This window comes from Phyllobates terribilis, unplaced genomic scaffold (genome assembly GCF_046119375.1).
Source record: "Phyllobates terribilis strain yellow unplaced genomic scaffold, ASM4611937v1 Scaffold_2__4_contigs__length_985480577, whole genome shotgun sequence".
Taxonomy (NCBI): Eukaryota; Metazoa; Chordata; class Amphibia; order Anura; family Dendrobatidae; genus Phyllobates; species Phyllobates terribilis.
The window spans coordinates 481,936,664-482,080,842 of NW_027362762.1; the positions used below are offsets into that span (position 1 = coordinate 481,936,664).

The 144,179-nt window shown below is 42.5% G+C and overlaps 1 protein-coding gene across 1 annotated transcript; it reads left to right on the forward strand.

Annotated features, from left to right (window-relative positions):
* The first annotated feature begins 34,521 nt into the window (after positions 1 to 34,521).
* Positions 34,522 to 92,220, forward strand: MACO1 (macoilin 1). Its single transcript, XM_073665859.1, has 11 exons — positions 34,522 to 34,852; positions 65,963 to 66,104; positions 71,800 to 71,926; positions 75,038 to 75,161; positions 76,055 to 76,233; positions 76,649 to 77,135; positions 88,258 to 88,416; positions 88,502 to 88,684; positions 88,777 to 88,897; positions 90,055 to 90,229; positions 91,904 to 92,220. Exons 1-11 carry the CDS (start codon positions 34,773 to 34,775, stop codon positions 92,104 to 92,106), a joined length of 1,980 nt encoding a protein of 659 aa, XP_073521960.1. The 5' UTR covers positions 34,522 to 34,772; the 3' UTR covers positions 92,107 to 92,220.
* Positions 92,221 to 144,179: the final 51,959 nt, after the last annotated feature.

A 144,179-nucleotide genomic window follows, 5' to 3' on the forward strand; every position in this document is an offset into this window, starting at 1 on the left:
GGATCCACATGAATAAAACAATGTTAAAAACTGTGACACAGCGCCCGAAAGGTCAGCCTATATAGCAAGTGGAAATATAAGGGGGACAGCGACAGGGTCACATGTATTAATAAATATATACCACCCATCAAGAATACCTTTTCCAAATAGTACCCCCAAAACAATAATATCCCATCACAATCAAAATACCCAGAAACAAAAGGGTTAAAACCCTTATACAGATGGAAGTAATACAACCAATTGGTCATAAATAAGCTAAAATGGCTATGTACCTGGGTAAGGCCACCAGACAGGCTCTGCTACCGTCACCCCGACGCACGTTTCGGTAGGAAAACCTTGAAAAAGGAACGAAAGTTTAAGGATGCGTCCTTCCTCCTCTCCGGTAGCTGCCATTTTTTTCTTCTTAAAAAAGAAAGGGGTCTCCATCCTTGCCTCGATTTCCAGGAACTAAACAAAATCACGATTAAAAATACGTACCCACTTCCACTCATCCCCGACCTATATAATCAGCTTCTGGGGGACAGGGTATTCTCTAAACTTGATCTTAGAGGGGATTATAATTTGATACGCATCCGGTAGGGTGATGAGTGGAAGACTGCGTTTTTAACGTCTGAGGGTCTGTTTGAAAACCTTGTCATGCCTTTTGGGATATCCAATGCACCTGCTGTGTTTCAAAATTTTATGAATGATATTTTCTCAAATTGCATTGGAAGATATGTTGTAATTTATCTGGATGATATTCTAATTTCTCGCCAGATTTGGACTCTCACCAGGAACATGTCCGGGTTGTGTTACAAAGGTTAAGGGAGAACTCTTTGTTTGCTAAATTGGAAAAATGTGATTTTTCTGATCAGGAAATTTCATTCTTGGGGATCATCTTGCCTGCAGAAGGGTTTAAGATGGACCCTGGGAAGGTACAGGCCATAATTGACTGGGTTCAGCCTCGTGGTCTTAAAGCTTAATAGCATTTTCTGGGATTCACCAACTATTATAGGAAATTTATCAAGGGGTTTTCTCAGATTGCTAAACCTCTTACTGACCTTACACGTAAGGTAAGATATGGTCACCGAGTGCTATCAAGGCTTTCGAAAAATTAAAACAGTGTTTCACGTCTGCCCCCATTCTGATCCAACCGGATCTACTAGAACCACTCATTGTAGAGGTGGATGCTTTGGAGGTCGGAGTAGGAGCGGTTTTGTCGCAGGAGCCCAAAACTTTGACTAACTTGCGTCCATGTGCTTTTTTGTGTAAGAAATTTTTGCGGGCGGAAAGAAATTATGATGTTGGGAATCGTGAGTTACTTGCTGTAAAATTAGCCTTTGAGGAATGGAGGCATTTTTTGGATGGGGTGGTTCATCCAGTTACTGTGGTCACTGATCACAAGAATCTAGCCTATATTGAGTCCGCTAAAAGGTTAACTCCTAGACAAGCCAGATGGTCCTTGCTTTTCTCAAGTTTTAATTTTTTGTTTATATTCAGACCGGTGTCTAAGAATGTGAAAGCTGATGCATTGTCTCATAGTCTCGATCCAGTTTCTCCTCCAGAACCTCCATCCTCCATTATTCCTCAGGGTATTGTGGTTTCTATTGTAACTTTCAAAATTGGAGGAGGAGATCCGTAATGCCCAGTCATTGGCTCCTACCACTACTCCAGGGTCTAAATTATTTGTGCCTGTGTACCTAAGATTGTGTGTGTTACAGGAATTTCATGATTCCGTCTTGAGTGGTCATCCTGGGGTTACTGCTACACGGAAAGTCATTGCCAGACTTTTTTGGTGGCCACCCTAGCTTAATGATATCAAAGATTTTGTATCTGCTTGTGAAGTCTGCGTACGCGCTAAAGTCAGTCATAGCCGGCCAGCCAGGGAATTGGCTCCACTGCCAATTCCAGAAATACCATGGACTCATTTGTCCATGGATTTCATCATGGATTTGCCTCCGTCCGATGGGAAAACTGTTATCTGGGTGGTAGTGGACCGATTCAGAAAACGAGCTCATTTTGTTCCCTTTTTCTGGATTACATAATGCAGAGACACTCTCCAGGTTGTTTATTTCCCATATTGTAAGGTTACATGGTATTCCTCTTAACATTGTGTCGGATAGGGGAGTACAATTTGTCTCTAAATTGTAGAGAGCTTTTTGTAGTAAACTCGGTATTGACTTGTCATTTTCATCACTCTGAGACCAACGGTCAGACTGAGGGGACAAATCAATCTTTGGAACAAATTTTAAGGTGCTTTGTGATGGCTCAGCAGGAGGACTGGTCTTTATTTTTACGTCTTGCTGAGTTTGCCTTTAACAGTCGAGTAAATCAGTCTACTGGAACCTCGCTGTTTTTCTGTAATTATGGGTTTCATCCCCATTTTGGTGAATTTTCTAGGATTAATTCTGAATGTCCTGGGGTGGAGGTCACCGTACAAAGACTTGGGGTTGTTTGGAAGGAGGTTCAAAAGAATATTGGGACTGCTCAGACTCGCCAAAAACTGAAGGCCGATAGAAGACGTTCAGTGTGTCCTGTTTTTAATATTGGGGATAAGGTTTGGCTGTCATCCAGGAACATTAAACTTAAAATGCCGTCGGCAAAGTTGGGTCCAAAGTTTACTGGTCCTTATGAGATCTTTGCGGTGGTCAATCCAGTGGTATTCAGATTAAAGCTTCCTCCATCCCATCGCGTCCCTAACGTCTTCCATAAATCCTTATTAAAGGAGTTTGTTCCCTCGGTATTGTCTTCCTCATCCCCGCCTCCTCCAGTTTCAGTCGACGGTGGCTTAGAGTATGAGGTTCAGAGAGTGGTGGATTCTCGTAGGATCCGTAATTCCATTCAATACCTCATCCACTGGAGGGGATACGGACAGAGGATAGATCATGGGTAGAGATGAGCGGTGTTCGACTTGAACTGTTCGCCAATCTCAAAGTCGAGCTGTTTTGGGCGGTGTTCGAGCCGTTCGGCGAACACGAACGATTTGAAAAAAATTCGGCTGTTCGAGGTTATGTTCGATAACTGTTCGTGCACCAAAATCATGACTAGATTTTTTCTCAGTAATGATGAAAATTAATGTTAATACGCAGTTTGAGTGTACAGAGGGGCGGGGAGGGGCAAGGGATGGATCTCTGCAGGAATAATGAAGATCTCCATTTTTTTTTCTCTTTCCCGCATTTACAGTGGGGAGGTGCAATCTGTCAGCCTATCAGCAGCGCACACACGGAGCGAACTGCTTTTTTTCACACAAGCAAGGGCATGTGTCATTGGCAGTGTATGTCACATGTCCTTGCCCTATAAGACCCAGCCATTTTCCCCGTCGCCACCATTTTCTCACTGCTGCAGCTGCGTGTTAGACGGCACCGCTGTTGCTGTGTGCGCTATACCTTGTTAATTTCAAGCCAATTTTCGCACAAATCTACAGATAGCTTGGGAGTAGGGAATAGTTGTGATTGCAGTCCTTTTAAGGACTAGGTTACAGCATTTCCTACGACTTTTATCAGGCAGGTCTGCGCTCTTAAATAGATAGGTTGGGAGTAAAGACTAATTGTAATTGCAGTCCTTTTCAGGACTAAGTTAGATCAGTTCCTATCAGTTTTTGCCAGGCAGGTCTGTGCCAGTGCTGTGCAAGTTTTTTCCACAGTATTTGGCTAAATCTAGCAAAGCTAATCCTTTTTGGCCTATTGCAGAGTGTGTTAGTCAGTGGAGTAGCCTATCTGTGTTGCAAGCTACACCACCTGTGTATAGAATAACAATTTTTTTACTGCACCTAGTGAAGTAAAACCTTTTGGGTATAGCATCATTCTATTAGTCCATCTATACTGACATCCATCACGTTGCAAATTGAATAATATTTTTCTGCATCTAGCTCTGAAAAAATATTTGGCCTTCTAGCAGTGTGTGGGACTTGTTCTATTAGTCCATCTATACTGACCTCCACCAGGTTGCAAATTGAATATAATATTTTTCTGCATCTAGCTCTCAAAAAATATTTGGCCTTCTAGCAGTGTGTGGTACTTGTTCTATTAGTCCATCTATACTGACCTCCATCAGGATGCAAATTGAATATAATTTTTTTCTGCATCTACCTCGGAAAAAATATTTGGGCTTCTAGCTGTGTGTGGGACTTCTTCTATTAGTCCATCTATACTGACCTCCATCAGGTTGCAAATTGAATATAATATTTTTCTGCATCTAGCTCTGAAAAAATATTTGGCCTTCTAGCAGTGTGTGGGACTTGTTCTATTAGTCCATCTATACTGACCTCCATCAGGTTGCAAATTGAATATAATATTTTTCTGCATCTACCTCTGAAAAAATATTTGGGCTTCTAGCTGTGTGTGGGACTTGTTCTATTAGTCCATCTATACTGACCTCCATCAGGTTGCAAATTGAATATAATATTTTTCTGCATCTAGCTCTGAAAAAATATTTGGCCTTCTAGCAGTGTGTGGGACTTGTTCTATTAGTCCATCTATACTGACCTCCATCAGGTTGCAAATTGAATATAATATTTTTCTGCATCTAGCTCTGAAAAAATATTTGGCCTTCTAGCAGTGTGTGGGACTTATTCTATTAGTCCATCTATACTGACCTCCATCAGGTTGCAAATTGAATATAATTTTTTTCTGCATCTAGCTCTGAAAAAATATTTGGGCTTCTAGCAGTGTGTGGGACTTGTTCTATTAGTCCATCTATACTGACCTCCATCAGGTTGCAAATTGAATATAATTTTTTTCTGCATCTAGCTCTGAAAAAATATTTGGCCTTCTAGCAGTGTGTGGGACTTGTTCTATTAGTCCATCTATACTGACCTCCATCAGGTTGCAAATTCAATATAATTTTTTTCTGCATCTACCTCTGAAAAAATATTTGGGCTTCTAGCTGTGTGTGGAACTTGTTCTATTAGTCCATCTATACTGACCTCCATCAGGTTGCAAATTGAATATAATATTTTTCTGCATCTAGCTCTGAAAAAATATTTGGGCTTCTAGCAGTGTGTGGGACTTGTTCTATTAGTCCATCTATACTGACCTCCATCAGGTTGCAAATTGAATATAATATTTTTCTGCATCTAGCTCTGAAAAAATATTTGGTCTTCTAGCAGTGTGTGGGACTTGTTCTATTAGTCCATCTATACTGACCTCCATCAGGTTGCAAATTGAATATAATTTTTTTCTGCATCTACCTCTGAAAAAATATTTGGGCTTCTAGCTGTGTGTGGGACTTGTTCTATTAGTCCATCTATACTGACCTCCATCAGGTTGCAAATTGAATATAATTTTTTTCTCCATCTAGCGCTGAAAAAATATTTGGCCTTCTAGCAGTGTGTGGGACTTGTTCTATTAGTCCATCTATACTGACCTCCATCAGGTTGCAAATTGAATATAATTTTTTTCTGCATCTACCTCTGAAAAAATATTTGGGCTTCTAGCTGTGTGTGGAACTTGTTCTATTAGTCCATATATACTGACCTCCATCAGGTTGCAAATTGAATATAATATTTTTCTGCATCTAGCTCTGAAAAAATATTTGGGCTTCTAGCAGTGTGTGGGACTTGTTCTATTAGTCCATCTATACTGACCTCCATCAGGTTGCAAATTGAATATAATATTTTTCTGCATCTAGCTCTGAAAAAAATATTTGGTCTTCTAGCAGTGTGTGGGACTTGTTCTATTAGTCCATCTATACTGACCTCCATCAGGTTGCAAATTGAATATAATTTTTTTCTGCATCTACCTCTGAAAAATTATTTGGGCTTCTAGCTGTGTGTGGGACTTGTTCTATTAGTCCATCTATACTGACCTCCATCAGGTTGCAAACTGAATATAATATTTTTCTGCATCTAGCTCTGAAAAAATATTTGGCCTTCTAGCAGTGTGTGGGACTTGTTCTATTAGTCCATCTATACTGACCTCCATCACGTTGCAAATTGAATATAAATTTTTTTTGCATCTAGCTCTGAAAAAATATTTGGCCTTCTAGCAGTGTGTAGGACTTGTTCTATTAGTCCATCTATACTGACCTCCATCAGGTTGCAAACTGAATATAACTTTTTTCTGCATCTAATCCAGACAATAGTTTTGGCCTAATACCTCAGTTTGGCCACTCAGCTCTGCTCGGTTCCCATCCATTGTTTTTTTGTGCAAACAACTCCAGAGTTGTGAATTAGTTAACCACCAAAATGAGTGGAAAAAGGCCTGCTGCTGGTGGAAAGGGGAATAGGCGTATCGGGAAGGGGAAAAAAGGTTGTGTCCGTGGAGTAGGTGTTAAAGCAACAGTAACATCTGCAGAAGAAAGACCATCTTCCAGCAAAACTAAAATGTCTACTTCTTTTAGCGGACAATGTGATAAGATCCCTTTCTTACGGCCACGCCAATAGCTACAAATTCCAGATGAGGCACAAAAACAGCAGGTGCTTCAACAGATATCAAGTGCTCCTTTAAGTGGGCTCTCCTCCACATCAACTTCAACATCACAAATACTCCAGTCCTCAGAGGTGTCACCCCAATCGCACTTGCTTCCTCACAGCTCCCAAATCTCCAGCTGCCCGTCTGAGTATGAGGTAGAACAGATGGTTGAGTCTGCAGAGCTGTTTACTCATACTATAGCCTGGGAATCAGAGGTCGGCTCCAGCGCTTCTGTGAATCCAGACGAGGAAATGATCAACACTGATGCCCAGAATCTTTATGAGTCGGATCCAGGACCAGACGCAGAAGGTTCTGACCATAATGTAGACCCTCATTCCCAAACTGTAACTCCTATTGGTGGAGACAATGAGGAAGACGATGATGAGACTCAAATACCTGATTGGAGCGACAACTTTAGTTTTTTGTCAGGGCAGGAACAGGTTGGCTCTGAGGACGACGGGTGTGATAACACACAGGGTGATGATGACGAGGTTGGAGTTCCCACTTACTGTCAACCCACAGTCAGCCAGTAAATGAGGTCAAGAGAGGAGGTGGAGGAGGATGCTAGTGACGACGAGGTCAGGTTGCGTCTTCCTGGACAGAGACGTAGTACTGGAAGCACGTCAACAACTGCATCCTCAAACACAACTCTGCCTCTGACCACAAGTCGTGGTGGCTCTTCAGGTCGCATGGGTGCTAAGCCTTGCATAGCCTGGGCATTTTTTTAGATCGATAAAGATGACCCAACTCGTGTTATCTGTAACATTTGTCAACAAAAGCTAAGTAGAGGCCAAAAAATACATAGTTTGAGTACTTCATGCATGAACCGGCACATGGACATGAAGCATAAGTTGCAGTGGGAAGCTCACTGTGCTACAATGCGGCCTAGGTGGCCGGGCCAACCACCGTCTGCCCCATCTTGTGCATCTGCGGCCTTTTCATCCTCTGTGACTGGGGGGACAGCAGTCACACCTGTTTTGGGACGCAGACCTGCCGCCTCTTTACCCGCAACAGCCAGCGTGATTGGCAGGTCATCATTTTCTTTGGAGGTGGTAACACCAGCTGGTGTTGAGCGCTGTCCGACATCGATAGCACCACCTTTGGATCAAGGCAACCTAACATGTCCGCCTGCATCTTCCTCACAGACCGGCAGTTTGCCGGGGACACCCTTATCAACCCCGTCTAAGCACAACAGCCAGCCCTCAGTCCCTCAGATGTGGACAAGTAAAAGACCATTTCCTCCTAGCCATGATAAAGCTAAGAGGTTGAATTTCACCATCTGCAAGCTCTTGGCTACAGAAATGCTGCCTTTCCGCCTGGTGGACACAGAGGATTTTCGAGACCTTATGTCCGTCGCAATGCCCCAGTACCAGATGCCCAGTCGGCACTACTTCTCAAAGAAAGGTGTGCCTGCGCTCCACCAGCATGTCGCACACAACATCACCGCTTCTTTGAGAAACTCTGTGTGTGACAGGGTGCATTTCACCACAGACACTTGGACGAGTAGGCATGGACAGGGGCGTTGCATGTCGCTGACTGGGCACTGGGTAACTATGGTGACAGCAGGACAAGGGGCTGCTGTCCAAGTCTTGCCGTCCCCACGAGTTGTGCGTCAATCCTCTTTATGTCAAAGTTCCTCCACTGCTTCTGCCTCCTCAAACTCCTCTCGGTCCTCCACCTGCACCCAAAGCCTGTCTGGTCATGCCACAAGCTTTCTAACTGCGCAGAAGGGATCCTGCACACCTCCTTACTATGCTGACAGTAGGGCTCAACGTCATCAGGCGGTTTTTACTTTGAAATGTCTGGGAAATGTGAGTCACACAGCTGAGGAGTTGTGGTCAGCTCTGGAGAACCAATTTCATGAATGGTTGTCTCCACTGGACCTGAAACCAGGGAAGGCCGTGTGCGACAATGCTGCAAACCTGGGTGCGGCCCTTCGCCGGGGCAATGTCACACACGTGCCTTGTATGGCTCACGTGTTGAACCTGGTTGTCCAGCAATTTTTAGCCCACTATCCCGGACTAGATGGCCTTCTACAGAGGGCACGGTCGCTGTGTGCTCACTTCCGCCGTTCGCATCCCGCAGCTCAGCGACTTACATCTCTACAGAAGTTGTTGGGTCTGCCACTTCATCGGCTAAAATGCGATGTGCCTACCCGGTGGAATTCAACTCTGCACATGTTGCAGCGACTGTGGCAGCACCGACAAGCCCTGGTGCAATACGTTCTGACGTATAGCCTGGGCTAACGGGATCCAGAGGTGGGGCAAATCACGCTGGAGGAGTGGTCTCAGATCAGGGACCTATGCACCCTTCTGCACAGTTTTGAAATGGTGACGAAGATGTTTAGTGGTGACGATGCCATTATCAGCATGACTATTCCGGTGATTTACATGCTGGAGCACATGTTAAACAGAATTCGGAGTCAGGTGGTGGCACAAGAGGAGGTGGAGGAAGTAGAGGAGGAGGAGTTGTATGCGGAAGGGCTAACATCTGCAAGGTCCAGACGGTCGGCAGCACCAAGGCGGCAGGCATGTGAGGGTGGGGGAGATGGTTTTACCAGGGCGCATGGTAGCAGCCAAACTAGTTAGGAAGGTGCAGGAGCCCAGGAAGAAGTGGAGGACGAACTTATGGAAGACTCATCAGATGAGGGAGACCTTGATCACATTTCTGTTGTGCGAGGTTGGGGGGAGAGGACAGAGGAAGGAAGCATGATTGTTACCTCGCCACCAACACAACAGGGACTTGGTGCTCCTGGATGCGCAAGACACATGAGTGCCTTCTTGCTGCACTACCTGCAACATGACCCTCGAATTGTGAGAATTAGAAATAATCCTGACTACTGGGTTGCCACACTGTTAGATCCCCGGTACAAAAGTAAATTTGCAGAAATTATTCCTGCCATAGAAAGGGATGCACGCATGCAGGAGTATCAGCAGAGACTGTTGCAGAATCTTACATGTGCTTTTCCACAAAACACCAGTGGTGCACGTAGTGAATCTCACAGTTCCCACTTGCCAACCGTGGGACCGTCGAGTGTTCAGAACTCAAACCGTAACAGAAACACAGTATCTGCTGGTAACATCAATTTTGCGGAATCATTTCACCACTTTTTTAGCCCATCCTTTGCAAGGCCACAGGAGACAAGAAGTCTGACACATAGTCAACGCCTAGAGACGATGGTAAAGGAGTATCTCCAAGTAAACATTGAAGCCATGACTGTGTCACTGGACTCTTGCTCTTTTTGGGCTTGCAATCTGGATAAATGGCCGGAGCTAGCCACTTACGCCTTGGAGTTCTTGTCATGCCCCGCAGCCAGCGTTCTGTCTGAACGTGTGTTCAGCGCTGCTGGTGGTGTGCTGACAGATAAGCGCACGCGGCTCTCCACTGATAATGTAGACAGACTCACGTTCATAAAGATGAACAAATCATGGATCCGAAACGACTTTTCTACCCCTGTGTCATCCTGGGGAGAGTAAAAGCTTGATGATTGGTTAAAATTACCTCACCAACCGTTTTAAGCTTTCAAATTACTAATCATGTTTATCTGTATCTTGGCTGGAAAATAATTTGGGCTTTGTAGCAGTGTGCAGTACTGATTCTATTAGGCCATCTATACTAAGCTCCACCAGATTTAAAATTAATAATAATTTTTAGCTGCATCTAGCCCGGAAAATAATTTTGGGGCTCCGAGATGCGCAAGACACATAAGTGCCTTCTTGCTGCACTACCTGCAACATGACCCTCAGATTGTCAGAATTCGAAGTAATCCTGACTACTGGGTTGCCACACTCTTAGATCCCCCACACTCTTCGATCAACCTTTTCATTTTAATAAAGACCAAAAAAATGGTCATTTTTGAAATTATAAGCATTAGCAGGTTATTAGAAACTGAAATCAAACAGTTTTCAACTCAAAACTTTATTCTAGGTGATGTTACATTTGCACATAGGACCCCTTGTTCGAAAGGAGCTTCTGAACTCTCTCGTCCATTGAATTTGTCAGGTTTTGGATGGTTTCTGCTTCAATTGTTTTGCATGAGGACAGAATACCCTCCCAGAGCTGTTGCTTAGATGTGAACTGCCTCCAGCCATCATAGACACTCCTTTTGATGATGCTCCAGAGGTTCTGAATGGGGTAGAGGTCAGGGGAGCATGGGGGTCACACCATAAGTTTGTCCCCTTTTATGCCCATATCAGCCAGAGATGCAGATGTGTTATGTGCAGCATGAGACGGTGCATTATCATGCACGAAAATGATCTTGCTGCGGAATACACGGTTCTTCTTCTTGAACCATGGCAGGAAGTGCTGTTTGAGAAACCCCACATACATTATGGAGTTCATCTTTACCCCTTCAGGGATCCTAAAGGGGCTGAAAATCTCTCTCCCCATGATTCCAGCCCAAAACATTACTCCACCTCCTCCTTGCTGGCGCTGTAGCCGTGTTTGCGTGGGGTGTCCATCAACCAGCCATCCTCCACTCCATCCATCTGGACCATCGAGCGTTGCACGGCACTCATCCGTGAACAAAACAGTTTTGAAATCAGTCTTCATGTAATGTTTGGCCCACTGGAGCCGTTTCTGCTTGTGTGCAGTGGATAGAGGAGGTTGACAGGATGGCGTACGCACAGCTGCAAACCTGTGAAGGACCCTGCATCTTGTTGTTCGGGGGACGTTGGGGGCACCAGCAGCTTCAAAAACTTGTCTGCTGCTATGACAAGGCTTTTTTGCCGCTGCTCTTTTAACCTGACGTAATTGCCTGTAGGAAAGAGTCCTCAATTTGCCCTTATCAGCACGCACACGTGTGTACTGTGAATCAGCTACATACTTCTTGATTGCCAAGACACTTCATCCTGATCATCGCACAATGTTGATTGTAGTCATGCCTTGACCTAAACACTCCACAATTTGTTGCTTCTCAGCAGCCGACACATCCTTTTTCTTTCCCATTTTGGCAGAAAATGTAGGCTGCTTAATAATGTGGGACAGCCTTCTTAAGTAGTCTTGCCGTTCATTGGACACACCAGCCAAACTAATTAGCACAGGTGTCTGCAATTGCTTACAGTGATATAAAGAGCCCTGACACACATCACCATCAATGAGTTTAACTGACAAACAAACAAATTCTTCCCTTATCAGTCCTAAACACTTTTTGCATAATAATTTGGAACACAGTGTACATGTGCTTTTCCACAAAACACCAGTGGTTCACTTAGTGAATCTTACAGTTCTAACTTGCCAACCGTGGTCTGTATGGAGTTGTTCAATAAAGGGCCCAAAATTAAGATAACATAGACGGGAGAGGTCTCTATGAATAGGAATTCCTAAGAATTTGATACCCTGTGAGGGCCAGGCAAAGGGAAAGTTGGACTGGATGGAATCCTGTATGGATTTGGGGAGGGAGACATCGAGGGCCTCAGACTTCGCTGTATTGATTTTAAAATTTGACCATGTAACAAAGTGATCTATTTCAGCCATAACAGCAGGGATGGATATATGTGATTGAGTGATATATACTAGGGCATCATCAGCAAATAGAGAGCACTTGTACTCTGTGCCTCCCACCTCAATCCACCTAATATTGGGGTTATGTCGAATTGATGAGAGCAGGTGCTCCGTCACTAGGATGTATAAGGGACAGAGGACATCCCTGCCTTGTCCCATTGGTGATTATGAAAGGTGATGAAAATGTTCTGACGCGCCCCCTGGGCCTTGGGACATCCGGAGCCGGACCCTTTTTGGTGGATGCTGGTGGTTGTAGTCTCCGTAGCGGCGACCCGGTTCCGTGGCTCAGGGCGGTCAAACCAGTGGCGGAACTATTTATGTGGTTTTGATGTTTAAATGTCCGACTACGCCACCCGTGGATTGCGGTCAGAGTGAACCGCCGCTGCAGGGCAGACCACTGAGGCTGGTGTTGTGGGTGCAGCAGAGCGTAGCACGGGAGGAGTATAGCCTCAGGGCAGTGTATGCGGAGGATGGGGGTGATGGTGCAGGGCAGCAGCAGTAACAACACGGAGTCAGTGATGCAGTCCAGGGCCTTTACTCACAGTTCTTATTATCCAGACCACTTCTGCAGGTAACGGCTGCCCACGTCGTACTGTACTCACCAGGTGAGGGGCTCAGACAACTCCCAGATAACTTTGGAGCGCTTCACAGGACCCCCTTTGTGTGTCCTTTGTCTGGCCTTTCTTATCAACCCTTCTGTCCGGCTGCCTCGGGCCTCCTCTTGGTAAACTTGGCGCCAGTTTCCCTGACCCTATGAGCTGCCCTCCTAGCGGGTGTAGCGAGGGGCTGCGCCACATAAAATGTCACAGCCTCCGGTTTCTAGCTGAGGGTCGTTTCCTGCCTCCACTAGTTTCGGGGACCGGTCTCCTCCTTTGGCCTGACCCCTCCACGCAGGTGGATTCGGGCGTGCGGTGGCGACTCGCCCGTTCACACCCCTGGGATCCCTTCGTTCCTCGTTCCTGGAGCCTTCTCCGCTCCTCTTCCTTCCTTCTCCCTCTTCCAGGCCTGGGCCTCTGTTACTAGGCCCGCCACTGGAGCAGAGCTCATGCAGAGCCCCTGCTCCCTATCACTTCTGCTCAGACTTCTCTGCACTGAACTAAGATGGTGCCCACCTTTTATACTCCCTTCTCAATGCACCCAGGAACTGCTTCCTCCCTGCTCCTGCACTACAGGGTTCCCCTTCCTCAGTGTTCCCTCCCCCCACTCCAGCCAGGGACAGGGACTGTCGTGCCCATCTCAGGGGCATATTGGTCGCCCTGCCCCACGGCAATGTGGTGTAATGCATGCAGGTGTCGGGGTCCTGATCCACACTCCATCCTTACCTGAGAGTGAGATATCACACCTCTGGGTGAGGTGTAATACCTCTGCAGCAACCGAGCCCTCGGGGTGCTACAGTTCCATTTATCTTCAGCCTAGGTGACCCATTGCGATACAGGGCCGTGATTTTGGCTATAAAAGGGTCCCCTAGACCCCTACCCCAAGCTTTTTAAGAGAATAATATATGGCGTGCCAGGAGAATCTATGGAATGCTTTCTCAGCATCCAACGAGAGTATCTAATTACAAATTTTTAACTGCATCTAGCCCAGGAAATACTTTGTGCCTAGTAGCAGTGTCTGCTAGTCAGCCGATTATCCCAGCTGTCAAGCAAGCTACACCACCTGTAGTTTGGATACTTAATTTTTTAAAAGGAAATGCTTCGGGACCACGGTGTTATGATCTGCTACAAGCACTAAGGAAAGACAGGAGATCTGTCCCTACAATAGAACTAAACTGGATCCCTACGATGTAACGGGGAACCTGATCCTGCGATCAGACCCGCTAAAGTCCTCGGCTAGTCTGTACGAAGACCTATAGATGCAAGGGAGGGATCCCTACAAGAACTAGGGACTGGGATAACGTTGGACACCTCCTAGCAGAAATTGTAGCAGTCAAAGACAAACACACAACAAAGAACATAGAGGTCCGAAGACCTAGCACAACTAACAGAGAACGGTAACAGAGCACCAAGCTAGCTCAAGAGTAGTAAATACAATGAAGTCCAGCAAGGCCAGGAGGGCGGAGCCGGATTAAATAGGCAAAAATGGTCATGTGACCAGCAAACTAGAAAAAAACTAACAGGAGAGTTCTAACAGTACCCACTCTTCTAAGAGGATCCTCCGGATCCCCTAGGACCGGGCTTATCAGGAAACCTCCTATGAAACGCTCTGACAAATCTGGAAGCAGAAACATCATCCGCCCTCACCCATGAGTTATCCTCAGGTCCGAAACCCTTCCAAGCGACGAGATACTGCAAACTCCCTCTATACCGGCTAGAATTTAGGATGCGGGAAATTTCATATTCCCCGTCCTCCACCACCGGAGGAACAGTGGCAGAGGCGTCACCAACCGACACATCAGCTTTTTTCAACAGAGAAACATGAAACACCGGATTAATCTTCCAGGAGGTAGGAACCTCCAACCTAACAGCAGATTGGTTAACTATCTGAAGCACCTTAAAGGGCCCTACAAATTTGGGACCCAATTTTTTCGAAGGAATGCTCAATCGCAGATTCTTAGAGGACAACCAAACCATGTCACCAATAGCAAACGAAACCTCTTGCCGTTTCCTATCAAAGTACCTCTTAGATTTTTTGTTAGCCTCCTGAAGATTATCACGCTCATCCATCCAAACTCTCTCCAAATCACCGGAAAAACTCTCCTCCTCAGGCACAGCCGATACCAATTTGGAGAATGACCCAAACGACGGATGTCTCCCAGTACAGCAAAAAAAAGGCGAACACCCAGCAGAAGAGGATGTATGGTTGTTAAGAGCAAATTCAGCAAGTGGCAGAAACTCAGACCACCCCTCTTGATTGTCTGCCACAAAGCAACGCAAGAACTGCTCAACATCCTGGTTTTTTCTTTCTGTCTGGCCATTAGACTCAGGATGATATCCGGATGAAAACGACAAATGAACTCCCAACCTGTCACAAAAGGCACGCCAAAAACGAGCCACGAACTGAGGTCCCCTATCAGAGACAATGTCAGTAGGAACGCCATGTAGTCTGACAACTTCCTTGACAAAGGCCTTAGCGAGTGTCTTAGCGCAAGGCAGTTTGATGAAGGGAACCAAGTGACACATCTTGCTAAAACGGTCCACGACCACCCAGATGACCGTGAAACCTTCAGAGGGGGGAAGGTCAGTAATAAAGTCCATAGCCAGATGTGTCCAAGGTTCACTAGGAACCTCCAGAGGGCAAAGCAACCCCGCAGCAGGAGCATGCGAAGACTTAGATCTAGCACACACAGTACATTGACGCACCCACTTAATGACTTCCTTCTGCCATCCAGGCCACCAAAAACTGCGACCCACAAGTCTCTTGGTCTCAGAAATTCCTGGATGACCTGCCAACCGAGACTCATGACACTCAACAAACAAATCTCTCCTAAAGGTCCTAGGCACAAACAACCTCCCATGGGGAGTGTTAGATGGGGCATTCTCCTGAGCTTTAAGAATCTCATCCTCCAAAACGGAGTCCAATGCTGCAATCACAACACCTTCTTGTAAAATGCTCTCCTCCTCAGCACTGACCATGGGAGAAAAGCTGCGAGACAAAGCATCCGCTTTAACATTCTTGGTACCCAGGATGTAAGTAACGGAAAAATTAAACCGTGAGAAAAAAAGTGCCCACCTAGCCTGATGGGCATTCAAGCGCTTGGCAGCATCAAGATAGATCAGATTTTTATGATCAGTGAAAACCTGAATGGGAAATTCAGCACCTTCCAAGAGATTACGCCAGTGTTCAAATGCGAGTTTAATAGCCAGCAATTCCCGATTACCAATATCGTAATTAAGTTCAGTCTCAGAAAATTTTTTTGAAAAAAAGGCACAGGGATGTACTCCATCCTTGCTTTCCTGAGACAACACCGCACCAACCCCCACCGAAGAAGCATCAACCTCAACCAAAAACGGCTTAGTCACATCAGGCTGCATAAGGATCGGGGCAGAGCTGAACCTCTCCTTTAGAAACACAAAAGCTTCAATGGCCTCAGAAGTCCACTGAACCGCATTAGCACCTTTCCTAGTGAGATCGGTCAGCGGTTTGACAATAATAGAAATTTTTTTTATGAATTTTCTGTAATAATTGGCAAAACCCAAAAACCTCTGTATCGATTTCAAACCAATAGGCCTAGGCCATTCCTGCACAGCTTGAACTTTAACCGGGTCCATCTCAAAGCCTTCGCTGGAGATAATGTAACCCAAAAAACTAATTCTCTGTACAGCGAACTCACATTTCTCTAGCTTAGCAAAAAGCAAATTGTCCATTAATAACTGTAAAACCTCACGTACGCTCCGCCAATGAGACTCCAGATCAGGCGAATAAATCAGAATGTCATCCAAATACACAACCACATTTTTGCCGATCAAAGGTCTAAGGATGTCATTAATAAGATTCTGAAAAAATGCTGGAGCATTGGTAAGACCAAAAGGCATAACCAGATTCTCAAAATGACCCACAGGAGTGTTAAAAGCAGTCTTCCATTCATCACCCTCCTTCATGCGCAACAAATTGTATGCCCCCCGGAGATCAATTTTAGAGAACCACTTGGCCCCCACTAACTGGTTAAACAAATCAGGAATCAATGGCAGTGGGTAAGGATTGCGTACAGTAATTTTATTAATCTCACGAAAGTCCAGACAAGGACGTAAACCGCCATCTTTTTTTTTTAACAAAAAAAAATCCAACAGCCACAGGAGACTTGGAAGGCCTAATGTGACCGGCGGCCAAGCTTGTCTGTATGTATTCCTCCAAAGCCTTTCTCTCAGGAATAGTAAGATTAAATAAACGACTTTTAGGAAGAGTCGCTCCAGGGACAAATTCAATGGTACAATCATAGTCTCTATGAGGAGGCAAAACTTGTGACTCCTCCTCAGAAAAAACTCTCCAAAAATCCTGAATAGGTACAGGTAATTCCCCTTTTTCCACCGCAGCAATACGTCCGTTACAACACTTGTCATAACATTTAGGGCTCCAGGACTTAATTTCATTGGTAGACCAATCCAGTACAGGATAATGCAATTTTAACCAGGGCAACCCCAATATTACTGGAGAAGGCAAATTATTCAAGACTACCAAATCCAAATTCTCTTGATGAACACCATTAATAGTGAGGGGAAATTCACAGACCTTGTGAGTAACACTCTTCAAGGGAGAACCATCAACAGAAACCACAGCAATAGGGGATGACAAAGGTTTTGGTTTTAATGTAAGTTTTTCCAAGAATCCCCCATCAATCACATTCAGAGTAGAACCACAATCCACAAATACCCGAAATTCAATTAATTCTTCCTGAGCAGCGGTAGTAGCAGATAGGAATACTCCCTTTGTATTTAAACAAGCAATACGTGCATAACTGACCATTTTTTTTTTTTTTGTTCATACGAAGCACACCTTTCTTAATAAAATGACCAGAATTTCCGCAATAGAAGCACAAACCTTCAGAAAGCCTGCGGTCTTTTTCCAGAGAGCGGGGTGTCATCGCCCCAATCTCCATCGGCTCTCCTTTGTCAGCACAGACCCTCTCAAGACTCGGAGCTGACATAGCAGAGGATTTGCTCTCATTAACCCTTGCACGCAGTCTCCTGTCCACCCGTATAGCTAATTGCATAGCCTCCTGCAAGTTTCCAGGTGTGGGATAAGCAATCAGCAAATCTTTAACCCTTTCACCTAGCCCCACAAGAAACAAACTTTTCAAAGCTGAATCGTTCCACCCCACCTGGGCAGACCACCGACGGAAGTGAGAACAATACTTTTCCACATTACCTGATCCCTGCCTCAAACGTCTCAATTCAGACTCAGCAGATGAGACACGATCAGGATCATCGTACAACAAACCCAAAGCAGAAAAAAAACTATCCACTGATCTAAAGCACGGATCACTAGGTTGGAGAGAAAAAGCCCATCCCTGAGGATCCTTGCGCAAAAGTGACATTATGAACCCTATGCGCTGTGATTCATCACCAGAGGATCCGGGTCTTAAACGAAAATACAATAAACAAGCATTTTTAAAAGAAAAAAAATCTTGTTGTTCACCAAAAAATAGATCAGGCAGACGTACCTTTGGCTCTACCAAATGTGCTCCAGAACAGCTACTCACGTGTTGTTGGAGCTTGGCCACCTCCAGAGAGAGTCCCTGCAAGCGTTGAGCCAAATCTTGAACCGAGACCATGATGGAAACTGGAGGTCTTTCCTTAGAGAAATATTTTGGGCTGGACTTACTGTTATGATCTGCTACAAGCACTAAGGAAAGACAGGAGATCTGTCCCTACAATAGAACTAAACTGGATCCCTACGATGTAACGGGGAACCTGATCCTGCGATCAGACCCGCTAAAGTCCTCGGCTAGTCTGTACGAAGACCTATAGATGCAAGGGAGGGATCCCTACAAGAACTAGGGACTGGGATAACGTTGGACACCTCCTAGCAGAAATTGTAGCAGTCAAAGACAAACACACAACAAAGAACATAGAGGTCCGAAGACCTAGCACAACTAACAGAGAACGGTAACAGAGCACCAAGCTAGCTCAAGAGTAGTAAATACAATGAAGTCCAGCAAGGCCAGGAGGGCGGAGCCGGATTAAATAGGCAAAAATGGTCATGTGACCAGCAAACTAGAAAAAAACCTAACAGGAGAGTTCTAACACACGGGATACTCAGTGAAGAGCATCAGGAGGCACCCCAAGGCATAGGGGCTGGGACTGGCGGTAGGACACCTTGCGGTGGACAGCCGAGCTCGATCCTTATAAAAGCTTTTTAACTGCAGCAGCTTTAGTGGACGCTACTGGAGCTGGAATTACGCGGCTGCTGGCATGAGACTTGCCCTTCAATAGATCCTTGTAAAAGGATTTAAAGTGTATTCATTCAAATTAGAGAGACAATTTAAATTAAAAAGCTTAGCGCTGCCTCCACCACAGGGGGGCTCGCTCGACCCACCAGCGGACAGGCACCAGTATTGGGAGAGGGGGGCTGGCCGTCAGGGTCCACTGCGGCTCTGGCACAAACGGAGGTGGCACGGGCAGAAACGGACTGGCCGTGTCGGCTTCTCACTTTTTGGATTTTAGAAGGGCATGACATGCCTATATCTGTGTCTCCCCCTCCTTTTACTCCTCCACCTCTTTTCTTTTCGCATGACTATATGTACTTGTCACTTTTTCATGCGTTAGTTATGTCTTCTGAGCAGTTTGTCAGCTTTTGGACACCTTTGAAGGTGTTTTCTATGTGTTTCTATGTGTTTTTGTTTGCCTGCCATTGGTTTTAACGGTGTTCGAAGGTGTTCGACGAACAGTTCGGCGAACACAAGGGTGTTCGACGAACCGAACCGAACTCGAACACTACGGGGGTGGCTCAACACTAATCATGGGTCCCTGCTTGAGATGTGAAGGCCGATCGGTTAGTCAGGGCCTTCCATCTAAAGTTTCCTGGAAAGCCTGGGGGTCCAGTGGCCCCCCTTAGAAGAGGTTACTGTCACGGTTCCACCCCTCACTGTGTCTGGGAAGCAGTTACTGACAGTTCAGCCGTCCAATCTTGTACAGGGGAATGCTGGAGCTGTCAGTACTGTGATTGTCAGCTCGACCATAGAATCTGGTACAGGGGCGTGCAGTAGCTGTCATTGTGGTGATTGACAGCTCAGCTGTCCAACCTGACACTGGGAGGCACTGGCTATCTTCAGGTGTTCATTATTCAGGTTGAATGCCTGGCTACTTAACTGAGCAGTTTCCCCCAGATCTCTGCCAGACGTAGTCAGCTACAGTGTGGTTTGTTCTCTGTGCCTTGAGTTCTGTTTATTGATCTTCTGTTGCCTGACCTTGTTCTGACCATCCGTCTGTTTAACCCCGTCTGCTCTGATCTGCTTTCCTCCTTGTATTCTGATCTACGGAACGTTACCTGACTACGCCTTTGCCTCTTCCCTCTGTTTATGACGTACACTCCTGGCTTTGGACTCGGACTCCTTGACTATCCCATCTCACAGCCTGGCTGTGAAAAGTGACTCAGCATCACAAAAGGGATGAGAATGACTCCAATCAGAGTAGATGTCACAGATACTGTACCTTGGTGGAAATGTGTATTTGTGTTCCTCCATGGATCTCATTAGTACTATGGTTACTGTATGGTCTGCAGTCTGCTGATGGCTGGTAATAACAAATTCCAATATCTCCTTACCATTGTTAAGAAAATAATAGGAGCTGTAGGTTCATGTGATACCAATGTACATTTTGGGGGTTGACTTGACACGTCAATTGATCGCTGTACTAAGCTTGGTGCTTACTATGTACTGATGATATATCTGGGGCTGTACTCCTGTACTGATGGTGGCTCTGGTGTTGATTTACTTCATAGGAGACAGTGATTTGTTCTATATACAGTATAAACAAACTGATAATCACAGGTTGAAATCTCCTAAGGGGACTAAATAAAAATGAAGGAATGTATGCCATAAAAGTAATACACTAAAAACTAAAAAACTATGAGAAAATGTTGTTTGTTCACCGCAGGTTTAAATTGCACTGCAGGGAGTGGCGTCATTTCAATTTTCACCTCACGTATCAGAATTGCACGCATGTCAGTGTAACTTCTTCCATGTGTAGTACAAAATTTGGTAAAGAAAAAAAAAAAATCAAAGACTGTGCTTTTTTCTGTTGAACACTACATGCTGAACACTGATATATGCAGTAGAAAAAGACTGACAAGCTGTGTCTTGGGCGGACCAGAGGAGGAAGGAGAGCTGCAGCGAACATTGTGCTGTTACATCAGGTGTTATACTCAAGTAACATCCAGAGCTGCAGTCAATATTCTGCAGACACACTCCTCAACATAGCACTTGCATGATGTATCTTGTATTTTACTTCATTCACATCCAGAGTTTCAATCGCTAATCCTGATTCATTATGTTTTTTACTACATTAAAGCTGCAGTCAATATTCTGCCGATACACTCCTCAACACTGAACTTGCAACACCAAGAAAGTCAAGGAATTCTGGAAATCACAGGATCGATAAAAATTTAATGGTATCTAAATAATAAAAAAATGGAAACATTTTTAAAACATCTCTATTTATTCAATACCGAGAATACACACACTTACATGGCTTGGCATGTTATCAATTAAGTTATTTTTGGTTGTCCGAGGAATGTTCTGCACACAAGAATTGGACAAACAAAAGTTGGAGCGGCCGCGGGTGACATACGGGCATCTGGCCGTTACAGTCCGGCCCGCAGTCCGAGACAGCCGAAGGGCTGAAACAGTGGCCCACGTGCCGTACTATGTCCTCGCCCGCCACGGCTCCTTCATCCACAAATCAGCTCGTGCAACTGAGCCAGCAGACGCGATGATGTCTCTTCATGGCATCTGCGGTGCGGAGGCTCAGTGCACTGGAGACAGCAGAGTGCCGGGGAATGGGAGCGAGGTGAGTATGTTTGGTTTTTTTCATGTGTGTATGAGATGTTTGCATGTATTTAGAAGGTTATGTGGGAGCTCATACTGTATATAGGGGGCTATGTGGAGGCTCATACTGTATATTGAAGGCGATGTGGGGGCTCACACTGTATTTAGGAGGCTATGTGGGAACTCATACTGTATATATCAGACTATGTGGAGGCTCATACTATATATAGAGAGACTTTGTGGGGGTTCATACTGTATATAGGAGGCTATGTGGGGGCTCATGCTGTATATACAGTGGGGGGAAATAAGTATTGGATACACTGCCGATTTTGCAAGTTTTCCCACCTACAAAGAATGGAGAAATCTGTAATTTTTATCCTAGGTACATTTTACTTTGAGAGACAGAATCTTCAAAAAAATCCAGAAAATCACATTGTATGATTTTTTTCATAATTAATCAGCATTTTATTGCATGAAATAAGTATTTGATACAATAGAAAAACAGAACTTAATATTTGGTACAGAAACCTTTGTTTGCAATTACAGAGGTCAGACGTTTCCTGTAGTTCTTGAAGTTTGCACACACTGCAGCAGGGATTTTGGCCCAGTACTCCATACAGATTTTCTCCAGATCTTTCAGGTTTCGGGGTGTCGCTGGGCAACCAAGATTTTCTGTTGGGTTCAGGTTTGGAGACTAGCTAGGCCACTCAAGGATCTTGAAATGCTTCTTACGGAGCCATTCCTTAGTTGCCCTGGCTGTGTGTTTCGGGTAATTGTCATGCTGGAAGACCCAGCCATGATTCATCTTCAATGTTCTTACTGAGGGAAAGAAGTTGTTAGCCAAAATCTTGCGATACATGATCTCATCTATCCTCCCCTCAATATGGTGCAGTTGTCCTGTCCCCTTTGCAGAAAAGCACCCCCAAAGTATGTTTCCCCACCATGCTTCACGGTGGGGACGGTGTTCTTGGGATTGTACTCATCCTTCTTCTTCCTCTACACACGGCGAGTGGAGTTGATACCAAAAAGTTCTATTTTGGTCTCATCTGACCACATGACCTTCTCTCCCGTGCCTCTTCTGGATCATTCAGATGGTCATTGGCAAACTTCAAACGGGTCAGAACATGTGCTGGCGTGAGCTGGGGGACCTTGTTCTCCTATGTAGTTCTGGGCTGATTCCTGATCTTTCTCAGAATCATCCTTACCCCATGAGGCTAGATCTTGCATGGAGCCCCAGACCGAGGATGATTGACAGTCATCTTGTGTTTCTTCCATTTTTGAATAATTGTGCAAACAGTTGTTGCCTTCTCACCAAGCTGCTTCCCTATTTTCCTGTAGTCTTGTGCAGGTCTCCAATTTTGTCCCTGGTATCCTTAGACAGCACTTTAGTCTTGGCCATGGTGGAGAGGTTGGCATGTGATTGATTGTGTAGACAGGTGTGTTTTATACAGGTAACGAGTTCAAACAGGTGCAATTAATACAGGTAATGAGTGCAGAGTAGGAGGTCTTCTTAAACATAAATTAACAGGTCTCTGAGAGCCAGAATTCTTGCTGGTTGGTAGGTGATCAAATACTTATTTCATGCAATAAAATGCAATTATATAAAAATCATACAATGTGATTTTCTGTTTTTTATTTTTAGATTCTTTCTCTCACAGTTGAAGTGTACCTACAATAAAAATTACAGATCTCTCCATTCTTTGTAGGTGGGAAAATTTGCAAAATTGTCAGTGTTGATTCTTATTTTTCCCACTGTAGGAGGCTATGTGAGGGCTCATATTTTATTTAAGGGGAGCTATGTGGGGGTTCATACTATATATAACAAGCTAGGTGGGGGCTCATACTATATATAGGAGACTATGTGGGGCTCATACTGTATATATAGCGGTTATGTGGGGGCTCATACTGTATACAGAGTTATGTTAGGGCTCATATTGTATATAGAGAGGCTATGTAGGGGCTCATACTTTATATAGGGAGCTCTGTGGGGGCTCATTCTGTATATTGGGGCAATGTGGGCTCATACTGTATACAGGGGGCTGTGTGGGGGATCATACTGTATATAGGGGGCTATGCGGGAGCTCATACTGTATATAGTCGACTATGTGGGGGCTCATACTGTATACAGGGGTTATGTGGGGTCTCATACTGTATATAGTTGGCTATATAGGGACTCATGTTGTATATAGAGGCTATGTAGGGCTCATATTGGGCTATAGGGGGCTCATACTGTATATAGGGTACTATGTGGGGGATCATACTGTGTACAGGAGGCCATTTGGGGGCTCATATTGTATATAGGGGGCTATATGAGGGCTCATACTGTATATAGGGGCTATGTGGGGGATCATACTATATATAGGAGACTATGTATGGGGCTAATACTGTATATACAGAGCTATATGAAGGCTCATATTGTATATAGAGGCTATATGGGGGCACATACTTTATATAGGGGGTTACGTGGGGGCTCATACTGCATATAAGGTGCTATGGGGGGCTCATACTGTGTGTATATATAGAGAGGTTACATGGGGGCTCATCCTGTATACAGAGGGTTATGTTAGGGCTCATATTTTATATAGAGAGGCTATATGGGGGCTCATACTTTATATAGGGGATACGTGGGGGCTCACTGTATATAGGGGCTTTGTGGGGGATCATATTGTATATAGGGGCTATATGGGGGCTCATACTGTATATAGTCGATTATGTGGGGGCTCATATTTTATATAGATGGCTGTGTGTGGGCTCATACGGTATATAGGGGGATATGTGTGGTCTCATAGTATACAGTGGGCTATGTGGGGGATCATAATGTATATAGGGGGTTATGTGGGGGCTCATATTTTATATAGGAAGCTACAGTATGTTGGAACTCCTACTGTATGCAGTGGACTATGTGAGGGCTCATATTGTATATAGAGAGGGTATGTGGGGGTCTCATACTATATATAGAGGGACTATGTGTGGGCTCACACTGTATATAGACGGGCTATGTAGGGGCTCATACTGTATTTAGGGGGCTGTGTGTGGGCTCTCACGAAATATAGGGGGCTGTGTGTGTGCTCATACAGCATATAGGGGGGCAGTGGGGGGGGCTCATAGTATATAGGGATTCTGCTCAATATTAAGTGATACAATTAATATTAATATAAAATAATAATTAATATGTTAATATTAATATTGAGCAGAATTAATTTCAGGCTTTTGGTTCGGCCCTCCACAACAGTCACGGTCTATCATGTCACCCATCGGGAAAATTAATTGCCCACCCCTGTGCTACACTGAATGCACTTGAGCACACAAATCATCAAGTTCCGCTGCTGGCAGCTCCCTTTGCAGTTGCCAACCAACAACGTACCAGATATCTTCAATGTGAGGAGAGCCCAGAGACACTGCAGGCCATGGTAGAACATTTAGACCACGAAGGCTGCTCAAAGTAGCATTAGCAATATGTGGCCTAGTGTTGTTGTGTTGAAAAATGGCTCCTGGGACACTTTGGACACAAGGCCATAACACTGATTCCACAACCAAATCAATGTAACGCCGAGCTATTAGTGTAGGGAAGACTAGAGGAAAGCGGCTACCATACATTATGCTCCACACACTGTAATACCTGGAGTAGGACCAATGTGATGTTCCCTCATGAAGGCCCATGCATGCCGTTACCCATGTGGTCTCCAGACTAAACATATCTTCCAAAATCGTGACTAATCACTAAAGAGGACAGACTGTCATTCCAGCCTCCATTGCTGTCTTGCTTTACACCAGGGATGTCAAACTTAAACACACAGAGGGCCAAAATGAAAAACTTGGACAAAGTCGCTGGCCAACCAGTATACCGTATAATGGGCCCCATATTGTCTTCCATACAGAATAATAGGCCCCACATAGTCCTCCATACAGTATTATGGGCACCACATAGTCCTCCATACAGTTTAATGGGCCTCACATAGTCCTCCATACGGAATAATGGCCCCACATAGGGGTGGCGGTTCTGGTGTCGTGGCCAAATATAACCACCCTGCGGGCCAGATTTGGCCCATGGGCCGGAGTTTGACACGTATGCTCTACACAATCATAGCCTTTTTGAGCAGAGGCGTGAGGCCAGCAAGATGCCTTGGTCTGCAGGGTCTCCAGATTTGTGACCCATCAAACACGTCTAAGACATCATTGGTCGGCACTTACAACGGAAGCTGCCAGTAGCGGATCTTGATGATTTGCCTGCACAAGTGAGGCAGAACATTCCTCAGAGAACCATTCTTCATTGATAGCATGCCAAGAATTGTAATTGTATGATTTCTGCTCAGTGCGTTCATGCTCTTTGCTGAATAGGTTGAGATGCCTGTCAATTTAATGATATCTGCAGCCATTGGCTCTCTATTCCACCATTCAGCCTAAAGTCTGAGTCTCAGCAAAGCAGGAGATATGATATAATTTGATCGTGCCTGCTGCGTGCAGCCTCAGTACGCACACAGTACAGGCTGGAACAGTGCATCTGGAGAACAGAGCCAGGTCAGTAGTTATTTATTTTTTATGTCAGTACTTGTGGAGGGAAACAGTGGGGGGCCATAGGTGTGTATTTATGCCTTGATGCTACTGGGGATGCGCTATGGGCCATCATACTGTGTAGAGGCCTCGTAACATATGGGGGAATTATGACGACATTATACTGTGTGGGGAATGTACTGTGGGGGTATCATACTGTTTGTGGGGGGGCTGCAGGGGCATCATACTATGTAGGGGGCTTTGGTGGCCGTCATACTGTGGGTGTGATGACTGTGGGAGCTGTAGGGGCATCATTCTGTGTAAGGGCTGTTGTGACCATCATAGTGTGGGTGTGATAAATGTGCTGGCTTCACACTGTGTGGGGGTTCCATAATGTGTGTGGTGGAATTGGGAGGACATTATACTATGTGTGGGGCACTTCAGTATCATCACACTGTGTTGAGAGGCTGTGGGCGTTATACTATGTTGGTGGCAATGTGGGGGCTTTATACTTTAGAGGGTCACAGTGGGGACATCATACTGTGTTGGGAACATTTTGCGGACATCATACTCTGGGATATCACTGTGGGGAAATCATAGTCTGCTGGGGTACTGTGGGGGCATCATACTTTGTTGGGGACACTGTGAGATCATTTTGCTATATTGGGGGTACTGTGGGGAAATTTCAAAAGACTGACTGTCACTTCCAGAACAGAAAACTGGTGTGTACATGTGCTTACTATGAGTAGCCATCTCCGTATATAACCAACAAATAAAGTAGCACTCTGTAGCGCTATAGTAAATGAGAATTCTTAGCTAGACTAGGCTTAACTAGGCAGGTTCCCAGCAACGAGAGTAACCTTACCCTGGCTACCGGGAACACATGAATTGGCCAATTTATGCGCTAAAAATTCTCATTTATTTCTATTTTCTAGAGCAGTAATGGAATTCAAATTTCATATATTTCATGCTTGCATACTATAGTGCTACAGAGTGCTACTTTATTTGTTGGTTATATATGGAAATGTCTACTCTTAGTAAACACATGTACACACCAGTTTTCTGTTTTGATATTTGTATACAGAGGCTTTATGACTGAGCACTCCACCCCTAAGCCTCAGGCGGTTTTAATTATAGCAGGATCTTACCCTCCCATATACATGTAGACTTCAGACTAAGAGAGGATTCACATTGGATAGGTTCCCAGCAGGGGCATAGGCATATATAGAAATCAGGGGCTCCATAGCAGAAGTTTTAATTGCCACCCCCCCCCCCCCCCCAAAAAAAAATAAAAAAAATAAATAAATAATTGTCGGGATCACAGAAGAGCATATCTCACAACTTTCCAGCCTTTCCATAGTAATTTCCTGCTGAAGTCCTAGATTCCTCTTTCATTGCCCCCATAAAGTATGATGCCAACAAAAGTGCCCCCCAAACACAATATGATACCCTCATGGTGAATTCCTCCACGTGCACAGTATAATGACCCTACTGTACCCCACTTCAACACCCAATACAAAGTATGGTGACCCCAACATAGTATGATTCCCCAACTGTGACCCCCACACAGCCCTCCACAGTATAATGGCCCCCACACAGTAAGATGGCCCCCACACAAACCTTCACACTGTATAATTGCTTGCATACAGTATAATGACCCCACATAACCCTCCAAATATTATAATGGCCCCACATAGCCTTCCATATAGTATAATGCGCCCCCCATGGTCCTCCATGCAATATAATGCGCCCCCCATGGTCCTCCATGCAATATAACGCGCCCCCCCCCCCCCATGGTCCTCCATGCAATATAATGCGCCCCCCCCATGGTCCTCCATGCAATATAATGCGCCCCCCATCGTCCTCCATGCAATATAATGCACCCCCCATGGTCCTCCACGCAATATAATGCACCCACCATGGTCCTCCACACAATATAATACACCCGCCCATGGTCCTCCATACAGTATAATGCAGCCCCCATAGAGCATAGTCCAGCCTCCATAGGGTATAGTGCAGCCCCCATAGGGTATAGTGCAGCCCCCATAGGGTATAGTGCAGCCCCCATAGGGCAAAATGCAGCCACATTAAATAAATACACACTTACCACTCCTTGTTCCCCTGCTGCTTCGGTCTCAGCAGCACGTCTCATCAGCTCCACTGCCTGACCCAGGGTGGCGCGATAAAGTGACGTCATCATGCCCGCTGCGACAGATGCAGAGGGGAAATGATGGGAGAGGGAGTGTCACATGACGCTCCCCTCTCCATCATTGCTTTCAACTGTATCGGCATCTGGCCATTGGCGGTACGCCACTTGTTCTCAGCAACGAGAGTCGCCTTACCGTGGCTACCAGGTACACATAAATTGGACAATTTATGCACTAAGATTTCTCAGTTATTTCTATTTTCTACAGCAGTAATGCTTTTCAAATTTCATATATTTCATGTTCACATACTATAGCGCTACAGAGTGCTACTTTGTTTTTAGGTACTGTGGGGAAATCATACTGTGATTGGGGTACTATGGAGGCATTATACTTTGTTGCGGACACTGTGGGGACATTATACTATACGTGTGGGAGGCACTGTGGGGGGCAAATTGTATGGAGGAATTAAGAAATATTAAAATATGTGTGTGGGGGGTGGGAGGGGGCACAAGGCTGGGAGGTATGCCCTCCTGTGACTGTGCCTATGTGCTATGACCCACTCCTATATTTTTTGGGGGGAGGCAGAATTAGGTGGGGCCCTGATTAGGTATTTTGCTGTGGGGCCTCAATGACTTCTATATTTCCCCTGATCCAGGAGTCTTTTACTCCAGAAACATCCAGCGCTGCAGTCACTATTATACTGTTGCTTCATGTCTTATACTCCAGTCGCTTGCAGAGCTGAAGTCACTCTTTTTCTGTTACATCATGTCTTATACTCCAGTCACATCCAAAGCTGCATTCCCTATTTTGCTATTACATCATGTCTTATACTCCAGTTACATCCAAAGCTGCATTCCCTATTCTGCTATTACATCATGTCTTATACTCCAGTCACATCCAGCGCTGCATTCCCTATTCTGCTATTACATCATGTCTAATACTCCAGACACATCCAGAGCTGCAGTCCCTATTCTGCTATTACATCATGTCTTATACTCCAGTTACATCCAAAGCTGCATTCCCTATTCTGCTATTACATCATGTCTTATACTCCAGTCACATCCAAAGCTGCATTCCCTATTCTGCTATTACATCATGTCTTATACTCCAGTCACATCCAGCGCTGCATTCCCTATTCTGCTATTACATCATGTCTATACTTCAGACACATCCAGAGCTGCAGTCCCTATTCTGCTATTACATCATGTCTTATACTCCAGTTACATCCAAAGCTGCATTCCCTATTCTGCTATTACATCATGTCTTATACTCCAGTCACATCCAAAGCTGCATTCCCTATTCTGCTATTACATCATGTCTAATACTCCAGACACATCCAGAGCTGCAGTCCCTATTCTGCTATTACATCATGTCTTATACTCCAGTTACATCCAAAGCTGCATTCCCTATTCTGCTATTACATCATGTCTTATACTCCAGTCACATCCAAAGCTGCATTCCCTATTCTGCTATTACATCATGTCTTATACTCCAGTCACATCCAGCGCTGCATTCCCTATTCTGCTATTACATCATGTCTATACTTCAGACACATCCAGAGCTGCAGTCCCTATTCTGCTATTACATCATGTCTTATACTCCAGTTACATCCAAAGCTGCATTCCCTATTCTGCTATTACATCATGTCTTATACTCCAGTCACATCCAAAGCTGCATTCCCTATTCTGCTATTACATCATGTCTAATACTCCAGACACATCCAAAGCTGCATTCCCTATTCTGCTATTACATCATGTCTAATACTCCAGTCACATCCAGCGCTGCATTCCCTATTCTGCTATTACATTATGTCTATACTTCAGACACATCCAGAGCTGCAGTCCCTATACTGCTATTATATCATGTCTATACTCCAGACACATCCATAGCTGCAGTCCCTATACTGCTATTACATTATGTCTATACTTCAGACACATCCAGAGCTGCAGTCCCTATACTGCTATTATATCATGTCTATACTCCAGACACATCCAGAGCTGCAGTCCCTATACTGCTATTACATTATGTCTATACTTCAGACACATCCAGAGCTGCAGTCCCTATACTGCTATTATATCATGTCTATACTCCAGACACATCCAGAGCTGCAGTCCCTATACTGCTATTATATCATGTCTATACTCCAGACACATCCATAGCTGCAGTCCCTATTCTGCTATTACATTATGTCTATACTCCAGACACATCCAGAGCTGCAGTCCCTATTCTATTCCATCATGTCTATACTCCAGTCACATCCAGAGCTGCAGTGCCTATTCTGCAATTACATCATGTCTTATTCTCCAGTCACATCCAGAGCTGCATTCCATATACTGCTATTGCATCATGTCTAATACTCCAGTCACATCCAGAGCTCCATTCCCTATTCTGCTATTACATCATGTCTAATACTCCAGTCACAACCAGAGTTGCAGTCCCTATTCTGCTATTATATCATGTCTATACTTCAGACACATCCAGAGCTGCATTCCCTATTCTGCTATTACATTATGTCTATACTCCAGACACATCCAGAGCTGCAGTCCCTATTCTGCTATTACATTATGTCTATACTCCAGACACATCCAGAGCTGCAGTCCCTATACTGCTATTATATCATGTCTATACTTCAGACACATCCAGAGCTGCAGTCCCTATTCTGCTATTACATTATGTCTATACTCCAGACACATCCAGAGCTGCAGTCCCTCTTCTATTCCATCATGTCTATACTCCAGTCCCATCCAGAGCTGCAGTGCCTATTCTGCTATTACATGTCATACTCCAGTCACATCCAAAACTGCATTCCCTATTCTGCTATTACATCATGTCTAATACTCCAGTCACATCCAGAGCTGCATTCCCTATTCTGCTATTACATCATGTCTAATACTCCAGTCACATCCAGAGTTGCAGTCCCTATTCTGCTATTACATCATGTCTAATACTCCAGTCACATCCAGAGTTGCAGTCCCTATTCTGCTATTACATCATGTCTTATACTCCAGTCACATCCAGAGTTGCAGTCCCTATTCTGCTATTACATCATGTCTAATACTCCAGTCACATCCAGAGTTGCATTCCATATACTGCTATTACATCATGTCTAATACACCAGTCACATCCAAAACTGCATTCCCTATTCTGCTATTACATCATGTCTAATACTCCAGTCACATCCAGAGCTGCATTCCCTATTCTGCTATTACATCATGTCTAATACTCCAGTCACATCCAGAGTTGCATTCTCTATTCTGCTATTACATCATGTCTAATACTCCAGTCACATCCAGAGCTGCATTCCCTATTCTGCTATTCCATCATGTCTATACTCCAGTCACATCCAGAGTTGCAGTCACTATTCTGCTATTATATCATGTCTATACTCCAGACACATCCAGAGCTGCATTCCCTATTCTGCTATTACATCATGTCTATACTTCAGACACATCCAGAGCTGCAGTCCCTATTCCGCTATTACATCATGTCTATACTCCAGACACATCCAGAGCTGCAGTCCCTATACTGCTATTACATTATGTCTATACTTCAGACACATCCAGAGCTGCAGTCCCTATACTGCTATTATATCATGTCTATACTCCAGACACATCCAGAGCTGCAGTCCCTATACTGCTATTATATCATGTCTATACTCCAGACACATCCATAGCTGCAGTCCCTATTCTGCTATTACATTATGTCTATACTCCAGACACATCCAGAGCTGCAGTCCCTATTCTATTCCATCATGTCTATACTCCAGTCACATCCAGAGCTGCAGTGCCTATTCTGCAATTACATCATGTCTTATTCTCCAGTCACATCCAGAGCTGCATTCCATATACTGCTATTGCATCATGTCTAATACTCCAGTCACATCCAGAGCTCCATTCCCTATTCTGCTATTACATCATGTCTAATACTCCAGTCACAACCAGAGTTGCAGTCCCTATTCTGCTATTATATCATGTCTATACTTCAGACACATCCAGAGCTGCATTCCCTATTCTGCTATTACATTATGTCTATACTCCAGACACATCCAGAGCTGCAGTCCCTATTCTGCTATTACATTATGTCTATACTCCAGACACATCCAGAGCTGCAGTCCCTATACTGCTATTATATCATGTCTATACTTCAGACACATCCAGAGCTGCAGTCCCTATTCTGCTATTACATTATGTCTATACTCCAGACACATCCAGAGCTGCAGTCCCTCTTCTATTCCATCATGTCTATACTCCAGTCCCATCCAGAGCTGCAGTGCCTATTCTGCTATTACATGTCATACTCCAGTCACATCCAAAACTGCATTCCCTATTCTGCTATTACATCATGTCTAATACTCCAGTCACATCCAGAGCTGCATTCCCTATTCTGCTATTACATCATGTCTAATACTCCAGTCACATCCAGAGTTGCAGTCCCTATTCTGCTATTACATCATGTCTAATACTCCAGTCACATCCAGAGTTGCAGTCCCTATTCTGCTATTACATCATGTCTTATACTCCAGTCACATCCAGAGTTGCAGTCCCTATTCTGCTATTACATCATGTCTAATACTCCAGTCACATCCAGAGTTGCATTCCATATACTGCTATTACATCATGTCTAATACACCAGTCACATCCAAAACTGCATTCCCTATTCTGCTATTACATCATGTCTAATACTCCAGTCACATCCAGAGCTGCATTCCCTATTCTGCTATTACATCATGTCTAATACTCCAGTCACATCCAGAGTTGCATTCTCTATTCTGCTATTACATCATGTCTAATACTCCAGTCACATCCAGAGCTGCATTCCCTATTCTGCTATTCCATCATGTCTATACTCCAGTCACATCCAGAGTTGCAGTCACTATTCTGCTATTATATCATGTCTATACTCCAGACACATCCAGAGCTGCATTCCCTATTCTGCTATTACATCATGTCTATACTTCAGACACATCCAGAGCTGCAGTCCCTATTCCGCTATTACATCATGTCTATACTCCAGACACATCCAGAGCTGCAGTCCCTATACTGCTATTACATTATGTCTATACTTCAGACACATCCAGAGCTGCAGTCCCTATACTGCTATTATATCATGTCTATACTCCAGACACATCCAGAGCTGCAGTCCCTATACTGCTATTACATTATGTCTATACTTCAGACACATCCAGAGCTGCAGTCCCTATACTGCTATTATATCATGTCTATACTCCAGACACATCCAGAGCTGCAGTCCCTATACTGCTATTACATCATGTCTAATACTCCAGTCACATCCAGAGCTGCATTCCCTATTCTGCTATTACATCATGTCTAATACTCCAGTCACATCCAGAGTTGCAGTCCCTATTCTGCTATTACATCATGTCTAATACTCCAGTCACATCCAGAGTTGCAGTCCCTATTCTGCTATTACATCATGTCTAATACTCCAGTCACATCCAGAGTTGCAGTCCCTATTCTGCTATTACATCATGTCTAATACTCCAGTCACATCCAAAACTGCATTCCCTATTCTGCTATTCCATCACGTCCTATAATCCAGTCACATCCAGAGCTGCAGTGACAATGTCTGTATAACTTCAGTGACTGTATGGTCCTACCATTATATACCCTGTCTACCTGATCCAGCCCTTAGTCCTGTTTTAGTGGGGGCTCCTGGGCATTATGCGGAGGGGTGACGTGGTAAGACTGTGGGACTATCTGGGATTTTTGGCTGTCAGTCCCTGTGCCTTGTCCCGGGGCTGTACCAGCACAGCGCCACCCCGGCCGTGTTCTCTGTGTGGTATTGCAGCCTGTCCTCAGCCGTCCTGCATTGTGCGGTGGGTGGGCTCCAGAAGTGGGGGCATCTTCACCCTGGCCGCACAGCCGCTGCCTATGGGGCTCTGGTAACGAATCCCGTACATTTCTTGTGTCCCCATTGATGTCTAAGGGCACACACCTGCCACTGACTAGGCTGCTACTACTACAGCTTGCTGCCATGACAGGAGTGCTTCATGTTCACAAGGATACGTCCATGTCTGTGCCCAGCTCCACACTGCGCAGCCTCAGTCTCCAGTACTGTGACGGAGCGGAGCCAGTACAGCCCCATTCCTGAAGGGGGCGGGCTTCAGGGTCCGGCCCTCCATCCTGCGGACGTGGAGCCCAAAACAAACCCGCCCATTGCTCTACCTGAAGGGTTAATTGTAGCTCCTCCCCTTCTGCTGTCTCATTGGACACGCCGCTGTCACCATCTCCTGTAGCTAGGCTCTGATTGGCTTCACAATTTGACACCTCACGCCCCCTCGCCTTTCATGATCTGGCTTCCCGCGCACTTGCACTTACCAACCACATTGCCCCGCCCACTACATTCAGCCAGCTGTATAATTGGTCTCTCCAGACGCCAGTCATTACAATTCCCCGCCCACACATTCGGCTTTTCTTTCTAAGGCCAGCAAAGCTTCAGAAAAACTCCTTGCGTCATTATTGGCAGCTTGCCCTTGTCCACTAATGGCTTTCCTTCTTGTCGCTCAACTTCTCCCGAGCTGTGATTGGCTGCTGTAGCCGTCACTCATAAAGTGGGCGGGCTCGCGTGCGGTCCGGCCCTGGCTGCGCCGTTGCTGAGGGGAGGAGGAGGAGGGGCCTCCATCTTTATTTCTTTGTTTCAAACCCTTTAAACTCGTTACTATCGGTTTCTTTTCATGTGTTTATTGGCGCTTTTCCGGGCGGGTGGCTCCTGGTAAGCACCGGAGCAGGTGTGAACGGTGTCTGAGCGGACGGGGCAGGCCTCGGGCGGCGGCGGCGGGAGGAGGCGGACACCGGGAGAATGAAGCGGCGGAATGCGGACTGCAGTAAACTCCGGCGCCCGTTAAAACGGAACCGCATTACTGATGGAATCTACGGCAGGTGAGTGAGGACGTCCGCCGGGGACAGCGCTCTCAGGCCGCTGTAGGCCGTAAGTGAAGCCTCGGCCTGGCCACCCCTGCTTGCTGTCAGTGAGTGGGGACACATGGCCGGCTTCTTCTTCTGCTGCTGCTGCCCGGCGTCATGTGTCAGTGCAGCTGTCCGGCAGCGGGGCGCACTGGGGACCTGTCATTGTCAGCTGTCATTATAGGACCCCTGATCTAGCTGTGCCGGGGGGGCAGCCAGGACTGACTGTGGGGTCACACGCCTACATGTGCGGGTGTATTACCTGTCACTAGAGCTACCTTGTCACCCCGCCCCCATGGCCTTATTACTGGGGCGATCATTAGTCATGGGGGCCCCATTAGTGGGATCAGCCTACCCCGTCCTGTCTGTATCCCCCTATTGTCTCAGGTTTTACTATAGAATGGTAACGGCTTATAACCATGTATATGGAGAACCCATGTATTCTAAAAAACAGAGAACCCCTTTAATGCATGGGATCTCTCCGGTAGCAGTTTAAATAATCTTCTTAAGGCCACAGTCCCACTATCAGTATTCGGTCAGTATTCTTTCTCAGGAGTGGGAGCCAAAACCAGATGGGGAACAGAGAAAAGGTATAATAGAAACAAGTCACCAATTCTGCATTTATCACTCACTCCTGGTTTTGGCTGCCACTCCTGAGGAAACATTTAGACCAAATACTGATAGTGGGGTCGGGGCCTTTCTCGCCGTCCCCAGGTCCAGTGCGGCATCTCCACCGCTGCTCCCAGTGTCTGTTATTGTCTGCAGCGCTGACACCACTACATCCAATAACTGAATAATTGAGCTCACCGGCTCTTCCTGAGCTGCTGAGCTCACTGATTGGCTGCAGTGCTGTTGGTGTGATGGCAGCACTACAGACAATAACAGCAGTACTGTACATTCAGTGGCTGTGTACTGTATTTTATCTCCCAATCAAGTGAACACTAAATGTGCTGATCAGGGATTCTGATCTCGGACCCACAATCTTTATTGATGACCTGTCCTATGGATACAGCATCAGTTGTTTAGTCCCGGTCCCCCCGTCCCCCCCTCTTAACAGTCAAAGAGCTATCTGATAATCTGGTTCCTGCTTGGCAAGATAAATAAGATCTGACATCTCATAAGACTATCACCAGTAGTCTGAGATGTGATAACCAGTTGAGACTCTTCTGATCAAAATCAGTGACTTTATGAAGTCTTCTGTTATTTAAAGCTGTACTCCCCCTTTTATGTTTGTCATCTTTGGTCTATTATGAAACATTGGAAGGGTCATTCACTACAGAAGGCAACCTTTTACTTGCGAAATGAGCCAGGCCCAGAAGAGGTTCCCTCTGGCTTGTCTGCGGCTGGTTTGACTTGATTGACTGGCCTCTGCCAATATGCACATAGGGAGAGACCTGTCATGTTCGGTAGGAAGGTGATGGGCGCTGGCCAGCAGACACTTCTCATAGTAGCCGGACTCCTGTACTCATTCTGCAGTGTTTTGGAGTAAAACGTGGCTTTCTGTAATGAACCAGTCTTGTGTTGCCCACGGTTCAGGTATTACTGTGACTGACCGGTTCTCTTTGCTTTTGCCTATGGTGTTAAAGGGGTATTCCGATCTCCAAAATTCTATCCCAATATGTAGTACATGTAATATTAGCAAATACCTTCAATTAGAAATGCAGTATAGTTCTTCTGACTAGCGATGTCACTTACCCCATGTGCACGGCATTCCAGTACCTTGGGTATCCGTGGTTACGATCCCTAACGGCTGTCCCTATATCAGTGTTTGTAACCATGGATACCTAAGCTACTGCTATGCTCTGCACATGGGGTAAGTGACATGACTAATATGAATTATACTTCAGTGGCTTGTGAAAGTATTCACCCCCTTGGCTTTTTACCTATTTTATTACATTACAACCTGTGTTTTAAATATTTTTGTAATCCGATTTGTATTTGATGCATCAGCATTATATAGTCTAAGTTGGTGAAGTGAGAAAAATGTAGGCATAAATTACATTTATGGGATCAAATAACTAAAAAATTGGCATGTGCATATATATTCACCCCTAAATTTTCTAGTGCAAGCAATTACATTCATAAGTCACTAACCAAAAAAACACCATCAAGACCAAGGAGTCCTCCAAACAAGTCAGGGACAAAGTTGTTAAGTACAAGTCTGGCACCAAACCAACACAGCTCATCAGCCCAAGAACACCATCCCCACAGTGGAACATGGTGGTGGCAGCATCATGCTGTGGGGATGTTTTTTTTGGCAGCAGGGACAGGGAAAATGATCTGAGATGAGAAGAAGATTGTGCGAAATACAAGGATATTCTTGAGCAAAACCTGTTTGTCTGAGACAGAGGTTCAGCTTCCAACAAGACAATGACCTAAAGCAACACTTGAGTGGTTAAGGGGAAACGTAAATGTTTTGGAGTGGCCTACTCAAAGCCCATACCTTAGTCCAATTGAGAATCTGTGGTCACACTTGAAGATTGCTGTTCACTAGAGGAAACCATCTAGGAGCTGGAGCAGTTTTGCCTTTGAGTAATGGGCAAAAATCTCAGTGGCGAGATGTGGAAAGCTCATAGAGGCTTATCCAAAGCGACTTGCAGCTGTAATTGCTGCAAAAAGAGGCTCTACAAATACTGACTTAGGGGGGTGAATAGTTATGCACAGTAAAGTTTTCAGTTATTTTGTCCTATTTGTTTGCTTCACAATAAAAAGAAAACCAAATATTCACAGTTGTAGGCATGTTCTTTACATGAACTGATGAAAACCCTCAAAATTCCAGGTTGTGAGGTAGCAAAACAAGAAAAATGGCAAGAGGGTGAATACTTTCGCAAGCCACTATACATTTCTAATTGGAGGTATTTGCTAATATTATCATTACACCTACTATATATTGGGAAGGGATCTTGGAGATGAGAATACCTCTTTAATATCGTTACAGTAATAATTCCTCCACTTATCGTGTAACTTTTTTAAAGGGGTTTCCTGGTTTAAGTGAAAAACATCATGTGGTGATGTCTGCCAGTCTAATAACATCATCTAAGGCCTTGTTCCCATAATTCATTTTTGGTGAGTTTTTTTTTACTGTGTATTTTTGAAAAAAATGTAAGTAATCTATTTTATTTAATGGGTGCAGAAAATCTGCAGCATCAAAAGCTCATCGTGGAATGTAGTCTAAGGGCACATACCCATATGTGTGGGAAAAAAAAACAACTTTCCGATATCTGGACTGAAAAATCGGACGAGTGTTTTGCAATTTTCATGAGAGGACAATGCGTTTTTTTTTTTGGTTTGTTTTTTTTTTCCTCCGCAACCATTTACAGAGTTCGATGCTACAGAATGGTAATGTATCTGTAAAAATGGTATGCCGTCCATTTTTTTTTTTTTTTTTTCGCACCCATTGACTTGCATTGGTGAGTCTCGTCCGATATATGCAACATACTGCTATATATATATATATATATATATTACACATTTTTTTTATCAGTCCAATTTCTGCTGAGAAAAAAATAGCAGATGAGCTGTCACTCATAGATTAACATTGGTCAGAGTGCAATCCAATTTTTTGGGTTTTATTGGATTGTACGCCTGTTTTTCTTGCAAATCAGTATGAGCCCTTATGGGTAAAGTTTCTTCTTGAAAGACTCAGACCAGAGTGCAATACTTAGAAGATTCACAGAAAATATGTTGCTCTTTAAAATTATACCTTTTATTTTCAACCCATCCAATAAAAGTTATATTTTAAAGAGAGCAAAATATTTTCTAAAGTTTTTTTTCTTGTGGAGAGCGCCAAGTTGCCTTTGGGAAACTTAAAGGCCATGCAGTGCTCCACTGGGAATGTAAATATGCAAACACCCTCCTAACAGAGGAAGAGGTCAGGAAGTAGGAATCCTAAGGCGAAATGCTGCATATTTTTTCCGCTTCTCCCTGGCAGGAAAAACGCATGCAGATTTTAAATGCGTTTTGTCAAGCGTTTTTGCATGTATTTCTGCATGTGGGTTATCAAGCGCTTTTACAAGCGATTTTAGCATCACTTGGAAAGTGCTTGACAACTTGGTCACACTATATAAATCCATGCAACCGGCATGGATTTATATAGTGTGACCAAGTAATAGTTAAAAAAAAGAATAAGAATGGTAAAAAATAAAGATTATACTCACCTTCTGATGGCCCCCGGTCTTTTCTCCGCTGCGTACGGTTTTAAGTGTTTTCGCTGCGGAAATCGCATAGTGGGCACGCAGCCTAAAAATCACTATCGACCATTTAAAGGGCCTTGCCACATGGCTTGTGTAAAATCTATACAGTACAGACCAAAAGTTTGGACACACCTTCTCATTTAAAGATTTTTCTGTATTTTCAGGACTATGAAAATTGTACATTCACACTGAAGGCATCAAAACTATGAATTAACACATGTGGAATTATATACTTAACAAAAAAGTGTGAAACAACTGAAAATATGTCTTATATTCTAGGTTCTTCAAAGTAGCCACCTTTTGCTTTGAGGACTGCTTTGCACACTGTTAAGTATATAATTCCACCTGTGTTAATGCATAGTTTTGATGCCTTCAGTGTGATTGTACAATTTTCATAGTCATGAAAATACAGAAAAATCTTTAAATGAGAAGGTGTGTCCAAACTTTTGGTGTGTGTGTGTGTGTGTATATATATATATATATATATATATTTGTTTGTTTGTTGTGGCCAAAAGTATTGGCACCCCTGCAATTCTGTCAGATAATACTCAGTTTCTTCCTGAAAATGATTGCAATCACAAATTCTTTGGTATTATTATCTTCATTTAATTTGCTTGCAAGGAAAAAACACAAAAGAGAATGAAGCAAAAATCAAATCATTGATCATTTCACACAAAACTCAAAAAATGGGCCAGACAAAAGTATTGGCACCCTCAGCCTAATACTTGGTTGAACAACCGCTTCCTGTAACCATCAATGAGTTTCTTACAATGCTCTGCTGGAATTGTAGACCATTCTTCTTTGGCAAACTGCTCCAGGTCCCTGATATTTGAAGGGTGCCTTCTCCAAACTGCCATTTTGAGATCTCTCCACAGGTATTCTATGGGATTCAGGTCTGGACTCATTGCTGGCCACCTTAGAAGTCTCCAGTGCTTTCTCTCAAACCATTTTATAGTGCTTTTGGAAGTGTGTTTTGGGTTATTGTCCTGCTGGAAGACCCATGACCTCTGAGGGAGACCCAGCTTTCTCACACTGGGCCCTACATTATGCTGCAAAATTTGTTTGTAGTCTTCAGACTTCATAATGCCATGCACACGGTCAAGCAGTCCAGTGCCAGAGGCAGCAAAGCAACCCCAAAACATCAGGGAACCTCTGCCATGTTTGACTGTAGGGACCGTGTTCTTGTCTTTGAATGCCTCTTTTTTTTCCTGTATACTCTATGTTGATGCTTTTTCCCAAAAAGCTCTACTTTTGTCTCATCTGACCAGAGAACATTCTTCCAAAATGTTTTAGGCTTTCTCAGGTAAGTTTTGGCAAACTCCAGCCTGACTTTTTTATGTCTCGGGGTAAGAAGTGGGGTCTTCCTGGGTATCCTACCATACAGTCCCTTTTCATTCAGACGCCGACTGATAGTACGGGTTGACACTGTTGTACCCTCGGACTGCAGGGCAGCTTGAACTTGTTTGGATGTTAGTTGAGGTTCTTTATCCACCATCCGCACAATCTTGCGTTGAAATTTCTCGTCAATTTTTCTTTTCCGTCCACATCTAGGGAGGTTAGTCACAGTGCCATGGGCTTTAAACTTCTTGATGACACTGCGCACGGAAGACACCGGAACATTCAGGTATTTGGAGATGGACTTGTAGTCTTGAGATTGCTCATGCTTCCTCACAATTTGGTTTCTCAAGTCCTCAGACAGTTCTTTGGTCTTCTTTCTTTTCTCCATGCTCAATGTGGTACACACAAGGACACAGGACAGAGGTTGAGTCAACTTTAATCCATGTTAACTGGCTGCAAGTGTGATTTAGTTATTGCCAACACCTGTTAGGTGCCACAGGTAAGTTACAGGTGCTGTTAACTACACGAATTAGAGAAGCATCACATGATTTTTCAAACAGTGCCAATACTTTTGTCCACCCCCTTTTTTAGGTTTGGTGTGGAATTTATCCTATTTGGCTTTAGGACAATTCTTTTTGTGTTTTTTCATTGAAGACAAATTAAATGAAGATAATAATACCAAAGAATTTGTGATTGCAATCATTTTCAGGAAGAAACTGAGTTATCATAGAATCATAGAATGGTAGAGTTGGAAGGGACCTCCTGGGTCATCTGGTCCAACCCCCTGCTCAAAGCAGGATTCACTAGATCATCTCAGACAGATGTCTGTCCAGCCTCTGTTTGAAGACGTCCATTGAAGGGGAACTCACCACCTCTCGTGGCAGCCTGTTCCACTCATTAATCACCCTAACTGTCAAAAAGTTTTTTCTAATATCTAATCTGTGTCTCCTCCCATTTAGTTTCATCCCATTGCTTCTAGTCTTTCCTTGTGCAAATGAGAATAAAGATGATCCTTCTAAAATGTGACAGCCCTTGACATATTTGTAGACAGCTATTAAGTCTCCTCTCAGTCTTCTTTTTTGCAAGCTAAACATTCCCAAATCCTGCAACCGTTCCTCATAGGACATGGTTTGCAGACCAGTCACCATTCTGGTCGCTCTTCTCTGAACTTGCTCCAGTTTGTCTATGTCTTTTTTAAAATGTGGTGCCCAAAACTGTACACAGTATTCCAGATGAGGTCTGACCAAAGAGGAGTAAAGACCGATAATGACTTCACGTGATCTAGACTGTATGCTTCTGTTAATACATCCCAGAATTGTATTTGCCTTTTTTGCTGCTGCATCACACTGTTGACTCATGTTCAGTCTATGATCTATTAGTATACCTAAGTCTTTTTCACATGTACTGTTGCTTAGCTCTATTCCTCCCATTCTGTATATGCTTTTTTATTTTTATTGCCCAGATGTAGTACTTTGCATTTTTCCCTGTTAAAAACCATTCTGTTGGTTGCTGCCCACTGCTCCAGTTTATTTAGGTCTTTTTGAATCCTCTCTCTCTCTTCTCTAGTATTAGCTATCCCTCCTAGCTTTGTGTCATCAGCAAATTTAATCAGTTTACCCTCAATTCCTTCATCTAAATCATTGATAAAGATGTTGAACAATACAGGTCCCAGGACGGAGCCCTGTGGTACCCCACTTGAGACATTCATCCAGCTGGATGTGAAGCCATTTACAACCACCCTTTGAGTCCGATCACTAAGCCAGTTATGAATCCACCTAACAGTTGCCTGGTCCATTGCATACTTGGTCATTTTTTCAATAAGGATGGTGTGAGATACTTTGTCAAATGCTTTGCTGAAGTCAAGATATACTATATCTACAGCATTTCCCTGATCCACCCAGTCAGTGATTCTGTCATAGAAGGAAATTAAGTTAGTCTGACATGACTTGTTAGTTACAAACCCATGCTGACTCTGGTTAATCACTTCATTCTTATCCATGTACTTACATATATGTTGTTTAATAATTTGTTCAAAGATCTTTCCTGGTATAGAAGTCAGACTCACCGGCCTATAGTTCCCTGGGTCCACCTTCTTCTCCTTTTTGAAGATAGGAACAACATTTGCTCTTCTCCAGTCTTCTGGGACTTCTCCTGTTCTCCAAGAATTTTCAAAGATTATGGAGAGTGGTTCTAAAATTTCTTCTACGATCTCCTTCAGTACTCTGGGGTGTAATTCATCTGGACCTGGAGACTTGAACTCATTTATGTTAGCTAAATATTCCCTCACAATCTTTCTGTTTACAGATAACTTGGATTCCTCTATTCCTTTAAAAGGACAGTGAAGATCAGTTGATGTTACATTTTCTTTCTGAGAGAAAACAGATGCAAAATAGGAATTAAAAAGTTCGGCCTTCTCAACATCCTCTCTTACCATTTCTCCATTTTCATCCTGTAAAAATCCTATAGCATCTTTGACTTTTCTTTTACTTTTGACATACCCCCAAAATCCTTTTTTATTGCTTTTGACATCTCTTGCAAGCCTTAATTCATTGTCAGCTTTAGCTAACCTGATACATGCCCTGCAGGATCTGCAGACTGCATTATAATCTTCTTTAGATATGCCTCCCTCTTTCCATTTAATAAACATTTCTTTCTTTCTTTTTAGCATGTGTTTAAGTTCTGTGTTCATCCATCCTGGTTTCCTTAAATGCTTCCCATTCTTCCTACTTTTCGGGATTGTTAACGATTGTGCTTTGAGAATCTCATTTTTAAAAATTTCCCATCCTTCCTGGACATTTTTGTCCTTAAGGACATCCAGCCATTGGATCCCTCCTATTCTCTTTCTGAGTCTCTTAAAATCTGCCTTTCTAAAATCTAACCTTGAAGTTTGAGTCTTCACATGTCTTCCTCCTCTAGTTATCCAAAATTCTATAATAGCATGATCGCTGCCTCCTAGGGTCCCAGCCACCTTTACCTCCTCAACCATTTCCTCCCTGTTTATAAGGATTAGATCCAAAGTAGCAGATCCCCTTGTTTTCTCCCCTACCTTTTGGAAGATAAAGTTGTCAGCAAGAGAGGATAAGAATTTGCTTGACCTGTTAGTTTTACTTGAGAGAGATTCCCAACAAATGTCTGGATAGTTGAAATCTCCCATGACCACTACGTCATATTTTTTGGAGAACTTGGTCATTTGATACATAAAGAGTTCATCCATATCTTCAGCTTGCCCAGGTGGCCTGTAGTAAATGCCTACAATGGTGTCCTTTCCGTTGTTCTCTCCTTGTATTCTTACCCAAACAGTTTCCACAGAACTCCCAGTCTCTGAAGCTTCAATCTCTGTGCAGATATACGCTTTTCTAACATACAATGCAACACCTCCTCCTCGTTTATCAAGTCTGTTTCTTGCAAATAAGTTGTATCCTTTTCGCCTTTTATTCCAATCATGTGTATCGTCCCACCAAGTTTCAGTGATTCCAATGACATCATATTCCTTTTCCTGCATTAGTAGTTCCAATTCTCCTTGTTTGTTGCCCATGCTTTGTGCATTTGTATAAAAACATTTTAGTTTGTGATTGGTTTCTCTTCCTCCCATATTTTTATTATTTAAATTGTTTTGTCTTTGTTCTTCCTTTCCACTTCCAGTAGCAGAGATCTCAATAGTATTTGTCAGCTGTATGGCTTTTTCTGGCCTTTTGCTTCCCTTCCCACATTATTCTAGTTTAAAGCTCTTCTGATGAGTGTAGCAAGGCGACTTCCAAATACATGTTTTCCAGTCTTCGTAAGGTGCACCCCATCTCTAGCAAGTAGTCCATCGTATAGGTAATTCATTCCGTGATCCAGAAATCCAAATCCTTGTTGACGGCACCATCGACGTAGCCAGTTGTTCACCTGTAGAATCTTATTCCACCTCATTGTTCCATGGCCATCCACTGGGAGGATGGATGAGAAGACCACCTGCGCTCCCAATTCTTTCACTTTCTTGCCTAAGTCTTCAAAGTCACTGCAGATGGTTTCCAGGTCCTTTCTTACGGTGTCATTTGTCCCCACATGTATTAGCAGGAATGGGTAGTGATCTGTAGGTCTGAAGAGTCTTGATATCCTGTCACACATCTTTAATTTTTGCTCCTGGAAGACAGCACATTTCTCTTGAGGTTATGTCTGGTCTGCAGATAGCGGCCTCTGTTCCTCTTAACAGGGAATCCCCCATGACCACCACTCTCCGTTTTTTCTTAACAAAATTCTTCTTTCTCCATCCAGGAGGATTCTGAGGGCTTACAAGGTTATTCATTGCTGGCAAAGTCTTATTTTGCTGTATTTCTTCATGGTTCTCCTGCGTGAGAACCTGGTACTGGTTCCTGAGCAGTATGGGTGCTGACTGCCTCTCGATCCTCTTGCTTCTGTGGGTCACATGCTTCCATTCCTCTGTTTCGTCAGGTGCAGTTCGAATTTCTTCTCTTTCTGAATCATGAAGAGATAATTCTGCTCTGTCTAAGAACTCTTCACCTTCCTTAATGATTTTCAAGGTAGTTAACCTCTCTTCTAGATTTCGCAACTTTTCCTCCAACAGGGACACAAGCTTGCATTTCTGGCATGTGAAGTTTGGCTTTTCCACTGGCAAGTCTGTGAACATGTAGCAGGATATGCAGCTCACCAAATGGCTCCTGGACTCTTCCATGTTCTTATTGTTAATGTTCTGAAAACAGTGAAAAAAGCTTAAGAAAAAAGCTTTTTTCACTGGCGCGCGGTTTACCGATGTCCTCTTTTCAGCTCCAACAGCCAAACTCCAGTGTTCTTTGAGCTCGCGGAGACTCTTCACTTACCCCAAAATGCAGTGGGAATATGCAAATTATCTCCTCAGGACTCCTCCACTGGTATTATCTGACAGAATTGCAGGGGTGCCAATACTTTTGGCCACCACTGTGTGTGTATATATATATATATATATATATATATATATATATATATATATATATATATATATATATATATATATATATATATATATATATATATATATATATATATATATATATATATATATATATATATATATATATATATATATATATATATATACTTATATACTCTATCTCTCTCATCCCCCCCCCCACTCAGAAGTTCCTGTGAAGAACTGTGCTCTGATCTCAAGAGATTATCTCTGGCCATTTTGGCTCCCTGTATGTAAATATTGGCACCATAGTAAAGGTCCTGTCATGTCACTATTCCCGTGCACCGCAGCATTAGTACTCTTGTGTACACAGGCATAATGGCTAATGTGATGGCACCTTTCCAGGGACCTATTTTTGGGACTCCCCTATTTGTTACTGAAGCACTGGGTGACATTTAGCATCTGTTTAGAGCACCAGACAATAGTTTGTGGTTGCTCGGCTGTTGTGACGTTGTTTGAGCTTTCCCAGGCTATGGTAAGTGTAGAAGTGCACTTTGGATTGTATCTGGATCCTGTTTTGAGTCTATATTCACACGTGGCAGAGATCCATGCACCTTGCAGATATCCAAGTGTATGTTGACCAATCAGACAATTGCTTAAGTACCAATTCCTCTGCATCGTAATTGAATTTCTGGAAAATGTCCTACGATAACGTGAAGGACTGATGTGGGATAGCTATTCTGTTACAGGCCGCACACCATTGTATGACCCTCTAATCTGGATCACAGTCATACTACAGGCCTCCATAAACCGCAGACTGCTGAACGGGTCAAGGGAAAATCTCCCAAACTACAGTCCCAGATAACTTTAAGAAATGGGTACTGAATTATTAAAACATGGCAGTGATGGAATAAAGGGTCTGAGCCGTCATTACTGGCCTAATAGTAAATTCTAGAATTCTCCAGTGACCATCATAGTTTTAATGGTAATATCATAAAAATCAGCGACCTTACAATATCATTGGCAGCCATGGCTTGTTTCAAGAATGGCTTTCTTGGATTGGTGGGTATCTGACACCCTGCACCTGCACAAATCAGTGGTTTCAACTACAAGTAAAATTTCCAGACTTGGCAATGCAATAATTTTTTTTTTTGTTTTTATAACTGATCCACTTTTGTTTCACCTATAGAACTAAATGGCTGAAATTCACGGTGCAGAACAGTGGTAAAAAGGGTGTAGTGTTGACACCCAGCACACTGCAACAGTAATTGTCCAGTAATGAGACAAATTGTTCAATTCCAATCGTTACTTTTATTACTGTTCTAGCAAGATATTAGCTACTTGGGTGAATAGAGGATCTGATATTCTCACTGAAGCCTGGATTGCTGCCTCTTCATTTCTTGAATTTACATATATATTACTGTAGTTGTGTTATAACTTGTGGACATAAGCTGGTAGAGGCAAGACGGAAGCCATTAGTATGTTTCTTATTCCTAAATGGCTGTCAACCAGAGCAGATGGTGAGCTCTCACCATGAAAGCTCAGCCTGACCATTATTGAAATGCACACTGAAAATAAGCTCTACACAAGTATAGAAGGGGTGTGTGTCCTCATGATGTTAGAGCAGTGGTCCCCAACCTTTTTTGCACCAGGGACCGTCTTCAAGTAAGACCATTTTTCCATGGCCCGGCAGGGTGGGGTTTTGGTAATATGGAGGGATTTGGAGTTTAGTGCATACTTATCATACAGTGTAGACCAGGAGCCCCATATAATGTCATGTGCCGGGAGCCGCGTCACTGAGACCCCGTCACGCCCTGCAGCAGGACGGGGCTGCTGTGTCTTGACAGCTGCTCTTCAGCTGCATTCACTTCATCCTGCTTCAGGACCTGTGGTGACATCAGTCGTGTGACCTTGATGTCATCACAGGTCCTCTACCGGTCAACCCTGCGAGAGTCTAGAACAGCGGGCAGCATCCACCCAACACAGTGTTCTCTGAGCAAAAAACCTGCGGACCAGTGGTTAGGGGACCCCTGTGTTAGAGGATCCGTACTCCCCAATTTTCAGCTGTATATATCTAATGTATCCACAGTGCTTCCTTCTTCCTGTTGGTATAGATTTCTACTGTCTAGGTTAATGCTTTTGTATGCCGTGAGCCACCAAAATAAAGTATATTATGTGGTATAAGTTTTTTTCACAACTGAAGACATTGAGCATGACATGCTACTTTATACCTGTATAGTGGTAGACGTCTGAGCCTTGTGCCGGAGGTTTGGTCAGTAAATCTTTGAACACTCCATCGTCTTCTACACCGAGCTCAATACTCTGTGCTGTGCATTGGAGCACAGCTCATACCGGCTCATTATCTGTGTGACTTGCACTACTTTCCTTAAGAGGGTACACGCTGAATAAGAAATATGCCACAGCGTCTGAACTACGTCAAGTTGTTCCTGGAATAGTTTGCAGCTGGTTGTGCCATGGAAAACTTCTGTAAATCAGTGGCACAAAGTTATTGTCTTGCTGAAATAAAAATGTAAATGATGTTGGTGTAAGAGGCAGATAGTAAATATGAATTATGAAAGCCAATGTTTTCAGCGTTATTATACCTTAACACATTATATTGATAAATATGTTGGAGTTCAGGTGTACAATGAACTGTGGCGGTAGAAGCTGGTGGAATCGGGCCCATTCTCACTTTGTCGCTGCGACGAGACTGTGGCTCCAGTTGGTCCTCTGCTTCCATCTTCATTTTGTTAGACTTTTATTTCAACTTTTCAGGCAAACTGCTCCCAATATAATATTCTGGTAGAGGTATTATTTTCCGTCTTGTCAATAAATCTACCCAAAGTCTTGCTCGATATAAACTCAGATTTGTACAGCGTCCCACTAATTCTGTCTCTGTTTTCTATTTTGGGTTTACTCTGTGAACGCTTACCACATTAAGGAAGCACTCTTCCTCCCATCAAAATTTTTATCCTCTTAATGTATTGCAATCATACTATTTTATATAGCACTATGTACTTAGAATTGCTCATTTTGCCTTTCTACCCACTTAGACCTAATGGAAAATACAGGAATTATGACGTCACATGATTAAAAGCTGAATCCTTCTAAGCTCTATGTAGAAACAGGAGGTCAATTTTCCCTGTATGAGTCATGATCACTGCAAAAGTCAATGGCAGAGGGGATTGGCGGAGCAGCTGGGTCAGCAGTTGGACAGGAATGATTTCTGCAGGAACAAGACACTTCTTTTCCCTGTAGAAACAAATTATCTGGGTAGTAAGGTAAAATGAGCAATTGTAAGTACCCAGTACTATATAATATGATGATTGCAATATATTAAAAGGATACAAACTTTGATGGGAGGAGTGCTTCTTTAACCTGTTCTTCACAACTATTTTTTTTCTCCTCAGTTACATGAATTTTTAACAGTTCTAAAGTTGTGGATTTTTTTTTTTCTCTTCTCTTGTTAGGTTACTCCATCAATTTTGGTGATGCGTGTGGCCTACTTTTGTCATTTTATATTGATATTTTTGATTTTAGCATATTCAGGAGTGGATCCTAATTGCAGAAGAGGTTAAAATCTTTTCTATTCTGTGATCTTTGTGGCTTCCACTCCTTGTTTAGGCATACAAATAGTGATCCAAAATAGTAGCCAAAGTATGCAAGAGTGTTCTTAAGGGTATGTGCCCACGATGCGTATTTTGTGCGGAAATTTCCGCAGCGTAAACGCATGAATTACGCATGTAAGCCTTCCTCCATGGTCCCCTATGGCATTCCGCAATTGCAATGCCCATGCTGCGAAATTTTCCGCAGTGTTTTTGATGTGCGGAAAATTCCGCAGCATGTCAATTCTTTGTGCGTTTATGCATGCAGAATTGGCATCTACAATGCAGTAGAATACGCAAGGCAATTCCGCATGTGCAAAACGTGCGAAAAACGCATGTCAAATTCCGCATGCGTTTTTCCGGGAAAAGGACATACAGCGCAAATTTCCGCTTCATTTGCGCATCGTGGGCACATACCCTAAAGGTTTCTCCCCACCTCCATAGATGAATATTGTTGGCTAGTGTTTGCAATCTACTGCTTATTAATTTTTTGCAGAGATATTACCAGTTTTCCTTTGTTTACAGCTCGTTGCTTAAGTAACTGACCACTGATGTGCTGACGCTGTCTGGGATTAGGAAGTAGCACGCTGCGCATGTTCTGCTGTATAAATTGAGGTTCTGGCAATTTGCAGAGCAGGGTCACATTGCTATACCCACTGCACTTTCTGCCTGATCAAAGTGACGATGACTGTTGTCATTTACTATACGATAATAAAAATTTTCTCCTTCCCCCATGACGGCACCACGAAGAGAGAGAGGATCCGCCCTTCAAGGACAGGAAACCTACAGATAAAAGGGCGGTACCTCTCTCCTGCATCAGTTGGCTTCCTGTCTTTGATGGGATCCTACAGTTCCTAAAGGAGGCATACCTGCGGGGTGCCAGAAGATGAACGTCGTGGGAAGCCAGGCCCGGACAGTTCGATCCAGGCAGCGGGGGTTCTCTGCCTCGGCTGGTGAGGTGCCCTGAAGCGCCACCGCTGGGGCTAGAGGCCTTTAGGGTGTGCGGGGGGGGGTCCAGACGATGAGAACGGGGCCTGTCGGGGCCCGCCGAGGTTTGCTTCGCTGGTCGCCCCTGGTTGCGGCAGGTGTGATCACGGTGCTGCCCGGCGGCGATCTAAAAAACTTCTGTGTACCACCGCGCTCACGTGAGTGCCTCCTGATAACGCCACGCCGCAAATCATGACTAGGGGGAGGAGGGGTGCACCGGAACACTGCAGGCACTATGGGAGGGACTCCCAAAGCCTTAAAAGACAGCTGGGGGTGCCAGTAAATGCTTCTCTGAAGCTCTGGCACGCTGTCTTGGAAGGATGAGTGACCAGGAGCTACTTGACTGGCAAGAGCTGCATCCTCAGTCGCCACCACCGCCGCCAACTCAGCGCAAAAAGAAATCTGAAGAGACGGGACACCAGGATCGTCGAGAACGGTATAGCAGTGGAAGCGGGCACTCCAGCAGATCAGCGCAGCAAAGACTCCACTTCTTCATCTTCCAGGAGGACCCTGTCTACAAAGATGGCTCCGCCTCCTGAACCGGTACCCTCTTTTCAGTCTGGTTGGTAAGTGATCTTTGTGAAAGTCCACTTTGTAACTAAGGCCCCCCCCCTCTTTTTTTTTTCTTAGGGAAGAAAGAGTACAGGAAAAACTAAGAATAGGACCTTTACACGGAAGTCTTACCCGCTACTTGGGATAAAAGACTCTGCAGTTCCTGTATTGAGCAGACCATATTCGAGGAATCTCCTAAATTTGCCTCAGAAAACTTGATACCTGATGATAAAATCGCAGGTTGAAGATACCATGAATGTTAGAACCCTCCATTTTGTTTTTTCCATCTTGTGTTTTGCGGTCACGTGACCATCTGCCTTTATATTCCAGCTCCGCCTTTTTGGCTGTGCTGGACTTCAGCGTTTGACTGTTTTGCTAGCTAGGTGCTTCGGTGCCCATATCTCTCAGTTCGCTTGGTCCTTTGGGACCTCTAGTACCTTTTGTCAGTTTTTCTTTTGTTTTCTGCAACAACTTTCTCTGTTCAGGAGGTGTCCCATTTTTGTTCCAGTCCTTAGTTCTTTTAGGGACCCCTTCCCTTTATTCTATAGGTCTTCGTTCAGACTAGCCTAGGACTAAGGCGGGTCTGTTCGCTAGGAACAGGCAGCCCGCTACATCGTAGGGATTCAGCTTAGTCTTACTGTAGGGACAGCTTTCCCTTATCTTTCCTTGGTTCATGTTGCAGATCATAACAGTGAAGTCCCTTTGGGGGGGGACTTAAAAAAAACAGGACAGGAGAAGGAAAACCAAAGGGTTTCTATTCAACAAACCCCCCAATGATACCCTTCTCCCCCCACCCTGGGCAAATCCTCATTGAGAGGGCTTTCTGCTATCAGATTTTCTCCCAACCTGGGAAACAATATCCAACAGCTCATGGATTCTGAGCCTAAAGAAATCAGGCCTGAAATTCCAGTTCCTCTCATTTCCACAGCCGAACTTTGTATTAACCCCCAAAAGGTTCTCAAACGAGGAGCAGCTGGCTTAGAGCAAGAAATCCGAGGACTGGTAGGGAAAGTGGTCCTTCAGGAGGTCCCGAAGGGGGAGGAAGGCGAAGGCTTCAACTCTCCGCCATTCCTGAGGAAAAAAACAGATGGAACTTACAGGACGATTATAAATTTAAAAAAGCTGAGCCATGCCAGATGCAGGAATATCTAGGCATCGTCGTGTTGGATTAAAAAAAGACAAGATCATAGACCAAATATCGCGGGCATGGACCCACCAGTCTATGACCCTACGGAAAGCCATGTCCCTTCTAGGCTCCCTGACTGCATGTTTCCCGGCCGTCCAATGGGCCAAATACACACCAGGGCCCTGCAGTGGGAAATCTTAAAGGCAGAAAAAGCTCTAAAAGGGCATTTAGAAGGGCAGCTAACGCTATCTGCAGAAACCACACTTTCCCTAGAGTGGTGGGGGAAGATAGACAATCTAATCCGGGGTATTCCATGGACAATCCCGACACCTCAACTCTTGACCACAGACGCAAGCCCCAGGGGCTTGGGGGCTCACCTCAACAATCTTGTAGCTCAGGGGGTTTGGAGAGAACATTTGAAGCCAGTTTCCTCAAACATGAAGGAGCTTCTAGCCGTAGAGTTTGCACTCCGGGAATTCATACACACACACTCCAAGGCCACCACGTGAGGGTGTTCTCGGACAACCGAGTAGTAGTAGCGTACCTGAACCACCAGGGGTGTACCCGGTCCCATTCTCTGATGCAAGCGACAGAGGTCATCTTTCATTTAGCCGATGAAAACTTACAATCCCTATCAGCCCTACACATAAAAGGGATAGAAAATCGCACGGCAGACTTCCTGAGTCGGACACCGCTAAGGCAGGGCGAGTGGGAGTTAAATCAGTCAGTTTTTCGTCAGATTGTACAAATGTGGGTACGTCCTTCCATAGACCTGTTCGCCAACAGTCTGAACAAGAAAACAGACTCATTCTGCTCTCTAGACCCCAAAGGGTAACCCATAGCTTTAGATGCCTTTATGATCCCATGGAGTCACCCTCTAGCTTACGCTTTTCCTCCGACCGCCCGGATTCCAGCTGTTCTGAGGAAAATCAGGGAAGAGAAAGCAAGAGTAATCTTGATAGCCCCCTTCTGGCCGAAGAGGGCGTGGCTTTCTTGGCTGAGGATGATGTCAATCTCCTACCCATGGGTTCTTCCGGACCTTCTTTCACAGGGTCCGGTACTTCATCCTCAGGCATCAAACTTACATTTGACAGCCTAGAATTTGAGGGCTCTTCTGAAGGATAAAGGTTTTTCCCCAAATCTCATCACCACATTACTTCAAAGTAGGAAACCCGAGACCACTGAACTTAACGGGAAAACTTGGAGGAAGTTCCTTTCGGTCTCCGTTTCCGGGCTAGGAGGGGTGGTTCCATTAACAGCTATCCTAGAATTCTTACAGAGGGGTTTGGAACAGGACCTGGCCACAAGTACCTTAAAAGTCCAAGCTGCGGAGCTGGGAGCCCTATACAACTTCGATCTGGCCAGGGATAGATGGGTATGTAGGTTCATTAAAGGATCATCCAGATCCCAACCCATCCCCTCTCGAAATACCGCCTCTTGGGATTTAAATTTGGTCTTTTCAGCTTTTAACAAAGGCCCCTTTTGAACCTCTGTCAGGAGCGTCCCTAAAAATCCTATCCCTCAAGACAGTGCTCTTAGTAGCTGTCATATCCGCACCTAGGGCCTGAATATCACTAACCCTATCTGCAGGCCCTCCCTTCACACAAATCTTGGAGGCTAGGGTTACTCTGAGAACTGACCCTGCCTACCTGCCAAAAGTGGCGTCAAGATTCCACAGGTCTCAGGAAATCACCCTCCCTTCTTTCTGCCCCAATCCTAGGAACAGGAAATAAAGAGACTTGCATACGCTAGACATCAGGAGGTGCCTAATCCGTTACCTAGAGGCAACACAAGAATGTAGGAACGATAGTTCTCTTTTGTTTGCTTTCAGGGCCCTCGTAAGGGGAAGAAAGCTTCTAAGCGCATGCTGGCCAGATGGATAAGGGAATCCATCACACTATCGTACTCCTCACGAGGGGAAGCTGCCCCAGAGAAACTGGAGGCCCACTCAACAAGAGCGGTGGCAGCCTCCTGGGCGGAGAAGGCTGGTGCCACAATAGAGCAGATATGTAGAGCGGCAACCTGGTCTTCCCCCTCTACATTCTTCAATCACTACCTGCTAGACTTAACCTCTTCTTCAGACCTTACTTTTGGGAGAAGGGTTCTGGAAGCTGTGGCTCCCTCCCCCTAATGAGTCACTTCTCTGTAATTCTCTCCGTGGTGCCGTCATGGGGGAAGGAGAAAGACGTAGTTACTTACCAGTAACTGGATTTCTCAGAGCCTATGACGGCACCCGTACATTCCCTCCCTTCACGTGTGGGTGCACACACTTATTAGTTGCCTGTTTGTAGCCACGTGGTGTTTCTGATAAGTTCTTAAAATGTTAAATTTTGTGTTCCTAATCTGGCGGTCCTCTCATGGTCTGTAAACATCTGATGCGGGAGAGAGGTACCTCCTTTTAATCTGTAGGTTTCCTGTCCTTGAAGGGCGGATCCCCTCTCTCCGTGGTGCCATCATGGGCTCTTAGAAATCCCGTTACCGGTAAGTAACTACTTTCTTTCCTCTGCATTTATCTCTAAAAGCACTAAAAATGGCATAATGCAGATAAAGCCACAGTCATATGTATGCTTATCAACATAACTATTTTTATTAATATTTTGTAACATCTTTCAGTTTGGAGAGATATAATGTTACACAATTTATGCAAAATGTGCAATTCAAAAAAATATTTTGAAGCAAAAAGTTATTTGGAGCAAAACCACGGCGAGGGTGTGCACACCGACGTCTTTTAAACTCGCCGAGTTTCTCAAGCAGAAGACTCTTCAGGAAACTAGTATTTATTTTTATGATGGCAAAATGCTTCTTTAGACGTCTGTTAGTCTTCCCGGTGCCTTCTGAGCTTTCCTATTGACTTGTATTGCAAAGTACAGAGCAAAGCATCTTGCTAGCTGAAAAAGCCAGAAGAATGGGTAGGTCACTTCTCTTAACTGCTTGGTGTTTCTAGAAGCCTAAAGTGGTTAAAAGACATTCAAATGTCTGACTGACTGTATGAACTGCAAGTAGTCTTTACATAGAAATGCTTATTTTCATTCTTTTGTGAGTCTGATATTTTCAGGCGGATTCCATTGGAAAAAACTATCAAATCGGATACAGCAGAATAAATAATCTTATTAATCTTTTGTTAAATCTGTGGCTAAATCTCCATAGAATATATTTGTCATGGCTTTTAGTGAGCAAATTTTGAATATTATGTTCACAGAGAACAGTTTCATGTGAATTGTCTGTAAGGCTGTGTGCCCACTATGCGTTTTTTAAGAATTTCCGCAGCGGCAATTCCGCCGCTTAAACGCTTGATAAAAGGTCTGCACTGTTCCTCAATGATAATCCACATGTGCTGTGCACATGCTGCGGAAATTTCCACTTCGGATTATCATTGCGGAAAAATCCGCAGCACTACCAGTTGCTTTGCCTAATTGCGGCGTTTTCGCCGCCAATAACTTGCATTGAATCGCTCAATATCCTCATGACTACATGTGCACATGCGGATATTAAGCAATTCAATGTGCAGATGGTACCCGGGTCTGGAGAAGAGGAGACTCCAGACCCAGCTCGCGCTGGACTAAAAGGACCTGCCATGACATCATTTAGTCATGTGACGGGTCACGCGACCGCTGACGCCACACGACTACTAAATGATGTCATGGAAGGTCCTTTTACACAACCTCGGGAGACCGGATGCATCTGATAAGGAGACCGGGGGCCATCGGAAGGTGAGTATATATTTTTTTTAACTAACTTGGTCACACTATATAAAAGCCATGCCGTTTGCATGGATTTATATAGTGTGACCAAGTTGTCAAGCACTTTCCAAGTGATGCTAAAATCGCTGGGAAAGCGCTTGACAACCTGCATGCAGAAATACATGTGAAGAACGCATCACATCCGCATGTCCCTGGCAGGAAAAACGCATGTACAATCCGCATGCGTTATTTTTCTGCCAGGGAGATGCAGAAAAACTCAGGAAAAATCCGGAGCATTTCTGCATCTTGGGCACTTGGCCTAAGATGAAGTGTTGTAAATTGTTCAGCATTGAAAGACTGGAAACCTTTTGCTCAAAAGTATTGCGTATTTTGCAATAATGAGGTTTTTTTTTTCTTCTTTCTAACCCCAGATTTCATTTTATGGCAAACAACCAAAATTGCATCAAATTTAAGTTGCATACGCCACTTAATAAATGACTTTAGCACGCATTAGAATAAAACTAGGGTATAAGAAAAAACCTTGATAAAATGTCATGTACCCACATTATATATAGTAAGCCTAGGAGCGGACGGACCAGGACCAGCGCAGGGATAAACGCTTTGTTCTTTTCTTGGTTTCTTATATTCTGCCTTATGTTGCCGGAGATTAGCTGAGCCACAGTGTGTTTCCTTCCATAGCATCTGGACTGCTGTGTTCAAAAGCCTTTCTCCTGACCCCATGTGTACCGCTCTTGGCAGCCGCTTTACCTCTGGCTGTTTCCATTTGGCAAGGAGATGCGGCTTGTTCATGGAGATGTGTGGAAGTGTTTCATGTTCTGTCAGCAAGTTTGTATCCATTCTGGTTTAACTAAACTCCAATTCAGATGTTCATAGCTGTGTGTGTGCCCAGTACTGGATTCAATTCATTTTGTAACTCCCCTCCCTTGTTGCGCTATGCCAAGCACTAAGGGGTTCAGAATATAATATTTCTCCCCATAAAGGTTGTTCGTTGATGCAGTGGGAGCCTTCTTTAATAGCTGTGATTTTTGTTAAACTTGGTCAGTAGTCATGGGCTACGAATTTTCAATGGTTGTTTCATACTGTTCACATTGGCGGTTTTGGTGCATTTTTTTTTCTGGCTGTGACATTCAATACTGAAGATAGTGATTATACAAACCCTGGCAAAAATTATGGAATCAGCGTGCTCGGAGGATGTTCATTCAGTTGTTTAATGTTGTTGAAAAAAAGCAGATCACAGACATGGCACAAAACTAAAGTCATTTCAAATGGCAACTTTAGGGATTTAAGAAACACTAAAAGAAATCAAGATTAAAAATGTGGTGCTCAGTAAGGGTAATTTTTTTTCAGACCAAGCAGAAGGAACAAATTATGAAATCACTCAATTCTGAGGAAAAAATTATGGAATCACCCTGTAAATTTTCATTTCCAAAACGAACACCTGCATCAAATTAGATCTGCTCATTAGTCTGCATCTAAAAAGGAGTGATCACACCTTGGAGAGCTGTTGCACCAAGTGGACTGACATGAATCATGGCTCCAACATGAGATATGTCAAATGAAACAAAGGAGAGGATTATCAAACTCTTAAAAGAAGGTAAATCATCACGCAATGTTGCAAAAGATGTTGGTTGTTCACAGTGAGCTGTCTCTAAAATCTGGACCAAATACAAACAACATGGGAAGGTAGTTAAAGGCAAACTTACTGGTAGACCAAGGAAGACATCAAAGCGTCAAGACCGGAAACTTAAAGCAATATGCCTCCAAAACAGGAAATGCGCAACAAAACAAATGAGGAATGAATGGGAGGAAACTGGAGTCAATGTCTGTGACAGAACTGTAAGAAACCGCCTAAAGGAAATAGGTTTAGCTTTTCGGTATGTAAATCCCAAGCCATCATTCACACCTAAACAGAAAAAAACAAGGTTACAATGGGCTAAGGAAAAGCAATCGTGGACTGTGGATGACTGGATGAAAATCATAATCAGTGATGAATCGCGAATCTGCATTGGGCAAGGTGATGATGCTGGAACTTTTGTTTGGTGCCGTTCCAATGAGATTTATAAAGATGACTGCATGAAGAGAACATGCAAATTTCCACAGTCATTGATGATATGGGGCTGCATGTCAGGTAAAGGCACTGGGGAGATGGCTGTCATTACATCTTCAATAAATGCCCAAGTTTACATTGATATTTTAGACAGTTTTCTTATCCCATCAATTGAAAGGATGTTTGGCGATGATGACATCATTTTTCAGGATGATAATGCATCCTGCCATAGAGAAAAAACTGTGAAAACATTCCTTGAAAGAAGACACATAAGGTCAAATGTCATGGCCTGCAAATAGTCTGGATCTCAATCCAATTGAAAATCTTTGGTGGAAGTTAAAGAAAATGGTCTATGACAAGGCTCCAACGTGCAAAGCTGATCTGGCAACAGCAATCAGAGAAAGTTCGAGCCAGATTGATGAGTACTGTTTGTCACTCATTAAGTCCATGCCTCAGAGACTGCAAGCTGTTATTAAAGCCAGAGGTGGTGCAACAAAATACTAGTGATGTATTGGAGTGTTCTTTTGCGTGTTTGTTTTTCATGAGTCCATAATTTTTTACTCAGAATTGAGTGATTCCATAATTTGTTCCCTCTGCTTCGTCTGAAAAAAATTACCCTTACTGAGTACCATATTTTTAATCTTGATTTCTTTTAGTGTTTCTTTAAAGCCCTAAAATTGTCATTTGAAATGACTTTAATGTTGTTGAAAAAAAAGCAGATCACAACAGACATAGCACAAAACTAAACAACTGAATGAACATCCTCTGAGCCCGGTGATTCCAGAATTTTTGCCAGGGGTTGTAGGTACCAAAGTTGCTACTAAATATGCATGAAAAAAGTCTAATGGCAAATGAGACAAAGAATTGGCTTTTGTATATTGAAACCTTAGAGATGACATGAACTATTAATACTTGGCGTATTATCCATCACAAACCTTTAAAGGGGTTATCCTGGCATATGATGATGACCTTTTCTTGGGCTAGGTCATCAATATCAGATTGGTGGCGGTCCAGCACCCGCATTGATTAGCTGTGGTGACATATGAATGGAAACATTGAATTGAGCTCCATCCTATGTGTAGCAGCTGCTGCTAAAACCTGTAGATCAGCTCCTATTCTCTTCAGTAGAGCTAATCTGCAGTTCACTTTTAAAGCTGAACTCACAGTATTATGTCTATGGATCCTTGCAGCAAGAAGTGAGCTGCTGAAGCTTTCCCCCTCTCCCCATTGAAATATACAGTGGGGAAAAGAAGTATTTGATACACTGCCGATTTTTGCAAGTTTTCTCACCTACAGAGAGTGGAGAGGTCTGTAACTTATCCTAGGTACAATTCAACTGTGAGAGACAGAATCTGAAAATCACATTGTATGATTTTTTTTTTTTAATTTTTTTTGCATGCTTATTTCATGCAATAAAATGCAAATTATTTGCTACAATAGCAAAACAGAACTTAATATTTGGTACAGAAACCTTTGTTTGCAATTATAGAGGTCAGACGTTTCCTGTAGTTATTGACCAGGTTTGCACACACTGCAGCAGGGATTTTGGCCCACTCCTCCATACAGATCTCCAGATCTTTCAGGTTTCAGGGCTGTCTCTGGGCAACATTGAGTTTCAGCTCCCTCCAAAGATGTTCTATTGGGTTCAGGTCTGGAGACTGACTTTAGCCATTCCATGACCTTGAAATGCTTCTTACAGAGCCACTCCTTAGTTACCCTGCTGTGTGTTTCAGGGCATTGTCCTGCTGGAAGATGCAGCCACAACCCATATTCAATGCTCTTACTGAGAGAAGGAGGTTGTTGGCCAGAAGACTGAGATTGTGGTCCCAGTTCTCTTCAGGTGATTGACCAGGTCCTCCCATGTAGTTCTGGGCTGATTCCTGACCTTCTCAGAATCCTCCTTAACCACGAGGCAAGATCTTGCATGGAGCCCCATACAAAGGAAGATTAATATCCCAAAAGAATGTAGCTGGCAGCATTCGCTTTATGGGACGCACGTCTCTGTTACCAAGGAACCCACTTTAAAATATTACAGCCAATGAAATCAATGCAGACAGCGTCCACTCCTGGGTGATAGTGAATTATTATTTTTTTTTTTTTTTTTTAACTTTATTCCGCCATAAACATAACGTTTTGACTACAATGAGTCTCATTGGAGTCGAAACGTTGTGCTGTTTATGATGGAATAAGTAAAAAAAAAACCTCACCATCACCCTGGAGTGGATGCTGTCTGCAGGGGAAGATTAAGTCATCTTGTGTTTCTTCTATTTTCTAATAATTGTGCCAACAGTTGTTGTCTTCTCACTAAGCTGCTTATCTATTGTCTTGTAGCCCACGACAGCCTTGTGCAGGTCTACACTTTTGTCCCTGGTGTCCTTAGACAGCTCTTTGGTCTTGGCCATGGTGGAGTGGTTGGAGTGTGATTGAGTGTGTGGACAGGTGTCTTTTATACAGGTAATGAGTTCAAACTGGTGCAATTAATAGAGGTAATGAGTGTGAAGTAGGAGGGCTTCTTAAAGAAAAACTAACAGGTCTGTGAGGGACAGAATTCTTGCTGCTTGGTAGGTGATCAAATACTTATTTCATGCTATATAATTATTTAAAAATCCTACAATGTGATTTTTCTGGTTTTTATTTTAGATTCTGTCTCACAGTTGAAGTGTACCTATGATAAAAAAAAAAAAAAAAAAATTACCGACCTCTCCATTCTTTGTAGGTGGGAAATTTGCAAAATCGGCAGTGTATCAAATATTTACTTATTTTCCCCACTGTACATGCATGCTGTGTTGTGGATGCAGATATAATTAATAATAAATAATAATCTTTTTATTTATATAGCGCCAACATATTCCACAGCGCTTTACAATTCAGGCAATTTACAGACATTATGGGCACTGTCCCCATTGGGGCTCACAATCTACAATCCCTATCGGTATGTCTTTGGAGTGTGGGAGGAAACCCACGTAAACACTGGGAGAACATGCAAACTCCTTGCAGATGTTGTCCTTGGGATTTGAAACCAGGACCCCAGCGCTGCAATGCTGTAGTGCTAACCACTGAGCCACCGTGCTGCCCATTGTATGACTTTGGCCAGTTTAAGTCAGTGACAGAATTTGGGAACAGCCCGATATGCAGGTTGCTGGACGCAGATGTACCGTATATTCCGGCGTATAAGACGACCTGGTGTATAAGACGACCCCCCTACTTTCCTGTTAAAATATAGAGTTTAGGATATATTCACCGTATAAGACTACCCCTTTTCCAACGCATACCAAACACCGGTAAAAATTAAAAAAAAAACAGATTTGAATTTAACATGGTCCTTTTTTAATTTAAATTCTTATGACATGCAGGTATATAGCAGGAAAACTGTCACTCATAAACATATTAAAATAGGGGGGACCCCACGTCATTTTTTGGGGGGGTCCCCCATTCTAATAGCTAGTAAAGGCTAGGTATTCAGCTGGGGGCTGATATTAGTAGCCTGGGAAGCTCCGTGGGTATTACCCTCTTCCCAGACTTCAAACATCTGCCCCAGCCGTCTGCTTAACCTCCGCTAGAGACTATAATGATGGTGGATCCCACGCCAATTTTCTTTTTAAAAAATCCTTTATTTTAACACTAAATGACAATTGAGGGGTTAATAAAGATGCAGTCCCTAAATTATTAATTTTGTAATTAATTTTTCCCAAAAATGTTGACGTGGGGCTTCGCCATATTTTTGTGTCCAGCCAGGTACAGCAGGCAGGAACGGGCTGCCCCCAACCACCAGCTGCCTATTTGTACCTGGCCGGACACAACAATACAGGGAAGCCCTTTTTTTTTTTTTAATTATTTCATGAAATAATTTAAAAAAAAAATACGTGGGGCTTCGCCCTATTTTTGTGTCCAGCCAGGTACAACTAGGCAGCTGGGGGCTGGAATCCGCAGCGCAGGGAGACCCAAGCTTTCTGGGCCCCACCCGCTGCAAATTGCAGTCCGCAGCCACCCCGGAAAATGGCTCGTTCATAGAAGCGCCATCTTCTGGCGCTGTACCCAACTCATCCAGGGCCCTGGTGCGGTGGCTCACTGGGTAATAAAGGGGTTAGGGCCAGCTTGGCATTATCAGCTGGCCCTAAGCCCGAAATTCATGGGGTCACGCCAATATTAGACATGACCACCATGAATTTCTAGTAAAGTAATTAAAAAAAACACAACACCCAGAATAAAGTCCTTTAATTGAAATAAAGACACAATTTTTTAATGTTCTAAATTAAACCATACTTACAGTCACGCCCATTCCAGCTGAAGCCAACGATCTCCTGCAATAAAAGTAAAATAATAAAGCAACCTCATCCTTACCTCTCCATGGTTCCCACGACCGGTCCAGCTCTGCTACATTCACATGACAGGCTGCACCGCAGCAGAACGCTGCCGTTCAGCTTGCCATGCGGCAGACACTGAGAAGCGCAGGCATGCTTGTGCTCCTCAGTGTCTGACTGTGACGGCATCCAGATGAGCCGAGATCATGTCCAATGAACTCGGCTCACCTCATGCACGTCACTGACAGCGTGGGAAAATTCTCCTGCTCCCCGCATGCGCAGTAGAAGTTTCCCACGCTGTCAGTGACGGACGTCCAGGAGGTGAGCTGAGTTCATTGTCGGCTCATCTGGATGCCGTCACAGTCAGACACGGAGGAGCGCAAGCATGCCTGCGCTTCTCAGTGTCTGCGGGATGACAGGCTGGATGGCAGCGTTCTGCTGCGGTCCAGCCTGTCATCTCGATGTAGCAGAGCTGGACCCGTCCTGGGAACCATGGAAAGGTAAGGATGAGGTTGGTTTATTATTTTTCTTTTATTGCAGGAGATCGTTGGCTTCAGCTGGAATGGGCGTGATGGTAAGTATGGTTTAATTTAGAACAATAAAGAATTGTGTGTTTATTTCAATTAAAGGACTTTATTCTGGGTGTTTGTGTTTTTTTTAACTTTGACTATGGGGTTAGTAATGGGGGTGTCTTATAGACTCCTCTCCATTACTAACCTGGGCTTGATGTCAGCTGGCATTATAAGCTGACATCAACCCCAGCCCTATTACCCCACTGCCACCGCTACAGGGCAGTGGGAAGAGCGAGGCTAAGTGCCAGAATTGGCGCATCCTATGGATGCGCCATTTCTGGGGTGGCTGACGGCTGGTGTTTCTAGCCTGGGAGGGGGCCAATATTCATGGCTCCCTTCCTGGGCTATTAATATCAGCCTCCAGCTGTCTGCCTAGCCTGTGCTAGCTATTAAAATAGGGGGGACCCCACGTCATTTTTTTGGGATCCCCCATTTTAATAGCTAGTAAAGGCTAGGTATTCAGCTGGGGGCTGATATTAGTAGCCTGGGAAGCTCCGTGGGTATTACCCCCTTCCCAGGCTTCAAACATTTGCCCCAGCTGTCTGCTTAACCTCCGCTAGAGACTAAAATTAAGGGGAACCCCACGCCAATTTTTTTTTTAATAAATCCGTTATTTTAACACTAGATGACAAGTACAGTAACCAGCACTGTCACTGTACTTCATATATATGTGACTGACATGTTTCTATCTATCTAATCTATGTGTGATGCTCTATCTTTCTGTTATAAATTGTCGGGTACAGATGCTGAATTGCCGGCCGGCTTTTTTAAAGAGACGGTGCATGAAAACACTATTTGTTTTAATAAATCCTTTACACTAAATGACAAGTACAGTAAGCAACACTGTCACTGTACTTCATATATATGTGACTGACATGTTTCTATCTATCTAATCTATGTGTGATGCTCTATTCTTTCTATTCTAAATTGTCGGGTGCCGGCTTATGCCGCTGCTGAATTGCCGGCTTTTCATATATTGTCACAGAAGCGATGCGAACTTCCCTGCTCCGGACACAGCGCAGCGCTTCTGTGACAAGTGAAAGCTGTCGGCACAGAAGCCCTGCGCTGTGTCCGGAGCTGGGAATACGCAGCGATGTGTCCGTTTCAGCACAGAAGCGCTGACTGTCTGGACCTACCGCCGCCGTATTTTAACTCCCTCCACCTTATATTAACTCCAACATGGCAGGGATACGGCCACGGCAGCTTATTAACACCCCCAGAGTATCCCCGCATGTCAATTTCTGAAAGTTCAAAAGCATTACCGGCGTATAAGACGACCCCAGACTAGACAGAAGATTTTTCAGTCTTCAAAAGTCGTCTTATACGCCGGAATATACGGTATGTCAGTAAATCTCTGCTTCACCTTCATATTTGCCTTTTATAATGAGATAATGAGCTGGAAAAATCACATGTTCTGTTCCAGGATAGAAAATGACATACACAAAACATGTGGGTTTTGTATCACTTTCTCGTAACTGCTCAGATTTCCTCCTCATGCTCCATTCAAAACCTGACTCTTAACCATTCTCCTATACAAAGGCAAATGATTCCTACTGCCACTACTGATGTCAAGGGAGTGTGCACTTACGAGGGTGCAGAAGTGCTTGGCACTAGGAGGAGTAAAAACTGGCATATACAGGTGCTTCTCACAAAATTAGAATATCATCAAAAAGTTAATTCATTTCAGTTATTCAATACAAAAAGTGAAACTCGTATTATAGTCATTACAGAGTGATCTATTTCTGTTAATGTTGATGATTATGGCTTACAGCCAATGAAAACACAAAAGTCATTATCACAGTAAATTAGAATAATTAACAAAAAAACACCTGCAAAGGCTTCCTAAGCGTTTAAAAAGGTCCCTTAGTCTGTTTCAGTAGGCTCCACCATCATGGGGAAGACTGCTGACTTGACAGATGTCCAGAAGGCAGTTATTCACACACTCCACAAAAAGGGTAAGCCACAAAAGGTCATTGCTAAAGAAGCTGACTGTTCACAGAATGCTGTATCCAATCATATTAATTAAAAGGCGCTTCAAAATTTTGGACTGCTGCTGGAGTCATTGCTTCAAGAGCAACCACTCAGACGTATCCAGGACATGGGCTACAAGTGTCGCATTCCTTGTGTCAAGCCTCTCATGACCAATAGACAACGCCAGAAGCGTCTTACCTGGGCCAAGGAGAAAGACCTGGACTGTTGCTCAGTGGTCCAAGGTGTTGTTTTCAGATGAAAGTAAATTTTTGCATTTCATTTGGAAATCAAGGTCCCAGAGTCTGGAGGAAGAGTGGAGAGGCACACAATCCAAGCTGCTTGAGGTCTAGTGTGAAGTTTCCACAATCAGTGATGGTTTGGGGAGCCATGTCATCTGCTGGTGTAGGTCCACTGTGTTTTATCAAGACCAAAGTCAGTGCAGCTGTCTACCAGGGAATTTTAGAGCACTTCATGCTTCCCTCTGCTGACAAGCTTTTTGGAGATATAAATTTAATTCTCCAGCAGGACTTGGCACCTGTCCACACTGCCAAAAGTACCAATACCTGGTTTAAAAACAGTATCACTGTGCTTGATTGGCCAGCAAACTCGCCTGACCTTAACCCCATAGAGAATCTATGGGGTATTGTCAAGAGGAAGATGAGACACCAGACTCAACAATGCAGACAAGCTGAAGGCTGCTATCAAAGCAACCTGGGCTTCCATAACACCTCAGCAGTGCCACAGGCTGATCGCCTCCATGCCACGCAGCATTGATGCAGTAATTGATGCAAAAGGAGCCCTGACCAAGTATTGAGTGCATTTACTGAACATACATTTCAGTAGGCCAACATTTTGGATTTTAAAATAATTTTTCAAGCTGTTGTTATAAAGTATTCTAATTTACTGAGATAATGACTTTTGTGTTTTCATTGGCTGTAAGCCATAATCATCAACATTAACAGAAATAAACACTTGAAATAGATTGCTCTGTTTGTAATGACTCTATATAATGAGTTTCACTTTTTGTTTTGAAGAACTGAAATAAATTAACTGTTTGATATTCTAATTTAGTGATATGCACCTGTAGACGTCTATAGATTCTTCTCTGTAAAGCTGTACAGGTTATGGGCAGTTGCTGTAGCTTTTGGATGTTCATGTCATGTTGCCAGCATTCATTCTCCCTTCTAGATTTCACCCTCATACTTGGCAGTTAGGATGGGGGTTAAAAAATTCACCAATCTACTCATGGTATGGCTAGACTTCAGTTCTTGACTCTGCAACTAGTGTGTCGAATGGGGGTTTCTTTAAGTGTACATATGGCCCATGTGTGGTTAAAAATATCTAGCCTTTGCTTATGTTCCCTCACCACTTCCCCATCCTGCTGGCCATGTTTCATTGGCATGACCACCACGTAATTAGCCACATTGGTTATATGCTGAGAACGATGGCCAGTGGGATGGAGGATCTGTGAGGGATTGGATGGCTGGTGTTAGTTACTTTTTTTTTTTTTTTTGTTCTCCCTTTACATTCCTGGGGTCAAAGGACCGTACAATGAAGGTTTTCTTACCACTTGTTTTGTGTGTGTAGTCTGCCATGCAGAGATGTGCATAAGCCAAAAAAAAGAATGTTTTTGCAAAAAAAAAAACCTATTGCATCCAAATGTGCATTTATTTATATCATGTGTGTGGCAATCTCAGACCTGGTACCTGAATGCACCTTTCAGCTGGTACCCATTGGCCTTGGGTCTACCATCTGATCAAGCTTATATTGGACAATTGTAATTACCGATCTTTCTTGTCTTGCAGCACCTTCCTGTATCTGAAGTTCCTTGTGGTCTGGGCCCTCGTGTTGCTGGCGGACTTTGTACTGGAGTTTCGATTTGAATACCTGTGGCCATTCTGGCTGTTCATCAGAAGTGTATATGACTCGTTCAGATACCAAGGCTTGGTACGTATATGAAGCTGTGTGAACTTTTTATCCTGTCCAATTTAAAAGCTCTTAAAGTAGAGTACTTTGTGGGCAAGCGCTGTACTTTATAGTAATGCAAAATCTAGAAATGAATAATAAATGTAAAGAGGAACTTTCACCCTTTGTCAGTCTGCGGGACTCTCTTTGTATCCAAAGCAAATGGGCTTGTAGAAATCCTGCAGAAAACACAGGGATTAATCTCCTGCTGATCCATGTAAACTTCAGCTGAGGAATGGCTGACGGGCAGGGCTGAATTATAATTTTGTCCTCCTACTGCAGACCTTTCAGAGGGGGAGACTCCTGCTGCAGTCTGTTAGCCTGTCGTCCTAAAGTCGTTCCTGGAATTGCAAGGAGGAATAGATAAGACATGGCTGACTTCCTGGAATAGAGGATTTCTTTATGTATCTTTCAGTTTTAATTCTAATGTAGGATGAAATACAAAGGGAAGGAAGACATTGCTTAGTGTTTTGTTTTTGAAGGGTGCTTGCCTTTTAAAGCACCATTCCAGCGGTCCTTTGGCGCCCCTGTCACGTGTTCGCGGGGCGACGATGGGTTGTCATGACAGCCGGGGGTCTGCGTCTGTCATTACTATATTCCTGTGAACGCCGGCTTGTGGCCAGTATTCATAAGAGATCGTGATTTTTGCTATACATAGCAGTGCTGATGCACTATTATGTATAACACAGGCAATAGGAGACTTAGAGCTGCAATCATCTTAAGGGGAGTATTGAAGTTGGTAAAAAGTGAAAAATAAGTTGAGAATGAAAGAAAAAAAAGTTCAAATCGCCCCCTTTTTTTCCCATTGAAAATAAAATACACATATTTTGGTATCGCTGCGTTCAGAAATGTCCGATCTACCAAAATATAACAAATTAATCAGATTGGTAAACAGCGTAACGAGAAAAAAAATCTAAACGCCAGAATTAGTTTTTGTCCGCCTCAGCCTTGCAAAAATAATGCTGTTAAAGGCGATCAAAACATTGTATCTCACTATCTACCATAGTATCAATAAAAATGTCGGCTCAGGGCGCAAAAAAATAAGCCATCACCCAGCCCCAGATCCTGAAAATAGAAATGCTACGGGTCTCGGAAAATGGGGACAAACGCAAAAATATATATATAGATTTTTTTTCCATACAAATTAAGGATTTTTTTTTTTTTTTACCACTTAAATAAAAAAAAAATATATATATATACACGTTTGGTATTTGCGTACTCGTACTGACCTGGGGACTCATATTGCCAGGTCAGTTTTAAATGGTAAATAAAATAATAATAAAAAAAAAAACAATTGTGGAATTGCACTTTTTTTTTTGCAATTTCGCTGCACTTGGAATTTTTGTTTTTTCCATTATACTATATGGTAAAATCAATGGTGTCGTTCAAAAGTACAACTCATCCTGCAATAAACAGGCCCTTACAAGGCCATATTGCTAGGTATATTAACTGTATTTGGTCAGTATTTTACATCAGTATATGGAAGACAAAACCAGGAGTGGGTGATAAATACAGAAGTGGTGACGTGTTTCTATTATACTTTCCTCTGATTGTTCCACTTTTTTGGCTTACAAATACTTAGTTGAAAAAAAAAACTCACCAAATACTGAACGTGTGAACATGACTTTATAGAAACAGTGCCGTGGGTTGTGTGGCCGCTCGGCTCCATTCACTTCCATAGGGCTGGGTTGCAAAGCTAGACACCTATGGTCAGTAGTGTTGCTGTTTCTCATAGAAAGCAGCCATATTTTTGTTAATCCTGGCCAATCGCTTTTAGGAGCTTATTCACTGAATCTTTTCTTATGATGCAGTGTATTTAAAGTTACTTACCCAGTTATGATTCCATAGATGCGTTTTGCTCAGTGTGGGTATGTGATTATCTTTATTTTGATGGTGTATGCTCCACATGACCAAAAGTGTTTGGACATCCCAAAAAAACAAACTAATTTGTGGAACAGGGTGGGGGGTACTTCTGCATTAATTTTCATAGTCCATTCACTTGGAAATGTATCGTATTCGAGTGTAAGCTGACCCGAATAATAGCCGAGGCACCTAATTTTACCACAAAAAACTGGGAAAACTTATTGACTCGAGTATAAGCCTAGGGTGGGAAATGCAGCAGCTACTGGCAAATTCCCCCCCCCCCCCCCATCACTGCACATATGAAAAAAATAAACACTCATACTCACCTTCCTCTCCTTCCTCTCCTCTGCTCCAGCGCTGCGTCCTGTTCTGCCAGCAGCTGATCTCAGCATCTGAGCAGCTCATGACATCACTGCCATGCACCCTCAGACGCTGAGGTGAGCTGTGGGGATATTCACTCATCTCCACGGCGGGACTATGGGCGTGGAGAGGAGTGAATATTAATTTTCTTTAATAGCGCACTCTGTCAGCAGCGGCCACAGCTCCTACTGCGGCTCAGCGATCCTGTGTGCCTGCTACTAAAGAGAATGAATATTTACTCCTCTACACGCCCCCATGGGAGTGGGGAGGAGTGAATATTCGTACTCTCGAATAGCGGGCACACAGGATAGCTGAGCCGCTGCAGGAAGCCGGCGACTACGACTGACTGTGCACGGTTAAAGAAAATGAATATTTACTCAACTCCACTTCCATGGGCATGGAGAAGAGTGAATATTCATTTACTTTAGCAGAGGGCACACTTGGTAGCTGCAGCAGCCGGCTACTGCCTGTGCACCACTCCTCCGCTGCCACAACACCCCCTCCCCCCCACCACTATCCACCACCGGAATATATAAGCAGAGAGTGGGGGGGGGTGCTTTTCAGCATAAAAAAATTTGCTGAAACATATACGGTATTAGTGCGGTTGGGCATTGTGGGTTTTATGGCCTAGCTCATGCTCTGTGTAAACCTCAGTTCATTCAATAGTTTACAGTTCTTCTGACACACAGTTGTGTTCACACATTTATATAAAATGACATTGTTTTTTTTCTGAAATCATCATATCTCTTCCCTGATACTTAAGAGCTCAAACCATAATATCCTCCCCTGTCCCTTAAGTTACATTTGCCACTTCTGTCTGAGCTGTAAGCATTTTCCAGGCATGCACCAGAGTCCTCCCCCCAAACTGCTAGATGCTGCTACACGGATTCTTAGGCCATGGCCCCACTATCAGTATTTGGTCAGTATTTTTTCCCAGGAGAGGGTGATAAATGCAGAATTGGTGACTTGTTTCTATTATACCTTTTCTCTGATTGTTCCTCACCTGGTTTTGGCTCCCACTCCGGAGAAAAAATACTGAGCAAATACTGATAATGGGGCCTTGGACTTAGAGCATTTTTGTCCAAGGTGGTGTTTCACCTGATTGCTTTTAAAGGGAATGTATCGTCACAAAATAATAAGCTGATTTTTATGTCAAATGTATTTTCTTTCTGCCAATGGTTTTTTCTTTTTTTTTTCCCTCTTAACACCATATGTATTAAAAATTTCAATTTTGAACTCTTACAATTTTTAGACTTTCAGAAAATCCACATGTACATTAGCAGCAGTAAACGGACTCCAACTCAGAATTTTTTCTACTGAAGCATCTAAAGAGTGTATGCAATGGTCAATGTGAAGGGAGTGAGAGCAGGGGAGCTGTGATATAGCCTAATGTGGTTGATCCTGTGTTATCTGCTGTCTATAGAGGTGTTACCTGTAATTTTAATGCTGCCTCTAATGATATGGAACCTGCAGAAAAGGGTGGGGGCCTTTTGGATATTTAGACCATCCTTCGAGGGCTGTACAAAATTATCTACTTGAAAATTACCATGCTATATTTGGTCAAACATTTAATTAACTCACCCCTAACGTGACCGCTCTGGCTGCTTCTCTTTGGTGAGACGTATAATGTTAGGCGGTGTTGATGATGTCCCAACTGCTTTTCCAGATTTGTTGGTCTGGCGCAGTCGACTCTTTGCAATAAGTTTTTATTCCGAACATGGATGTATATTACATATGGGAAGCACTGTGGCTCTGTGGTTAGCACTGCAGCCTTGCAGTGCTGGGGTCCTGGGTTCAAATCCCACCAAGGACAACATCTGCAAGGAGTTTGTATGTTCTCCCCGTGTTTGTGTGGGTTTCTTCTGGGTTCTCCAGTTTCCTCCCACATTCCAAAGACATACTGATACGGAATTTAGATTGTGAGCCCCAATGGAGACAGCGCCCATAATGTCTGTAAATTGTCTCAATTGTAAAGCGCTGCGGAATATGTTGGCATTATATAAATAAGATTATTAGTAATAATATATTAATAATAATAATATTACACTGTCTCCTCACATTGGAAAATTCATCACTGCTCACGTTACATTTATAGAACTCCAGCAGTGGGAGGTCTGCTGTATGTACATCACATAGGAGGCAGGGCTGTGGAGTTGGTAAGCCAAACATCTGACTCCGACTCCTCTGTTTCCATGACTCTGACTCCCTCATACTTGGCTCATGTTTAAGTGATAAATTTACTGTAACACAGATTCATCTCAGCTAAAAGTCTAGACCCTTAGATCAGAAATAGGACAGACGTTTATAGGACATTTCATAACTTTCCCAAACTCTTATGAAAAAATATTCCCCACAAACTGCATTGAACTAATGTACCCAATTTTTCGGAGTCAGTCTATTTTATACCGATTGTGGGTCGTAAATAGCCTGCAGGCCTGAGGTTCCCCACCCCTGTCCTAATATGTGGATGCTCTGTGAGTCGCCTATTAATATCGGTGGCAATGTAGCGAGCTCTCATTATTCACTTGTATTTTACTTTTTTATCACCATCCCTCTTGTTGGCCTCTTACTTTTTCGTTTTTTTTCACACTTGCTTATTTGCCATTTGGTTCACATTTCCAGTATTTTTTGGCAGCATAAAGTACCACAGATCCATCTCTTTTCATAAGCCCGTATCAGTGTAAGGACACGTATTTGGTCAGCATTTTACATCAGTATGTGTAAGCCAAAACCAGAAATGGAACAATCCGAGGAAAGTATAATAGAAACACGTCACCACTAGTGTTGAGCGAGTATGTTCTGTTAACCTTTTGGCGAGTATGCTCGGGCCGAGCACCAAGTATTTACAGCTGCTCGGTGATATGGTTGAATCGCTCCTGTATGCATGATTTGCGACTGTTTGACAGCTTTATTACATGTGAGGCATGTCTATTTCTGACACATTCCTCACATGTAATAAAGCTGTCAAACAGTCGCAAATCATGCATACAGGAGCGATTCAACCATATCACCGAGCAGCTATAAATACTCGGAGCTCGGCCCGAGCATACTTGGCGAAAGGGTTAACAGAACATACTTGCTCATCACTAGTCACCACTTCTGTATTTATCACCCACTCCTGGTTTGGCTTACAAATACTGATGTAAAATACTGAATGTGTGAACGTGGCTTGGGTTGATTCAGCATATCTGCTAAGGTCTCTTGTATAGTAGTAGCGAGAGCCCAAGTATGTGCTGTACCATCATCTTTCCAAATGTTAGATTGACCGCTTCAAAGATTTCATTCACAACTATAAGTTTGAAGCCGAGGATAACATGGGTCCTGCAAATAGCACTAAAGTAATGGGGATTATTATTGTGGCTGGTGGGATAATTGCTAAATGTTCTAATCCAATTTCTTTACCAAATGTCTGTTTCCTGGCTCTAACTGCTCCTCTGTTCTGTTCTTGTTTCAGGCCTTCTCAGTATTTTTTGTGTGTGTAGCATTCACGTCAGATATAATCTGTCTCCTATTTATACCAGTGCAATGGCTATTTTTTGCAGCTAGTACCTATGTTTGGGTACAGTATGTGTGGCACACAGGTAAGTTTTATTTATTAAGTTGCCATTAATGTACATTTTCCTGCATGATTTGTGTAGTTCTGTGCACACTTATTGGAGTAAAGTCCCTTCCTTGCATCAGTTTAGAGCACCTTTTCTGGGCTGATGTTTCTGTACAATGCTGGGGGACACAGCTGACGTGTTGGAAACTTCAAATATTACAAAAGGTGCTTTTTTCTTTTTTTTTCTTCTTTTCTGCTGCCTTTGACTTGCCTTTTCAGGATTTCTCTGGAAAGAAAATTTGGAATGCTCACCGAGCTTTAATTTTTCAGTGATCTGTGCCCCATTCACTCCCCTCCCTCATGATATGTGAGAACTGTCTTTACTGTGATTTCCTCACATTGACAGATCGTGTGCAGCACAGTCACAAACTGTACTGCAAAATCCACACGTGTTCTACCTCTAATTGCTAAGGTTTTGGGAGGCATTGTAAAGATTGTGACTTAAAACTGCATTGTGTAAAATTTTTTGATCACGTAGCACACTACCTGCTGTATGAATGTAACATACTGGCCCTTAACACCTTTTTCGTGCAACCACCGCTTTCCCGGCTGTGTAGCCACTTGGATCCGTTGAGACCAGCAAGTCTTAAAGGGTTATTCTCAACTTGGTACATTGTTACTCATACCATGTAGAAGTATCAATTTACTGGTTGCAATGAAGCCTTGGTTATGTACCACTCCATTCATTATCTAGCAGACTGCTGTACTCTCCTATCTCCAGCAGTTCCATAGAGTGCTGCCCCATTATCATGTCATCTCTTAGTCTGGAGTCATACGAGTGTATAAAAAAAATCTGTCCAACTTTTTCATCCAGAAAGGTGGGACGATTTTTTTTATCACCTGCCGTCCCTGTGCAATCCTTATCCGGAAAAATTGCATGCCATACTGAGGGTCTGTATCTCATCAGATTCTTTTTTTTTTTTTTCCTCACGCTGAATACAGCAGAGTAAAAAAAAACACACAGATCTGCACGGTCTCATTGAATGAATAATATTGGTCTGAATGCAATACCATTTATTATCGGATTGCACTCGTCGGTGTGAGCGAGCCCTCAGTGTGAATAGGTGATTACTCACGAAGATGGGAATAACCCTGTAAACTGGGAGGGAGAGAAGCTGAGCTTTGCTATACATTTGTGTGATGTGGAGCAGGCTTTGAGTAAAAAGCAGATTAAATCCTGACCAGACTTTTAGGAGATGAGTTATTTTCCTGCCTGTCCTCAGTGACTGACAGCTTCCCCGTATCAGTGCTTGTACATAGAAGGCTGTCAGTCACAGAGCTCAGCTTCTCTCCCTCCATCATATGCTGCGCTCTGGTTGATCAGCACAAATCGCTGGACAATTTCCCCTCAATCTGCACATATACTGATTTAGGATAGCCGTTTTCTGAAGGTGTGACTGGAAGTACAGACAATGGCTGCCAACACAACTAAACACCGTATGCTAGATGAGCCTTTCTTTTCACAGATACCTGCTTTTAGTAGCCGTTTTGTCATGAAAATGAGCTGCCAGTCATCCAATGAAAGTGGATTTGGGCCACTTTTTGCCTTTTTAAAATACAAAAAGCTTAATGGGGTTCTCTGGTTTTGCAAATAAAATTGCAAAGTACCTGCAAACTGATTTTGTTTGTTAGGGCAAAATGAAGCAATGAAGACACTCCTAACGTTGGTCCACAAACGCTTTTCATGATGTCCGTGAAAAACCCTCAGTTCTGACTGTGTTCTCTCCTGCAGCAAGACACTCCTTTATGAACTACAAATCCCAGCATTTTGTCCAGGACTTGTTCATCCCACCACTCCACTCTTTCTCCCACTCACAGTAAAGCCTGCTTTACGAACTCTGCTCGCCTCCCTCCCATTGTGTAACACATGCAAGTTCTCTGTGAGCGCTGGACACATGGTGCACTACACATTGGCGCGCTGTGTGCATGGCACCCATTACACCAGTGTAGCGGAGGTGCAATAATTGGGCAATGATGTTCAGTCGGGGACATGCCTAGTTTACTTTCACACTTTGGCTTCTAGTAACATTCATTGGAGTTGACGGCCTTTGCTGTGCCGCTGATGGAGAAGTAGGATGCCATCATGTTCTGGCTAGCTTTCTTATTTAACCTAAGGTTATAGTGGTGTTATGGACAGACATTGAGGAATTTCGTCCCTTTTCAGTAAAAGGTGAACATGTGCTTTGATATTCTATTTTTTTTTTTTTATTATTCTTCTGATTCACTTTTCTAATTTGACTATTATGGAAAGTTCTTCCAGTGGCTCATGTAGCAAACGCATTTGTATAAATGGAAATGTGCTTGGTTTGAATGTCTGCTGGGCATACGGGCATGCCAGCTCCAATGTTGGGATTACACGGCAAGACTGCTGAATATCTGAACATAAGTTTCCAAATAAAAAGTCCTATACCAGCCCCAGTAGGGATAAAATATCACCACTGCAGTTCAATCTTTCAAGTGTCTTTCCCGGAAGGATATGTTAGAAATCTATCATGTAGTACTTACCGTGGATCTACATGGTAAACGTTAAATGGGTTTTATGGGGTTACCATCTTGATCTGATTTGTTTGGTGAAAATAGCTTTGCATTGCCCCTCATGCGTGTTTAACAATTATTGAGTTCCTATAGAAGTGCATGTAGAACACCACACATACACAGCTATCTCGGTTATAGGACTCTTAAGATAAGCCCCCGTTCTCTTGTGGGGTGTATAATGTCCAAGATGGCATGAGACGCTTTAAAGGAGTACAAAAAAAATCTTACTGGCTTCTGGGAAATGAGTTCCCAGTATAACTAGTGGTTCTGTGATCTAAAAGCACATAATATTTCTCTGTATATGACTTGGACTTCTTTAATGCTGCTTCTAAGTTTCCGTGTTTCATACATCTAGTCATAAGTAAAAGGGTGTCAATGCCACTTTTATTTTGGGAACCAATGGTGGCCTTATCTGCACCATCTATTTCTGTAATGTAGCTTCTCTGAGGCAGATCACACTTGCATGTACTGGAGCTATCCTTTCTGTCTGTAAAAATGCAATCCTCAATGTTCATTACTTAATAACTAATACCAAGTATTTCTCTTCCCTCTGCAGAAAGAGGCGTCTGTTTGCCTACAGTCTCGCTGTGGATACTCTTTGTTTATATCGAAGCAGCAATTAGGTTTAAAGATCTGAAGAATTTTCATGTAGATCTTTGTCGCCCATTTGCTGCACACTGGTAAATTTTTAATTACATTTTTCTTTCTATTTTTGAGGTGTATTTTATTGATCATTTCTGTCCCTATGCAGTCAGAACTGAGAGCGTCTACATTGTTCTGGAGCAGGGGGTGACGACTTTCGGCCCTCCAGCTATTGTGAAACTACAACTTTCACCATTCCCTTACAGTCACATGCTTTTGAACAGCTGGCAGGGAATGTTGGGAGTTGTAGTTTCACAAGTGGAGTGCCAGAGCTGGCTGATCCCTGATATGGAGGATTGTTACCATTCATTAAAACCAATGGAGGCCTATGGCTTTTTGGTGGGGATCATGCTACTTATGGCCAGAAAATGTTGGCTACTAAAAAGCGAAGCTGGCTTCTGGATTAATCCGTGTGACTCAAAGCTTACAGAGTTATTTTTTGTCCCATCAATAGGCTCTATTGCTTCGTAAACATGTACAAGTCAGAGTGAAATCGGGGTAACTGGGAGGAACGGCAGACCGAAAATGCCTGTGCAGCATCCATACATTAGCTAAAAGGGGTTGTCCACTACTATTACATCAATGCATGATCGTCCGGGGTCCCACATGCGGCACCGCCGTTGATCAGCTGTTATCGGTGCTGGCGGCAGCCGCCGGCCGGAAGTGCTCACCTGTGGGGCTCCCGCGTCAAGTGGTAGTGGCCGCCGCGGTGTACTGCACATCCGCCTCCCATTCAATTGAAGTTGAAAAAGTAGTGGACAGCTTCTTTAAAAAAAAATTCTTTGCACCAAAGTACTGGTCATCCTTCTTTTTTTTTTTTTTTTTTTTTTTTTCCCCTCTCCTCCATTATAACTAAAACTTATGAAAGTCATTAGTATGTATTATATCGATCTCAAGTATGTATGAACCTTGTTTTTGTGTTTTTGCTCAGTATTGGATATCCTGTAGTCACTTTGGGCTTTGGATTTAAGAGCTACGTCAGTTATAAAATGCGGTTAAGAAAACAGAAAGAGGTACAGAAGGAGAACGAGTTTTATATGCAGCTCCTGCAGCAGGCACTACCCCCAGAGCAGCAGATGTTACAGAGGCAAGAAAGGGAAGCAGAAGAAGGTAAGTGCTTGTCAGAAATGGCGGCAATCCTGCTTAAAGGGACTCTGCGAGGAAAGAATGACTGTTCAAGCCAAGTACAGGCACTCTGTGTGCATCATGGTGGGGAGAAACATTTAGCTACACCTTCCCACTACTTAGTTTCCCTATATCTCTGCCTCTATCAAGCCAGAAAAGGGGGTGGTGATAGACGGAAAACAAAAAGGTGTGAAGATGTATATAAATGTTTGGCTTCACGATGCACCGTGAGCCTGTACTATGTCAGCAGAGTCCCTTTAATTTACCTCACATACTTGTACAAGTGCTGGGTGTAAGGTGGGCTTTGTGGATGCTATTATGCCACTGTCCTGATGTGGATCTGGTCCTTTATCTTAAGAGATTTACCACTCCAGGTAATGATTTTCTCTTTTTCATACAGCCGCCAAGGGTTTATCTGAAATGGATTCTTCAATACTGTTACAGCACAACGGACTCTCATCCAATAAAAAAATATCCAGCACATTACCAGAGCTGGAATATAAAGAAAAGGGCAAAGACAAGGATGTGAAAAGACACAATTTGGGGATTAACAACAACATCCTTCAGCCCACAGACTCTAAAGTACAGGAGATTGAATATATGGAGAATCATATCAACAGTAAACGACTAAATAATGACTTGGGGAGTACAGAGAACCTTTTAAAGGAGGACATGTGCACTACTTCCTCTAAGAACTACAAGAACACCACAGGGACTGCAAATTCATCTCCTCGGAGCCACAGCTCATCGAATGGGACTATCCCTTCCTCAACGTCCAGCAAGAATGACAAGAAGAAATGCACTAGTAAAAGTCCAAGCATGCACAAAGATCCAACGGAGAACTGTATTCCAAACAACCAGCTCAGTAAGCCAGACACATTAGTAAGGTGAGTGATGGAGCATTCCCAGCTTTTTGTCATCTGTCAAATTGTAGGTGTGGTAAATTCAGAAGCCTAAAAGAAAGGAGATCCAGGATGTGTCCAATAAGGGGGCATTTCGGAAAATATGTAAGATGTCATCTAGGCGCAACTCTAATTCTTGCAGGAATGGAGTGTGTTGGCATTGGCAACCAAGAGGGTCATCCCTTTGTTCCCACCGGGCATGGCCACCAGTGTAACATGCTGAACATACTCACCCCTGAAGAGCATTGTGTTAGCAGTCTGGTTTTAGTCGGCTAATCAATAACACACCCACAGTTTCCCAGCAAGGTGATGAATAAGAATGGTAGATAAAAGGGATTTGTCATGGAAAACGTTAATGTAGAATGTGTAGCATATAGGTAATTATTATGGCACTTACAAGGAATATGATGTTTTCTATAAAAAATATTTTTCTTCTCTAAAAAAAGAAAACCAAGGATTACATAGTTTCCAGTCACATGAGGCATATTCTAAATGCACGGGTAAGACCACTTACCTCTACATTCATGTACAGAAAATAGAATAAAAAATCTACAACCAGAAGACAGGAAAAACATTTGAGAATATGGTGATTAATCTTGGTGATAAATTCCTTGTAAAGCATGATATACCTCTTCACTGAATTCTTAGCTCCCGTCGGTCAGCCAGTCATTAGTGACTTGTTAGGCTCGTTTGGAGCAGTCACAGGATGATGTTTAGTTGTAGAATGCCTCCTTCGAGTTTCCAGAAAAATTAAGTCTATGGAGAATTTGATTTCCTCAACCAACACTTAAATTAGCTTACCTTGACAAAACAGGTCTTGTTTGTTAGGGTTCCCCCATAAGACCCATTTACATCTGTCTGCCCTCAAAGGATTTATTCCTTGTTGGATTTTAATTTAAACTGTCCAATTTATGTGCAGATGACGTGGAGGAGACTATTAATTAAATGAAGCGCAATTGCTAATGAGCTGATATGGCTCTTCTCTCTCCAGTATTTCTTTCTGTTGTAATTGACATTGAGAGCGATCAAGTGACTAATCTTGAACTTTCTAGATGCAGCAAGAAACCCTACTCTTGATCCTGAAGCTGGCAGTGTTACAAAAAGGAGACCATTATGTTGCCAGGGCCTTTTAAAGGACAGACACTGTCCAAAGGTGATCTCTTGTTGGCACCTCTGTTGCCAATACTTGGGGGTGCACATCTGTCCCAGGTCACAGACTAAGCAGAGATCAATTAGTGATTTGTCATAACTTAGAGCATTGTCATCCAGAAACACACCTTCTCTGACCAATGAAATACATCAAGTGCATCCATCTACACGTATAGGGCTCCTAGAAATGCCCATTTGCAGATCTGTTGGTCACTCCCATAGACTTTGCATAAAGTGGCAGCGTGAATGCTCCATTGAATGTCTCCACTGAGATTGGCAGAGTTCCTCACTTGCACATTATGTTTGGGAGTGGTTTCAACAACCATACATTTGTCACCCATGCTGTGGATTACTGAGAATGCATATGGTTCGTGAACCCCTTCTAAAGCACCATGCAACTGTTTGTCACCCCCCCCCCCCCACCCCACTGATCCCTTTGTAAGGTTGCTTAATGCATTTAGTTACATTACATACTCCTCAGTCGGCATCTTCCCCTGTTCTCAGCCTCACTACGACACGACCTAGCGGGTTTTGTAACGTGCCCAATAACTGTTCCGCAAGTCACTTTTCTCAATACAAGTCCGAGCTCTCTGAACAAGGCTAGAGAGCCTCATTCTGTATTCCCATAGACGTGCATTGAGAAGTGACCGCCGCTTTACGCAGCTACCTCTGTGTGATTTGTCTGGTCACAACTGCAGTCACGTGGTACCAGAGCCGGCTAAAAAGCGTGAAGACATGCATTACACTTAAGTATGTGAACCTTAACAAAGGGTTAAAAAAAAAAAAAAAGTGACCTTTTTTTCCTCGCTTACAAAAGCTGTGGCCTCTTTGGCAAAACCAGAGGTTTCGTGTGCACATCTCCTAAACAGAATATTGGAAAGCAGGAAAATGATCAAGGGTCGGTGGCTATATTATATGGGATGGACAGTTCTTCCTACAATGAGATGGTACAAAATTCCAGCTTGTTCAGCATTGAGGGGACGAAGACGCCTTGAAGTCTTATGTATACATTTGTGTATTACATACAAAGAAATTGACTCTTTTTTATTTTTTATTTTTTTTATTTTATTTTTTTTTTTACAAAGGGTTTGTGAAGAAAGATGATTTGGATATTTAAATAGGAAAGGGTTCTTTTACAGTTAGAGTACGTAGATTATGGTATGACCTCTTTGAAGGGCCGGTAACGGCAAACACTATGGCCCCAATTTATCAAGACCTGAGTTGTTTGTCGGTCTTGGTTGAGTGGTTTGTGCTAGAGTCACAGTAATGATTCACTAAACCTGTTAATGAATTTGGGGCGTCCAACAAGTGGTGTGCACTTCTCCACAAATCCTACTTTAGGCCACACTGGCATAAGATTTGTGACATAGCTGCTGCTGCCGCTAGTCATGAATTTGACAAGCAGCGGTTGCCACACCCCTGTCCCATCCAGTTTCCAACAAGTTGGAGCTGGGGAAGAAAGACGTGAACGCCAAAAGCTGTAAAATTTTTGCACAGCCTTGAGTTGCGCCAAAATGTTGCGACTTTTTAAAATCCCTCAATATTTGACAGGACTGGATGCGTTTCTTATAACATGGTATTGTGGTTAATCTCAATTACCCAGCATCCTTCACTATATTAGGTCTGTTAAACTTTATGGACCTTTATTCACCCTATGTAACATGCTCATATTGTAATGGCATGTGTGGAGAATGGCCCCTGACAATGGTAACCCAACACAACAGAGTTTTAAGAGAAGACCGTCAGTAATTGTAGTATGAGGCCACACCTTGGTAGTGACTTGTGTTTTGTTTTTAAAAGAAGTTCCCTTCAATGGCGTTGCAGCAGTTCATATAGGCCCAGATTCACCATTGCCTTTGTGCCTGTTTTGTCTCGTTTTGTGTGCTTGCACTCAGTTCATTATTCTATATGCACTTTTTTTTAAGTTTGTTTTATGTGCTCGCATGTTTATTTTGTTTTGTGGACGGAGTCTAGCAATTGTAGATGTTTTAGCCTGATTCACCAATTGTGACTTTTTAAAAGTCACAATTTGGTGTAACGCCACTCCAGTCTCCCGCTGGTGTATTTTTGAGTATGTCAGCACTTTGTCATTATGGCGTCAAAAGTCGCAAAAACAGTTCAACAGGAAGAAAGGCCATTTTTGACTTTGCATGTGATTCATGCATTTCACACCAAAAAACTGCAATTAATACCACAATACAAAAGAGGAAAGTGACAAAACATACTGTGTGGAGTTTTTTATTTTTTGGCCATTAAATGTTTAAGGCTGAAAATTTGGGACTACCTGCCAGATAATGAAAGGTCAGACCTGGCTTACACTGTAAAATGACTTCTTTATATGGCTTTTTTTGCAAGTGAAATTTTAATTGTAACCCTTTCTCACAATGTAACTGTACGTCAGTCAGTTGTACATGGCTGGACCAGACTCAGGAGCCGATGCCACGGCATACTCTGCAGATGCATTCTGTGTTCCACAGTCCCAGCAGCAGTTAAATGGCATGATTGCTGGTGCACTCTTGCTTTGCCTCCCATCGACCACCCTGTCCCCCACCACAAGAATTGCGGGGGCTATTGATTTACTATGGCCACTAAAGGCCTGTCCTCCTCACCAGGGCTGTGGAGTCGGTAAGCCAAACCTTTTGACTCCGACTCCTCAATTTCCATGACACCAACTCCGCGACTCCCTCATACATAGCTCATGTTTTAAGTAATAATTTTACTGTAGCACAGATTCATCTCCGCTAAAAGTCTAGACCCTTAGATCAGGAATAGAACAGACATTTATAGGACTTTTCATAACTTTCCCAAATTCTTATGACAAAATATTCCCCACAAACTGCATTGAACTACTGTACCAAATTTATTATATATTTTAGGAGTCTGAGTTAGTCCATTTTATACCGACTCTGACTCCACGACTCCGATTCCACAGCCCTGCTCATCACTGCAATGTTGGTCCTATGAAGCCCATCCTGTGTGGAAGACATCAATTTAACTACACATGTGGTCAAAATTGTTGGTATCCTTCGTTTAATGAAAGAAAAACCCACAATGGTCACAGAAATAACTTGAATCTGACAAAAGTAATAATAAATTAAATATCTATGAAATTGAACAAATGAAAGTCAGACATTGCTTTTCAACCCTGCTTCCACAGAATTTAAAAAAAAATTAAACTCTTGAAATAGGCGTGGACAGAAATGATGGTACCCCTGAAAATGTGACAAAAGGGACATGTTAAATCAAGTTGTCCACTAATTGGCATCACAGGTGTCTACAATCTTGTAATCAGTCAGTGGGTCTGTATATAGGGCTACAGATACTCACTGTGCTATTTGGTGACATGATGTGTACCACACTCAACATGGACCAGAGGAAGCAAAGGAACGAGTTGTCTCAGGAGTTTAGAAAGAAAATTATAGACAAGCATGTTAAAGGTTATAGGACAATCTCCAAAGCAGCTTGATGTTCCTGTGACTACAGTTGCACATATTATTCAGAAATTTAAGATCCATGGGACTGTAGCCAGCCTCCCTGGACATTGCCGCAGGAAGAAAATTGATGACAAATCAAAGAGACAGATAATACGAATGGTAACAAAAGAGCCCAGGATAACTTCTAAAGAGATTAAAGGTGAACTTCAAGCTCAAGGAACATCAGTGTCAGATCGCACCATCCGTCTTTGTTTGATCCAAAGTGGACTTCATGGGAGACTACCAAGGAGAACACTATTGTTGAAGAAAAAAATCATAAAGCCAGACTGGAATTTGCCAAACTACATGTTGACAAGCCATAAAGTTTCTGGGAGAATGTCCTATGGACAGATGAGACAAAAATGGAAGTTTTTGGCAAGGCACATCAGACGGAAAAATGAAGCGCATCAAGAAAAGAACACTGTCCCTACTGTGAAACATGGAGGAGGCTCTGTTATGTTCTGGTGCTGCTTTGCTGCATCTGGCACAGGATGTCTTGAATCTGTGCAGGGTACAATGAAATCTCAAGGGATTCTAGAGAAATGTGCTGCCCAGTGTCAGAAAGCTTGGTCTCAGTCACAGGTCATGGGTCTTGCATCAGGATAATGACCCAAAACACACAGCTAAAAACGCACAAGAATGGCTAAGAGGAAAACATTGGATTATTCTGAAGTGGCCTTCAGAGTCCTGACCTAAATCCTATTGAGCATCTTTGGAAAGAGCTGAAACATGCTGTCTGGAAAAGGCAACCTTCAAACACGAGACAACTGGAGCAGTTTGCTCATGAGGAGTGGCCAAAATACCTGACGAGAGGTGCAGAAGTCTCATTGACAGTTACAGGAATCGTGTGATTGCCTCAAAAGGTTGTTCAACAAAATATTAAGTTAAGAGTACCATCGTTTCTGTCCAGGCATATTTCATGAGTTTAATTTTTTAAAAGTTCTGTGTAAGCTGGGTTGAAAAGCAATGTCTGACTTTCATTTGTTCATTTTCATAGATTTTTAATATATTACTTTTGTCAGATTCAAGTTATTTCTGTGACCATTGTGGGTTTTTCTTTCATTAAACGAGGGGTACCAACAATTTTGACCACTTTGTATATACTGCTGTATTGCAGTATATACACATCAGGGCTTTGGAGTCGGAGTCTGTGTACATTTTGGTGGAGTCTGTATAAAATGGACCAACTCCAACTCCTAAAATATATAATAAATTGGGTACAGTAGTTCAGTGCAGTTTGGGGGGGATATTCATAAGAATTTGGGAAAGTTATGAAATGTCCTATAAATGTCTGTCCTACTCCTGATCTAAGGGTCTAGACTTGTAGCTGAGATGAATCTGTGCTACAGTAAATTTATCACTTAAAAATGAGCCATATATGAGGGAGTCAGAGTTGGAGTCGGAGGTTTGGCTTACCGACTCCACAGCCCTGCCAATAAACTGAAATTAATTCTGCTCAATATTAATAACATTTTAATTATAATTATTTTAAATTTATTGTATCCCTTTAATATTAGTAGAATTAAGTATGCTGACATCCCCTGTATACCATATGATCCCCCCACACAGTCCCGCTATATGCTGTAAGAACCCAAACACCGCCTCATATATACTGTTAGAGCCCACACACAACCCGCTATATACTGTATGAGCCTCCACATAGCCCAGTGTATACAGTAATCCCCCAACATGGCCTCCTATACACGGTATGGGCCAAACATGGCCTCTCTATATACAGTGAGCCCTTACATGGCCTCCTACATAAAATATAAGTCCCCAATATAGCCCCCTATATACCATAATAGCCCACACACAGCCTCTTATACAGTATGAGCCCCCAGCATAGCCCCCTATATACAGTATGAGACCAACACACAACCCCTCTATATACAGTATGAGACCCCCACATGGCAGTATGGGCCAAACATGGTCTCTCTATATACAATGAAAATAAATAAAGCCCCCAACATAGCCCCCTATATACCGTAAGAGCCCACACATAGCCTCTTATACACAGTAGGTCAGCCCTCACATAGCCCCTCTATATACAGTATGGGCCACCCACATAGCCCCTCTATATACAGTATGGGCCACCCACACAGCCCCTTTGTATACGATGATGTTTATTTTTGTATTCTGTAATAGTTTGCTGAAAGTAAAAAATATGCTTCTCATACGGTCTGCCATTATTGGGGGCCATAGTAACATCTCTAAACTGTGAGACTCTTGGTAGTAAAGATTCCCCCCCCCCCCTCCCCCCACTAAACATATTAATGACCTTCATAATGAGTAAATTGACCTTCCAAGTCTCCCATGACTATTTATTTGTTACTGTGGAGAATAATCTTTCATTGAATTTTAAGTGCCTGATGCTTTCGGTTCTTTATACCCATACAGAACACATGTTTACTCGGCCGAGCATGCACCTGGATAGGGTGGTTAATAAACATGGTTTTTGGCTGAATGGGCAGCTACCTGACATATATAGCAACCTGGTTTTCAGTTCACCACAATAATAATCGGAATGTCTGTGTAAGACCTAAACCTGATAGCTGCTCCAGAGAAGGATGCCCTTTGGAATTACTTAGGGACAGTCCATTTTACAGAAAACCTTTCAGAAGGAGAATGCTGATCTTTAAAAGAATTATCTGACACAGATCCATTCTGCATTTGAGGTGAGCTTGGCTGTTGATGCAACAACCCGACACACTTGCCAAGAAGCATGCCCAATTGGTAGGTGTCCGGCACTTGTCCTGTTTATTAGAATTGGACACGTGCATGAAACCTGTCAACCGTGCTCATGACTTGCCAGATGTGAGGTCAGAACATAATCGGTACCACTTACCTCTCATACGGAAGTGAGTAGCCCTTGAATAACACCTTTTTATGATGCTACTGGACAAAGGTTTTAAAAGCCTAACGATTAAGGAATTTCTGCAAATTGTTTAGAAGGATTAATAAAAAAATCATTCAGCATCTGTATAAGATGTCCCATTATTCTCTTGTCCTTTCCTATGGGAGAATAACTTTGAGCTTGTCCCTTCACTCTTGATTCTTCACTCTAGTCTATTCCTTCTGTGACATGGGCTTCATAACTGCTGGAAGGAGAAGGACCTCATTAAACTTCTTATCACAGATTACATTCTTTGCCGGCTTCAACTGTTGCTGATTCTGTGCAGCTTTTCATCTTGCGTAAAGTCCTTACAGACTGGACTAAAGTGAAGAAAACACATTTGATAATTGCTGCAAAAAAAATCTTTCCCAAAGTCTACCCTTGTAAATAAACCTAGTTTTGTGGCTCCCTGGTACTTTACTGGGTAGGGCTGTTCACTAATACAAATATGTTATCAGCCGCTCATTTGGTAGCCGCTAACTGTAGAAACAAGTATACATAGTAAAAAGGCTCTTCAAAGCCAACATCCAAATGAGAAATAAATGGGTAGTGAGCGACTGACCATATCATGTTGGTGCCAATGCAGTGGTTTGAGCTTATCCGGGAGGGCTGGAGTCATGGGAAGTATGTAAGCTTCCAAAGAAAGGGATAAATAATTGATGGTGCAGTGGTAAAGGCTCTTAAAAAGCTTACCTCTGGGTGTTTCCTAGCAATATTTTCAGAAGTTTTGATTGGTGAGGATCAGGGTAGTGTACTTGCAGGGCAGTTGAGTCGGTAAGACAAACCTCTGACTCCTCAATTTCCCTGTCTCCGACTCCACAGCCCTGCCTCACTACTGGGCATGTACATAAAGTGCAGCACAGATTCATCTCAACTAAAAGCCGAGATCCTTAGATCAGGTATAGGACAGACCTTTATAGGATATTTCGTAACTTTCCCAAATTCTTCTGAAAATAATTACAGCACATCCTGCATTGAACTACTGTACCAATTTATTATATAATTTTGGAGTCTGAGTAGGCCCATTTTATTCAGACTCCACCAAAATGGACACAGACTCCACAGCCCTATGTACGTACACACTCTTACACCTTCCATATCTCCATACATAGCTTTTAGGATCAGCTGAGCACTTCTGCCCCTTCATTTTGGTTAATGGAGAGAGGGGGGGAGTGTCGGGATCCCCACACAAGTTTTTGTTTTGTTTATTTTTTTTTTGTGTGTGGGTTTTTTTTTTCCACCAAAATCTTAGTTACTCATTTTAAGTCGATGACTTGGAGGTGGAAGAGCCTTTTGGATTCCAATCTTTTTGGCTTAAAAACTGAGCAAACTATCAAAACCAGAGTGATCAATGACAAGTGGAATCTTGTCTGCTCCATAACAAATCTTTTGTTTCCTATACAGCATCCTAGGAAAATGCACTGCAGTGCTGGGGGGAATGGTGTGGGCAATGTTTTATTCACACATTATATCCATTTCATAGTGATTAACCATTTACGTCTACCACCGCTACTGGACTGTGGTCACATAAGGGATTTCTCCAAGCCTCAGTCTTCTAGTGACTTGCTCAAATAGTATAGCCCACCATGTCTCCAATCTGGTTACATTGGCAGGAGTTCAGGATATTACTCTGACATGAACAATTAATAGAATTGAAGAAAGTTTTACATTAATGATTATTTTACAAAAAACGGTCAATTTAAAAGGCGATTTATATCATAAAAAAAAATCCCCATACTAATAGAGGGGGATGAACTGTAATCTGAGGTCTAATCTATAAGAGACTAATTGATAAATGTGGCCCTGTTCTTGAGATGAACCTCAGCAGTGGGAACCACATCTATCAGACATACGTATATATCCTGTGGCCACAACACTGGTTGAGAAATATATCATATGGAATATCAAAAGTCATGGCAACTATTATGGTGGAGAAGGCTTTTTTAGAAATGCACTTCATATACAGGTTTGTTGAAAGCAGGAAGGAAAGCCTATTAATTAACAACTACTCTACTTTGTTCCTCACAGATATGGACTGGGCTCTTTGACATACAATCTGTGATAAATTCTGAACACAGTACTTGATGTAATGTTCTGAAATAAAAATGCTGACTCTTCAGACATTGCAGGTTTCTTTTGTTAACCCTTTTTTGTGTCTGCCATCTTGGATTTTATTTATTAAGTATGATCTAAAATTTAAGAATGTGCTGGTTCTTTGTCTGGCTTGGTGTTTCGGATGACCAATTTGCGTGTGTTTTTTTTTCTTGTTTTTGACGGGACCTTATCACCAGGGCTGTGGAGTCTGAGTTGGTCTAAAATGGACCGACTCCGACTCCTAAAATATATAATAAATTGGGTACAGTAGTTCAGTGCAGTTTGTGGGAAAGTTATGAAATGTCCTACTCCTGATCTAAGGGTCTAGACTTAGCTGAGATGAATCTGTGCTACAGTAAATTTCTCACGTAAACATGAGCCATGTATGAGGGAGTCTGAGTCATGGAAACTGAGGAGTCGGAGGTTTGGCTTACTGACTCCAGAGCCCTGCTTATCACGGATGGCTAACATTTGTTCACATCATGCTCTGTTCTACACCTGACATATGCATTGAGAAATGCTCCATAGCCATCCAATCCTGGTTTCCCATGACATCTGTAAGATATGCCACTATAAACTTTACATTTGTGGGTGCATCTTGCAGAATGAGTAGTGAGTTCCCGACAAATCTATGACCGTAATACTAAAATGGAAATGACTGTCTGTTTGACAATGTTATAAGTAAATACTAAGATATACTTAAAGGGCTTGTCCAGGGTTAGGAAGGCACGCTTTTAGAAACGCAGCCCTTGACCATGGGTTGTGTGGCTGAGTTAAAGGGGTTGTCCACCCCAACTTTTCTACCTTTTGCCACATTTCTGGCTTCAAACATAAAGATATAAAATGCAAATTTTTTGGGGAAGAATCAACAAGTGGGACACAATCGTGAAGTGGAACGAAATTTATTGGATATTTTAAGCTTTTTTTAACAAATTCAAAACTGAAAAGTGGGGTGTGCAATATTATTCGGCCCCCTTGAGTTAATACTTTGTAGCGCCACCTTTTGCTGTGATTACAGCTGCTAGTCGCTTGGGGTATGCCGAGCATTAACGTGTTCTCAGTGGGGGGAGTGGAGACTTCTACTACCAAAACAGCATCTATTGAACCAAGGTTGGGAGTTTGACTTTAGAGTCAGGAGGCCTCCATACATATTAGACGGTTGGCCAATATATATGGGTTCTACGGACTTCAGTCTAATATCTATATAGAGGAATCTTTTAGGCATCACTTAGATATTCTGATTTTTGTCAGTGCAGTATTGTCATGGAAACCCTATGAAAGCGTCAGATGGCCGTCTAGATCAGCGTTCACACATACACATATGTCACTATACACGCTATATGAATGGCCATAAACAACATATGTCATGAGGAGGAGACTGCGGACAGAACTGGTGGCTCTGAGGAATACTTGCACATGGGAAGCCATTCTTATTTCTCAACGCCCTGTATCTTCTGTCAGACTGGTTCATGCTGACCATTTTTCTGTATACTTTCAGGTTGGAACAAGATGTAAAGAAATTAAAAGCAGACTTGCAGGGCAGCAGACAGATTGAGCAGGACCTCCGCAGTCAGATCAACGTACTAACCAGCACGGAGCGGGGAATTCGAAGTGAAATAGGGCAGCTCAGGCAGGAAAACGAGCTGCTGCAAAACAAGTGAGTCTGCTCTGCAGGAGAATAATCCCTAGCTGCTAGAATTGCCTTATTCTATGTTCTAATGAAACGTTATGTCGCCACCCAGATTACATAGCGCCGTCCAGATGAAGCAGAAGGACAAGCAGACCATTAGTCAGCTGGAGAAAAAGCTGAAGGCTGAGCAAGAAGCTCGAGCATTTGTAGAGAAGCAGCTCATGGAGGAGAAGAAAAGGAAGAAATTAGAAGAAGCCACAGCAGCGAGAGCAGTCGCATTTGCTGCAGCGAACAGGTATGTCATTGTGTGTAAAGTGGGACAGGAACAGTGAGGTTGGTATTTTTAAGATGACTCCTAACTGACCCCGTCTCTTTTCTATCTCTCAGAGGTGAATGTACAGAAACATTACGAAGTCGAATCCGAGATCTAGAGAGTGAATGTAAAAAGTTATCAATAGACATGAAGCTCAAAGAAGACCAGATAAGGGAACTGGAGTTAAAGGTTCAGGTATAATATCTTCCGCCACAGCAGCTGTGAGAAAATCTCACTTAATGTGCCTACATTTTTTTTGTTGTACAAGTAAAGCAGGGGTTTTTGGTACACAAATAGATTAGAACCCTTCAATTGTTACCCAGTTAGTAGGTTCATCCATCTACATTTTCCTGCAGAAAATGCTTTAAAATGAAAACTTGCCGTGCTTGTTTTGCCTTGCTATGCCTGATTGCGTGCCACCTACCCATGGACCACTGCCGCCAACCACTGGTCTCAGCGCTGATGCCTGTATGTATGGCTCCACACTGCTGAGGCTACCTGGTTAGTTGGCTCCTGATCAGTTGCACTCAAGTAAACAGACTTGCTGGGAAAGTAAACTCCAAGATCCTGTCCCAATATGTAGTAGGTGTAATAGTATTAGCAAAAACTTCCAATTAGAAATGGAATATAGTTCTCCTGATAAGTCATGTCTCTTACCCAATGTGCACGGCATTGCAGTAGCTTGGGTATCCTTGGTTACGACCACTCATATTGTGACAGTTGGCTAGTTGCTAGTGGTTGTAACCATGGATACCTAAGCTACTTCAATGGCCTGCACATGGTGTAAGCGACATACCTTACCAGGAGAACCATACTAAATGTCAAATTATAGGTATTTGATGATTATTATTATTGAATACTAATAAAGTAATATTATTTATTACACCTACTACATATTGGGATAGGATCTTGGAGACTGGAAAATCTCTTTTAAGCAGGAAGACTTTCAAAGTACATCTGCCCTCTATGTTTAAAATGTATTTATTAATCTAATCTGCTTGTATTATGAAATCTGATGGCAGATCCTTGTTAATGTGTAAATGGCCTTTTCTCCACATGTACTGTAACATGTGCCCTGTTTATTTTAATGGAGAGAAACTTGGGCTGAATGAAACATTTCTACAACAATGGCACATGGCTGTTTGTGTTTGTTTGTTTTTTTAATAAATGAAAGGTACCTATCTGATATAAAGGCATTCATCAGCAGGATTATGCCTTAGTATAGGGCCATGTTCCTTACAGGGAGATGCAATGGCTATTACACATTTAATGACTATAATAGTCTTAATGTGACCTTTATTACACACTATGCTGTAATCTGTTTTTAAACTCTACTATATTCTTTGTTTCAGGAGCTGCGAAAGTACAAAGAAAATGAAAAAGATACAGAGGTGTTAATGTCTGCACTTTCAGCCATGCAGGATAAAACACAGCACTTAGAAAACAGCCTCAGCGCAGAAACCAGAATCAAGTTGGATTTGTTCTCTGCACTAGGTGATGCAAAAAGACAGCTGGAGATTGCCCAAGGTAACTGGCACGTCACTGTGGCTGGGCTTAAAATGTGTGGAGAAGAGTTCAGAAAAATGGTTGTGTGTGAAAGACTGTGCCATTATTGGCGGCCAGTATGTTTCTGGTTATTATTGCCCGCAGTCAGCTATTGGACTTGTAGGAGCTCCTACGACTGTCTGTTATGGGTTTGTCCTTTTAGGTAGTAGGGTCACATTGGTGGAAACTCGAGCGGTCACCTGTCATTTTTGGATAAGGCTGTCACACTTATCTTTCTGAATTATATTTTTCTCCTATGATTGAGATTGTATAAGTAATGCTCCATATCCCCCATGTATATTCTTACATGCATGTCTAATCAGATATTCCACACTCTGCATTCTAAAGCTAGAAGGAATCGGATGAATACCTCCCCTCCTCACATTGGGGAAGCGGTATTCTGTGAAAAATTTAATTTAAAGGCTAATTCTAAGGCTATGTGCCCACGATGCAGAAATGCTCCGGATTTTTCCTGAGCGTTTCTGCATCCGGATTTTTCCTGAGCGTTTCTGCATCTCCCTGGCAGAAAAAACGCATGCGGATTGTACATACTTTTTTCCTGCCATGGACAAGCGGAAGTGAAGTGTTTTTGCATGCATTTCCGCATGCAGGTTGTCAAGCGCTTTCCAAGCGATTTTAGCATCACTTGGAAAGTGCTTGTCAACTTGGTCACACTATATAAATCCATGCCGGTTGCATGGATTTATAGTGTGACCGTAAAAGAATGGTAAAAGATGAAAAATAAATATTATACTTGCCTTCTGATGGCCCCCTGTGTCCTTATCCGATCCATCTGGTGTCTCGCGGTGATCTAAAAGGACCTTCCATTACGTCGTTTAGTCATGTGACGGGTCACGCGACCGCCGACTTCAGCGGTCGCGTGACCAGTCACATGGCTAAATGACGTCATGGCAGGTCCTTTTAGACCATCGCGAGCTGCCGGGGACACCGGATCGATCGCTATGAAGACCGCGGGCCATCAGAAGGCAAGTATAATGTATATATTTTTTTTTTATATACAAGTGCTATGGGACCCGGGTCTGGAGGAGAGTCTCCTCTTCTCCAGACCCGGGTACCATCCGCACATTGAACTGCATGATATCCGCATGTACAGATCCAGTGATGTGTATATTATGTGATTTAATGCAAGTCAACGGCGGCGAAAACGCCGCGATTCCGCAAAATAACTGGTAGTGCTGCGGATTTTTCCACAATGATAACCCGCAGCGGAAATTGCCGCAGCAGCACATGCGGATTATCATTGGGGAACATGGCAGACCTTCTACCAAGCGTTTTTTAAGCATTTCTGTGGTGTGATAGTCTGCAGTCATGTAGTGAGTCCAGACAACCCCTTAAGAAACTGCTCTAAAATTGGTTGTGTGATCCGGCATTAGGCCAGTTTTATACATCCAACATTTATGGTCCAGACCCCCCACGGGTCTCCTGACCCAAACTCCACAAACTTGTAGACGTTTATGTGGCTATCGAGCTTGGGTCAGGAGACTTGCGGCCAATCTGCACCACACAATGCATTCTTGGACCATGGAAGTCGGATGTATGAAGCTGGCCTTACAGTAATGATCTCAGTTGATGTGGCATTTTTATTCGGTATACTGCATGAAGATCCTCAACACTCTCTTCTTTTCACTTTTTTAGGACAGATTCTTCAGAAAGATCAAGAAATCAAAGACCTCAAACAGAAGATTGCAGAAGTAATGGCAGTAATGCCCAGCATTGCATACACTGCAGGGACAAGTACCCTAAGCCCAGTTTCCCCACACTACTCTTCCAAGTTTGTGGAGACTAGCTCTTCTGGGTTGGACCCCAATGCATCAGTTTACCAGCCACTCAAGAAATGAATGCCAGCTGCCATCAGCCCACCCAATCTCCCCTCTCCCCCACAAATTTTGTCTGACTGGAGTCAACATGCAAAAGCATCTGTTGCAATTAAAGATGGAATAGTATTACAAGAACTGTATTTGTGTTAACTTAAAATGAAAAAGGAAAAAAAAAATCAAAGCTGATAGCACCATGTTGCAATAGGATGAGCGGCGTGTTTTGTTTTTTTTTCTCATTTGGACTTTTTTAAAGATAAACCTCACATAATTTTGCAGTTCATCCTATAGCAAATACATATGTGATTCACTTGAGTTTAAACCATTGAATGCCATTTCTTACTCTGCATAATCTGTAATTCATGTCGTATGGGTCATCAGTAACCATACAAACATAAGCTAGGCTTTACGGAATAGCTCATGGAGACGGAGGGTTTCGATTGAAAACTGTAGTTTAAAATTCAAAGAACCGTTGTAATTGTCACGAACCGGTGTAACGGTTTCTGAGACAGTACGTTGTTCCCATTTTCCCGTTGGAGATCATCTTGAATTGACTTTTCGCTGTATTATCTGTCCAGGGATCAATACACAATCTAGGGAATACACCGAGAACCAGAATTATAACTCTTCATTGTCCCACACACAGCGGTAACAATAGGGATGTCTATGACACAAATGTAATGCTCGTTAGGTGTTGTACATTTGAAAACTGGCATCTTTGTGCCCCTATCATTTTTGAAGATTATTCATAGAAAGTTTTACAGCCAGAAATGTTATTGGGTGGGCGAGAGCCGCCCGCCATATCATAATTGATGAACGACCGTACGTAAGCTTGAAAGGTGACTTCATTTTAGGGGATGCCCTTTTTTTTTTTCCCCTCTGGAAACAAAAAAATGTTGCTGAACCCAGTTGTGAAAGAAATCTTGTTTTAGGTACCGGTAAATACTTAATACCCCTTCATTGATTTCTATCAGCAGCCATCCCGCCCCCTCACTTCCGAGATGGTTTTGGTACATGAGGACCAGTTAGTATTTTGCTCACTTGCCTTGCTTGTATGCAATATAAATTAAGTAGTAAAGCTTGGCTTGAGATTGCTGATCTGTTTTTTTTTTTTTTTTTTTTTTTTTTTTTAAGGGTCAGCCTTGAAAAAAGTATGAATCCTGGTTCTTACTATGCAATAACTTTTTAATGCTGGTATATTAAAAAAAATAATCCTAAACAGTTTTCGGGGTTCACAGTTAAAATTTTTATTTAAATACAGTATTGGACTCCTGGTACCAATCAAAACACTATTCTAATACTAGACATTCAGCATTTTAGCCACTTAGGAATCTGACATTTTGTCTTTTTTTCCATTCTCTTTTCCCCTGGCTACAAGACTTCATATTCATTTTGCTTCTGCAACAATTTAAGGATCTTCATTAATCCGTGATACAAACCACCTTGATTTTTAAATTTCTTGCTTAAAGGGGTTGTCCAGTCCCAACATATTGATACGACCTATCCATCGGTTATCAACATCGGCTCTCAAATCTAGCAGCGAACGCTACACATTGAATGGTCTTTTTTATGGATCAGTTATGATTTTGTTTGTTTTTGATTTACAGGAATGGATAGGAACTCCTTATATAATCATGGTAACATTTTATTGAGCAAGAAGCAAGATATAGCACTTATCATTAGAGATTTACAAAGAATTTTAATTTTTTTTTTTTAGATCATTCTGTTATATTCCTATTATGAAGTCATGAAGAGTTCTCTCATCTAAGGCATTACGGGCGGAAAAATAGATCTGCATTTTGGCCTCCATTGTCTTTTATGCGGTTAATGTAGCTCCAGAATATGACATTTTGGGCATTTCAATGGACACTCGAAAGGAAAAGCATTCTATACGGCGTAGTTACAGGATTACGATGTGTTTATGCCAAATATATATATTATACCGTCACAATTGAAAAGTTGACACTGCACACACAGAAATGGCAGAGCATTTAACATGGACAGATGTTCTGGGTACTGAAGCAAAAGGGTTATCTAAGCGCATTAAGGGGATTATTATGGGGAAAAAAAGCAACTTAATTGCTTTCCTGCACTTTATCCACAACCAAATTTTAAGTTTTGTGCTATTGTTTGCGCCACAGAACACAAAGGGGAGGAACATTTCTGAAAAATACGAATAAGAAAACTCTGCAGCTTTCTATATACCTGCCATCGACCAAAAAAAGAAGTACTGTGGACTTAGACTTGGTGTGAAGGAGAACGAGATAGTGATGTTCTTACTTGTCAGTAGATCTGTGGAGTATTTATTGGTGTTTCTAGTGGAATGGGGTCTCGTTCAGTGCCTTGAGAATAGACTGTTATGGTGCAAGAAAGATTAGGGTCTGGGGTTTACTTTTCTTCCTTATTCTGAATATTAACATGCCATAGACCCCATGCTGCAGACGAGGTGATGAGCAATGCAAATGTATTGGCGAAGGCTAGCTGTTGCAATAAAATTCTGGGTTAAAGTATTCTTATAGATCCATCACCCAAGTGAAGGTGTTTTTATCATACTAATACCTATGAAATTAGTTTACAAAATTTTAAAATTATTCAATACCGGGCCCAGTTGTGCTTCTAATAAAGAGATATATTGGGATTCTGGACGTCACAAAGCTGTAGAGTAAGCCAGGCGGTAAGCGGTCATATCACAAGTTAAAGTGCCAAGAATTTTGACTCCGGAGTAGACCTTTAATGTGACATATAGAAGAGTCCAGTAACTTTGTCAAGTGCAAGTGTGCAATAAAAAAGTTACTTTTTTAATTTTTAATTTTTTCTTAATTGGCAATGTCTTCTAGTTTGTTTGACAGGGTATCCTGTTCAGCCCAGCCTTCTGTATTAAGATGGGGTCCTCGTTTCATAATAAAGTAAAATAAGCAAATCCACACAATAGAAATTTACAGTCTTTTTTTTTTTTTTTTTTTTTCCTTTTCCCCTATCTAGTTTAGCAGGATGTATATGTTGCAATGATTTTGCATTTTAAAGCATCTTGTATTGCTGTCAAAACGATAAGCGATATGTCTCAGTTTCTCCAGCTGTGTACAAAACCTGGAATCTCATTCACTGACTTCTGTGTTGAAAGTCCTCTACCATTTGCTGCCTTTATGGCTATATTTTAATTTATTTTTTTTCCCCATTAATGACTTGGTCTTGGCTGCGACTCAGCTTTTTTTTTTTTTTTTCTTTGTGGGGTTTACAATGAATAAACATTTTTCTTGCAGATACAATGAATTTTGTGGTTTTATTAAAACCAGTTTGTGCTTAGATAATAGGTTAACCTAAGGGCTTCTGCTCACAACTGTGTATGTTTGGCTTGGTGTGCAATCTGCATGTATTACAGTGATTGAAAGGTTTTTCAATCCAGCAAAATGAGTTAAAACCAAAAATGATTTGTCTTTCAAATGGTATCATGGGCATAGAAAAATGTGTGGCTGATTCTTAATTGTAGTGGGGACTCATACTGTACACGGGGGGCTCAATACAATTAATATTATATTAGATTAATATTGAACAGAATTAATTTCAGCCTATTGGTGCAGCCCTCCACAACAGTCACTGTCTCATGTGGCCCCTCAGGAAAATGGATTGCCCACCCCTGCTTTTCACTATTTGTTGTACAAGAAAGTGTGAGGAAATGTCTAAATGTATTTTTGGAACTCTAAGGCTGTGTGCCCACTATGCGTTTTTTTTAAGCGTTTCCGCAGCGGCAATTCCACTGCGGAAATGCTTAAAAAAATGCTTGGTAGAAGATCTGCAATGTTCCCCAATGATAATCCGCATGTGCTGTGCACATACTGCGGAAATTTCCGCTGTGGATTATCATAGCGGAAAAACCCGCAGCGCTACCAATTTTGCGGAATCGCGGCGTTTTAGCCGCCATTGACTTGCATTGGACGGCATAACATCCGCATGACTACGCGTGCACATGCTGATATTATACGGTTCAATGTGTGGATGGTACCTGAGTGTGGAGAAGAGGAGACTCTCCTTCAGACCCGGGTACCATAGTACCTGTAGTTAAAAAATAGAATTTAAATTTTTTTAAAAAAACCTTATACTCACCTTTCCGGCGCCCCCCGGTCTCCTCTGAGCGGCGCTGCTGTCTCCTTGGCTTTTGGTGGTGGTCTTCAAGGACCTTCCATGACGTCATTTAGTCATGTGACGGTCACGCAACCGCTTACGTCAGCGGTCAGGTGATGGCCATCACATGACTAAATTACATCATGGAAGGTCCTTGAAGACCACCACCAAAAGCCAAGGAGACAGCAGCGCCGCTCAGAGGAGACCGGGGGCCATCTGAAGGGGAGTTTTTTTTGTCTTGTTTTTACTATTCATGCTGCATTTGCAGCATCCGTAACTTGGTCACACTATGTAAATCGATGCCGGTTGCATGGATTTATATAGTGTGACCAAGTTGTCAAGCACTTTTCCAAATGATGCTAAAATCGCTTGGAAAAGCGCTTGACAACCCGCATGCGAAATCGCATGTTCAAAACGCTTCACTTGTGCTTCTACCTGGCAGAAAAAACGCATGTAAAATCCGCATGTGTTTTTTCTGCCAGGGAGATGCTGAAACGCTCAGGAAAAATCCGGAGCATTTCTGCATCGTGGGCACTTTGCAAAATGTAGTGTGAAACCACCCTTAGGCTTTGTCTTTTTGTTTCCTGTGCATGTATCTATTGTCTGATGGAAACCAAAAAGAATGTCCTACTGTGCAACATTAGACGTATGGTGCTTATGTCAATCAGTGACAGATGCTACTGTATAACTGTACAGTCCTACAACAGCTATAAATTGGAAAATCCTCCAAACTTATACAGTTGAAACCAGAAGTTTACATACACTATATAAAGATGCATGCATGTTTTTCTCAATATCTGATATGAAATCAGAATAAACCTTTCCCGTTTTAGGTCAATTAGGATTACCATAATTTTTCATATTTGCCAAATGCCAGAATAGTGAGAGAATGTTTTTAAGGCATTTTTATTACTTACTGCAAAGTTGACAAACACTAAGATTACTATGCCGTTAAACAATTCTGGACTGCCCATATGACTATTTCATGTGCTTGGAAGTTTCTGATAGTCTTTTTTTTTTGGCAACATATGAGTTAGACACCACCTGTGGATGTATTTTAATGCATAGCTGAAACACACTGCTTCTTTGTGTAGCATCATAGGAAAGTCCAAAGAAATCAGCCAAGATATCAGGAAGAGAATTGTGGACTTGCAGAAGTCTGGCTCATCCTTGGGTACAATTTCAAGATACCTGAAGGTGCCTCGTTCGTCTGTACAAACAATTATACTAGAGTACAAACAAGATGGCAATGTCCAGCTATCACAGAACCAGTCTCCTTCCTGAGTGGTGTGTCCCAGAGATGAACGTGCTTTGGTCTGATATGTGCATATCAGCCAAAGGACAAAAGCGAAAGACCTTGTGAAGATGATGGCGGAAGCTGGTAAGATTGTGTCAACCACAGTGAAATGAGTACTGTATCAACATGAGCTGAAAGGCCACTCTGCCAGGAACAAGCCATTCCTCCAAAAGAAACATTACAAAAAAACAGATTAATGTTTGCAAATGCACACAGGAACAAAGACCTTCATTTTTGGAGACATGTCCTGTGGTCTGATGAAACTAAAATTGAACTTTTTGGGCATAATGACCATCATTATGTTTGGAGGAAAAAGGGAGAAGCTTGGAAGCCGAAGAACACCATCCCAACTGTGAAACACGGGGGGTGGCAGCATCATGTGGGGTTGTTTTGCTGTAGGAGGGACTGGTGCACTTCACAAAATAGATGGCATCATGAGAAAAGATTATGTGGCAATACTGAAGCAACATCTCAAGATATCAGCCAGGAAGTTAAAGCTTGGGCAGAAATGGATCTTCCAAATGGACAATGACCCAAAGCATACTGCCAAAATGGTAAAGTGGCTTAAGGATAACAAAGTCAATGTTTTGGAGTGGCCATCACAAAGCCCTGATCTCAAGCCTATTGAAAATTTAGGCAAAGCTGAAAAGGCAGGTGCGAGCAAGCCGACCTACAAACCTGGATCAGCTACACCAGTTTTGTCAGGAGCTAATGGGCCCAAATTCCGACCAACTATTGTGAGTAGCTTGTGGAAGGTTATCTCAAATGTTTGACTCAAGCCATTCAGTTTAAGGGCAATGGTACCAAATCCTAATGAAATGTATGTAAACTTGACTTTTCAGTAAGTGATAAAAATGCCTTAAATCTCTATCTCTCTCTCTATTTCTCTAAGCAAAAAGGTAGAAGAGGTAAATGCATGTTTCTTTGGTTAGACCTATACCAAATTTTTTTATCGCTCTACTTAGGAAATTGCTGCACATAACTATAGTCCATGAGAGGACATGGGCAGAAGAGCGCCCCTGTGCAAGAACAATACAATATATTAGCCAGTTTCAGTCCAATAGCTCAACAGAATGCATAATCCCACTTGCTTTGGAGGTGGTTGGCCCCTGTGTGGTAGGTTGCACCAATGGTATGTCCACCTTTGAGCTCAATAGCATTGTTATGGTGGTTTCCCATGTCAGGTTCAATGGATTTTTGTGCCATTTTAGAAAAGATTTTTTTTTTCTTTTTTTATAAAGTGACAGGGAAATCCTTGCAAATTGCTCATACTCAATCTGGTTACAATGTCTTCCAACAAGGAGTCAAGGCTTAGCATAAGATAAGCCAGCGTGGAAGCTGGCTATGAAGGGCACCTCTCATTGTGACTCAGCCTGGTCATGGCTTACATTGCCTATTCCTTTATTAGACTGGGCATTATATAATATTATTTTTCTTGTAGGGGCCACTGTAGGAACAATGTATGAAAAATTAACTCTTCCTGGGAAAAATTTGGGGAATCAAAACCCTTGGTGATTAGATGATATTTAGGGCAGCTTTCTTTTAGGCACAATATTTATTTCTTTGTGTAGTTTAGGACTATGACACTCCTGACCCATCTTTAGGATAGGTCAGCAATATCAAATCCGTAGGGGTACAGCACCCCCACCTGTCGGCTATTGGCTCTGGTGACACCTGAATGTAAACCGTGTACAAAGCTAGATCAACGTTGCTCCCTTCGCTTTGTAGTGGTTGTTTCTTGGTACTGCAGCTCAGCTAATGTTCAACTGAATAGAAACTGAGCTGCAGTTCTTTGCAACAGCTTCTACATAGTGAATGGAGCTGTGCTTTTCTGGCTCTGTTCATGGTTTACATCCCACCGGATTGGAAAATAGCTGATTGTTAGGGTCTGGCTCAGCACAAGAGAAGTCTTGGAGACGGAGGTGTGAGGTTCGGATTAAGGGAAGGGTGATGGCCAGAAATGAGGGATAAGATATAGAACTGTGGAGAGCTTTGTGGGTAAGGGAGATGAGTTTGTATTGTATTCTGTAGTGAATGGGTAACCTAACTAGTGCAATGACTGGCACAGGCTAGAGGTGTCGGTGAAGCGGATTGATAGAAATACGACCCTGGCTGCTCCATTCAGAATAGATACGGGATAGTTGGGTTAAGGGGTGTGATTTATACTGTATCATATAAACTTTAATATTTAAACTGTATGAAGTGTTGTCATTTTAATATATGTACTATTTGGAAGGTTATAGTTTATACACTCTTGGCTTCCCCTAGCTATCCCACATCTCATCACCTTATCACCCTTTTCCTTAGGCCTCATTCAGACGTCTGAGTTGCACGTATGTGTTGCATCTGTTTTTTTCATGGATAGAACACGTACCCATTATAGTTATGGTGCTATTCACATGTTCATTTTTCTCCGGTGTCACGGATGACAAGGGCTTAAACAAGTGTATGGGCGTTGAAAAACACGTACCGCACAGTGATGGCATCAGTGTGCCTTTCATGTGATGTCTGTATTTAACAATGCAAAGTGTAGGAGAAGATTTGTCATTTATTTATCTATCCATGAAAAACACTGACACACAGACCATACACTGATGGTACAAACGGACACACAGACCATACACTGATAACACACTGATGGTAAAAATGGACACACAGATCACACACTGATGATAAAAATGGACACACAGACCACACACTGATGGTAAAAATGGTGTGACAGTCACTGGCAAAGTACTAGAGGTGAGATATATAGCACTGAGGTTGTTGGCTTCAGTAATATAAACCTAGGAAAAATGATTCAGCACACTAAGTGCTTAGAGGAGTTAACCCTTTAATTCTGACCAGTGTCACTGAGGTAATAACTCTGGAACGCTTCAACGGATCTCGGTGATTTTGAGATTGTTTTTTCATGACATATTGTACTTCAAGATAGTGGTAACATTTATTTGATATAAGTTACGTTTATTTGTAGAAAAATTGCAAATTTTGCATTTTTCAAACTTTTAATTTGTATGCCCTTAAATCCGAGTCATGTCATACAAAATAGTTAATAAATAACATTTCCCACATGCCTACTTTACATCAGCACAATTTTGAAAACATTTTTTATTGTTAGAAAGTTATAAGGGTTAAAAGTTGACCAGCGATTTCTCATTTTTACAACAAAATTTACAAAACCATTTTTTTAGGGACATTTGAAGTGACTTTGAGGGGTCTATATGACAAAAAATACTAAAAAGTGTCACCATTCTAAAAACTGCACCCTTAAAGGTGCTCAAAACCACATTCAAGAAGTTTGTTAACCCTTCAGGTGCTTCACAGGAATTTATGAAATGTGGAAGGAAAAAAATATACTTAACTTTTTCACAAAAATTTTACTTTAGACCCATTTTTTTTAACTTTCACAAGGGTAACAGGAGAAAATGGACCCCAAAATGTGTTGTGCAATTTCTCCTGAGCACACCGATACCCAATGTGTGGGGGAAAACCACTGTTTGGGCACATGGCAGGGCTCGGAAGGGAACGAGCGCCATTTGACGTTTTGAATGTAAAATTTGCTGACATAATTAGCGGGTGCCATGTCGCGTTTGAAGAGCCCCTGATGTGCCTAAACAGTGGAAACCCCCCACAAGTGACGCCATTCTGGAAACTAGACCCCTTAGGGAACTTGTATAGATGTGTTGTGAGCACCTTGAACCCCCAGGTGCTTCACAGAAGTTTATAACGCTGAGCCATGAAAATAAAAAAAAATGGAATTTTTACAGCAAGAATATATTTTCACCCCAAATTTTGCATTTTCACAAGGGTAACAGGAGAAAATGGATCTCAAAATTTGTTGGGCGATTTCTCCTGAGTACGCAGATACCCTATATGTGGTCGAAAACTACTTTTGAGAAATAGTGCAAAACTCATAAGGAAAAAGTGCCATATTGGAGTTCAGATTTTGCTGGACTGGTTTGAGGGTGCCATGTAATATTGGTAGAGCCCCTGAGGTGCCAGAACCCCTTATAAGTGACCCCATTTTACAAACTACACCTCTCAATGAATTCATCTAGGGGATCATATTGACACCACAGGTGTGTCACAGCACTTTATATCATGGGGCAGTGAAGAGAAAATAATTGAATTACCACCAAAATTTGGTTTTAGCCCCAGAGTTTACATTTTCACACTGGGAAATGGGTAAAATGGCACTAAAATTTGTCCCACAATTTCTGCTGAATGTAGAAATACCCCATATGTGGCTGTGCAGTACTGCTTAGCCATATGGTAAGACTCAGGAGGGACAGAGCACTTTTTGCCTCCTGGAGCGCAGATTTTCCTAGGATGGTTTGCTGACTGCATATACAGAGCCACTACATGCTAGAAGAGCAGAATCCCCCCTCAAGTGACCCCATTTCGGAAATTATACCGCTTTGGGTATTTATCTACAGGTGTAGTGATGATTTTGACTACATGGGTGTCTTCCAGAAACAAGCAGCAGTGGATGTTGCTAAGTGAAGATTGACAACTGCCGTTGTAGTGACCAATATGTTATGCGCAGGTCATGCTCCTGGAGACATGCACCTGTAAATTAGGTGGGCTCTCATCGCCACAGGAATGCCAAACATGTGGACGTTAACTGCGGTTTAGGCACACTGTGAAGCTCAGAAGGGAGGGGGGCATTTGGATTTGGGAGCGCAGAATTCGCTGGATTTCTTTTGGAGAGCGAAGAGCCATTTTGTTTTTCCAGAGCATTTGTGCTACCAGTAACGTGGAAGCCCCCTATATGTCCGTTAACTGATGACAGACCTCAGTGGGGACTTGCTTTTTCTGTGAATGTAGTTGAAGCTTTTATTGGGAACATTTTACATAACATTGGGATTACATTTATCTTGCGCTCTACGCTAAGTACTTAGATATATCAGGGTTTCCATCTAAATCTCCGACTGACGTGATTAAGATGAAACCCCTGAGGAATCCATTCACTATAATGAGGCGGCAGAGTTACTCTGGCCTCTGTTCAGCGTCATCCTTCTTTTCAGAAGTGCACAAAACTGTGACCAACATTTTTAGATCACTCTCTAGTCCGTTTTTTGGGAGGCAGAATGAACAAAAAACAGCAATTCAGAAATTGTTTTTTGGGGATTTTTTTTATACCATTCCACATGTGGTAGAATTGATAAGGCAGCTTTATTCTTCGGGTCAGAACGATTACAGTGATACCACATTTATAGTTTTTTATATTTTGACGCTTTTTCACAATAAAAACTATTTTATAGAAAAAATTATTATTTTTGCATCGCTTTATTCTGAGAGCTGTAACTGACGGAGTTGTATGGTGGCTTGTTTTTTGCAGAACAAGATGCCGTTTCAGCTATACCATTTTTGTTTATATTCGTCGTTTTGATCACATTTCATTCCACTTTGTTTGGCAGTAGGTCGAGTCGTTCCGGACGCGGCGATACCAAATATGTGTACTATTTTTGCTTATTTTGTTAAACAGATAAATGTATTTATTGGATTAATTTTTTTTTTTTTTTTTATGTTCTTTATTTGGTGATTTTTTTTTTTTAAATATTTTTAGAATTTTTATAAACTTTTTTTATTGTTTCACATTGTCCCACTATGAGACATCAACTTTCCCTGCCCTGATCACTGATCTAATACTCTGCAATGAGTCTGCACTGCAGAGCATCAGATCAGCGTCTGAAAGGCAGGAAGGAGGCGTCTCAGGTCCTGCTCTCTGAGCAGGCGCTGACAGTCCACCTTCCTGCAGGACCCTGTAGGACCTGGTGGCCATCTTGGGATCGGGGGTCACCATGGAGACCATCAGCACAACGCGATTGCATTGTGTTCTGCTGATGGAACCACGGAGAGAGTTCACTCCCTCTGCAATGCCCTGCGATGTCGCTGTCACAATTGACAGCGGCATCACAGGGGTTAAACGCCCGCAATCGGTGATCACACCGGTCATGGGCGTTGCTGCAGGGTTTGAGCTCTCACACAGAGCTGACATCTGCACTCAATCATAGCGGCGCTCAGTGTGAGCCCGTGCGATCGCAGCGCCATACGGTGCTTTGCGGGAACGCAGCTACCGCATTGCTGTGTATGTCAGGAGGGGGTTAATCAATCATCCTAGCACTAAAAATGACTGAACAGCTGTAGAGTTGGAGAAGTCCGGAGGATAAATACCCAGCCTTCTAGAGCATTTGGTGTGGGGTGGGCCTGGAGGTGCAAGCTCTGTAGCTGTGTTTTCATGTTAAGGAATGCTGGACCTAGTGTTTCATCCTGAAGCAGGCGGATTCCCGTGGCAACAAGGACTGTTCCGTAAATAATGCTTTGTTTTCCTGTAACCCCGGAAGGCCGTGTTTGTTTTGCTAACGTTGCCCTGGTTTTATGCAGTATTTTTAATAAAACCAGTGGAAGATTTTTTATGAGACCGTGTTCCTGTATCCTGTGTCTACCTCTATGTGTAGCCAAGTAAGCCGATCTACCACAGTTGGTGTTAGAAGTGTGGGCAAGATGCATGTTTTGGGTGAAGGCGGCTTTAAGAATGGAACAGTGGTCAGACAAAATGGAGGAACTGATCAAGCACCTGGTCCAAAGCCAGCACCAACAGCACCTGCAGCAGCATCTGGAGCAGCAACAGCTCCGACAACAGCAGCAGATTGATTTACTCACAGAGGGGGTTCGTGGCATGGCAGCAGCTCGGACTCCAATATCAGCTGATAATTTCTCTGTCCGGAAGGTGGTGAGGAGAACCTTGCAGAAAATGACCCCGAGTGACAACATAGAGGCCTTTTTAACCTTTTTTGAAAGAGTTGCCGTGAGTCAAGATTTTTGGGTATAGCTGCATGAGGCTGCTGAAGGGAATCATCAAACCAGGAATTAAAGCTTGAGGGAGACAATTTGCATATTTCTGGTGCATTCTGGGAAGTGATGTCTCAGCAACCCCAAAGTCCCTTCTGTTTAATGGGAGAAGAGGAGAAATTAGCATCCCGAAGGCAGACATTCCTGAGATAGGGGTGACCAGAGAAAATTTGGGGTTCACCCAACATAGGGACTTATCTCTTAAAGAAACATTCAATAAGGTAACTGTCATAAACGGCATAGCACAGGAGCTGGGGGCTGCTCACCAGGTTTCCCTATTTTATGTTGATTGGGATCTTATTGTACCGGGTTACTTAGGTGAGGGAGGAGATAGTGGAGCAATTGTTGCTTCCAGGACCCTATACACAAAGGGTGTTGGGCAGGGCCCATTCACATGTCTTAGGTGGCCATCTGAGGGTGGACAAAACTCAAGAACGGGTCAGATTGAGGTCCTACTGGCCCAGATGTCAACGGGAAATCCTAAGGTATTGCAAGTCCTGTCCCAACAGCCAGTTAACCTCTACCACCTCTCCTTTCCAAAATCCTCTCGTGCCTATACCCATCAATGCAGGACAAGAGAGGGACCCCGTTGAAACTCCATGTGGACTAGACAAGCCAAAAAGGGACACTGAGGATGTCACAGTGGCAGACACTGTTACCAGCCCAGGAACAACAGTGCCGAGAACTGCTTCAGTGGAACCGGGACCTGTTTTCGGAGTCGCCAGGACGTACGCAGGTGGTTGAACATGAAATCCTGATGGAATCACACGTGCGGGTGAACCAACATCAGTATAGAATCCCCGAAGCTCACCATGCGGTGATTTAGAAGGAGTTGAGGAAAAAGTTGAACCTGGGCATCACCGAGGAGTCAAAGAGTGGCGGGTCCAGCCCCACTGTCCTTGTGCGGAAGCCAGGGGGAGAGTCGCGTTTTTGCAACTACCACAGGAAACTAAATGTGGTGTCAAAATGTGATGCGTATCTAATGCTCCGCATCGATGATCTCATATAGAAGCTAAGTCAGCCAGATACATCACCACCTTGGACCTAACAAAATGTTACTGGCAAATCCTTCTCTCTCAAAGTGCAAAGGAGAAGACTGCCTTTGCTACACCTGACGGTTGCTGCCATATACCAGAATTCCGTTCAGGCTGCAAGGAGCCCCAGCTACGTTCCAGAGGGCCATGGACTGGATCTTAGCACTTCACAAAAAGTACGCCGCAGCTTACCTAGACAACATGGTGATATTCAGCCGGATTGGGTAAGTCATTTGCAGAAGGTCCAGGCCGTGCTGGATGCACTGAGAAAGTGAGGGTTTACCATAAACCCAAAGAAGTGTGCCATGGTGGAAAAGAAAGGAAAATATTTAGGCTACATAGTCGGAAGAGGCGAAGAAAAGCCGCAAGTGAATAAGGTGGAGGCGATCTAAAATTGGCCGAAACCAATCTCCAAGAAACAGGTTCGGGCATTTCTAGGAATTGTGAGATACTATCAGCAATGTATAAATTTCACCATGACAGTCGCACTCCTCATGGACCTTCTTAAGGGCACAAAGATGTCAATGGCCAAATGGTCCCTTGAAGCAGAAATGACATTCCAAGAGTTGAAACTCAAGGCTACAGGACTTCAACTTTCATGTGGAGCACAGGCCTAGGAAGCTACACGGCAATGCAGATGCCCTGTCTAGACTTCCCTGTTTGGTGATTGAAGGTGCCAAAACCCCTGGCTTTGGGCAGAGGGGGGGAAATGTGACAAAGTCACTGGCAAAGTACTAGAGGGGATATTTGTAGCACTGAGGTTGTTAACTTCAGTAATTTACCAGTCTTGTAGAGCAGTGTGTGTGGGGTGGGCATGGAGGTGCAAGCTCTGGAGCTGTGTTTTGGAAAGCTGGACCTTGTGTTGATTGTTCCTGAAGTGGGCAGATTCACATAGCAACAAGGACTGTGCCATACATAATGTTTTTGTTTTCCTGTTAGGCTTGGAAAACCGTGTTTGTTTTGCTAATGTTGCCCTGGTTTTATGCAGTATTTTTAATAAAACGAGTAGAAAATTTAAAGAGACAGTGTTCCTGTGTCTATCTCTATGTGTAGCCGAGTGAGCCGATCTACCACAATGGACACACAGATCATACACTGATAGTAAAAAATGGACACACAAACCACACACAGATGGTAAAAATGGACACACAGACCACACACAGATAGTAAAAATGGACACAGACCACACACTGATAGTAAAAAATGGACACACAGACCACACACAGATGGTAAAAATGGACACACAGATCATACAATGATGACGCACTGATGGTAAAAATGGACACACAGACCACACACTGATGATAAAAATGGACCACACACTGGTGACTCACTGATGGTAAAAAACGGACACACAGACCACACACTGATGATACACTGATGGTAGAAACGGACACACAGATCATACACTGATGGTAAAAAATGGACACACAGACCACACACTGATGGTAAAAATGGACACACAGAGCATACACTGATGCCACACTGATGGTAAAAAATGGACATACAGACCACACACAGATAACACACTGATGGTAAAATGGACACATAGATCATACACTGATGGTAAAAAACGGACACACAGACCACACACCGATGACACACTGATGGCAGAAGCGGACACATGGATCATACACTGATGGTAGAAACGAACATATGGACCACACACTGATGACAGACTGATGGTAAAAACAGACACATGGACCATACACGGATGATACACTAATGGTAAAAACAGACACATGGACCATACACTGATGACACACTGATGGTAAAAACAGACACATGGATGACACACTGATGGTAAAAACAGACACATGGACCATGCACTGATAACACACTGATGGTAAAAACAGACATACTGATGAAAAACACTGATGACACACTGATGGTAAAAAGAGACACACGGATCATACACTGATGACACACTGATGGTAAAAACAGACACATGGACCATACACGGATGATACACTAATGGTAAAAACAGACACATGGACCATACACTGATGACACACTGATGGTAAAAACAGACACATGGATGACACACTGATGGTAAAAACAGACACATGGACCATGCACTGATAACACACTGATGGTAAAAACAGACATACTGATGAAAAACACTGATGACACACTGATGGTAAAAAGAGACACACGGATCATACACTGATGACACACTGATGGTAAAAACAGACACATGGACCATACACTGATGATACACTGATGGTAAAAACAGACACATGGACCATACACTGATGATAAAAACAGACACATGGATCATACACTGATGACACACTGATGGTAAAAACAGACACATGGACCATGCACTGATAACACACTGATGGTAAAAAAAGACACACGGATCATACACTGATGACACACTGATGGTAAAAACAGACACACGGATCATACACTGATGACACACTGATGGTAAAAACAGACACATGGACCATACACTGATGACACACTGATGGTAAAAACAGACACATGGACCATACACTGATGATACACTAATGGTAAAAACAGACACATGGACCATATACTGATGACACACTGATGGTAAAAACAGACACATGGACCATACACTGATGACACACTGATAGTAAAAACAGACACACGGATCATACACTGATGACACACTGATGGTAAAAACAGACACATGGACCATACACTGATGACACACTGATAGTAAAAACAGACACATGGACCATACACGGATGATACACTAATGGTAAAAACAGACACATGGACTATACACTGATGACACACTGATGGTAAAAACAGACACATGGACCATACACGGATGATACACTAATGGTAAAAACAGACACATGGACCATACACTGATGACACACTGATGGTAAAAACAGACACATGGACCATACACGGATGATACACTAATGGTAAAAACAGACACACGGACCGTACACTGATGACACACTGATGGTAAAAACAGACACATGGACCATACACGGATGATACACTAATGGTAAAAACAGACACATGGACCATACACTGATGACACACTGATGGTAAAAACAGACACATGGACCATACACTGATGGTAAAAACAGACACATGGACCATACACTGATGACACACTGATGGTAAAAACAGACACATGGACCATACACTGATGACACACTGATGGTAAAAACAGACATACTGATGAAAAACACTGATGACACACTGATGGTAAAAACAGACACACGGATCATACACTGATGACACACTGATGGTAAAAACAGACACATCGACCATACACTGATGACACACTGATGGTAAAAACAGACACATGGACCATGCACTGATAACACACTGATGGTAAAAACAGACATACTGATGAAAAACACTGATGACACACTGATGGTAAAAAGAGACACACGGATCATACACTGATAACACACTGATGGTAAAAACAGACACATGGACCATACACTGATGGTAAAAACAGACATACTGATGAAAAACACTGATGACACACTGATGGTAAAAACAGACACACGGATCATACACTGATGACACACTGATGGTAAAAACAGACACATGGACCATACACTGATGATACACTGATGGTAAAAACAGACACATGGACCATGCACTGATAACACACTGATGGTAAAAACAGACATACTGATGAAAAACACTGATGACACACTGATGGTAAAAACAGACACACGGATCATACACTGATGACACACTGATGGTAAAAACAGACACATGGACCATACACTGATGACACACTGATGGTAAAAACAGACACATGGACCATACACTGATGACACACTGATGGTAAAAACAGACACATGGACCATACACTGATGACACACTGATGGTAAAAACAGACACATGGACCATACACTGATGACACACTGATGGTAAAAACAGACACATGGACCATACACTGATGACACACTGATGGTAAAAACAGACACATGGACCATGCACTGATAACACACTGATGGTAAAAACAGACACACGGACCGTACACTGATGACACACTGATGGTAAAAACAGACACATGCACCATACACTGATGACACACTGATGGTAAAAACAGACACACGGATCATACACTGATGACACACTGATGGTAAAAACAGACACATGGACCATACACTGATGACACACTGATGGTAAAAACAGACACATGGACCATACACTGATGACACACTGATGGTAAAAACAGACACATGGACCATGCACTGATAACACACTGATGGTAAAAACAGACACACGGACCGTGCACTGGTGACACACTGATGGTAAAAACAGACACATGGACCATACACTGATGACACACTGATGGTAAAAACAGACATACTGATGAAAAACACTGATGACACACTGATGGTAAAAACAGACACATGGACCATACACTAATGACACACTGATGGTAAAAACAGACACATCGACCATACACTGATGACTCACTGATGGTAAAAACAGACACATGGACCATACACTGATGATACACTGATGGTAAAAACAGACACATGGATCATGCACTGATAACACACTGATGGTAAAAACAGACATACTGATGAAAAACACTGATGACACACTGATGGTAAAAACAGACACACGGATCATACACTGATGACACACTGATGGTAAAAACAGACACATCGACCATACACTGATGACACACTGATGGTAAAAACAGACACATGCACCATACACTGATGGTAAAAACAGACACATGGACCATACACGGATGATACACTGATGGTAAAAACAGACGCATGGACCATACACTGATGACACACTGATGGTAAAAACACACATGGACCATATACTGATGACACACTGATGGTAAAAACAGACACATGGACCATACACTAATGACACACTAATGGTAAAAACAGACACATGGGCCATACACTGATGACACACTGATGGTAAAAACAGACACATGGACCATACACTGATGACACACTGATGGTGAAAACAGACACATGGACCATATACTGATGACACACTGATGGTAAAAACAGACACATGGACCATGCACTGATAACACACTGATGGTAAAAACAGACATACTGATGAAAAACACTGATGACACACTGATGGTAAAAACAGACACACGGATCATACACTGATGACACACTGATGGTAAAAACAGACACATCGACCATACACTGATGACACACTGATGGTAAAAACAGACACATGGACCATGCACTGATAACACACTGATGGTAAAAACAGACATACTGATGAAAAACACTGATGACACACTGATGGTAAAAACAGACACACGGATCATACACTGATGACACACTGATGGTAAAGACAGACATACTGATGAAAAACACTGATGACACACTGATGGTAAAAACAGACACATGGACCATGCACTGATGATACACTGATGGTAATAACAGACATATGGACCATACACTGATGACACACTGATGGTAATAACAGACATATGGACCATACACTGATGATACACTAATGGTAAAAACAGACACACGGACCATACACTGATGACACACTGATGGTAAAAACACACATGGACCATATACTGATGACACACTGATGGTAAAAACACACATGGACCATACACTGATGACACACTGATGGTAAAAACACACACGAACCATACACTGATGACACACTGATGGTAATAACAGACATATGGACCATACACTGATGACACACTGATGGTAAAAACAGACACATGCACCATACACTGATGATACACTGATGGTAAAAACAGACACATGGACCATGCACTGATAACACACTGATGGTAAAAACAGACATACTGATGAAAAACACTGATGACACACTGATGGTAAAAACAGACACACGGATCATACACTGATGACACACTGATGGTAAAAACAGACACATCGACCATACACTGATGACACACTGATGGTAAAAACAGACACATGGACCATGCACTGATAACACACTGATGGTAAAAACAGACATACTGATGAAAAACACTGATGACACACTGATGGTAAAAACAGACACACGGATCATACACTGATGACACACTGATGGTAAAGACAGACATACTGATGAAAAACACTGATGACACACTGATGGTAAAAACAGACACATGGACCATGCACTGATGATACACTGATGGTAATAACAGACATATGGACCATACACTGATGACACACTGATGGTAAAAACAGACACATGGACCATACACTGATGACACACTGATGGTAAAAACAGACACATGGACCATACACTGATGACACACTGATGGTAAAAACAGACACATGGACCATACACTGATGACACACTGATGGTAAAAACAGACACATGGACCATATACTGATGACACACTGATGGTAATAACAGACATATGGACCATACACTGATGATACACTAATGGTAAAAACAGACACACGGACCATACACTGATGACACACTGATGGTAAAAACACACATGGACCATATACTGATGACACACTGATGGTAAAAACACACATGGACCATACACTGATGACACACTGATGGTAAAAACACACACGAACCATACACTGATGACACACTGATGGTAATAACAGACATATGGACCATACACTGATGACACACTGATGGTAAAAACAGACACATGCACCATACACTGATGACACACTGATGGTAAAAACAGACACATGGACCATACACTGATGACACACTGATGGTAAAAACAGACACATGGACCATACACTGATGACACACTGATGGTAAAAACAGACACATGCACCATACACTGATGACACACTGATGGTAAAAACAGACATACTGATGAAAAACACTGATGACACACTGATGGTAAAAACAGACACACGGATCATACACTGATGACACACTGATGGTAAAAACAGACACATCGACCATACACTGATGACTCACTGATGGTAAAAACAGACACATGGACCATACACTGATAACACACTGATGGTAAAAACAGACACATGCACCATACACTGATGGTAAAAACAGACACATGGACCATACACTGATGACACACTGATGGTAAAAACAGACACATGGACCATACACTGTTGACACACTGATGGTAAAAACAGACACATGGACCATACACTGATGACACACTGATGGTAAAAACAGACACATGGACCATACACTGATGACACACTGATGGTAAAAACAGACACACGGATCATACACTGATGACAAACTGATGGTAAAAACAGACACATGGACCATACACTGATGACACACTGATGGTAAAAACAGACACATGGACCATACACTGTTGACACACTGATGGTAAAAACAGACACATGGGCCATACACTGATGACTCACTGATGGTAAAAACAGACACATGGACCATACACTGATGACACACTGATGGTAAAAACAGACACATGGACCATACACTGATGACACACTGATGGTAAAAACAGACACATGGACCATACACTGATGACACACTGATGGTAAAAACAGACACATCGACCATACACTGATGACACACTGATGGTAAAAACAGACACATGGACCATACACTGATGACACACTGATGGTAAAAACTGACATATGGACCATACACTGATGACACACTGATGGTAAAAACAGACACATGGACCATACACTGATGACACACTGATGGTAAAAACAGACATACTGATGAAAAACACTGATGACACACTGATGGTAAAAAGAGACACACGGATCATACACTGATGACACACTGATGGTAAAAACAGACACATGGACCATACACTGATGACACACTGATGGTAAAAACAGACACATGGACCATACACTGATGGTAAAAACAGACATACTGATGAAAAACACTGATGACACACTGATGGTAAAAACAGACACACGGATCATACACTGATGACACACTGATGGTAAAAACAGACACATGGACCATACACTGATGACACACTGATGGTAAAAACGAACACGTGGACCATACACTGGTGACACACTGATGGTAAAAACAGACACATGGACCATACACTGATGACACACTGATGGTAAAAACAGACACATGGACCATACACTGATGGTAAAAACAGACACATGGACCATACACTGATGACACACTGATGGTAAAAACAGACACATGGACCATACACTGATGACACGCTGATGGTAAAAACAGACACATGGACCATACACTGATGACACACTGATGGTAAAAACAGACACACGGACTGTACACTGATGACACACTGATGGTAAAAACAGACACATGGACCATACACTGATGACACACTGATGGTAAAAACGAACACGCGGACCGTGCACTGGTGACACACTGATGGTAAAAACAGACACATGGACCATACACTGATGACACACTGATGGTAAAAACAGACACATGGACCATACACTGATGACACACTGATGGTAAAAACAGACACATGGACCATACACTGATGACACACTGATGGTAAAAACAGACACATGGACCATACACTGATGACACACTGATGGTAAAAACAGACACATGGACCATACACTGATGACACGCTGATGGTAAAAACAGACACATGGACCATACACTGATGACACGCTGATGGTAAAAACAGACACACGGACCGTACACTGATGACACACTGATGGTAAAAACAGACACATGGGCCATACACTGATGACACACTGATGGTAAAAACAGACACATGGACCATACACTGATGACACACTGATGGTAAAAACAGACACATGGACCATACACTGATGACACACTGATGGTAAAAACAGACACATGGACCATACACTGATGACACACTGATGGTAAAAACAGACACATGGACCATACACTGATGACACACTGATGGTAAAAACAGACACATGGGCCATACACTGATGACACACTGATGGTAAAAACAGACACATGGACCATACACTGATGACACACTGATGGTAAAAACAGACACATGGACCATACACTGATGACACACTGATGGTAAAAACAGACACATGGGCCATACACTGATGACACACTGATGGTAAAAACAGACACATGGACCATACACTGATGACACACTGATGGTAAAAACAGACACATGGGCCATACACTGATGACACACTGATGGTAAAAACAGACACATGGACCATACACTGATGACACACTGATGGTAAAAACAGACACATGGACCATACACTGATGACACACTGATGGTAAAAACAGACACATGGACCATACACTGATGACACACTAATGGTAAAACCAGACACATGGGCCATACACTGATGACACACTGATGGTAAAAACAGACACATGGACCATACACTGATGACACACTGATGGTAAAAACAGACACATGGACCATGTACTGATAACACACTGATGGTAAAAACAGATATACTGATGAAAAACACTGATGACACACCGATGGTAAAAACAGACACACGGATCATACACTGATGACACACTGATGGTAAAAACAGACACATGGACCATACACTGATGACTCACTGATGGTAAAAACAGACACATGGACCATACACTGATGACTCACTGATGGTAAAAACAGACACATGGACCATACACTGATGACACACTGATGGTAAAAACAGACACATGGACCATACACTGATAACACACTGATGGTAAAAACAGACATACTGATGAAAAACACTGATGACACACTGATGGTAAAAACAGACACACGGATCATACACTGATGACACACTGATGGTAAAGACAGACATACTGATGAAAAACACTGATGACACACTGATGGTAAAAACAGACACAAGGACCATACACTGATGACACACTGATGGTAAAAACACACATGGACCATATTCTGATGACACACTGATGGTAAAAACACACATGGACCATACACTGATGACACACTGATGGTAAAAACACACACGAACCATACACTGATGACACACTGATGGTAATAACAGACATATGGACCATACACTGATGACACACTGATGGTAAAAACAGACACATGCACCATACACTGATGACACACTGATGGTAAAAACAGACACATGGACCATACACTGATGACACACTGATGGTAAAAACAGACACATGGACCATACACTGATGACACACTGATGGTAAAAACAGACACATGGGCCATACACTGATGACACACTGATGGTAAAAACAGACACATGCACCATACACTGATGACACACTGATGGTAAAAACAGACATATTGATGAAAAACACTGATGACACACTGATGGTAAAAACAGACACACGGATCATACACTGATGACACACTGATGGTAAAAACAGACACATCGACCATACACTGATGACTCACTGATGGTAAAAACAGACACATGGACCATACACTGATGGTAAAAACAGACACATCGACCATACACTGATGACTCACTGATGGTAAAAACAGACACATGGACCATACACTGATGACACACTGATGGTAAAAACAGACACATCGACCATACACTGATGACTCACTGATGGTAAAAACAGACACATGGACCATACACTGATGACACACTGATGGTAAAAACAGACACATGGACCATACACTGATGACACACTGATGGTAAAAACAGACACATGGACCATACACTGATGACACACTAATGGTAAAAACAGACACATGGGCCATACACTGATGACACACTGATGGTAAAAACAGACACATGCACCATACACTGATGGTAAAAACAGACACATGGACCATACACTGATGACACACTGATGGTAAAAACAGACACATGCACCATACACTGATGGTAAAAACAGACACATGGACCATACACTGATGACACACTGATGGTAAAAACAGACACATGGGCCATACACTGATGACACACTGATGGTAAAAACAGACACATGCACCATACACTGATGACACACTGATGGTGAAAGCAGACATACTGATGAAAAACACTGATGACACACTGATGGTAAAAACAGACACATGGACCATACACTGATGACACACTGATGGTAAAAACAGACACATGGGCCATACACTGATGACACACTGATGGTAAAAACAGACACATGCACCATACACTGATGACACACTGATGGTGAAAACAGACATACTGATGAAAAACACTGATGACACACTGATGGTAAAAACAGACACATGGACCATACACTAATGACACACTAATGGTAAAAACAGACACATGGGCCATACACTGATGACACACTGATGGTAAAAACAGACACATGCACCATACACTGATGGTAAAAACAGACACATGGACCATACACTGATGACACACTGATGGTAAAAACAGACACATGGGCCATACACTGATGACACACTGATGGTAAAAACAGACACATGGGCCATACACTGATGACACACTGATGGTAAAAACAGACACATGGACCATACACTAATGACACACTGATGGTAAAAACAGACATACTGATGAAAAACACTGATGACACACTGATGGTAAGAACAGACACATGGACCATACACTGATGACACACTGATGGTAAAAACAGACACATGGACCATACACTGATGACACACTGATGGTAAAAACAGACACATGGACCATACACTGATGACACACTGATGGTGAAAACAGACATACTGATGAAAAACACTGATGACACACTGATGGTAAGAACAGACACATGGACCATACACTGATGATACACTGATGGTAAAAACAGACACATGGACCATACACTGATGATACACTAATGGTAAAAACAGACATATGGACCATACACTGATGACACACTGATGGTGAAAACAGACATACTGATGAAAAACACTGATGACACACTGATGGTAAAAACAGACACATGGACCATACACTAATGACACACTAATGGTAAAAACAGACACATGGGCCATACACTGATGACACACTGATGGTAAAAACAGACACATGCACCATACACTGATGGTAAAAACAGACACATGGACCATACACTGATGACACACTGATGGTAAAAACAGACACATGGGCCATACACTGATGACACACTGATGGTAAAAACAGACACATGGGCCATACACTGATGACACACTGATGGTAAAAACAGACACATGGACCATACACTAATGACACACTGATGGTAAAAACAGACATACTGATGAAAAACACTGATGACACACTGATGGTAAGAACAGACACATGGACCATACACTGATGACACACTGATGGTAAAAACAGACACATGGACCATACACTGATGACACACTGATGGTAAAAACAGACACATGGACCATACACTGATGACACACTGATGGTGAAAACAGACATACTGATGAAAAACACTGATGACACACTGATGGTAAGAACAGACACATGGACCATACACTGATGATACACTGATGGTAAAAACAGACACATGGACCATACACTGATGATACACTAATGGTAAAAACAGACATATGGACCATACACTGATGACACACTGATGGTAAAAACACACATGGACCATATACTGATGACACACTGATGGTAAAAACACACATGGACCATACACTGATGACACACTGATGGTAAAAACACACACGAACCATACACTGATGACACACTGATGGTAATAACAGACATATGGACCATACACTGATGACACACTGATGGTAAAAACAGACACATGCACCATACACTGATGACACACTGATGGTAAAAACAGACACATGCACCATACACTGATGACACACTGATGGTAAAAACAGACATACTGATGAAAAACACTGATGACACACTGATGGTAAAAACAGACATACGGATCATACACTGATGACACACTGATGGTAAAAACAGACACATCGACCATACACTGATGACTCACTGATGGTAAAAACAGACACATGGACCATACACTGATAACACACTGATGGTAAAAACAGACATACTGATGAAAAACACCGATGACACACTGATGGTAAAAACAGACACACGGATCATACACTGATGACACACTGATGGTAAAAACAGACACATGGACCATACACTGATGACACACTGATGGTAAAAACAGACACATGGGCCATACACTGATGACTCACTGATGGTAAAAACAGACACATGGACCATACACTGATGACACACTGATGGTAAAAACAGACACATGGACCATACACTGATGACACACTGATGGTAAAAACAGACACATGGACCATACACTGATGACACACTGATGGTAATAACAGACACATCGACCATACACTGATGACACACTGATGGTAAAAACAGACACATGGACCATACACTGGTGACACACTGATGGTAAAAACAGACACATGGACCATACACTGATGACACACTGATGGTAAAAACTGACATATGGACCATACACTGATGACACGCTGATGGTAAAAACAGACACATGGACCATACACTGATAACACACTGATGGTAAAAACAGACACATGGACCATGCACTGATAACACACTGATGGTAAAAACAGACATACTGATGAAAAACACTGATGACACACTGATGGTAAAAAGAGACACACGGATCATACACTGATGACACACTGATGGTAAAAACAGACACATGGACCATACACTGATGACACACTGATGGTAAAAACAGACACATGGACCATACACTGATGGTAAAAACAGACATACTGATGAAAAACACTGATGACACACTGATGGTAAAAACAGACACACGGATCATACACTGATGACACACTGATGGTAAAAACAGACACATGGACCATACACTGATGATACACTGATGGTAAAAACAGACACATGGACCATGCACTGATAACACACTGATGGTAAAAACAGACATACTGATGAAAAACACTGATGACACACTGATGGTAAAAACAGACACACAGATCATACACTGATGACACACTGATGGTAAAAACAGACACATGGACCATACACTGATGACACACTGATGGTAAAAACAGACACATGGACCATACACTGATGACACACTGATGGTAAAAACAGACACATGGGCCATACACTGATGACTCACTGATGGTAAAAACAGACACATGGACCATGCACTGATAACACACTGATGGTAAAAACAGACATACTGATGAAAAACACTGATGACACACTGATGGTAAAAACAGACACACAGATCATACACTGATGACACACTGATGGTAAAAACAGACACATGGACCATACACTGATGACACACTGATGGTAAAAACAGACACATGGACCATACACTGATGACTCACTGATGGTAAAAACAGACACATGGACCATACACGGATGATACACTAATGGTAAAAACAGACACATGGACCATACACTGATGACACACTGATGGTAAAAACACACATGGACCATACACTGATGACACACTGATGGTAAAAACACACACGAACCATACACTGATGACACACTGATGGTAAAAACACACATGGACCATACTCTGATGACACACTGATGGTAAAAACACACACGAACCATACACTGATGACACACTGATGGTAAAAACAGACACATGGGCCATACACTGATGACACACTGATGGTAAAAACAGACACATGGACCATACACTGATGACACACTGATGGTAAAAACAGACACATGGACCATACACTGATGACACACTGATGGTAAAAACAGACACATGGACCATACACTGATGACACACTGATGGTAAAAACAGACACATGGACCATACACTGATGACACGCTGATGGTAAAAACAGACACACGGACCGTACACTGATGACACACTGATGGTAAAAACAGACACATGGGCCATACACTGATGACACACTGATGGTAAAAACAGACACATGGACCATACACTGATGACACACTGATGGTAAAAACAGACACATGGACCATACACTGATGACACACTGATGGTAAAAACAGACACATGGACCATACACTGATGACACACTGATGGTAAAAACAGACACATGGACCATACACTGATGACACACTGATGGTAAAAACAGACACATGGGCCATACACTGATGACACACTGATGGTAAAAACAGACACATGGACCATACACTGATGACACACTGATGGTAAAAACAGACACATGGACCATACACTGATGACACACTGATGGTAAAAACAGACACATGGGCCATACACTGATGACACACTGATGGTAAAAACAGACACATGGACCATACACTGATGACACACTGATGGTAAAAACAGACACATGGACCATGCACTGTTAACACACTGATGGTAAAAACAGATATACTGATGAAAAACACTGATGACACACCGATGGTAAAAACAGACACACGGATCATACACTGATGACACACTGATGGTAAAAACAGACACATGGACCATACACTGATGACTCACTGATGGTAAAAACAGACACATGGACCATACACTGATGACACACTGATGGTAAAAACAGACACATGGACCATACACTGATGACTCACTGATGGTAAAAACAGACACATGGACCATACACTGATGACACACTGATGGTAAAAACAGACACATGGACCATACACTGATAACACACTGATGGTAAAAACAGACATACTGATGAAAAACACTGATGACTCACTGATGGTAAAAACAGACACACGGATCATACACTGATGACACACTGATGGTAAAGACAGACATACTGATGAAAAACACTGATGACACACTGATGGTAAAAACAGACACAAGGACCATACACTGATGACACACTGATGGTAAAAACACACATGGACCATATTCTGATGACACACTGATGGTAAAAACACACATGGACCATACACTGATGACACACTGATGGTAAAAACACACACGAACCATACACTGATGACACACTGATGGTAATAACAGACATATGGACCATACACTGATGACACACTGATGGTAAAAACAGACACATGCACCATACACTGATGACACACTGATGGTAAAAACAGACACATGGACCATACACTGATGACACACTGATGGTAAAAACAGACACATGGACCATACACTGATGACACACTGATGGTAAAAACAGACACATGGGCCATACACTGATGACACACTGATGGTAAAAACAGACACATGCACCATACACTGATGACACACTGATGGTAAAAACAGACATACTGATGAAAAACACTGATGACACACTGATGGTAAAAACAGACACACGGATCATACACTGATGACACACTGATGGTAAAAACAGACACATCGACCATACACTGATGACTCACTGATGGTAAAAACAGACACATGGACCATACACTGATGACACACTGATGGTAAAAACAGACACATCGACCATACACTGATGACTCACTGATGGTAAAAACAGACACATGGACCATACACTGATGACACACTGATGGTAAAAACAGACACATGGACCATACACTGATGACACACTGATGGTAAAAACAGACACATGGACCATACACTGATGACACACTGATGGTAAAAACGAACACGCGGACCGTGCACTGGTGACACACTGATGGTAAAAACAGACACATGGACCATACACTAATGACACACTAATGGTAAAAACAGACACATGGGCCATACACTGATGGTAAAAACAGACACATGCACCATACACTGATGGTAAAAACAGACACATGGACCATACACTGATGACACACTGATGGTAAAAACAGACACATGGGCCATACACTGATGACACACTGATGGTAAAAACAGACACATGCACCATACACTGATGACACACTGATGGTGAAAACAGACATACTGATGAAAAACACTGATGACACACTGATGGTAAAAACAGACACATGGACCATACACTGATGACACACTGATGGTAAAAACAGACACATGGACCATACACTGATGACACACTGATGGTAAAAACAGACACATGGACCATACACTAATGACACACTAATGGTAAAAACAGACACATGGGCCATACACTGATGACACACTGATGGTAAAAACAGACACATGCACCATACACTGATGGTAAAAACAGACACATGGACCATACACTGATGACACACTGATGGTAAAAACAGACACATGGGCCATACACTGATGACACACTGATGGTAAAAACAGACACATGCACCATACACTGATGACACACTGATGGTGAAAACAGACATACTGATGAAAAACACTGATGACACACTGATGGTAAAAACAGACACATGGACCATACACTGATGACACACTGATGGTAAAAACAGACACATGGGCCATACACTGATGACACACTGATGGTAAAAACAGACACATGCACCATACACTGATGACACACTGATGGTGAAAACAGACATACTGATGAAAAACACTGATGACACACTGATGGTAAAAACAGACACATGGACCATACACTAATGACACACTAATGGTAAAAACAGACACATGGGCCATACACTGATGACACACTGATGGTAAAAACAGACACATGCACCATACACTGATGGTAAAAACAGACACATGGACCATACACTGATGACACACTGATGGTAAAAACAGACACATGGGCCATACACTGATGACACACTGATGGTAAAAACAGACACATGGGCCATACACTGATGACACACTGATGGTAAAAACAGACACATGGACCATACACTGATGACACACTGATGGTGAAAACAGACATACTGATGAAAAACACTGATGACACACTGATGGTAAGAACAGACACATGGACCATACACTGATGATACACTGATGGTAAAAACAGACACATGAACCATACACTGATGACACACTGATGGTAAAAACAGACACATGGACCATACACTGATGATACACTAATGGTAAAAACAGACATATGGACCATACACTGATGACACACTGATGGTAGAAACACACATGGACCATATACTGATGACACACTGATGGTAAAAACACACATGGACCATACACTGATGACACACTGATGGTAAAAACACACACGAACCATACACTGATGACACACTGATGGTAATAACAGACATATGGACCATACACTGATGACACACTGATGGTAAAAACAGACACATGCACCATACACTGATGACACACTGATGGTAAAAACAGACACATGGACCATACACTGATGACACACTGATGGTAAAAACAGACACATGGACCATACACTGATGACACACTGATGGTAAAAACAGACACATGCACCATACACTGATGACACACTGATGGTAAAAACAGACATACTGATGAAAAACACTGATGACACACTGATGGTAAAAACAGACATACGGATCATACACTGATGACACACTGATGGTAAAAACAGACACATCGACCATACACTGATGACTCACTGATGGTAAAAACAGACACATGGACCATACACTGATAACACACTGATGGTAAAAACAGACATACTGATGAAAAACACCGATGACACACTGATGGTAAAAACAGACACACGGATCATACACTGATGACACACTGATGGTAAAAACAGACACATGGACCATACACTGATGACACACTGATGGTAAAAACAGACACATGGGCCATACACTGATGACTCACTGATGGTAAAAACAGACACATGGACCATACACTGATGACACACTGATGGTAAAAACAGACACATGGACCATACACTGATGACACACTGATGGTAAAAACAGACACATGGACCATACACTGATGACACACTGATGGTAATAACAGACACATCGACCATACACTGATGACACACTGATGGTAAAAACAGACACATGGACCATACACTGGTGACACACTGATGGTAAAAACAGACACATGGACCATACACTGATGACACACTGATGGTAAAAACTGACATATGGACCATACACTGATGACACGCTGATGGTAAAAACAGACACATGGACCATACACTGATAACACACTGATGGTAAAAACAGACATACTGATGAAAAACACTGATGACACACTGATGGTAAAAAGAGACACACGGATCATACACTGATGACACACTGATGGTAAAAACAGACACATGGACCATACACTGATGACACACTGATGGTAAAAACAGACACATGGACCATACACTGATGGTAAAAACAGACATACTGATGAAAAACACTGATGACACACTGATGGTAAAAACAGACACACGGATCATACACTGATGACACACTGATGGTAAAAACAGACACATGGACCATACACTGATGATACACTGATGGTAAAAACAGACACATGGACCATGCACTGATAACACACTGATGGTAAAAACAGACATACTGATGAAAAACACTGATGACACACTGATGGTAAAAACAGACACACAGATCATACACTGATGACACACTGATGGTAAAAACAGACACATGGACCATACACTGATGACACACTGATGGTAAAAACAGACACATGGACCATACACTGATGACTCACTGATGGTAAAAACAGACACATGGACCATACGCGGATGATACACTAATGGTAAAAACAGACACATGGACCATACACTGATGACACACTGATGGTAAAAACACACATGGACCATACACTGATGACACACTGATGGTAAAAACACACACGAACCATACACTGATGACACACTGATGGTAAAAACACACATGGACCATACTCTGATGACACACTGATGGTAAAAACACACACGAACCATACACTGATGACACACTGATGGTAAAAACAGACACATGGGCCATACACTGATGACACACTGATGGTAAAAACAGACACATGGACCATACACTGATGACACACTGATGGTAAAAACAGACACATGGACCATACACTAATGACACACTAATGGTAAAAACAGACACATGGACCATACACTGATGACACACTGATGGTAAAAACAGACACATGGACCATACACTGATGACACACTGATGGTAAAAACAGACACATGGACCATACACTGATGACACACTGATGGTAAAAACAGACACATGGACCATACACTGATGACACACTGATGGTAAAAACAGACACATGGACCATACACTGATGACACACTGATGGTAAAAACAGACACATGGACCATACACTGATGACACACTGATGGTAAAAACAGACACATGGACCATACACTGATGACACACTGATGGTAAAAACAGACACATGGACCATACACTGATGACACACTGATGGTAAAAACAGACACATGGACCATACACTGATGACACACTGATGGTAAAAACAGACACATGGACCATACACTGATGACACACTGATGGTAAAAACAGACACATGGACCATACACTGATGACACACTGATGGTAAAAACAGACACATAGACCATACACTGATGACACACTGATGGTAAAAACAGACACATGGACCATACACTGATAACACACTGATGGTAAAAACAGACATACTGATGAAAAACACTGATGACACACCGATGGTAAAAACAGACACACGGATCATACACTAATGACACACTGATGGTAAAAACAGACACATGGACCATACACTGATGACTCACTGATGGTAAAAACAGACACATGGACCATACACTGATGATACACTGATGGTAAAAACAGACACATGGACCATACACTGATAACACACTGATGGTAAAAACAGACATACTGATGAAAAACACTGATGACACACTGATGGTAAAAACAGACACACGGATCATACACTGATGACACACTGATGGTAAAGACAGACATAGTGATGAAAAACACTGATGACACACTGATGGTAAAAACAGACACATGGACCATGCACTGATGATACACTGATGGTAATAACAGACATATGGACCATACACTGATGACACACTGATGGTAATAACAGACATATGGACCATACACTGATGACACACTGATGGTAAAAACAGACACATGAACCATACACTGATGACACACTGATGGTAAAAACAGACACATGGACCATACACTGATCACACACTGATGGTAAAAACAGACACACGGACCATACACTGATGACACACTGATGGTAAAAACAGATATGGACCATACACTGATGATACACTGATGGTAAAAACAGACACATGGGCCATACACTGATGACACACTGATGGTAAAAACAGACACATGGGCCATACACTGATGACACACTGATGGTAAAAACACACATGGACCATACACTGATGACACACTGATGGTAAAAACAGACACATGGGCCATACACTGATGACACACTGATGGTAAAAACAGACACATGCACCATACACTGATGACACACTGATGGTAAAAACAGACATACTGATGAAAAACACTGATGACACACTGATGGTAAAAACAGACACACGGATCATACACTGATGACACACTGATGGTAAAAACAGACACATCGACCATACACTGATGACTCACTGATGGTAAAAACAGACACATGGACCATACACTGATAACACACTGATGGTAAAAACAGACACATCGACCATACACTGATGACTCACTGATGGTAAAAACAGACACATGGACCATACACTGATGACACACTGATGGTAAAAACAGACACATCGACCATACACTGATGACTCACTGATGGTAAAAACAGACACATGGACCATACACTGATGACACACTGATGGTAAAAACAGACACATGGACCATATACTGATGACACACTGATGGTAAAAACAGACACATGGACCATACACTGATGACACACTGATGGTAAAAACAGACACATGGACCATACACTGATGACACACTGATGGTAAAAACAGACACATCGACCATACACTGATGACTCACTGATGGTAAAAACAGACACACGGATCATACACTGATGACACACTGATGGTAAAAACAGACACATCGACCATACACTGATGACACACTGATGGTAAAAACAGACACATGGACCATACACTGATGACACACTGATGGTAAAAACAGACACATGGACCATACACTGATAACACACTGATGGTAAAAACAGACACATGGACCATACACTGATGACACACTGATGGTAAAAACAGACACATAGACCATACACTGATGACACACTGATGGTAAAAACAGACACATGGACCATACACTAATGACACACTAATGGTAAAAACAGACACATGGGCCATACACTGATGACACACTGATGGTAAAAACAGACACATGCACCATACACTGATGGTAAAAACAGACACATGGACCATACACTGATGACACACTGATGGTAAAAACAGACACATGGACCATACACTGATGACACACTGATGGTAAAAACAGACATACTGATGAAAAACACTGATGACACACTGATGGTAAGAACAGACACATGGACCATACACTGATGATACACTGATGGTAAAAACAGACACATGGACCATACACTGATGATACACTAATGGTAAAAACAGACATATGGACCATACACTGATGACACACTGATCGTAAAAACAGACACATGGACCATACACTGATGACACACTGATAGTAAAAACAGACACATGGACCATACACTGATGACACACTGATGGTAAAAACAGACACATGGACCATACACTGATGACACACTGATGGTAAAAACAGACACATCGACCATACACTGATGACTCACTGATGGTAAAAACAGACACATGCACCATACACTGATGACACACTAATGGTAAAAACAGACACACGGACCGTACACTGATGACACACTGATGGTAAAAACAGACACATGGACCATACACTGATGGTAAAAACAGACACATGGACCATACACTGATGACACACTGATGGTAAAAACAGACACATGGACCATACACTGATGACACACTGATGGTAAAAACAGACACATGGACCATGCACTGATAACACACTGATGGTAAAAACAGACACATGGACCATACACTGATGACACACTGATGGTAAAAACAGACACATGGACCATGCACTGATAACACACTGATGGTAAAAACAGACACATGGACCATGCACTGATAACACACTGATGGTAAAAACAGACATACTGATGAAAAACACTGATGACACACTGATGGTAAAAAGAGACACACGGATCATACACTGATGACACACTGATGGTAAAAACAGACACATGGACCATACACTGATGGTAAAAACAGACACATGGGCCATACACTGATGACACACTGATGGTAAAAACAGACACATGGACCATACACTGATGATACACTAATGGTAAAAACAGACACATGGACCATACACTGATGACACACTGATGGTAAAAACAGACATACTGATGAAAAACACTGATGACACACTGATGGTAAAAACAGACACACGGATCATACACTGATGACACACTGATGGTAAAAACAGACATACTGATGAAAAACACTGATGACACACTGATGGTAAAAACAGACACACGGATCATACACTGATGACACACTGATGGTAAAAACAGACACATGGACCATACACTGATGATACACTGATGGTAAAAACAGACACATGGACCATGCACTGATAACACACTGATGGTAAAAACAGACATACTGATGAAAAACACTGATGACACACTGATGGTAAAAACAGACACACGGATCATACACTGATGACACACTGATGGTAAAAACAGACACATCGACCATACACTGATGACACACTGATGGTAAAAACAGACACATGGACCATACACTGATGACACACTGATGGTAAAAACACACATGGACCATATACTGATGACACACTGATGGTAAAAACAGACACATGGACCATACACTGATGACACACTGATGGTAAAAACGAACACGCGGACCGTGCACTGGTGACACACTGATGGTAAAAACAGACACATGGACCATACACTGATGACACACTGATGGTAAAAACAGACACATGGACCATACACTAATGACACACTAATGGTAAAAACAGACACATGGGCCATACACTGATGACACACTGATGGTAAAAACAGACACATGGACCATACACTGATGACACACTGATGGTAAAAACAGACACATGGACCATATACTGATGACACACTGATGGTAAAAACAGACACATGGACCATGCACTGATAACACACTGATGGTAAAAACAGACATACTGATGAAAAACACTGATGACACACTGATGGTAAAAACAGACACACGGATCATACACTGATGTCACACTGATGGTAAAAAAAGACATACTGATGAAAAACACTGATGACACACTGATGGTAAAAACAGACACACGGATCATACACTGAGGACACACTGATGGTAAAAACAGACACATCGACCATACACTGATGACTCACTGATGGTAAAAACAGACACATGGACCATACACTGATGATACACTGATAGTAAAAACAGACATATGGACCATACACTGATGACACACTGATCGTAAAAACAGACACATGGACCATACACTGATGACACACTGATAGTAAAAACAGACACATGGACCATACACTGATGACACACTGATGGTAAAAACAGACACATGGACCATACACTGATGACACACTGATGGTAAAAACAGACACATCGACCATACACTGATGACTCACTGATGGTAAAAACAGACACATGCACCATACACTGATGACACACTAATGGTAAAAACAGACACACGGACCGTACACTGATGACACACTGATGGTAAAAACAGACACATGGACCATACACTGATGGTAAAAACAGACACATGGACCATACACTGATGACACACTGATGGTAAAAACAGACACATGGACCATACACTGATGACACACTGATGGTAAAAACAGACACATGGACCATGCACTGATAACACACTGATGGTAAAAACAGACACATGGACCATACACTGATGACACACTGATGGTAAAAACAGACACATGGACCATGCACTGATAACACACTGATGGTAAAAACAGACACATGGACCATGCACTGATAACACACTGATGGTAAAAACAGACATACTGATGAAAAACACTGATGACACACTGATGGTAAAAAGAGACACACGGATCATACACTGATGACACACTGATGGTAAAAACAGACACATGGACCATACACTGATGGTAAAAACAGACACATGGGCCATACACTGATGACACACTGATGGTAAAAACAGACACATGGACCATACACTGATGATACACTGATGGTAAAAACAGACACATGGACCATGCACTGATAACACACTGATGGTAAAAACAGACATACTGATGAAAAACACTGATGACACACTGATGGTAAAAACAGACACACGGATCATACACTGATGACACACTGATGGTAAAAACAGACATACTGATGAAAAACACTGATGACACACTGATGGTAAAAACAGACACACGGATCATACACTGATGACACACTGATGGTAAAAACAGACACATGGACCATACACTGATGATACACTGATGGTAAAAACAGACACATGGACCATGCACTGATAACACACTGATGGTAAAAACAGACATACTGATGAAAAACACTGATGACACACTGATGGTAAAAACAGACACACGGATCATACACTGATGACACACTGATGGTAAAAACAGACACATCGACCATACACTGATGACACACTGATGGTAAAAACAGACACATGGACCATACACTGATGACACACTGATGGTAAAAACACACATGGACCATATACTGATGACACACTGATGGTAAAAACAGACACATGGACCATACACTGATGACACACTGATGGTAAAAACGAACACGCGGACCGTGCACTGGTGACACACTGATGGTAAAAACAGACACATGGACCATACACTGATGACACACTGATGGTAAAAACAGACACATGGACCATACACTAATGACACACTAATGGTAAAAACAGACACATGGGCCATACACTGATGACACACTGATGGTAAAAACAGACACATGGACCATACACTGATGACACACTGATGGTAAAAACAGACACATGGACCATATACTGATGACACACTGATGGTAAAAACAGACACATGGACCATGCACTGATAACACACTGATGGTAAAAACAGACATACTGATGAAAAACACTGATGACACACTGATGGTAAAAACAGACACACGGATCATACACTGATGTCACACTGATGGTAAAAAAAGACATACTGATGAAAAACACTGATGACACACTGATGGTAAAAACAGACACACGGATCATACACTGAGGACACACTGATGGTAAAAACAGACACATCGACCATACACTGATGACTCACTGATGGTAAAAACAGACACATGGACCATACACTGATGATACACTGATGGTAAAAACAGACACATGGACCATACACTGATAACACACTGATGGTAAAAACAGACATACTGATGAAAAACACTGATGACACACTGATGGTAAAAACAGACACACGGATCATACACTGATGACACACTGATGGTAAAAACAGACACATCGACCATACACTGATGACACACTGATGGTAAAAACAGACACATGGACCATACACTGATGACACATTGATGGTAAAAACGAACACGCGGACCGTGCACTGGTGACACACTGATGGTAAAAACAGACACATGGACCATACACTGATGACACACTGATGGTAAAAACAGACACATGGACCATACACTAATGACACACTGATGGTAAAAACAGACACATGGACCATACACTGATGACACACTGATGGTAAAAACAGACACATCGACCATACACTGATGACACACTGATGGTAAAAACAGACACATCGACCATACACTGATGACACACTAATGGTAAAAACAGACACATGGGCCATACACTGATGACACACTGATGGTAAAAACAGACACATGGACCATACACTGATGACACACTGATGGTAAAAACAGACACATGGACCATACACTGATGATACACTAATGGTAAAAACAGACACATGGACCATACACTGATGACACACTGATGGTAAAAACAGACACATGGACCATACACGGATGATACACTAATGGTAAAAACAGACACACGGACCGTACACTGATGACACACTGATGGTAAAAACAGATACATGGACCATACACTGATGACACACTGATGGTAAAAACGAACACGCGGACCGTGCACTGGTGACACACTGATGGTAAAAACAGACACATGGACCATACACTGATGACACACTGATGGTAAAAACAGACACATGGACCATACACTGATGACACACTGATGGTAAAAACAGACACATGGGCCATACACTGATGACACACTGATGGTAAAAACAGACACATGGACCATACACTGATGACACACTGATGGTAAAAACAGACACATGGACCATACACTGATGACACACTGATGGTAAAAACAGACACATGGAACATACACTGATGACACACTGATGGTAAAAACAGACACATGGACCATACACTGATGACACACTGATGGTAAAAACAGACACATGGACCATACACTGATGACACACTGATGGTAAAAACAGACATACTGATGAAAAACACTGATGACACACTGATGGTAAAAACAGACACATGGACCATACACTGATGATACACTGATGGTAAAAACAGACACATGGACCATACACTGATGATACACTAATGGTAAAAACAGACATATGGACCATACACTGATGACACACTGATGGTAAAAACAGACACATGGACCATACACTGATGACACACTGATGGTAAAAACAGACATATGGACCATACACTGATGACACACTGATGGTAAAAACAGACATATGGACCATACACTGATGACACACTGATGGTAAAAACAGACACATGCACCATACACTGATGACTAACTGATGGTAAAAACAGACACACGGACCGTACACTGATGACACACTGATGGTAAAAACAGACACATGGACCATACACTGATAACACACTGATGGTAAAAACAGACACACGGACCGTACACTGATGACACACTGATGGTAAAAACAGACACATGGACCATACACGGATGATACACTAATGGTAAAAACAGACACATGGACCATACACTGATGACACACTGATGGTAAAAACAGACACATGGACCATACACTGATGACACACTGATGGTAAAAACAGACACATGGACCATGCACTGATAACACACTGATGGTAAAAACAGACATACTGATGAAAAACACTGATGACACACTGATGGTAAAAAGAGACACACGGATCATACACTGATGACTCACTGATGGTAAAAACAGACCCATGGACCATACACTGATGATACACTGATGGTAAAAACAGACACATGGACCATGCACTGATAACACACTGATGGTAAAAACAGACATACTGATGAAAAACACTGATGACACACTGATGGTAAAAACAGACACACGGATCATACACTGATGACACACTGATGGTAAAAACAGACACATCGACCATACACTGATGACACACTGATGGTAAAAACAGACACATGGACCATACACTGATGACACACTGATGGTAAAAACGAACACGCGGACCGTGCACTGGTGACACACTGATGGTAAAAACAGACACATGGACCATACACTGATGACACACTGATGGTAAAAACAGACACATGGACCATACACTAATGACACACTGATGGTAAAAACAGACACATGGACCATACACTGGTGACACACTGATGGTAAAAACAGACACATGGACCATACACTGATGACACACTGATGGTAAAAACAGACACATGGACCATACACTGATGACACACTGATGGTAAAAACAGACACATCGACCATACACTGATGACACACTGATGGTAAAAACAGACACATGGACCATACACTGATGACACACTGATGGTAAAAACGAACACGCGGACCGTGCACTGGTGACACACTGATGGTAAAAACAGACACATGGACCATACACTGATGACACACTGATGGTAAAAACAGACACATCGACCATACACTGATGACACACTGATGGTAAAAACAGACACATGGACCATACACTGATGACACACTGATGGTAAAAACAGACACATGCACCATACACTGATGACACACTGATGGTAAAAACAGACACATGGACCATACACTGTTGACACACTGATGGTAAAAACAGACACATGGACCATACACTGATGACACACTGATGGTAAAAACAGACACATGGACCATACACTGATGACACACTGATGGTAAAAACAGACACATGGACCATACACTGTTGACACACTGATGGTAAAAACAGACACATGGACCATACACTGATGACACACTGATGGTAAAAACAGACACATGGACCATACACTGATGACACACTGATGGTAAAAACAGAGACATGGACCATACACTGATGACACACTGATGGTAAAAACAGACATACTGATGAAAAACACTGATGACACACTGATGGTAAAAACAGACACATGGACCATGCACTGATGATACACTGATGGTAAAAACAGACACATGGACCATACACTGATGATACACTAATGGTAAAAACAGACATATGGACCATACACTGATGACACACTGATGGTAAAAACAGACACATGGACCATACACTGATGACACACTGATGGTAAAAACAGATACATGGACCATGCACTGATAATACACTGATGGTAAAAACAGACACACGGACCGTACACTGATGACACACTGATGGTAAAAACAGACACATGGACCATACACTGATAACACACTGATGGTAAAAACAGACACACGGACCGTACACTGATGACACACTGATGGTAAAAACAGACACATGGACCATACACGGATGATACACTAATGGTAAAAACAGACACATGGACCATACACTGATGACACACTGATGGTAAAAACAGACACATCGACCATACACGGATGATACACTAATGGTAAAAACAGACACATGGACCATACACTGATAACACACTGATGGTAAAAACAGACACATGGACCATACACTGATGGTAAAAACAGACACATGGACCATACACTGATAACACACTCATGGTAAAAACAGACACATGGACCATGCACTGATTACACACTGATGGTAAAAACAGACATACTGATGAAAAACACTGATGACACACTGATGGTAAAAAGAGACACACGGATCAAACACTGATGACACACTGATGGTAAAAACAGACACATGGACCATACACTGATGGTAAAAACAGACATACTGATGAAAAACACTGATGACACACTGATGGTAAAAACGGACACACGGATCATACACTGATGACACACTGATGGTAAAAACAGACACATGGACCATACACTGATGATACACTGATGGTAAAAACAGACACATGGACCATGCACTGATAACACACTGATGGTAAAAACAGACATACTGATGAAAAACACTGATGACACACTGATGGTAAAAACAGACACATGGACCATACACTGATGACGCACTGATGGTAAAAACAGACACATGGACCATACACTGATAACACACTGATGGTAAAAACAGACACATGGACCATACACTGATGACACACTGATGGTAAAAACAGACACATGGACCATGCACTGATAACACACTGATGGTATAAACAGACATACTGATGAAAAACACTGATGACACACTGATGGTAAAAACAGACACACGGATCATACACTGATGACACACTGATGGTAAAAACAGACACATGGACCATACACTGATGATACACTGATGGTAAAAACAGACACATGGACCATGCACTGATAACACACTGATGGTAAAAACAGACATACTGATGAAAAACACTGATGACACACTGATGGTAAAAACAGACACACGGATCATACACTGATGACACACTGATGGTAAAAACAGACACATCGACCATACACTGATGACACACTGATGGTAAAAACAGACACATGGACCATACACTGATGACACACTGATGGTAAAAACGAACACGCGGACCGTGCACTGATGACACACTGATGGTAAAAACAGACACATGGACCATACACTGATGACACACTGATGGTAAAAACAGACACATGGATGACACACTGATGGAAAAAACAGACACATGGACCATGCACTGATAACACACTGATGGTAAAAACAGACATACTGATGAAAAACACTGATGACACACTGATGGTAAAAAGAGACACACGGATCATACACTGATGACACACTGATGGTAAAAACAGAGACATGGACCATACACTGATGGTAAAAACAGACATACTGATGAAAAACACTGATGACACACTGATGGTAAAAACGGACACACGGATCATACACTGATGACACACTGATGGTAAAAACAGACACATGGACCATACACTGATGATACACTGATGGTAAAAACAGACACATGGACCATGCACTGATAACACACTGATGGTAAAAACAGACATACTGATGAAAAACACTGATGACACACTGATGGTAAAAACAGACACACGGATCATACACTGATGACACACTGATGGTAAAAACAGACACATGGACCATACACTGATGATACACTGATGGTAAAAACAGACACATGGACCATGCACTGATAACACACTGATGGTAAAAACAGACATACTGATGAAAAACACTGATGACACACTGATGGTAAAAACAGACACACGGATCATACACTGATGACACACTGATGGTAAAAACAGACACACGGATCATACACTGATGACACACTGATGGTAAAAACAGACACATGGACCATACACTGATAACACACTGATGGTAAAAACAGACACATCGACCATACACTGATGACTCACTGATGGTAAAAACAGACACATGGACCATACACTGATGATACACTGATGGTAAAAACAGACACATGGACCATACACTGATAACACACTGATGGTAAAAACAGACATACTGATGAAAAACACTGATGACACACTGATGGTAAAAACAGACACACGGATCATACACTGATGACACACTGATGGTAAAAACAGACACATCGACCATACACTGATGACACACTGATGGTAAAAACAGACACATGGACCATACACTGATGACACACTGATGGTAAAAACAGACACATCGACCATACACTGATGACACACTAATGGTAAAAACAGACACATGGGCCATACACTGATGACACACTGATGGTAAAAACAGACACATCGACCATACACTGATGACACACTGATGGTAAAAACAGACACATGGACCATACACTGATGACACACTGATGGTAAAAACGAACACGCGGACCGTGCACTGGTGACACACTGATGGTAAAAACAGACACATGGACCATACACTAATGACACACTGATGGTAAAAACAGACACATGGACCATACACTGATGACACACTGATGGTAAAAACAGACACATCGACCATACACTGATGACACACTGATGGTAAAAACGAACACGCGGACCGTGCACTGGTGACACACTGATGGTAAAAACAGACACATGGACCATACACTGATGACACACTGATGGTAAAAACAGACACATGGACCATACACTGATGACACACTGATGGTAAAAACAGACACATCGACCATACACTGATGACACACTAATGGTAAAAACAGACACATGGGCCATACACTGATGACACACTGATGGTAAAAACAGACACATGGACCATACACTGATGACTCACTGATGGTAAAAACAGACACATGGACCATACACTGATGACTCACTGATGGTAAAAACAGACACATGGACCATACTCTGATGGTAAAAACAGACACACTGACCATACACTGATGATACACTGATGGTAAAAACGAACACACGGACCACACACTGATGACACACTGATGGTAAAAACAGACACACGGATCATACACTGATGACACACTGATGGTAAAAACAGACACATGGACCATACACTGATGACACACTGATGGTAAAAACAGACACATCGACCATACACTGATGACACACTGATGGTAAAAACGAACACGCGGACCGTGCACTGGTGACACACTGATGGTAAAAACAGACACATGGACCATACACTGATGACACACTGATGGTAAAAACAGACACATGGACCATACACTGATGACACACTGATGGTAAAAACAGACACATCGACCATACACTGATGACACACTAATGGTAAAAACAGACACATGGGCCATACACTGATGACACACTGATGGTAAAAACAGACACATGGACCATACACTGATGACTCACTGATGGTAAAAACAGACACATGGACCATACACTGATGATACACTAATGGTAAAAACAGACACATGGACCATACACTGATGACACACTGATAGTAAAAACAGACACATGGACCATACACGGATGATACACTAATGGTAAAAACAGACACACGGACCGTACACTGATGACACACTGATGGTAAAAACAGATACATGGACCATACACTGATGACACACTGATGGTAAAAACGAACACGCGGACCGTGCACTGGTGACACACTGATGGTAAAAACAGACACATGGACCATACACTGATGACACACTGATGGTAAAAACAGACACATGGACCATACACTGATGACACACTGATGGTAAAAACAGACACATGGACCATACACTGATGACACACTGATGGTAAAAACAGACACATGGACCATACACTGATGACACACTGATGGTAAAAACAGACATACTGATGAAAAACACTGATGACACACTGATGGTAAAAACAGAGACATGGACCATACACTGATGATACACTGATGGTAAAAACAGACACATGGACCATACACTGATGATACACTAATGGTAAAAACAGACATATGGACCATACACTGATGACACACTGATGGTAAAAACAGACACATGGACCATACACTGATGACACACTGATGGTAAAAACAGACATATGGACCATACACTGATGACACACTGATGGTAAAAACAGACATATGGACCATACACTGATGACACACTGATGGTAAAAACAGACACATGCACCATACACTGATGACTCACTGATGGTAAAAACAGACACACGGACCGTACACTGATGACACACTGATGGTAAAAACAGACACATGGACCATACACTGATAACACACTGATGGTAAAAACAGACACACGGACCGTACACTGATGACACACTGATGGTAAAAACAGACACATGGACCATACACGGATGATACACTAATGGTAAAAACAGACACATGGACCATACACTGATGACACACTGATGGTAAAAACAGACACATGGACCATACACTGATGACACACTGATGGTAAAAACAGACACATGGATGACACACTGATGGTAAAAACAGACACATGGACCATGCACTGATAACACACTGATGGTAAAAACAGACATACTGATGAAAAACACTGATGACACACTGATGGTAAAAAGAGACACACGGATCATACACTGATGACTCACTGATGGTAAAAACAGACACATGGACCATACACTGATGATACACTGATGGTAAAAACAGACACATGGACCATGCACTGATAACACACTGATGGTAAAAACAGACATACTGATGAAAAACACTGATGACACACTGATGGTAAAAACAGACACACGGATCATACACTGATGACACACTGATGGTAAAAACAGACACATCGACCAGACACTGATGACACACTGATGGTAAAAACAGACACATGGACCATACACTGATGACACACTGATGGTAAAAACGAACACGCGGACCGTGCACTGGTGACACACTGATGGTAAAAACAGACACATGGACCATACACTGATGACACACTGATGGTAAAAACAGACACATGGACCATACACTGATGACACACTGATGGTAAAAACAGACACATGGACCATACACTGATGACACACTGATGGTAAAAACAGACACATGGACCATACACTGATGACACACTGATGGTAAAAACAGACACATCGACCATACACTGATGACACACTGATGGTAAAAACAGACACATCGACCATACACTGATGACACACTGATGGTAAAAACAAACACGCGGACCGTGCACTGGTGACACACTGATGGTAAAAACAGACACATGGACCATACACTGATGACACACTGATGGTAAAAACAGACATATGGACCATACACTGATGACACACTGATGGTAAAAACAGACACATGCACCATACACTGATGACACACTGATGGTAAAAACAGACACATGGACCATACACTGATGACACACTGATGGTAAAAACAGACACATGGACCATACACTGATGACACACTGATGGTAAAAACAGACACATGGGCCATACACTGATGACACACTGATGGTAAAAACAGACACATGCACCATACACTGATGACACACTGATGGTAAAAACAGACATACTGATGAAAAACACTGATGACACACTGATGGTAAAAACAGACACACGGATCATACACTGATGACACACTGATGGTAAAAACAGACACATCGACCATACACTGATGACTCACTGATGGTAAAAACAGACACATGGACCATACACTGATAACACACTGATGGTAAAAACAGACACATCGACCATACACTGATGACTCACTGATGGTAAAAACAGACACATGGACCATACACTGATGACACACTGATGGTAAAAACAGACACATCGACCATACACTGATGACTCACTGATGGTAAAAACAGACACATGGACCATACACTGATGACACACTGATGGTAAAAACAGACACATGGACCATACACTGATGACACACTGATGGTAAAAACAGACACATGGACCATACACTAATGACACACTAATGGTAAAAACAGACACATGGGCCATACACTGATGACACACTGATGGTAAAAACAGACACATGCACCATACACTGATGGTAAAAACAGACACATGGACCATACACTGATGACACACTGATGGTAAAAACAGACACATGCACCATACACTGATGGTAAAAACAGACACATGGACCATACACTGATAACACACTGATGGTAAAAACAGACACATGGGCCATACACTGATGACACACTGATGGTAAAAACAGACACATGCACCATACACTGATGACACACTGATGGTGAAAGCAGACATACTGATGAAAAACACTGATGACACACTGATGGTAAAAACAGACACATGGACCATACACTGATGACACACTGATGGTAAAAACAGACACATGGGCCATACACTGATGACACACTGATGGTAAAAACAGACACATGCACCATACACTGATGACACACTGATGGTGAAAACAGACATACTGATGAAAAACACTGATGACACACTGATGGTAAAAACAGACACATGGACCATACACTGATGACACACTGATGGTAAAAACAGACACATGCACCATACACTGATGGTAAAAACAGACACATGGACCATACACTGATGACACACTAATGGTAAAAACAGACACATGGGCCATACACTGATGACACACTGATGGTGAAAGCAGACATACTGATGAAAAACACTGATGACACACTGATGGTAAAAACAGACACATGGACCATACACTGATGACACACTGATGGTAAAAACAGACACATGGGCCATACACTGATGACACACTGATGGTAAAAACAGACACATGCACCATACACTGATGACACACTGATGGTGAAAACAGACATACTGATGAAAAACACTGATGACACACTGATGGTAAAAACAGACACATGGACCATACACTGATGACACACTGATGGTAAAAACAGACACATGCACCATACACTGATGGTAAAAACAGACACATGGACCATACACTAATGACACACTAATGGTAAAAACAGACACATGGGCCATACACTGATGACACACTGATGGTAAAAACAGACACATGCACCATACACTGATGGTAAAAACAGACACATGGACCATACACTGATGACACACTGATGGTAAAAACAGACACATGGGCCATACACTGATGACACACTGATGGTAAAAACAGACACATGGGCCATACACTGATGACACACTGATGGTAAAAACAGACACATGGACCATACACTGATGACACACTGATGGTAAAAACAGACACATGGACCATACACTAATGACACACTGATGGTAAAAACAGACATACTGATGAAAAACACTGATGACACACTGATGGTAAGAACAGACACATGGACCATACACTGATGACACACTGATGGTAAAAACAGACACATGGACCATACACTGATGACACACTGATGGTAAAAACAGACACATGGACCATACACTGATGACACACTGATGGTGAAAACAGACATACTGATGAAAAACACTGATGACACACTGATGGTAAGAACAGACACATGGACCATACACTGATGATACACTGATGGTAAAAACAGACACATGGACCATACACTGATGATACACTAATGGTAAAAACAGACATATGGACCATACACTGATGACACACTGATGGTAAAAACACACATGGACCATATACTGATGACACACTGATGGTAAAAACACACATGGACCATACACTGATGACACACTGATGGTAAAAACACACACGAACCATACACTGATGACACACTGATGGTAATAACAGACATATGGACCATACACTGATGACACACTGATGGTAAAAACAGACACATGCACCATACACTGATGACACACTGATGGTAAAAACAGACACATGCACCATACACTGATGACACACTGATGGTAAAAACAGACATACTGATGAAAAACACTGATGACACACTGATGGTAAAAACAGACATACGGATCATACACTGATGACACACTGATGGTAAAAACAGACACATCGACCATACACTGATGACTCACTGATGGTAAAAACAGACACATGGACCATACACTGATAACACACTGATGGTAAAAACAGACATACTGATGAAAAACACCGATGACACACTGATGGTAAAAACAGACACACGGATCATACACTGATGACACACTGATGGTAAAAACAGACACATGGACCATACACTGATGACACACTGATGGTAAAAACAGACACATGGGCCATACACTGATGACTCACTGATGGTAAAAACAGACACATGGACCATACACTGATGACACACTGATGGTAAAAACAGACACATGGACCATACACTGATGACACACTGATGGTAAAAACAGACACATGGACCATACACTGATGACACACTGATGGTAATAACAGACACATCGACCATACACTGATGACACACTGATGGTAAAAACAGACACATGGACCATACACTGGTGACACACTGATGGTAAAAACAGACACATGGACCATACACTGATGACACACTGATGGTAAAAACTGACATATGGACCATACACTGATGACACGCTGATGGTAAAAACAGACACATGGACCATACACTGATAACACACTGATGGTAAAAACAGACACATGGACCATGCACTGATAACACACTGATGGTAAAAACAGACATACTGATGAAAAACACTGATGACACACTGATGGTAAAAAGAGACACACGGATCATACACTGATGACACACTGATGGTAAAAACAGACACATGGACCATACACTGATGACACACTGATGGTAAAAACAGACACATGGACCATACACTGATGGTAAAAACAGACATACTGATGAAAAACACTGATGACACACTGATGGTAAAAACAGACACACGGATCATACACTGATGACACACTGATGGTAAAAACAGACACATGGACCATACACTGATGATACACTGATGGTAAAAACAGACACATGGACCATGCACTGATAACACACTGATGGTAAAAACAGACATACTGATGAAAAACACTGATGACACACTGATGGTAAAAACAGACACACAGATCATACACTGATGACACACTGATGGTAAAAACAGACACATGGACCATACACTGATGACACACTGATGGTAAAAACGAACACGCGGACCGTGCACTGGTGACACACTGATGGTAAAAACAGACACATGGACCATACACTGATGACTCACTGATGGTAAAAACAGACACATGGACCATACACGGATGATACACTAATGGTAAAAACAGACACATGGACCATACACTGATGACACACTGATGGTAAAAACACACATGGACCATACACTGATGACACACTGATGGTAAAAACACACACGAACCATACACTGATGACACACTGATGGTAAAAACACACATGGACCATACTCTGATGACACACTGATGGTAAAAACAGACACATGGACCATACACTGATGACACACTGATGGTAAAAACAGACACATGGACCATACACTGATGA

Bases quoted from the DNA above. Each gene is read 5' to 3' on its own strand.
- MACO1 (XM_073665859.1), top strand. From the start codon at position 34,773: ATGAAGCGGCGGAATGCGGACTGCAGTAAACTCCGGCGCCCGTTAAAA. The intron at 71,927-75,037 runs GTAAGTTTTATT...TTCCCTCTGCAG, and splicing joins ACAGTATGTGTGGCACACAG to AAAGAGGCGTCTGTTTGCCT. The intron at 88,898-90,054 runs GTATAATATCTT...TCTTTGTTTCAG, and splicing joins AACTGGAGTTAAAGGTTCAG to GAGCTGCGAAAGTACAAAGA.